This window comes from Entelurus aequoreus, linkage group LG11 (genome assembly GCF_033978785.1).
Source record: "Entelurus aequoreus isolate RoL-2023_Sb linkage group LG11, RoL_Eaeq_v1.1, whole genome shotgun sequence".
NCBI lineage: Eukaryota > Metazoa > Chordata > Actinopteri > Syngnathiformes > Syngnathidae > Entelurus > Entelurus aequoreus.
The window spans coordinates 1,082,806-1,226,984 of NC_084741.1; the positions used below are offsets into that span (position 1 = coordinate 1,082,806).

General features: G+C 36.9%; 2 protein-coding genes across 7 annotated transcripts in view; both read left to right on the forward strand.

Annotated features, from left to right (window-relative positions):
• The first annotated feature begins 14,480 nt into the window (after positions 1-14,480).
• On the forward strand, positions 14,481-121,297 carry LOC133659685 (adenylate cyclase type 3-like). 3 transcript variants are annotated; one of them, XM_062062272.1, is made up of 21 exons: positions 14,481-14,674; positions 24,639-25,604; positions 44,454-44,603; positions 46,642-46,772; positions 49,761-49,872; positions 52,242-52,369; positions 65,891-66,049; positions 72,514-72,667; positions 77,682-77,789; positions 82,118-82,260; positions 85,936-86,097; positions 87,011-87,098; positions 90,960-91,076; positions 91,140-91,396; positions 93,262-93,343; positions 102,381-102,539; positions 102,642-102,788; positions 104,936-105,049; positions 105,134-105,260; positions 110,695-110,819; positions 119,970-121,297. In XM_062062272.1, exons 2-21 carry the CDS (start codon positions 24,930-24,932, stop codon positions 120,147-120,149), a joined length of 3,318 nt encoding a protein of 1,105 aa, XP_061918256.1. In that variant the 5' UTR covers positions 14,481-14,674; positions 24,639-24,929; the 3' UTR covers positions 120,150-121,297. The 3 variants fall into 3 exon arrangements, with proteins under 3 accessions (XP_061918256.1, XP_061918257.1, XP_061918258.1); XM_062062273.1 differs by lacking the exon at positions 119,970-121,297 and adding an exon at positions 110,999-111,304; XM_062062274.1 differs by lacking the exons at positions 65,891-66,049; positions 72,514-72,667; positions 77,682-77,789; positions 82,118-82,260.
• A 6,363-nt stretch (positions 121,298-127,660) lies between these two features.
• The window catches only part of LOC133659686 (WD repeat-containing protein 26-like), a 47,615-nt gene continuing 31,096 nt past the window's right edge, over positions 127,661-144,179 (forward strand). For 2 of the 4 annotated variants that reach the window (XM_062062276.1, XM_062062275.1), the window contains exons 1-6: positions 127,661-128,224; positions 136,989-137,088; positions 137,191-137,247; positions 140,515-140,651; positions 141,924-142,021; positions 142,925-143,081. In XM_062062276.1, the coding sequence (XP_061918260.1) occupies positions 127,953-128,224; positions 136,989-137,088; positions 137,191-137,247; positions 140,515-140,651; positions 141,924-142,021; positions 142,925-143,081 (821 nt within the window). In that variant the 5' untranslated portion in view covers positions 127,661-127,952. Of the gene's footprint in view, positions 128,225-136,988; positions 137,118-137,190; positions 137,248-140,514; positions 140,652-141,923; positions 142,022-142,924; positions 143,082-144,179 lie in introns of those variants that run through there. The other 2 variants (XM_062062277.1, XM_062062278.1) reach the window with 2 other exon arrangements.

Genomic DNA, 144,179 nt, shown 5'->3' on the forward strand with positions numbered 1-144,179 from the left:
GGCAATGACTGTGAACATGGACCGCTGGAGGTTCGCACAAAACATACGATAACACTCTGGCACAGGACAGAAGGAAGACGAGCCATTTATACACATGAGGGTGGATGACACAGGTGGACACAATCCGGCAATCAGGAGAGACAGACCAGTGAAACAGGAGGAAGGGCAAGTGACCTGAAACGAGAGGGAGAGTTAACCTTTCAAAATAAAACAGGAAATGACAAGACAACATGAAACCAGACAAAACCCAGACAAGACTTCACCCAGGTGTGACAGAACCCCCCCTTCTAGGGCCGACTCCTGACGGCCCAGGGACCTCAGGGTGGAGTCTATAGAAGTCCCGGATGAGGGAGGGGTCATCAATGTTCCGTTGGGGAATCCACTGTCTCTCTTCTGGACCGTACCCCTCCCAATCCACCAAGAACTGTCTACCTCGACCTCTTTTGCGTACCGCTAAAAGTTTCTTGACCCGGTACAGAAGTCCTCCGTCTGCAGCTTCCAACGGCGGGGGGGGGTTTGGTGGCTGGGACCATGGGGTTTTCTTTGGCAGGCTTGACTTGGCTGACATGGAAAGTAGGGTGGGTGCGGAGCGACCTGGGTAGGCGTAGGCGTACTGCTGCTGGACCGATGACCTTGGTGATGGGGAAGGGACCCACAAATCTGGGCGCTAATTTCTTGCAGGGAACCTTGAGGTGCAGGTCTTTGGCGGATAGCCATACTCTCTGTCCTGGCCGGTAATCAGGTGCTGGTCGGCGCTTCCGGTCGGCTGCTTTCTTGACCCGATCTCCTTGGCGAGCGAGCACTTGTCGGGCCGCGAGCCAAATACGACGGCATCGGCGCACCAGGGCGTGGGCGGAGGGCACAGAAACTTCTGGCTCTGAGTCTGGGAACACTGGCGGTTGGTAGCCGAGACACACTTGAAGGGGGAGAAACCAGTGGCAGAGGTAGGCAAGGAGTTATGGGCATATTCCACCCAGACCAGGTGGGAACTCCACGTTGTTGGGTTCTGGGACACGAGGCATCGGAGGCCGGTTTCCAGTTGTTGATTGAGGCGCTCGGTCTGGCTGTTTGCCTCCGGGTGGTATCCTGACGTCAGGCTGGCTGTAGCCCCGATGAGCTTGCAGAACTCCTTCCAGAACTGTGAGATGAATTGGGGCCCCCGGTCTGATACAATGTCTGTGGGAAATCCATGAATTCTAAAAACGTGTTGCATTAATATATGAGCAGTCTCCTTGGCTGTGGGCAACTTTGGCAAGGCAATAAAATGTGTCATCTTTGAAAATCGATCGACCACGGTGAGCACCGTGGTGTTACCTCTTGAGACCGGGAGGCCAGTGACGAAGTCCATAGAGATGTTAGACCACGGTCTGGAGGGGATAGGCAGAGGCTGTAGAAGTCCAACACGTGACCCGGAGGATGTTTTGTTACGAGCGCAGACCGGACACGCCTCGATGTACTCCCGGACCCCCGCCTCCATGGATGGCCACCAGAACCGCTGTGAGATCATAAACATAGTTCTCCGGACTCCCGGATGGCAGGTAAGCAGCAAGGTGTGAGCCCAATGGATCACCTGTGGGCGCAGACTGACCGGGACAAACAGGCGATTCTCTGGGCACCCACTAGGTGGAGGGGTCTCACCATTAGCGTGCCTTACCTCTCGTTCTATCTGCCAAGTGACCGCTCCAACCACACAGTTCAGTGGGAGGATAGGTTCTGGTACCTTGGCAACAGGCTCAGGGTCGTAGAGGCGTGACAAAGCGTCTGACTTGACGTTGCGGGACCCCGGCCTGTAAGACAACGTGAAGTTAAAACGATTGAAAAACAATGCCCACCTGGCCTGACGTGAATTCAGTCTCTTGGCGTTTCGAATGTATTCCAAGTTCTTGTGGTCAGTCCAAACTATGAAAGGATGTTGTGCCCCCTCTAACCAATGTCGCCACTCTTCCAGCGCTACCTTAACCGCCAGAAGTTCCCTGTTGCCAACATCATAGTTCCGTTCTGCAGGGCTCAACCGGCGAGACAGAAAAGCACAGGGGTGGGTCTTCCCATCTGCCTCCAGTCTTTGGGATAAGACCGCCCCAACTCCCTCGTTCGACGCGTCCACCTCGACCACAAATTGGCGTTGAGGATCTGGTAGCGTGAGGATGGGTGCAGTCGTGAAGCGGCGCTTGAGATCCTGGAACGCCCTCTCTGCCTCCGGAGACCAGTGGAAGCGCACCTGTGGGGAAGTCAAAACATGGAAGAAACTTAACAGGCTACCAAAAGCCGAGCTTACCTAATCTCTAAACTAACAAAATCTCAATGAACTCAAAACGCTCCAGCTGCGGAGGGAAAAAGGTTGCAAAGAGAACAATATGCAAAAACAACAAAAGGCGCTCCAAGGGAGGCAATTCTAAACAACTAATCTTACCTGACAAAAAGGGTACAAAGAACGTGGCAATGACTGTGAACATGGACCGCTGGAGGTTCGCACAAAACATACGATAACACTCTGGCACAGGACAGAAGGAAGACGAGCCATTTATACACATGAGGGTGGATGACACAGGTGGACACAATCCGGCAATCAGGAGAGACAGACCAGTGAAACAGGAGGAAGGGCAAGTGACCTGAAACGAGAGGGAGAGTTAACCTTTCAAAATAAAACAGGAAATGACAAGACAACATGAAACCAGACAAAACCCAGACAAGACTTCACCCAGGTGTGACAATCCCTAATTAAGACCATTTAAGTTTTCTACAATTTTCAAAAAAAATTTCCCAAAATTCCCTAGTACCATTTACTACTTCAACATTTTTTGACCGATTTCAACAATTCCAAACCCAACCAATTCAGCTCATTCAGGACATTCATGCTCCTAATCATTTTCAAAAACCCCGCTTTTCCCAAAATTCCCAAATTTCCAGGACGTTCCCATTGAAATGAATGGGACATGTTCCCAAGTTGCACAATTCCCACAGTTTTTAACCTATTCAAAGCATTCCAACATCAACACATTCCACTCATCCTGGACATTCAAACTAACACTTTCCCAAGTTCCAAACCAAAATTCCGTTTTTCCTGGAAATTGAAACGCTTCAACATTCAAACCATTCCAACATTCAAACTATTTTAGCGTCTAAACGATTTCAACATTTCAACATTTCTACGTTCGCCCTACATTCCAGTTCAACGTCAGCTCTTCAACATTCCAACTATTCTTCCATTCCTACTACATTCTGTCAGCATTTCACTTCCACTTCAGCATTGGAGCATTCACACGCTATTCCTTCAAGAATTGCCTCTTCTAGTTACAACCACAGTTCATACACTGTCTGGCTAGCTGTGTACAAACACAACATGAAATAATACTTTACAGATACTGTAACATGATTGTTCATGTTCTTCACTCAGTACAGATTGGTGTGCTATCACAGTGTTGTGTGTTACGAACTCAAACGTGTTTCGTGTTGTCGTAGAACAGGAGTCACCAACCTTTTTGAAACCAAGAGCTACTTCTTGGGTACTGATTAATGCAAAGGGCTACCAGTTTGATACACACTTAAATAAATTGCCAGAAATAGCCAATTTGCTCAATTTACCTTTAACTCTGTTATTATTAATAATGAATGATATTTACACTTAATTGAACGGTTCAAAAGAGGAGAAAACATGAAAAAAATTACAATAAAATTTTGAAACATAGTTTATCTTCAATTTCGACTCTTTAAAATTCAAAATTCAACTGAAAAAAAGAAGAGAAAAACTAGCTAATTCGAATCTTTTTGAAAAAATTAAAAAAATAATTTATGGAAAATCATTGGTAATTTTTCCTGATTAAGATTAATTTTAGAATTTTGATGACATGTTTTAAATAGGTTAAAATCCAATCTGCACTTTGTTAGAATATATAACAAATTGGACCAAGCTATATTTCTAACAAAGACAAATCATTATTTCTTCTATATTTTCCTGAACAAAAATTTTAAAAGAAATTCAGAAGACTTTGAAATAAGATTTAAATTTGACTCCACAGATTTTTATAGATTTGCCAGAATGTTTTTGAATTTTAATCATAATAAGTTTGAAGAAATATTTCACAAATATTCTTCGTCGAAAAAACAGAAGCTAAAATGAAGTTTATTTATTATTCTTTACAATAAAAAAAATAAATTTACTTGAACATTGATTTAAATTGTCAGGAAAGAAGAGGAAGGAATTTAAAAGGTAAAAAGGTATATGTGTTTAAAAATCCTAAAATCATTTTTAAGGTTGTATTTTTTCTCTAAAATTGTCTTTCTGAAAGTTATAAGAAGCAAAGTAAAAGAATTAATTAATTGATTTAAAGAAGTGAAGACCAAGTCTTTAAAATATTTTCTTGGATTTTCAAATTCTATTTGAGTTTTGTCTCTCTTAGAATTAAAAATGTCGAGCAAAGCGAGAAAATTAAATACAATTTAAAAAATAGAGGCAGCTCACTGGTAAGTTCTGCTATTTGAGCTATTTTTAGAACAGGCCAGCGGGCTACTCATCTGGTCCTTACGGGCTACCTGGTGCCCGCGGGCACCGCGTTGGTGACCCTTGTCGTAGAAGCCAGCTTATCTCTTGCCGTGGTTAGGACTTTGGGAAGGCCATTCTAAAACCTTCATTCTAGCCTGATTTAGCCATTCCTTTACCACTTTTGGGGTGTGTTTGGGGTCATTGTCCTGTTGGAACACCCAACCGCGCCCAAGACCCAACCTCCGGGCTGATGATTTTAGCTTGTCCTGAAGAATTTGGAGCTAATCCTCCTTTTTCATTGTCCCATTTAAAGCAGCAGTTCCATTGGCAGCAAAACAGGCCCAGAGCATAATACTACCACCACCATGCTTGACGGTAGGGATGGTGTTCCTGGGATTAAAGCCCTCACCTTTTCTCCTCCAAACGTATTGCTGGGTATTGTGGCCGAACAGCTCCATTTATGTTTCATCTGATACCACATGGACAAACATAAGACCTCTGGAGGAAAGTTCTGTTTGTGACCAACAAGTATGTGCTCCAATCACTACATCACAAAAAAATAAGAGTTGTAGAAATGATTGACAGCCATGACATGATGTTCTTTACAAGTGTACGTACACTTTTCACCACCACTGTGCATGTTAGAATGCAAAAACAAAACAAACCCCAACAACCTTTTGTCTTCTTACCTCTCATAATGATTGTGAATGATGGTCAGTGTTCCAGAAAAAGTGCACTTCGCCTTTAAGAATAGCACTAAGTTGTTGTTTTTTTATTTTTATTTTATTTTTAAAATTAGTATTTTTTTTTAGCACTAAGGTTTAAATGTTTGCACTATTGCGTCATGCCGTTGATCTCACTGGCCATGTTGAAAGTGACTTGTTGAACATACACTATATTACCAAAAGTATTTGGCCACCTGCCTTGACTCACATATGACCTTGAAGTGTCATCCCGTTCCTAACCCATTGGGTTCAATATGACCTTTTGCAGCTATTACAGCTTCAACTCTTCTGGGAAGGCTGTCCACAAGGTTGCGGAGTGTGTTTATAGGAATTGTCCACCATTCTTCCAAAAGCGCATTGGTGAGGTCACACACTGATGTTGGTGGAGAAGGCCTGGCTCGCAGTCTCCCAAAGGTGTTCGATCATGTTCAGGTTAGGACTCTGTGCAGGCCAGTCAAGTTCATCCACACCAGACTCTGTCGTCCAAGTCTTTATGCACCTTGCTTTGTGCACTGGTGCACAGTCATGTTGGACCCGCTCCAAACTGTTCCCACAAGGTTGGGAGCATGGAATTGTCCAAAATGTTTTGGTATCCTGGAGCATTCAAAATTCCTTTCACTGGAACTAAGGGGCCAAGCCCAACTCCTGAAAAACAACCCCACACCATAATTCCTCAGCTGACCCCCCTCTGTCGGTTTACGTGGCCTACCACTTGGTGGCTGAGTTGCTGTTGTTCCCAAACTCTTCCATTTCCTTATAATAAAGTTGACTTTGGAATAGGGATGTCCGATAATGGCTTTTTGCTAGAGATGTCCGATAATATCGGTCTGCCGATATTATCGGCCGATAAAAGCGTTAAAATGTAATATCGGAAATTATCGGTATCGTTTTTTTTATTATCAGTATCAGTTTTTTTTGTTTTTTGTTTTTAATTAAATCCACATAAAAAACACAAGATACACTTACAATTAGTGCACCAACCCAAAAAACCTCCCTCCCCCATTTACACTCATTTACACTCATTCACACAAAAGGGTTGTTTCTTTCTGTTATTAATATTCTGGTTCCCACATTATATATCAATATATATCAATACAGTCTGCAAGGGATACAGTCCGTAAGCACACATGATTGTGCGTGCTGCTGGTCCACTAATAATACTAACCTTTAACAGTTAATTTTACAAATTTTCATTAATTACTAGTTTCTATGTATCTGTTATTATATTGTTTTACTTTCTTTTTTATTCAAGAAAATGTTTTTAATTTATTTATCTTATTTTATTTTATTCATTTTTTTAAAAAGTACCTTATCTTCACCATACCTGGTTGTCCAAATTAGCCATAATAATGTGTTGATTCCACGACTGTATATATCGGTTGATATTGGTATCGGTTGATATCGGTATCGGTTGATATCGGTATCTGTAATTAAAGAGTTGGACAATATCGGCATATCAGATATCGGCAAAAAGCCATTATCGGACATCCCTACTTTTTGCCGATATCCGATATTCCGATATTGTCCAACTCTTTAATTACCGATACCGATATCAACCGATACCGATATATACAGTCGTGGAATTAACACATTATTATGCCTAATTTGGACAACCAGGTATGGTGAAGATAAGGTTGTTTTTTTTTTAAATAAAACAAAATAAGATAAATAAATTAAAAACATTTTCTTGAATACAAAAGAAAGTAAAACAATATAAAAACAGTTACATAGAAACTAGTAATTAATGAAAATGAGTAAAATTAACTGTTAAAGGTTAGTACTATTAGTGGAGCAGCAGCACGCACAATCATGTGTGCTTACGGACTGTATCCCTTGCAGACTGTATTGATATATATTGATATATAATGTAGGAAGCAGAATATTAATAACAGAAAGAAACAACCCTTTTGTGTGAATGAGTGTATATGGGGGAGGGAGGTTTTTTGGGTTGATGCACTAATTGTAAGTGTATCTTGTGTTTTTTATGTTGATTTAATTAAAAAAAAAAAACGATACCGATAATAAAAAAAACGATACCGATAATTTCCGATATTACATTTTAAAGCATTTATCGGCCGATAATATCGGCAGGCCGATATTATCGGACATCTCTACTTTGGAATATTATATTTCACGACTGGATTTGTTGCACAGGTGGCATCCTATGACAGTTCCACGCTGGAAATCACTGAGAGCGGCCAATTCTTTCACAAATGTTTGTAGAAACCGTCTCCATGCCTAAGTGCTTGATTTGATACACCTGTGATTAGTGAGTAGGACACCTGGGGCCGTACTTATCAAGCTTCTTAGAGTGCCATTTTACACTTAAGTCCTGAGAATTTGCAAAATTTAGTCCTACTCTCAAACTTAAGAATAAAAGCTTTTTATCAACGTTGATTGATTGATTGATTGATTGATTGAGACTTTTATTAGTAGGTTGCACAGTGAAGTACATATTCCGTACAATTGACCACTAAATGGTAACACCCGAATAAGTTTTTCAACTTGTTTAAGTCGGGGTCCACTTAAATTGATTCATGATACAGATATATACTATCAGATATATACTATCATCATAATACAGTCATCACATAAGATAATCACATTGAATTATTTACATTATTTACAATCAGGGGTGTGAGGGGGGGGGGGTATGGACATCAAGTAGTGGACATAGAGAGAGAGAGAGAGAGAGAGAGAGAGAGAGAGAGAGAGAGAGAGAGAGAGAGAGAGAGAGAGAGAGAGAGAGAGAGAGAGAGAGAGAGATCAGAAGGCATAAGAAAAAGAAAAAGTATCTGCATTTGATTGTTTACATTTGATTATTAGCAATCCGGGGAGGGTGTTAGTTTAGGGTTGTAGCTGCCTGGAGGTGAACTTTTATTGCGGCTTTGAAGGAGGATAGTGATGCCCTTTCTTTTATACCTGTTGGGAGCGCATTCCACATTGATGTGGCATAGAAAGAGAATGAGTTAAGACCTTTGTTAGTTCGGAATCTGGGTTTAACGTGGTTAGTAGAGCACCCCCTGGTGTTGTGGTTATGGCGGTTCTTAAGTCTAAGAATCACTCCTACTCTCCACGATATTTAAGAGACCTTCAGAGGTGTCTTAAGTGGTTAGGAGTTGCCAGCAGGGGATGGCACTGAGGCGAGAGAGACGTGCGCGAAAGTTCAGGGAACGGAACAATGTTTTTTTTTTTTGATGACGAGCAGCTGATCAAACGGTATCGTTTAGACAGAGCGGATATTATTTTTGTCACAGATTTAATAATTTTCGATTCCTTGTTGATTTCTGCATGTGTCTGCAGTGGGCTAGTATATATAGAGCCACCCACACCAGTTTCAAATGAGTTGCCTAATTAATGAATTGGAAAGAAAATGTTATGACAGTAGCGTATGTGTGTGGCCGTGAGGTGAGTGACGTCAGTGAGTGTGTGGGCGAGAGAAGAGAGGGAGCGGTAGCGTGAGTGCCGGCGGGGACTAGTTTGTTTTGTATTATTTTGTAGTTTATTGTCAAAATATACACTCCCATTGTCCACTTAAATATTTCCAAGATATTTCTTTATTCTTAGACAACGGATTCCCTTCCGTGATTGGTCATTTCTATGGACACAGAAATGACGTCACCTAAAATTCCGTTTACGGCACATAGTAATGTCGTAATTCAGCTCTGAGTGTGACACTTAAGATTCAGTCCTACACTTCGCTGAAAGTGTGAGTAAGACGCTTGATAACTAACTTTTAAGTGCAGCTTTCAGCGAAGAATTTATTTACTCTTAAGTCAACTCTTAGCAGACTTCTTAGGAGTAATTCTAAGAAGCTTGATAAGTACGGCCCCTGATTCTCATCATTTGGACGGGTGGCCCAATACTTTTGTCAATATAGTGCAGGGGTCATCAACCTTTTTGAAACCAAGAGCTACTTCTTGGGTACTGATTAATGCAAAGGGCTACCAGTTTGATACACACTTAAATAAATTGCCAGAAATAGCCAATTTGCTCAATTTACCTTTAACTCTATGTTATTATTAATAATTAATGCTATTTACACTTAATTGAACGGTTTAAAAGAGGAGAAAACACGAAAAAAATGTCAATTAAATTTTGAAACATAGTTTATCTTCAACTTCGACTCTTTAAAATTCAAAATTCAACCGAAAAAAAGAAGAGAAAAACTAGCTAATTCTAATCTTTTTGAAAAAAATAAAAAAATAATTTATGGAACATCATTAGTAATTTTTCCTGATTAAGATTAATTTTAGAATTTTGATGACATGTTTTAAATAGGTTGAAATCCAATCTACACTTTGTTAGAATATATAACAAATTGGACCAAGCTATATTTCTAACAAAGACAAATCATTATTTCTTCTAGATTTTCCAGAACAAAATTTTTGAAAGAAATTCAAAAGACTTTGAAATAAGATTTAAATTTGATTCTACAGATTTTCTAGATTTGCCAGAATAATTTTTTTGAATTTTAATCATAATAACTTTGAAGAAATATTTCACAAATATTCTTCGTCGAAAAAACAGAAGCTAAAATGAAGAATTAAATTAAAATGTATTTATTATTCTTTACAATAAAAAAAATAAATTTACTTGAATATTGATTTAAATTGTCAGGAAAGAAGAGGAAGGAATTTAAAAGGTAAAAAGGTATATGTGTTTAAAAATCCTAAAATCATTTTTAGGGTTGTATTTTTTTCTCTAAAATTGTCTTTCTGAAAGTTATAAGAAGCAAAGTAAAAAAAATAATGAATTTATTTAAACAAGTGAAGACCAAGTCTTTAAAATATTTTCTTGGATTTTCAAATTCTATTTGACTTTTGTCTCTCTTAGAATTAAAAATGTCAGGCAAAGCGAGACCAGCTTGCTAGTAAATAAATAACATTTAAAAAATAGAGGTAGCTCACTGGTAAGTGCTGCTATTTGAGCTATTTTTAGAACAGGCCAGCGGGCTACTTATCTGGTCCTTACGGGCTACCTGGTACCCGCGGGCACCCCGTTGGTGACCCCTGATATAGTGTATGTTCTGGCCCAGTGGAAGAGTGTAAAGTCAACATGTGGGATGAGAAAGTAGAACATGGAGTGGAACAATCCATACAAGCCTGCGAGCCATGGCTGCTAATTATGTCACAGCCACCTTTGTCTTTGACATTCCACTTTCACTTTCCTCTCTCCGCCTCTCAATTCATGTTCCATAAGCATCTTTTTTATTTACCTCTCTATTGATTTGTTCCAATTGATTATTTGTTATCTTCCCCCCCCCCCCTCTGGAAAGGTAAAGGAGTGTAATTGTGGTGGTGACACCGCAGACTGTGACACCTTTCACACCGCTTTAATCTTTGCCTTGCTCATTTTCCCTGAAGCTTTTGGGATGTCAGCAATCTGTTGGTCAATTATCACCCACAAAGCCTAAAAGCAGGGAAGTTGTCAGGTTGTGTAAAATGCTGAATAAAAAGAGAATACAACAAATCCTTTTCAACTTATATTCAATTGAATAGACTGCAAAGACAAGATATATTCATGTAGGACAGGGGTCGGCAACCCAAAATGTTGAAAGAGCCATATTGGACCAAAAATACAAAAACAAATCTGTCTGGAGCCGCAACAAATTAGAAGCCATATTACATACAGATAGTGCGTCATGAGATATACATTGAATTGAGATGACTTAAAGGAAACTAAATGAGCTCAAATATAGCTACAAATGAGGCATAATGATGCAATATGTACATATAGCTAGCCTAAATAGCATGTTAGCATCGATTAGCTTGCAGTCATGCAGTGACCAAATATGTTTGATTAGCACTACACACAAGTCAATAACATCAACAAAACTCACCTTTGTGCATTCACGCACAATGTTAAAAGTTTGGCAAGTGAAAACACGTCCTAGAAAGTCAGAGAAAGTTATACATGTAAACCAGGGGTCACCAACCTTTTTGAAAGCAAGAGCTACTTCTTGGGTACTGATTAATGCGAAGGGCTACCAGTTTGATACACACTTAAATAAATTGCCAGAAATAGCCAATTTGCTCAATTTACCTTTAACTCTATGTTATTATTAATAATTAATGATATTTACACTTAATTGAACGGTTTAAAAGAGTAGAAAACACGAAAAAAATGACAATTAAATTTTGAAACATAGTTTATCTTCAATTTCGACTCTTTGAAATTCAAAATTCAACCGAAAAAAAGAAGAGAAAAACTAGCTAATTCGAATCTTTTTGAAAAAATTAAAAAAAGAATTTATGGAAAATCATTAGTAATTTTTCCTGATTAAGATTAATTTTAGAATTTTGATGACATGTTTTAAATAGGTTAAAATCCAATCTACACTTTGTTAGAATATATAACAAATTGGACCAAGCTATATTTCTAACAAAGACAAATCATTATTTCTTCTAGATTTTCCAGAACAAAAATTTTAAAAGAAATTCAAAAGACTTTGAAATAAGATTTAAATGTGATTCTACAGATTTTCTAGATTTGCCAGAATTTTTTTTTGAATTTTAATCATAATAAGTTTGAAGAAATATTTCACAAATATTCTTCGTCGAAAAAAAAAGAAGCTAAAATGAAGAATTAAATGAACATTTATTTATTATTCTTTACAATAAAAACGATTAATTTACTTGAACATTGATTTAAATTGTCAGGAAAGAAGAGGAAGGAATTTAAAAGGTAAAAAGGTATATGTGTTTAAAAATCCTAAAATCATTTTTAAGGTTGTATTTTTTCTCTAAAATTGTCTTTCTGAAAGTTATAAAAATCAAAGTAAAAAAATTTATGAATTTAATTAAACAAGTCTTTAAAATATTTTCTTGGATTTTCAAATTCTATTTGAGTTTTGTCTCTCTTAGAATTAAAAATGTCGAGCAAAGCGAGACCAGCTTGCTAGTAAATAAATAAAATTAAAAAAATAGAGCCAGCTCACTGGTAAGTGCTGCTATTTGAGCTATTTTAAGAACAGACCAGCGGGCTACTCATCTGGTCCTTACGGGCTACCTGGTGCCCGCGGGCACCGCGTTGGTGACCCCTGTTGTAGAAGCCAGCTTATCTCTTGCCGTGGTTAGGACTTTGGGAAGGCCATTCTAAAACCTTCATTCTAGCCTGATTTAGCCATTCCTTTACCACTTTTGGGGTGTGTTTGGGGTCATTGTCCTGTTGGAACACCCAACCGCGCCCAAGACCCAACCTCCGGGCTGATGATTTTAGCTTGTCCTGAACAATTTGGAGCTAATCCTCCTTTTTCATTGTCCCATTTAAAGCAGCAGTTCCATTGGCAGCAAAACAGGCCCAGAGCGTAATACTACCACCACCATGCTTGACGGTAGGTGTGGTGTTCCTGGGATTAAAGGCCTCACCTTTTCTCCTCCAAACATATTGCTGGGTATTGTGGCCAAACAGCTCCATTTTTGTTTCATCTGACATCACATGGACAAAGATAAGACCTTCTGGAGGAAAGTTCTGTCAAGTCAATTTCAGAAAACCAACAAATTTAGCTGAACTGCAGCAATTTAGTGGTCAAGTGGTCAAGCAGAAGCTTGTGGATGGCTACCAAAAGCGCCTTATTGCAGGTCAACTTGCCAAGGGACATGTAAGCAAATATTAACATTGCTGTATGTATACTTTTGACCAGGGGTCACCAACGCGGTGCCCGCGGGCACCAGGTAGCCCGTAAGGACCAGATAAGTAGCCTGCTGGCCTGTTCTAAAAATAGCTCAAATAGCAGCACTTACCAGTGAGCTGCCTCTATTTTTTAAATGTTATTTATTTACTAGCAAGCTGGTCTCGCTTTGCCCGACATTTTTAATTCTAAGAGAGACAAAACTCAAATAGAATTTGAAAATCCAAGAAAATATTTTAAAGACTTGGTCTTCACTTGTTTAAATAAATTCATTAATTGTTTTACTTTGATTCTTATAACTTTCAGAAAGACAATTTTAGAGAAAAAATACAACCTTAAAAATGATTTTAGGATTTTTAAACACATATACCTTTTTACCTTTTAAATTCCTTCCTCTTCTTTCCTGACAATTTAAATCAATGTTCAAGTATTTTTTTTAATTTTATTGTAAAGAATAATAAATACATTTGAATTTAATTCTTCAATTTAGCTTCTGTTTTTTCGACGAAAAAATATTTGTGAAATATTTCTTCAAACTTATTATGATTTAAATTCAAAAAAATTATTCTGGCAAATCTAGAAAATCTGTAGGATCAAATTTAAATCTTATTTCAAAGTATTTTGAATTTCTTTTAAAATTTTTGTTTTGGAAAATCTAGAAGAAATAATGATTTGTTAGAAATATAGCTTGGTCCAATTTGTTATATATTCTAACAAAGTGCAGATTGGATTTTAACCTATTAAAAACATGTCATCAAAATTCTAAAATTAATCTTAATCAGGAAAAATTACTAATGATGTTCCATAAATTCTTTTTAAAATTTTTTCAAAAAGATTCGAATTAGCTAGTTTTTGTCTTCTTTTTTTCGGTTGAATTTTGAATTTTAAAGAGTCGAAATTGAAGATAAACTATGTTTCAAAATTTAATTGTCATTTTTTTCGTGTTTTCTCCTCTTTTAAACCGTTCAATTAAGTGTAAATATCATTCATTATTAATAATAACATAGCGTTAAAGGTAAATTGAGCAAATTGGCTATTTCTGGCAATTTATTTAAGTGTGTATCAAACTGGTAGCCCTTCGCATTAATCAGTACCCAAGAAGTAGCTCTTGGTTTCAAAAAGGTTGGTGACCCCTGGTTTTAACCCTCACATTTTCAGTAGACCCATAATAAATTCATAAAAGAAGCAAACTTCATGAATGTTTTTTGTGAGCAACAAGTATGTGCTCCAATCACTACATCACAAACAAAATAAGATTGTAAAGTCAAGACAGCCATGACATGATGTTCTTTACAAGTGTATGTAAACTTTTGACCATGTTGGTACCAGAGGGCGGGGATACTGAAGTGTGGAGAAGGATGTGTGAAGCGCGGCAGTGAAACACGTGACCAGTGCGGATGTTTACCAATAGTTCCTTCAATACAAGAGCGCGATGTATGACAACAACTCATACAAAGGGCAAAAGGAGGCAATTAACTCATGGAATCATGTTTTACGGATGGACAGGTGTGAATTGAAATAGAAATCTAAAGTGGGAATAGCAAACATGACATCTTTAATAAACAACCACAAATATGCCGAACGTTTAAATTTGGAAAGAAGCGGAAGTAGTTATCGCGCTAACTTCCGTGCGCATGTTGGAAGCGGAGTGTTATGCGGAAAAGAGGCAAGAAAGACGCGCAAAAAGATCCACTCGGAGTGGATTTGGATGTCACACCTCTTCGTCCGTCCGCAGCCCGCACATTTGACCTGGACTCGGCCGCTCTGACTGGACATTGCTGACCGGACATTGGCGGGACGACAGGCCGCGGGGAAGGAGGCTGTCCAGGCTGCTAGGTAAATAATGTTCCACATCTGGAAGAAGGAAGGGCGAAAGCAGCTTCTATGAACGCCATTTGGACACAGCAGGGAACACTTGACGTGACGTGACGTGTGTGCTGGTAGTGTGGAACTGTGCTAGTGTTCCATCACAAAGTGTCTTTTCTAGTCCCGCCATGACTAGTCTCCATCTGCAGCCACCCACTGTGGACTATCATAATCATCACCATTCATTGCAACCATCATCACAATAACAATAATAACAACAACAAATATACAAGTCAAAGTAATGATAGTCATAGTTAGGGATGATGTTTGATAAGAAATGATTGAGTTCGAGCCCGTTATCGAATCCTCTTATCGAACCGATTCCTTATCGATTCTCTTATCGAGTCCGGATAGGTTGTTGTATATGGAAAAAAAACACACAATATTTGGTTTAACAAAAGCTCACTTTTATTTTATTAGAACAAAATTAAAAAAACAAATAAATATTGACTGTTGTTACCCCCTAAAAAAATAAAATCAAATAAATAAATATTGACTGTTGTTACCCAAAGTATATTAAGTGGGATTTTTCAGAAAAACAAATATATACACTACCGTTCAAAAGTTTGGGGTCACCCAAACAATTTAGTGGAATAGCCTTCATTTCTAAGAACAAGAATAGACTGTCGAGTTTCCGACGAAAGTTCTCTTTTTCTGGCCATTTTGAGCGTTTAATTGACCCCGCAAATGTGATGCTCCAGAAACTCCATCTGCTCAAAGGAAGGTCAGTTTTGTAGCTTCTGTAACGAGCTAAAGTGTTTTCAGATGTGTGAACATGATTGCACAAGGGTTTTCTAATCATCCAGATAGGTTGTTGTATATGGAAAAAAACACACACTATTTGGTTTAAAAAAAGCTCACTTTTATTTTATAAGAAAAAAATTAAAAAAACAAATACATATTGACTGTTGTTACCCCCTAAAAAAATAAAATCAAATAAATAAATATTGACTGTTGTTACCCAAAGTATATTAAGTGGGATTTTTCAGAAAAACAAATATACACACTACCGTTCAAAAGTTTGGGGTCACCCAAACAATTTTGTGGAATAGCCTTCATTTCTAAGAACAAGAATAGAGTTTCCGATGAAAGTTCTCTTTTTCTGGCCATTTTGAGCGTTTAATTGACCCCGCAAATGTGATGCTCCAGAAACTCCATCTGCTCAAAGGAAGGTCAGTTTTGTAGCTTCTGTAACGAGCTAAAGTGTTTTCAGATGTGTGAACATGATTGCACAAGGGTTTTCTAATCATCCAGATAGGTTGTTGTGTATGGAAAAAAACACACAATATTTGGTTTAACAAAAGCTCACTTTTATTTTATAAGAAAAAAATTAAAAAAACAAATAAATATTGACTGTTGTTACCCCCTAAAAAAATAAAATCAAATAAATAAATACTGACTGTTGTTACCCAAAGTATATTAAGTGGGATTTTTCAGAAAAACAAATATATACACTACCGTTCAAAAGTTTGGGGTCACCCAAACAATTTTGTGGAATAGCCTTCATTTCTAAGAACAAGAATAGAGTTTCCGATGAAAGTTCTCTTTTTCTGGCCATTTTGAGCGTTTAATTGACCCCGCAAATGTGATGCTCCAGAAACTCCATCTGCTCAGAGGAAGGTCAGTTTTGTAGCTTCTGTAACGAGCTAAAGTGTTTTCAGATGTGTGAACATGATTGCACAAGGGTTTTCTAATCATCCAGATAGGTTGTTGTATATGGAAAAAAAAACACAATATTTGGTTTAACAAAAGCTCACTTTTATTTTATAAGAAAAAAATTTAAAAAACAAATAAATATTGACTGTTGTTACCCCCTAAAAAAATAAAATCAAAGAAATAAATATTGACTGTTGTTACCCAAAGTATATTAAGTGGGATTTTTCAGAAAAACAAATATATACACTACCGTTCAAAAGTTTGGGGTCACCCAAACAATTTTGTGGAATAGCCTTCATTTCTAAGAACAAGAATAGACTGTCGAGTTTCCGATGAAAGTTCTCTTTTTCTGGCCATTTTGAGCGTTTAATTGACCCCGCAAATGTGATGCTCCAGAAACTCCATCTGCTCAGAGGAAGGTCAGTTTTGTAGCTTCTGTAACGAGCTAAATTGTTTTCAGATGTGTGAACATGATTGCACAAGGGTTTTCTAATCATCCAGATAGGTTGTTGTATATGGAAAAAAACACACAATATTTGGTTTAACAAAAGCTCACTTTTATTTTATAAGAAAAAAAAAAAAATAAATAAATAAATATTGACTGTTGTTACCCCCTAAAAAAATAAAATCAAATAAATAAATATTGACTGTTGTTACCCAAAGTATATTAAGTGGGATTTTTCATAAAAACAAATATATACACTACCGTTCAAAAGTTTGGGGTCACCCAAACAATTTAGTGGAATAGCCTTCATTTCTAAGAACAAGAATAGACTGTCGAGTTTCCGATGAAAGTTCTCTTTTTCTGGCCATTTTGAGCGTTTAATTGACCCCGCAAATGTGATGCTCCAGAAACTCCATCTGCTCAGAGGAAGGTCAGTTTTGTAGCTTCTGTAACGAGCTAAACTGTTTTCAGATGTGTGAACATGATTGCACAAGGGTTTTCTAATCATCCAGATAGGTTGTTGTATATGGAAAAAAACACACAATATTTGGTTTAACATATGCTCACTTTTATTTTATAAGAAAAAATTTTAAAAAACAAATAAATATTGACTGTTGTTACCCCCTAAAAAAATAAAATCAAATAAATAAATATTGACTGTTGTTACCCAAAGTATATTAAGTGGGATTTTTCAGAAAAACAAATATATACACTACCGTTCAAAAGTTTGGGGTCACCCAAACAATTTAGTGGAATAGCCTTCATTTCTAAGAACAAGAATAGACTGTCGAGTTTCCGATGAAAGTTCTCTTTTTCTGGCCATTTTGAGCGTTTAATTGACCCCGCAAATGTGATGCTCCAGAAACTCCATCTGCTCAAAGGAAGGTCAGTTTTGTAGCTTCTGTAACGAGCTAAACTGTTTTCGGATGTGTGAACATGATTGCACAAGGGTTTTCTAATCATCCAGATAGGTTGTTGTATATGGAAAAAAAACACACAATATTTGGTTTAACAAAAGCTCACTCTTATTTTATAAGAAAAAAATTAAAAAAACAAATAAATATTGACTGTTGTTACCCCCTAAAAAAATAAAATCAAATAAATAAATATTGACTGTTGTTACCCAAAGTATATTAAGTGGGATTTTTCAGAAAAACAAATATATACACTACCGTTCAAAAGTTTGGGGTCACCCAAACAATTTAGTGGAATAGCCTTCATTTCTAAGAACAAGAATAGAGTTTCCGATGAAAGTTCTCTTTTTCTGGCCATTTTGAGCGTTTAATTGACCCCGCAAATGTGATGCTCCAGAAACTCCATCTGCTCAAAGGAAGGTCAGTTTTGTAGCTTCTGTAACGAGCTAAACTGTTTTCAGATGTGTGAACATGATTGCACAAGGGTTTTCTAATCATCCAGATAGGTTGTTGTATATGGAAAAAAAACACACAATATTTGGTTTAACAAAAGCTCACTTTTATTTTATAAGAAAAAAATTAAAAAAACAAATAAATATTGACTGTTGTTACCCAAAGTATATTAAGTGGGATTTTTCAGAAAAACAAATATATACACTACCGTTCAAAAGTTTGGGGTCACCCAAACAATTTAGTGGAATAGCCTTCATTTCTAAGAACAAGAATAGACTGTCGAGTTTCCGACGAAAGTTCTCTTTTTCTGGCCATTTTGAGCGTTTAATTGACCCCGCAAATGTGATGCTCCAGAAACTCCATCTGCTCAGAGGAAGGTCAGTTTTGTAGATTCTGTAACGAGCTAAACTGTTTTCAGATGTGTGAACATGATTGCACAAGGGTTTTCTAATCATCAATTAGCCTTCTGAGCCAATGAGCAAACACATTGTACCATTAGAACTAGGGATGTCCGATAATGGCTTTTTGCCGATATCCGATATGCCGATATTGTCCAACTCTTTAATTACCGATACCGATATCAACCGATACCGATATCAACCGATATATACAGTCGTGGAATTAACACATTATTATGCCTAATTTGGACAACCAGGTATGGTGAAGATAAGGTACTTTTTAAAAAAATGAATCAAATAAAATAAGATAAATAAATTAGAAACATTTTCTTGAATAAAAAAGAAAGTAAAACAATACAAAAACAGTTACATAGAAACTAGTAATTAATGAAAATTTGTAAAATTAACTGTTAAAGGTTAGTATTATTAGTGGACCAGCAGCACGCACAATCATGTGTGCTTACGGACTGTATCCCTTGCAGACTGTATTGATATATATTGATATATAATGTAGGAAGCAGAATATTAATAACAGAAAGAAACAACCCTTTTGTGTGAATGAGTGTGAATGGGGGAGGGAGGTTTTTTGGGTTGGTGCACTAATTGTAAGTGTATCTTGTGTTTCTTATGTGGATTTAATAAAAAAATAAAAAACAAAAAACAAAAAAAACAAACCGATACTGATAATAAAAAAAACGATACCGATAATTTCCGATATTACATTTTAACGCATTTATCGGCCGATAATATCGGCAGACCGATATTATCGGACATCTCTAATTAGAACACTGGAGTGATAGTTGCTGGAAATGGGCATCTATACACCTATGTAGATATTGCACCAAAAACCAGACATTTGCAGCTAGAATAGTCATTTACCACATTAGCAATGTATAGAGTGTATTTCTTTAAAGTTAAGACTAGTTTAAAGTTATCTTCATTGAAAAGTACAGTGCTTTTCCTTCAAAAATAAGGACATTTCAATGTGACCCCAAACTTTTGAACGGTAGTGTACAGTAACACAAAAACAAGCTGTCTCTGTGATCACTATAGGTGTATAAATAATAATATAGTGTTAAATAAAATCAGTCCCTTGGGCACAAAACTGAAAGTAATACAGCTCTCCAAAAAGTGCACTTCTGCTGCTATTGGAACATACTAACTACACACACTATGACACTAAGAACGCCACAGTCATCAATCAACAATTCTTCGTCCAAAAAATTAGCATGTCTGCTTTTTCAGGATCAAGTCTGACCCGCTCTTCGCTAATCGTGTCGCCAACGGTGGAAAAAAACACGTTCGCTTGGCGTGGAACTAGCTTGGACACACAGATAGGTTTGACGACATCCTCCTCCAGTCTGTATCTAAACCTTCTGGGGTCCATCAGTGTGGCCTCCTCCAGGAATGACTGCACGTCCTTGTCCTGGAGGGAAAATGAGGGACAGACACGACATAGAATTAGGCGGGAAATTAGCTGAATGTGAAGACTAGGGTGTCTGTTATTAAGTCTTTAGCATTAGTATGTGGAATTAAATGATGGAATAGATCAGGGGTCACCAACGCGGTGCCCGCGGGCACCAGGTAGCCCGTAAGGACCAGATGAGTAGCCCGCTGGCCTGTTCTAAAAATAGCTCAAATAGCAGCACTTACCAGTGAGCTGCCTCTATTTTTTAAATGTTATTTATTTACTAGCAAGCTGGTCTCGCTTTGCCCGACATTTTTAATTCTAAGAGAGACAAAACTCAAATAGAATTTGAAAATCCAAGAAAATATTTTAAAGACTTGGTCTTCACTTGTTTAAATAAATTCATTAATTTTTTTACTTTGCTTCCTATAACTTTCAGAAAGACAATTTTAGAGAAAAAATACAACCTTAAAAATGATTTTAGGATTTTTAAACAGATATACCTTTTTACCTTTTAAATTCCTTCCTCTTCTTTCCTGACAATTTTAATCAATATTCAAGTAAAATTTTTTTTTTTATTGTAAAGAATAATAAATACATTTTAATTTAATTCTTCATTTTAGCTTCTGTTTTTTCGACAAAGAATATTTGTGAAATATTTCTTCAAACTTATTATGATTAAAATTCCAAAAAAATTATTCTGGCAAATCTAGAAAATCTGTAGAATCAAATTTAAATCTTATTTCAAAGTCTTTTGAATTTCTTAAAAAAATGTTGTTCTGGAAAATCTAGAAGAAATAATGATTTGTCTTTGTTAGAAATATAGCTTGGTCCAATTTGTTATATATTCTAACAAAGTGTAAATTGGATTTTAACCTATTTAAAATATGTCATCAAAATTCCTAAAATTAATCTTAATCAGGAAAAATTACTAATGATGTTCCATAAAAAAAATTTAAATTTTTTTTCAAAAAGATTCGAATTAGCTAGTTTTTCTCTTCTTTTTTTTCGGTTGAATTTTGAATTTTAAAGAGTCGAAATTGAAGATAAACTATGTTTCAAAATTTAATTGTCATTTTTTTTCGTGTTTTGTCATCTTCTAAACCGTTCAATTAAGTGTAAATATCATTCATTATTGATAATAACATAGAGTTAAAGGTAGATTGAGCAAATTGGCTATTTCTGGCAATTTATTTAAGTGTGTATCAAACTGGGAGCCCTTCGCATCAATCAGTACCCAAGAAGTAGCTCTTGCTTTCAAAAAGGTTGGTGACCCCTGGAATAGATGAAGTAATGAAGTTCAACATTGTACTGATAGGATCCACTTTAAGAGGTTGTTCAAACGAATAGTGCTTACAAAGTACAAAGAAGAATTATGAGAAATACTTTCAACCTTATTGAATATAAGATACCGTATTTCCTTGAATTGGCGCCGGGAATATGGTATTCGCCTGCCTAGAATTACAGCCGGGTCAAACTCGTTTCCCAAAATAATTAGCGCATGCTTGGCACTTCCGCCGGGTCAAATATGAGTCATTAAATGACTCCCGCCTCTTGGTGGTAGAGGGTGCTAGTGATCCTTCTTGTGACTACCAGTACTGCAGAAGACCGGTGCTGCAGAAGAAGACAACAAGCAGCAAGCGTGAGTAGCGATTGTTTGCTTACACTTTTACCATGGAGGATTACATATCTAAAATAAAACAGTTTTCTAAACTGGACTTTCAATCGAAGCAGAAGGTAATAATTAAAGGAATATCTCCAGAGACTTTTAAAACTGAAGAAAGATAAGGAAGACTGCCTTTGATCAGAAGCAGGTGCACATGGACATAATTTATAAGTAAAGGTAAGACCATAATAACGTTTTTTTATTAAATGTGCTTTTCATGATAAGGTAAGCGCCAGAGTGAGAAGAGGTTTTAAAATAATTAGCGCATGCTTGCCCATCCCGCATGCTTTTGGTAAGCGCAGGAGTGAGAAGAGGTTTTAAATTAATTGGCGCCCCGGCGGCTATTCAAGGAAATACGGTATTCTTCATCTCAGTATATTAATAATGACTGAATTAATTAATGTAAGTGTGTTCATGTACCAAATAAACTAAAGAAAGAAAGAAAGCACTAGTTTATTAGACAGACCTGCAAACTCTGGAGTGGTGTAGGCTACAAGATAGCGTTAATGCTATCAGACACATACAAAAAGGCTAACGTTAGCCACTGACTATGCTTAGGTAACGTTAGTCTAGCTAACATTACTGCAGTCCCGGTTGACATAAGAGCTAACCTTATTTTAGCCTAAAGGCTACAAGTGAGCAAATATGGGAATTAACCGGCAACAGTTAACGTTAGTTACTCACGCCACGGTTCTCCAACGTTCAGGTTATGTGCAGCCTGAACATGTTTCTTGTTGTACTCCCCCCCCCCCCCTTACATGAGAGCCAAGCCTGGCAATAATTGCAGATAGCCGTTTCCTCCTCGTATTTTTTTGTAAAATGAAGCCATGCCTTCAGGCGTTTTTTCCCGGTCCATTGTTGTTGCTGCTTTATGTATCTGCCGCCGAATGACTGAGCTACGTCATTTCCTGTGATGTCCCACAGGGCATTTCCTGTGGGACAGGATTCGTTCCCAGGGATTCGAATAAAGGAACCAACTCTTTTTCTTTACTATAGTGGCCTTGATAACGGGAACCGGTTCTCAAAAAGGGATTCGAGTCCATTGAATCGGTTCTTTTCTCATCGAACAACCGGGAGAACCGGTTTCGAACATCATCCCTAGTCATAATAATAGTAATAATAATAACGACAAGAAAACTATTAATAATACTAGTAACAGCAATAATAAGTGAAGTGAATTATATTTATATAGCGCTTTTTCTCTAGTGACTCAAAGCGCTTTACACAGTGAAAGCCAATATCTAAGTTCCATTTAAAGCAGTGTGGGTGGGCACTGGGAGCAGGTGGGTGAAGTGTCTTGCCCAAGGACACAACGGCAGTGACTAGGATGGTGGAAGCGGGGATCGAACCTGGAACCCTCAAGTTGCTGGCACGGCCACTCTACCAACCGAGCTATACCGCCTCTACTATTAATGGTGATAAATAACAATAATATTCACATCATTAATAATAGTAATAACAGTAATATTAGCAAGAACAATAACAACAATATTAATACTATTAATAGTAATAACAATAAAGAAAGTAACAAATAATAATTATATAACATTGATGTTAATAATAATAATATTAATAATAACAGTAATAATAATAGTAAATAAATAATACAACTGCTACTAATATAATTACGATAAAAATAATAATAACAATAATAAAATAATGGATAATAATAATATAACAATAATATTAATAACAACAACAATAATACAAGTAAACGTAATGATAGTCATAATAAAATAATAATATTATTAATATTAATAACAATAAAGAAAGTAACAAATAATAATAATACAACATTGATGTTAGTAATAATAACAATATTAATAACAATAGTAAATAAATAATACAACTACTACTAATATAATTACGATAAAAATAATAATAACAATATTAATCATAATAATAGTAATAATAATAATAACGAATATTAACAATATAACACTAATAATAATAATAACAACAATAATACAAGTAAACGTAATGATAGTCATAATAATATAATAATAATATTATTAATAGTAATAACAATAAATAAAGTAACAAATAATAATAATATAACATTGATGTTAATAATAACAATATAAATAATACTATAATAATACTACTGCTAATATAATTATGATAAAAATAATAACAATAATAATCATAGTATTATAATAGTACAAATTGTCTGTCTATCTGTGTTAGCCCTGTGATGAGGTGGCGACTTGTCCAGGGTGTACCCCACCTTCTGCCCGAATGCAGCTGAGATAGGCCCCAGCACCCCCCGCAACCCCCAAAGGGACAAGCGGTAGAAAAATGGATGGATGGAAATCACAACAATAATAAAAATATGGCTTTCGATACTTGACGCTAATGTAACTATGCTAACATTTTAGCCTAGTGTTTTCGTTTGAACCTAAAAACCTCTTCCTATGTTAGCATGCTAACCTTTTATGTTAGCATGTTAGCAAGTTGTGTTTGTTTGAACCTGAAAATCATGACTTGTTTTATAACGTGTCCTATGTCCTCATGCTAACGTTAGCATTCAGAGGATTTATGCTAGTTTTATAACGTGTCCTATGTCCTCATGCTAAAGTTAGCATTCAGAGGATTTATGCTAGTTTTATAACGTGTCCTATGTCCTCATGTTAACGTTAGCATTCAGAGGATTTATGCTAGTTTTATAACGTGTCCTATGTCCTCATGCTAAAGTTAGCATTCAGAGGATTTATGCTAGTTTTATAACGTGTCCTATGTCCTCATGCTAACGTTAGCATTCAGAGGATTTATGCTAGTTTTATAACGTGTCCTATGTCCTCATGCTAACGTTAGCATTCAGAGGATTTATGCTAGTTTTATAACGTGTCCTATGTCCTCATGCTAACGTTAGCATTCAGAGGATTTATGCTAGCGTTTGGGCTCATTATGGCCCCAACTTAGACTTGACTTATTTTGCTAGGTTTATTTTGCACGGTATGCTCACTGTAACGTTTAATGGCGGCTTTTTTTTAGACGGCAGGGGACGAGAGGTGTGCTAGGTGGTGAGCTCCTCCCAGGACCATGGAGACAGTGGAGGCGGTCCGTCCAGCCGCGCTCAAGTGGTGGAGCGTGCCCACTCAGACCGTCACCATGGCGCGGCGCTGTGGAAAGCAGCCGTCACCTCGCTGAGGCCACACTCTGGGTCATGTGGCTGGAGAGGCGGGGCCACTCGGTCAAAGTCAGCCAGTCCACCTCGGAGCACACGCAGCCCGTGACGCGCGCCGGATCCGACCGGCGCCCCGTGTGACCACACCGACCGAGAGCATGCCTCGGAACCGAGCCTTCTCCGAGCCGGAGTGCTCGGCCGAGTACTCGGCGGACTGCTCGGTGACGCTGCCCTCCGACCCCGGGCAGGCGGTGGGGAGGACGCATGAGGTGACGGTGCGGAGCTCGGGATGCTGCCTCTGCCTGCCCCGCTTCATGCGGCTCACCTTCGCTCCGGAGTCCCTGGAGAACCTGTACCAGACCTACTTCCGCCGGCAGAGACACGAGACCTTGCTGGTGCTGGTGGTGTTCGCCGCGCTCTTCGACAGCTTCGTCATCGTCATGTGCGCCGTGGTCTACACCAGCGACAAGCTGGCCTCCGTCCTGGTGGCCTCGCTGGGACTGCTGGCCGACGTGGTGCTCTACCTGCTGTGCCGCTTCGGGCTGCTGCCGGAGCGCATCTCCAGGCGGGTGGTGCCCTACGCCCTGTGGGTGCTCATAGCCGCCCAGATCTTCTGCCACCTGGGTCTGAACTACGCCCGCTCCCACCAGGCCAGCGACACGGTGGGCTGGCAGGCCTTCTTCAGCTTCTCCTTCTTCCTCACGCTGCCGCTGAGGCTGACGCCCATCGTGCTCATGGCCAGCGTCACCTGCGGGGTCCACACCCTGGTCCTGGGGGTCACCATCGCCCAGCAGCAGCAGGAGAACATCCAAGGAGCCGCGCTGGGAAGACAGGTGAGACACATTACCTTTGGGGTTCTAGGGGGCGGGACTTCCATCCATCCATCCATCCATCCATCCATCCATTTTCTACCTCTTCACTTTCTTCAAATACTGCCTTTGACATTTCAGTGCAGAAAAAAAGGACTCACTTTGGTTCAATTAAGACTGAAGCGCTTATTGAATTTTATACGCTCATTTTTTACACACTCAATCTTTTTACACGCAATTTTTACTCCAAATATTTTATACTGAAATGTTTGTTTTTATACACTGATTCATTTTTACACTCAATTTCTGTACACTTAAGTCTGTTTTTGCACTGAATATTTACTCACTACATTTTTTTACGCCAAATTTTTATACACTAAATTAGAAATGGCCGATATTATCGGCCGATATATGCGTTAAAATGTAATATCGGAAATTATCGGTATCGTTTTTTTTATTATCGGTATCGTTTTTTTTTTTTTTTAATTAAATCCGAATATTTTATTCTGAAATGTTTGTTTTCATACACTGATTGTTTTTTTGCACTCAATTTTATTACACTTAAGTCTGTTTTTGCACTGAATATTTACTCACTACATTTTTTTACGCCAAATTTTTATACACTAAATTAGAGATGGCCGATATTATCGGCCGATATATGCGTTAAAATGTAATATCGGAATTTATCGGTATCGTTTTTTTTATTATCGGTATCGTTTTTTTTTTTTTTTTTTTTTTTTTTTTAATTAAATCCGAATATTTTATTCTGAAATGTTTGTTTTCATACACTGATTGTTTTTTTGCACTCAATTTTATTACACTTAAGTCTGTTTTTGCACTGAATATTTACTCACTACATTTTTTTACGCCTAATTTTTATACACTAAATTAGAGATGGCCGATATTATCGGCCGATATATGCGTTAAAATGTAATATCGGAATTTATCGGTATCGGTTTTTTATTATCGATATCGTTTTTTTTGTTTTTTTTTGTTTTTTTTGTTTTTTTTTGTTTTTTTAAATTAAATCAACATAAAAAACACAAGATACACTCACAATTAGTGCACCAACCCAAAAAACCTCCCTCCCCCCATTTCTTTCTGTTATCAATATTCTGGTTCCTACATTATATATCAATACAGTCTGCAAGGGATACAGTCCGTAAGCACACATGATTGTGCGTGCTGCTGGTCCACTAATAGTACTAACCTTTAACAGTTAATTTTACTCATTTTCATTCATTACTAGTTTCTATGTAACTGTTTTTATATTGTTGTACTTTCTTTTTTATTCAAGAAAATGTTTTTAAAATGTTATTTTACTAATTTTTAAAAAAAAGTACCTTATCTTCACCATACCTGGTTGTCCAAATTAGGCATAATAATGTGTTAATTCCACGACTGCATATATCGGTTGATATCGGTATCGGTTGATATCGGTATCGGTAATTTAAGAGTTGGACAATATCGGAATATCGGATATCGGCAAAAAGCCATTATTGGACATCCCTACACTAAATGTTTTTACACTGAATTTATATACACACAATTTTTACTCCAAATATTTTATACTGAAATGTTTGTTTTCATACACTGATTCATTTTTACACTCAATTTCTGTACACTTAAGTCTGTTTTTGCACTGAATATTTACTCACTACATTTTTTTACGCCAAATTTTTATACACTAAATTAGAGATGGCCGATATTATCGGCCGATATATGCGTTAAAATGTAATATGGGAAATTATCGGTATCGGTTTTTTTATTATCGGTATCGTTTTTTTGTTTTTTTTAAATTAAATCAACATAAAAAACACAAGATACACTCACAATTAGTGCACCAACCCAAAAAACCTCCCTCCCCCCATTTCTTTCTGTTATTAATATTCTGCTTCCTACATTATATATCAATATATATCAATACAGTCTGCAAGGGATACAGTCCGTAAGCACACATGATTGTGCGTGCTGCTGCTCCACTAATAGTACTAACCTTTAACAGTTAATTTTACTCATTTTCATTCATTATTAGTTTCTATGTAACTGTTTTTATATTGTTGTACTTTCTTTTTTATTCAAGGAAATGTTTTTAATTTATTTATCTTATTTTACTAATTTTTTAAAAAAAGTACCTTATCTTCACCATACCTGGTTGTCCAAATTAGGCATAATAATGTGTTAATTCCACGACTGCATATATCGGTTGATATCGGTATCGGTTGATATCGCTATCGGTAATTAAAGAGTTGGACAATATCGGAATATCGGATATCGGCAAAAAGACATTATCGGACATCCCTACACTAAATGTTTTTACACTGAATTTATATACACACAATTTTTACTCCGAATATTTTATTCTGAAATGTTTGTTTTCATACACTGATTGTTTTTTTGCACTCAATTTTATTACACTTAAGTCTGTTTTTGCACTGAATATTTACTCACTACATTTTTTTACGCCAAATTTTTATACACTAAATCAAAGATGGCCGATATTATCGGCCGATATATGCGTTAAAATGTAATATCGGAAATTATCGGTATCGTTTTTTTTATTATCGGTATCGGTTTTTTTTTTTTTTTTTTTTTTAAATTAAATCAACATAAAAAACACAAGATACACTCACAATTAGTGCACCAACCCAAAAAACCTCCCTCCCCCCATTTCTTTCTGTTATCAATATTCTGCTTCCTACATTATATATCAATATATATCAATACAGTCTGCAAGGGATACAGTCCGTAAGCACACATGATTGTGCGTGCTGCTGGTCCACTAATAGTACTAACCTTTAACAGTTAATTTTACTCATTTTCATTCATTACTAGTTTCTATGTAACTGTTTTTATATTGTTGTACTTTCTTTTTTATTCAAGAAAATGTTTTTAATTTATTTATCTTATTTTACTAATTTTTTTAAAAAGTACCTTATCTTCACCATACCTGGTTGTCCAAATTAGGCATAATAATGTGTTAATTCCACGACTGTATATATCGGTTGATATCGGTATCGGTAATTAAAGAGTTGGACAATATCGGAATATCGGATATCGGCAAAAAGATATTATCGGACATCCCTACACTAAATGTTTTTACACTGAATTTATATACACACAATTTTTACTCCGAATATTTTATTCTGAAATGTTTGTTTTCATACACTGATTGTTTTTTTGCACTCAATTTTATTACACTTAAGTCTGTTTTTGCACTGAATATTTACTCACTACATTTTTTTACGCCAAATTTTTATACACTAAATTAGAGACGGCCGATATTATCGGCCGATATATGCGTTAAAATGTAATATCGGAAATTATCGGTATCGGTTTTTTTATTATCGGTATCGTTTTTTTTGTTTTTTTTTGTTGTTTTTTTGTTTTTTTTAAATTAAATCAACATAAAAAACACAAGATACAGGGTGGGGATTTGGGTTTTAAGGGTGGGGATTTGGGTTTTAAGGGAAAGGGTGTGAAGAATTTTCTGACTTTAAAATTGTACTGTTTCGACTTGCACTTTTTTCTGTATTTGAAAATGCCAATAAAAAAAAAAGTTGGATTAAAAACACAAGATATACTTACAATTAGTGCACCAACCCAAAAAACCTCCTTCCCCCCATTTCTTTCTGTTATCAATATTCTGCTTCCTACATTATATATCAATATATATCAATACAGTCTGCAAGGGATACAGTCCGTAAGCACACATGATTGTGCGTGCTGCTGGTCCACTAATAGTACTAACCTTTAACAGTTAATTTTACTCATTTTCATTCATTACTAGTTTCTATGTAACTGTTTTTATATTGTTGTACTTTATTTTTTATTCAAGAAAATGTTTTTAATTTATTTATCTTATTTTACTAATTTTTTTAAAAAGTACCTTATCTTCACCATACCTGGTTGTCCAAATTAGGCATAATAATGTGTTAATTCCACGACTGCATATATCGGTTGATATCGGTATCTGTAATTAAAGAGTTGGACAATATCGGAATATCGGATATCGGCAAAAAGACATTATCGGACATCCCTACACTAAATGTTTTTACACTGAATTTATATACACACAATTTTTACTCCGAATATTTTTTTCTAAAATGTTTGTTTTCATACATTGATTGTTTTTTTGCACTCAATTTTATTACACTTAAGTCTGTTTTTGCACTGAATATTTACTCACTACATTTTTTTACGCCAAATTTTTATACACTAAATCAAAGATGGCCGATATTATCGGCCGATATATGCGTTAAAATGTAATATCGGAAATTATCGGTATCGTTTTTTTTATTATCGGTATCGTTTTTTTTGTTTTTTTTGTTTTTTTTAATTAAATCAACATAAAAAACACAAGATACACTCACAATTAGTGCACCAACCCAAAAAACCTCCCTCCCCCCATTTCTTTCTGTTATCAATATTCTGGTTCCTACATTATATATCAATACAGTCTGCAAGGGATACAGTCCGTAAGCACACATGATTGTGCGTGCTGCTGGTCCACTAATAGTACTAACCTTTAACAGTTAATTTGACTAATTTTCATTCATTACTAGTTTTTATGTAACTGTTTTTATATTGTTGTACTTTCTTTTTTATTCAAGAAAATGTTTTTAATTTATTTATCTTATTTTACTAATTTTTTTAAAAAGTACCTTATCTTCACCATACCTGGTTGTCCAAATTAGGCATAATAATGTGTTAATTCCACGACTGCATATATCGGTTGATATCGGTATCGGTTGATATCGGTATCGGTAATTAAAGAGTTGGACAATATCGGAATATCGGATATCGGCAAAAAGCCATTATCGGACATCCCTACACTAAATGTTTTTACACTGAATTTATATACACACAATATTTACTCCGAATATTTTATTCTGAAATGTTTGTTTTCATACACTGATTGTTTTTTTGCACTCAATTTTATTACACTTAAGTCTGTTTTTGCACTGAATATTTACTCACTACATTTTTTTACGCCAAATTTTTATACACTAAATTAGAGACGGCCGATATTATCGGCCGATATATGCGTTAAAATGTAATATCGGAAATTATCGGTATCGGTTTTTTTATTATCGGTATCGTTTTTTTTGTTTTTTTTTGTTGTTTTTTTGTTTTTTTTAAATTAAATCAACATAAAAAACACAAGATACAGGGTGGGGATTTGGGTTTTAAGGGTGGGGATTTGGGTTTTAAGGGAAAGGGTGTGAAGAATTTTCTGACTTTAAAATTGTACTGTTTCGACTTGCACTTTTTTCTGTATTTGAAAATGCCAATAAAAAAAAAAGTTGGATTAAAAACACAAGATACACTTACAATTAGTGCACTAACCCAAAAAACCTCCCTCCCCCCATTTCTTTCTGTTATCAATATTCTGGTTCCTACATTATATATCAATATATATCAATACAGTCTGCAAGGAATACAGTCCGTAAGCACACATGATTGTGCGTGCTGCTGCTCCACTAATAATACTAACCTTTAACAGTTAATTTTACTCATTTTCATTCATTACTAGTTTCTATGTAACTGTTTACTGTTTTTATATTGTTTAACTTTCTTTTTTATTCAAGAAAATGTTTTCAATTTATTTATCTTATTTTACTAATTGTTTTAAAAAGTACCTTATCTTCACCATACCTGGTTGTCCAAATTAGGCATAATAATGTGTTAATTCCACGACTGCATATATCGGTTGATATCGGTATCGGTTGATATCGGTATCGGTTGATATCGGTATCGGTAATTAAAGAGTTGGACAATATCGGAATATCGGATATCGGCAAAAAGCCATTATCGGACATCCCTACACTAAATGTTTTTACACTGAATTTATATACACACAATTTTTACTCCGAATATTTTATTCTGAAATGTTTGTTTTCATACACTGATTGTTTTTTTGCACTCAATTTTATTACACTTAAGTCTGTTTTTGCACTGAATATTTACTCACTACATTTTTTTACGCCAAATTTTTATACACTAAATTAGAGATGGCCGATATTATCGGCCGATATATGCGTTAAAATGTAATATCGGAAATTATCAGTATCGATTTTTTTATTATCGGTATCGTTTTTTTTTTTTTTTGTTTGTTTGTTTTTTTTGTTTTTTTTTAAAAAATTAAATCAACATAAAAAACACAAGATACACTCACAATTAGTGCACCAACCCAAAAAACCTCCCTCCCCCCATTTCTTTCTGTTATTAATATTCTGCTTCCTACATTATATATCAATATATATCAATACAGTCTGCAAGGGATACAGTCCGTAAGCACACATGATTGTGCGTGCTGCTGGTCCACTAATAGTACTAACCTTTAACAGTTAATTTTACTCATTTTCATTCATTATTAGTTTCTATGTAACTGTTTTTATATTGTTGTACTTTCTTTTTTATTCAAGAAAATGTTTTTAATTTATTTATCTTATTTTACTAATTTTTAAAAAAAAGTACCTTATCTTCACCATACCTGGTTGTCCAAATTAGGCATAATAATGTGTTAATTCCACGACTGCATATATCGGTTGATATCGGTATCGGTTGATATCGGTATCGGTAATTAAAGAGTTGGACAATATCGGAATATCGGATATCGGCAAAAAGACATTATCGGACATCCCTACACTAAATGTTTTTACACTGAATTTATATACACACAATTTTTACTCCGAATATTTTATTCTGAAATGTTTGTTTTCATACACTGATTGTTTTTTTGCACTCAATTTTATTACACTTAAGTCTGTTTTTGCACTGAATATTTACTCACTACATTTTTTTACGCCAAATTTTTATACACTAAATCAAAGATGGCCGATATTATCGGCCGATATATGCGTTAAAATGTAATATCGGAAATTATCGGTATCGTTTTTTTTATTATCGTATCGGGTTTTTTTTTTGTTTTTTTAAAAAATTAAATCAACATAAAAAACACAAGATACACTCACAATTAGTGCACCAACCCAAAAAACCTCCCTCCCCCCATTTCTTTCTGTTATCAATATTCTGCTTCCTACATTATATATCAATATATATCAATACAGTCTGCAAGGGATACAGTCCGTAAGCACACATGATTGTGCGTGCTGCTGGTCCACTAATAGTACTAACCTTTAACAGTTAATTTTACTCAATTTCATTCATTACTAGTTTCTATGTAACTGTTTTTATATTGTTGTACTTTCTTTTTTATTCAAGAAAATGTTTTTAATTTATTTATCTTATTTTACTAATTTTTTTAAAAAGTACCTTATCTTCACCATACCTGGTTGTCCAAATTAGGCATAATAATGTGTTAATTCCACGACTGTATATATCGGTTGATATCGGTATCGGTAATTAAAGAGTTGGACAATATCGGAATATCGGATATCGGCAAAAAGATATTATCGGACATCCCTACACTAAATGTTTTTACACTGAATTTATATACACACAATTTTTACTCCGAATATTTTATTCTGAAATGTTTGTTTTCATACACTGATTGTTTTTTTGCACTCAATTTTATTACACTTAAGTCTGTTTTTGCACTGAATATTTACTCACTACATTTTTTTACGCCAAATTTTTATACACTAAATTAGAGACGGCCGATATTATCGGCCGATATATGCGTTGAAATGTAATATCGGAAATTATCGGTATCGTTTTTTTTATTATCGGTATCGTTTTTTTTGTTTTTTTTGTTGTTTTTTGTTGTTTTTTTGTTTTTTTTAAATTAAATCAACATAAAAAACACAAGATACAGGGTGGGGATTTGGGTTTTAAGGGTGGGGATTTGGGTTTTAAGGGAAAGGGTGTGAAGAATTTTCTGACTTTAAAATTGTACTGTTTCGACTTGCACTTTTTTCTGTATTTGAAAATGCCAATAAAAAAAAAAGTTGGATTAAAAACACAAGATATACTTACAATTAGTGCACCAACCCAAAAAACCTCCTTCCCCCCATTTCTTTCTGTTATCAATATTCTGCTTCCTACATTATATATCAATATATATCAATACAGTCTGCAAGGAATACAGTCCGTAAGCACACATGATTGTGCGTGCTGCTGGTCCACTAATAGTACTAACCTTTAACAGTTAATTTTACTCATTTTCATTCATTACTAGTTTCTATGTAACTGTTTTTATATTGTTGTACTTTATTTTTTATTCAAGAAAATGTTTTTAATTTATTTATCTTATTTTACTAATTTTTTTAAAAAGTACCTTATCTTCACCATACCTGGTTGTCCAAATTAGGCATAATAATGTGTTAATTCCACGACTGCATATATCGGTTGATATCGGTATCTGTAATTAAAGAGTTGGACAATATCGGAATATCGGATATCGGCAAAAAGACATTATCGGACATCCCTACACTAAATGTTTTTACACTGAATTTATATACACACAATTTTTACTCCGAATATTTTTTTCTAAAATGTTTGTTTTCATACATTGATTGTTTTTTTGCACTCAATTTTATTACACTTAAGTCTGTTTTTGCACTGAATATTTACTCACTAAATTTTTTTACGCCAAATTTTTATACACTAAATTAGAGATGGCCGATATTATCGGCCGATATATGCGTTAAAATGTAATATCGGAAATTATCGGTATGGTTTTTTTTATTATCGGTATCATTTTTTTTGTTTTTTTTTGTTGTTTTTTTTGTTTTTTTTTGTTTTATTTTGTTTTTTTGAATTAAATCAACATAAAAACACAAGATACACTTACAATTAGTGCACCAACCCAAAAAACCTCCCTCCCCCCATTTCTTTCTGTTATCAATATTCTGGTTCCTACATTATATATCAATATATATCAATACAGTCTGCAAGGGATACAGTCCGTAAGCACACATGATTGTGCGTGCTGCTGCTCCACTAATAGTACTAACCTTTAACAGTTAATTTTACTCATTTTCATTCATTACTAGTTTTTATGTAACTGTTTTTATATTGTTGTACTTTCTTTTTTATTCAAGAAAATGTTTTTAATTTATTTATCTTATTTTACTAATTTTTTTAAAAAGTACCTTATCTTCACCATACATGGTTGTCCAAATTAGGCATAATAATGTGTTAATTCCACGACTATATATATCGGTTGATATCGGTATCGGTAATTAAAGAGTTGGACAATATCGGAATATCGGATATCGGCAAAAAGATATTATCGGACATCCCTACACTAAATGTTTTTACGCTGAATTTATATACAAACAATTTTTACTCCGAATATTTTATTCTGAAATGTTTGTTTTCATACACTGATTGTTTTTTTGCACTCAATTTTATTACACTTAAGTCTGTTTTTGCACTGAATATTTACTCACTACATTTTTTTACGCCAAATCTTTATACACTAAATTAGAGATGGCCGATATTATCGGCCGATATATGCGTTAAAATGTAATATCGGAAATTATCGGTAGCGTTTTTTTTATTATCGGTATCGTTTTTTTTTTTTTTTTTTTTTTTTTTTTTTTTTTTAATTAAATCAACATAAAAAACACAAGATACACTTAAAATTAGTGCACCAACCCAAAAAACTTCCCTCCCCCCATTTCTTTCTGTTATTAATATTCTGCTTCCTACATTATATATCAATATATATCAATACAGTCTGCAAGGGATACAGTCCGTAAGCACACATGATTGTGCATGCTGCTGGTCCACTAATAGTACTAACCTTTAACAGTTAATTTTACTCATTTTCATTCATTACTAGTTTCTATGTAACTGTTTTTATATTGTTGTACTTTCTTTTTTATTCAAGAAAATGTTTTTAATTTATTTATCTTATTTTACTAATTTTTTTAAAAAGTACCTTATCTTCACCATACCTGGTTGTCCAAATTAGGCATAATAATGTGGTAATTCCACGACTGCATATATCGGTTGATATCGGTATCGGTTGATATCTGTATCGTAATTAAAGAGTTGGACAATATCGGAATATCGGATATCGGCAAAAAGCCATTATCGGACATCCCTACACTAAATGTTTTTACACTGAATTTATATACACACAATTTTTACTCCGAATATTTTATTCTGAATTGTTTGTTTTCATACACTGATTGTTTTTTTGCACTCAATTTTATTACACTTAAGTCTGTTTTTGCACTGAATATTTACTCGCTAAATACTTTTGCAGTGATTTTTATGCCAAATTTTTATACACTAAATGTTTTTACACTGAATTTATATGCACGCAATTTTTACTCCGAATATTTTATACTGAAATGTTTGTTTTTATACACTGATTCATTTTTACACTCAATTTCTGTACACTTAAGTCTGTTTTTGCACTGAATATTTACTCACTACATTTTTTTACGCCAAATTTTTATACACTAAATTAGAGATGGCCGATATATGCGTTAAAATGTAATATCGGAAATTATCGGTATCGTTTTTTTTATTATCGGTATCGTTTTTTTTTTTTTTTTTTTGTTTTTTGTTTTTTTTTTTTTTATTAAATCAACATAAAAAACACAAGATACACTTACAATTAGTGCACCAACCCAAAAAACCTCCCTCCCCCATTTCTTTCTGTTATCAATATTCTGCTTCCTACATTATATATCAATATATATCAATACAGTCTGCAAGGGATACAGTCCGTAAGCACACATGATTGTGCGTGCTGCTGGTCCACTAATAGTACTAACCTTTAACAGTTAATTTTACTCATTTTCATTCATTACTAGTTTCTATGTAACTGTTTACTGTTTTTATATTGTTGTACTTTCTTTTTTATTCAAGAAAATGTTTTCAATTTATTTATCTTATTTTACTAATTTTTTTAAAAAGTACCTTATCTTCACCATACCTGGTTGTCCAAATTAGGCCTAATAATGTGTTAATTCCACGACTGCATATATCGGTTGATATCGGTATCGGTTGATATCGGTATCGGTTGATATCGGTATCGGTAATTAAAGAGTTGGACAATATCGGAATATCGGATATCGGCAAAAAGCCATTATCGGACATCCCTACACTAAATGTTTTTACACTGAATTTATATACACACAATTTTTACTCCGAATATTTTATTCTGAAATGTTTGTTTTCATACACTGATTGTTTTTTTGCACTCAATTTTATTACACTTAAGTCTGTTTTTGCACTGAATATTTACTCACTACATTTTTTTACGCCAAATTTTTATACACTAAATTAGAAATGGCCGATATTATCGGCCGATATATGCGTTAAAATGTAATATCGGAAATTATCGGTATCGGTTTTTTTATTATCGGTATCGTTTTTTTTGTTTTGTTTTTTTTTTTTTTAAATTAAATCAACATAAAAAACAAGATACACTTACAATTAGTGCACCAACCCAAAAAACCTCCCTCCCCCATTTCTTTCTGTTATCAACATTCTGGTTCCTACATTATATATCAATACAGTCTGCAAGGGATACAGTCCGTAAGCACACATGATTGTGCGTGCTGCTGGTCCACTAATAGTACTAACCTTTAACAGTTAATTTTACTCATTTTCATTCATTACTAGTTTCTATGTAACTGTTTTTATATTGTTTTACTTTCTTTTTTATTCAAGAAAATGTTTCTAATTTATTTTTGTTATTTTACTATTTTTTTTAAAAAGCACCTTATCTTCACCATACATGGTTGTCAAAATTAGGCATAATAATGTGTTAATTCCACGACTGCATATATCGGTTGATATCGGTATCGGTTGATATCGGTATCGGTAATTAAAGAGTTGGACAATATCGGAATATCGGATATCGGCAAAAATCCATTATCGGACATCCCTACACTAAATGTTTTTACACTGAATTTATATACACACAATTTTTACTCCGAATATTTTATTCTGAAATGTTTGTTTTCATACACTGATTGTTTTTTTGCACTCAATTTTATTACATTTAAGTCTGTTTTTGCACTGAATATTTACTCGCTAAATACTTTTACAGTGATTTTTATGCCAAATTTTTATACACTAAATGTTTTTACACTGAATTTATATACACGCAATTTTTACTCCAAATATTTTATACTGAAATGTTTGTTTTTATACACTGATTCATTTTTACACTCAATTTCTGTACACTTAAGTCTGTTTTTGCACTGAATATTTACTCACTACATTTTTTTACGCCAAATTTTTATACACTAAATTAGAGATGGCCGATATTACCGGCCGATATATGCGTTAAAATGTAATATCGGAAATTATCGGTATCGGTTTTTTTATTATCGGTATCGTTTTTTTTTGTTTTTTTTGTTTTTTTTGTTTTTTTTAATTAAATCAACATAAAAAACACAAGATACACTTACAATTAGTGCACCAACCCAAAAAACCTCCCTCCCCCCATTTCTTTCTGTTATCAATATTCCGGTTCCTACATTATATATCAATATATATCAATACAGTCTGCAAGGGATACAGTCCGTAAGCACACATGATTGTGCGTGCTGCTGGTCCACTAATAGTACTAACCTTTAACAGTTAATGTTACTCATTTTCATTCATTACTAGTTTCTATGTAACTGTTTTTATATTGTTGTACTTTCTTTTTTATTCAAGAAAATGTTTTTAATTTATTTATCTTATTTTACTAATTTTTTAAAAAAGTACCTTATCTTCACCATACCTGGTTGTCCAAATTAGGCATAATAATGTGTTAATTCCACGACTGCATATATCGGTTGATATCGGTATCGGTTGATATCGGTATCTGTAATTAAAGAGTTGGACAATATCGGAATATCGGATATCGGCAAAAAGACATTATCGGACATCCCTACACTAAATGTTTTTATACTGAATTTATATACACACAATTTTTACTCCGAATATTTTATTCTGAAATGTTTGTTTTCATACACTGATTGTTTTTTTGCACTCAATTTTATTACACTTAAGTCTGTTTTTGCACTGAATATTTACTCACTACATTTTTTTACGCCAAATTTTTATACACTAAATTAGAGATGGCCGATATTATCGGCCGATATATGCGTTAAAATGTAATATCGGAAATTATCGGTATCGTTTTTTTTATTATCGGTATCGTTTTTTTTTTTTTTTTTTTTTTTTTTTAATTTATTTTGTTTTTTGAATTAAATCAACATAAAAAACACAAGATACACTTACAATTAGTGCACCAACCCAAAAAACCTCCCTCCCCCCATTTCTTTCTGTTATCAATATTCTGCTTCCTACATTATATATCAATATATATCAATACAGTCTGCAAGGGATACAGTCCGTAAGCACACATGATTGTGCGTGCTGCTGCTCCACTAATAGTACTAACCTTTAACAGTTAATTTGACTCATTTTCATTCATTACTAGTTTCTATATAACTGTTTTTATATTGTTGTACTTTCTTTTTTATTCAAGAAAATGTTTTTAATTTATTTATCTTATTTTACTAATTTTTTTAAAAAGCACCTTATCTTCACCATACCTGGTTGTCCAAATTAGGCATAATAATGTGTTAATTCCACGACTGCATATATCGGTTGATATCGGTATCGGTAATTAAAGAGTTGGACAATATCGGAATATCGGATATCGGCAAAAAGCCATTATCGGACATCCCTACACTAAATGTTTTTACACTGAATTTATATACACACAATTTTTACTCCGAATATTTTATTCTGAATTGTTTGTTTTCATACACTGATTGTTTTTTTGCACTCAATTTTATTACACTTAAGTCTGTTTTTGCACTGAATATTTACTCGCTAAATACTTTTGCAGTGATTTTTATGCCAAATTTTTATACACTAAATGTTTTTACACTGAATTTATATGCACGCAATTTTTACTCCGAATATTTTATACTGAAATGTTTGTTTTTATACACTGATTCATTTTTACACTCAATTTCTGTACACTTAAGTCTGTTTTTGCACTGAATATTTACTCACTACATTTTTTTACGCCAAATTTTTATACACTAAATTAGAGATGGCCGATATTATCGGCCGATATATGCGTTAAAATGTAATATCGGAAATTATCGGTATCGGTTTTTTCATTATCGGTATCGTTTTTTTTTTTTTTTTTTTGTTTTTTTTTAAATTAAATCAACATAAAAAACACAAGATACACTCACAATTAGTGCACCAACCCAAAAAACCTCCCTCCCCCCATTTCTTTCTGTTATCAATATTCTGGTTCCTACATTATATATCAATATATATCAATACAGTCTGCAAGGAATACAGTCCGTAAGCACACATGATTGTGCGTGCTGCTGCTCCACTAATAGTACTAACCTTTAACAGTTAATTTTACTCATTTTCATTCATTACTAGTTTCTATGTAACTGTTTTTATATTGTTGTACTTTCTTTTTTATTCAAGAAAATGTTTTTAATTTATTTATCTTATTTTACTAATTTTTTTAAAAAGTACCTTATCTTCACCATACCTGGTTGTCCAAATTAGGCATAATAATGTGTTAATTCCACGACTGCATATATCGGTTGATATCGGTATCGGTTGATATCGGTATCTGTAATTAAAGAGTTGGACAATATCGGAATATCGGATATCGGCAAAAAGACATTATCGGACATCCCTACACTAAATGTTTTTACACTGAATTTGTATACACGCAATTTTTACTCCGAATATTTTATACTGAAATTTTAGTTTTCATACACTGATTGTTTTTCTACACTCAATTTTCTTACACTTAAGTCTGTTTTTGCACTGAATTTTTACTCACTGAATGTTTCTACAGTGATTTTTTACGCTAAATTTTTATACACTAACTGTTTTTAAACTTAATATTTTTACACTGAATTCATACACACGCAATTTTTGCTCCGAATATTTTACACTGAAATTTTAGTTTTTATACACAGATTCTTTTTTTACACTCCATTTTTTAACACTTAAGTCTTATACACTGTTTTTTTTACACTGAATTTGTATACACATTTTTATACAGTGTTTTTTTACACTGACTTTTTATGCCAAATTTTTATACACTTATATGATTTTCCACTGAACTTTTTTACACTGATTTTCTTTTTACGCAGAATTTTTATACACTGAATTTTTTACCCCCAATTTTTTTTATGCTATATTTCTACTCTCTGACTTTTTATACACTGGTCATGTTCTTTACACTCAATTTGCTTACACTGAATTATTTGACACTTAATTTGTACACTCTGAATTTTATGCACTGAATTTTTATACACTGAATTGTATACACTAAATGTTTTACACTGAATTTGTTTTACACTGAATTGTTGTAAACTGACTTTATTGATTTTTTTTATCCTGAATTTTTATTGACTGAGTTTTTATACACTGACTTTGTTTTGTTACACTGAATTTTATTTACACCGAAATTTTACTCACTGAATTCTTTTACACTGTTTTTTTTTACAGTGATTTTTAACGGAATTTTTTTTTTTCTACAGCGATTTTCTTTTTACATTGAATTTTCTTCATGCTGAATTTGTATATACTGAATTCTTTACCCCCAATTTTTTATACTATATTTCTACTCACTAGTCATGTTTTTTTACACTAAATTATTTTAAACTGAACTTTTTACACTCTGAATGTTATGCACTAAATTCTTATACACTGATTTTTTTTAATACACTGAATGTTTTTACACTGAATTGTATACACTAAATGTTTTACACAGAATTTTTATACACGGACTTTAATTTATTTTTTTATACTGAATTTTTTTGGACTGCGTTTTTATACGCTGATTTTATTTTCACACTGCATTTCTTTACACTTAATTCATTGTACACTACATTTTTCTGCACTGAATTTTTATACACATTATTTTTACATTTAATGCATGATCATATAATATTTTTTATTTCATTAGATAGTATTGAATTAAAAAATACAAATACATTTAGTCAGAAAAGATAATGTACTTTATTGACGTATTACTTATTTTAGACCCAAAATACGACAAATGTGCTTAAAAAAATGAAATGTAAGGAAAACCAGGATCAATTAAAAGTGTGATGTCGACGTGTTTTGTGTATTTTGTGTCAACTAAGCAGCTTTTCTGTCAAAAATCCTTATTTCAAGAATAAAAGCTCAGTATTGAAGCTTTTTTTCTTGATGTTGCCACACGTGAGAGACATCCGTCTTGTTGACCAATAGAAGGAGCGTCCATCTTTTGTCCAAATATCAAGCCCATGAAGGTGTACTTTTACAACATGCAGTACAATGCAGCGCTTGTACTGCATGTTGTACTACCTTCTTGCTTTTTACTGCACACACTGTGGACATAAGGAAATTACAACCGGTCTGAGCTGATCATGCAAAGTAATGACACACACACACACACACACACACACACACACACACACACACACACACACACACACACACACACACACACACACACACACACACACACACACACACACACACACACACACACACACACACACACACACACACACACACACAGTCTTTGATCCCATATTTATGGATGATTGTGTATTTGATAGTGTTTACATTGACAGGGGTGTCAAACTGGTTTTCATTGAGGGCCACATGACAGTTATCTTGTAAACAAACTCCAGCAAAAGTCATCTATTCCGCCTAAAAACATCCAATATATACACGCTGTAAGTATATATGTAGTATCTAGTAACATTCATAATAACATGTGCTATTTACATATTTTGATCATTTTAAGTATTAACGTCACAGACGCATCACAACGCTCACTTTCCCTTCAACAACAAGAAGACTACCAATCATTGCAGACTTGACGAGAGACAACGAAGACTACTTTGGGACAAACGATAATCCGGAAACTTCTATTTTTGAGCCTGAATATAAGGAGGATGATCTACAAGTTTTACAAGCTGTGTGCTAAACCGATGCAGCTTTAGTCAAACACTAAGCGTCATGTAGCAGTGTTGCTACGTGCTAAACAAGATCTGCAAACGTAATAAAACAATCACTTACTGTCTGCTCTCACTGGGATGTTTATATCTTCCCCTTTAGGTCAACAATTCATCCATCCTCTCGAAGGGTTAAAATAAAGTAGTTTTTTGTGTCTTTCTCGCTATCTCAGGGTCGAAGTTGGATGTCAAAGTTGACCAACTTGTCGGTTTATGTCCAAAACCTTACAGATACGGATAAAAAAGAACGACGATGTTGATATATACGTGGAAATGCCAAATTTGGGCGCTGGTAATGGGTGGAAGTGTAATTTCTACTGTAAAGTATTCCTACTGAGAGAACAGTGAACCCAAGAAGAAGTGGTCTTGTCCTTCCCAAACCAAACCTGGACCTTGAAGACTGAACAAAGATGTGTAGGCATGAGTAGGGATGATGTTCGAAATCGGTTCTCCCGGTTGTTCGATAAGAAAAGAACCGATTCCATGGACTCGAATCCCTTTTTGAGAACCGGTTCCCGTTATCGAGGCCACTATAGTAAAGAAAAAGAGTTGGTCCTTTATTCGAATCCCTGGGAACGAATCCCTTCCCACGTACAGGAAATGCCCTGTGGGACCTGCAATGTTCTGCCCATTTGATTGTAGACTCTTACTGACACCTTGTGGCGATATGAAAATACTACACGTCATTAGTTTGGGCACTTCCGGGTTGAGACAATTGAGAAGTAGACAAGTTGTGTTAGCTCTTACAAGCCTTGGAAAAGAGAAGTGTGTAAGTAAACTGTTTAACTTGTTTATGTAACTCAATATTAAGGTGGAAAGTAGTTAAGTTTGATACTAAGATGTTTATTGAAAAACGATCTTTTTGGATATTTTGAGGACTTCAAATGGCTGCCAGTCGTGTATTTCCACCATCGAAATAGTTTCAACACTCAGAAGTATTTGTTTGATGATAGTACTGTATATTTGTGTGAAGCTAATATTTACATATTGTGTATTACATTAATTGAATCACATAGCTTATAAATTTGTCATTGCTTGTATTTCAGTTAAAAAAAAAAAAAAACAATAGTCCAGTGCAAGACAAAAGTGAAGATAGGAAAAGACAAAGCAAGATCAACAACAATAAAGAGCCTAAATGGATTAATCTGCTTTGGAACTTTATTAGACGTCTTGGATTGTTTGTTAGCTGTCTGCCTGTGTGTATAGTTAGTATGTTCCAATAGCAGCAGAAGTGCACTTTTTGGAGAGCCTAAATGGATGAATCTGCTTTGGATTGTTTGTTAGCTGTCTGCCAAGCTGTATAACCTCAACACGTATAGTGAGGGCAGAACAGTCAATATGCAATTATTGCCAGGTTTCGCTCTCATGTAAGGGGGGAAGAATTGTTGATTGATGACTGTGGTGTTCTTACTGTCATAGTGTGTGTAGTTAGTATGTTCCAATAGCAGCAGAAGTGCACTTTTTGGAGAGCTGTATTATTTTCAGTTTTGTGCCCAAGGGACTGATTTTATTTAACACTATATTATTATTTATACACCTATAGTGATCACAGAGACAGCTTGTTTTTGTGTTAATGTATATATTTGTTTTTCTGAAAAATCCCACTTAATATACTTTGGGTAACAACAGTCAATATTTTTTTTTTTACATTTTTTTAGGGGGGTAGCAGTCAATATTTATTTTTTTATTTAATTTAATTTTTTTCTTATAAAATAAAAGTGAGCTTTTGTTCAACCAAATATTGTGTTTTTTTCCATATACAACAACCTATCTGGATTCGATAAGAGAATTGATAAGGAATCGGTTCGATAAGAGGATTCGATAATGGGCTCAAACTCGATCATTTCTTATCAAACATCATCCCTAGGCATGAGATGAAAAGACATCTTGTCCTCTGACATGTGACAAGACTGACCGTGTTCCTACTTTGCCACCGCAGCTCCTGGCCAACGTGGTCATCTACATGTGCGCCATCACCGTGGGCGTCATGTCCTACTACATGGCCGACAGGAAGCACCGCAAGGCCTTCCTGGAGGCCAGACAGTCCCTGGAGGTCAAGCTCAACCTGGAGGAGCAGAGCCAGCAACAGGTCAGAGGTCACCTGCTGTATGATATCATTCTCTCATGTCACTGTACCGACTGTTGGTACACACATGTGGTATATAATATCATTCTCTCATGTCACTGTACCGACTGTTGGTACACACACACACATGTGGTATATAATATCATTCTCTCATGTCACTGTGTTGGTACACACACATGTGGTATATAATATCAATAAAAATAGAGCTGTTTGGCCACTATACTCCGCAATATGTTTGGAGGAGAAAAGGTGAGGCCTTTAACCCTAGGAACACCATGCCTACCGTCAAGCATGGTGGTGGTAGTATTATACTCTGGGCCTGTTTTGCTGCCAATGGAACTGCTGCTTTAAATGGGACAATGAAAAAGGATAAGGCTGCAGCTAACGATTATTTTTCTATCGATTAATCTAACGATTATTTTTTTCGATTAATCGGTTAATCTATAGATTATTTTTTCGATTCATCTATAGATTATTTTTCCTTTTACCGATTATTTTATTTTATTTAAAATGAAGATGAAAAAAAAACTGTAGGCCTGTTTTTTCAAAAGGCATGGCTTTTATTTACAAAAAAGAAGAAGTATGGCCACTCAGTCAACATTGACAACAACATGACAAAATATTCTGTAACAATGTAAACATTTAAAACTTTTAACATTTAACAAAATTAAAAGTAGCTTATTTGCTTTTTAATGTGCAAATATAAAAGTCAACATCCAGTGCAAATCTTAATATTCTGCAATAGTATAAGCATTTCAAAAGTAAAGGTATTGCTTATTTTGCTTTAAAATGTGCAAAAATAAAGATAAACATCCAATACAAAAAAGTGCAAAACGAAATATTCTGTAACAACAGTGTAAACATTTCAACAAAAGTGAAAGTATTGCTTATTTGCTAAAATGTGCAAAAATAAAGATAAACATCCAATACAAAAAAGTGCCAATCTAAATATTCTGGAGCACTGTAAACATTAATTATTGCTTTTAAAATGTGCAAAATAAACACCCAGTCCAACACAGTACACAATAACCAATTCTACTCATTCCAGTGAGTGACTAACAGTTGTAATGAAGAAAGGTTAGCATGTCTACATGCTCTGGTTCTTTTCTTGTTTACAATATTCCCAGCAGCTGAAAATAGGCGCTCAGAAGGGGTCGATGTGGCTGGAACTGAGAGCTAATTAGCCTTCACCTCAAGCCAGGACTGCGAGTGAGCTGAGCTCCAGTTTATATTTCTAGAAAGTCAACGGGCTCATAGTGATGTTACTAGTAGTTGACTGGGAGGTGTTTATTATCATTTGGGGAGAGTCCGCTGCCTGATGCTCACCTGCTAAACACCTATCTGCTATACGCTGAAGCTCTGAATACGCACTGCTGATTGGCTGATAACGCTTTGTATAACGCTTTGTGTGTACCAATCAGATGGTTGTGTGGGTGGGACAATGCTGCGTGCTGAGGCAGCCGCAGAAGGAGCAAAGCAGCTTGTTAACACTTTAGCAGCTAAAGTTAGCTTTAGCTTAGAAACTCGTTCGGTACACCCCCGTACCGAACCGAAAGCCCCGTACCGAAACGGTTCAATACAAAACACGTACCGTTACACCCCTGGTGGTGTTCCTGGGATTAAAGGCCTCACCTTTTCTCCTCCAAACATATTGCTGGGTATTGTGGCCAAACAGCTCCATTTTTGTTTCATCTGACATCACCTGGAGGAAAGTCCTGTGGTCAGATGAAACAAGAATGGAGCAGTTTGGCCACAATACAGGCGGGTAAAGTATCTTGCCCGAGGACACAACGGCAGTGATTGGATGGCGGAAGCGGAGATCGAACCCGCAACCCTCAAGTTGCTGGCACAGCCGCCGTACCAACAGAGCCACGCCGCCCCAAATGTTTATAAAAAACATTTATAAACCATAAGAAGAACCTTAAAATTGACCCTGAAACTCCCAGGGAGCCAATGCAGAGACTTTAAAACTGTTGTAACGTGAGCCCGCCTTGAGGTCTTGGTCAGGAGTCCTGGTCTCTTATTGTGCGTTGGTGTGCAGGAACGCCTGCTGCTGTCCATCCTTCCCAAACACATCGCAGACGAGATGCTGCAGGACATGAAGAAGGAACCCAGCCAGAAGGAGATGCAGCAGTTTAACACCATGTACATGTACAGACATGAGAATGTCAGGTAATGCACATCTACCATAGGGCTGGCCTCAGCCCGTATCACTATCCAAGTGTCGCGCCCATGTCAGCAAAAAGAAAATATGTATGTCATGTGTGCCTGCATGTGTGATATCATGTGCGATACAAGCAGTCCTGCTGTGTGTTTACTTTCTTGTGATATCATGTGCGATACGAGCAGTCCTGCTGCGTGTTTACTTGTGTGTGACATCATGTGCGATACGAGCAGTCCCGCTGCGTGTTTACTTGTGTGTGGTATCATGTGCGATACAAACAGTCATGCAGCGTGTTTACTTTCTTGTGATATCATGTGCAATCCAAACAGTCCTGCAGCGTGTTTACTTTTGTGTGATATCATGTGCGATACAAACGGTGTTGCCGTGTTTTACTTGCGTGCGATATAATGTACGATACAAGCAGTCCTGCAGAGTGTTTACTTGTGTGTGATATCATGTGCGACACAAGCAGTCCTGCTACGTGTTGACATGCGTGCGATATCAGGTGCGATACGAGCAGTCCTGCTTTGTGTTTACTTGTGTGCGATATCACGTGTGTTACGTGCAGTCCCGCTGCGTGTTTACGTCTGTGGGATATCATGTGCGATACGAGCAGTCCTGCTGCGGGTTTACTTGTGTGCGTCATCATGTGCGATACAAACAGTCATGCAGCGTGTTTACTTTTGTGTGATATCATGTGCGATACTAACAGTATGTATGTATGTATGTATGTATGTATGTATGTATGTGATATAATGTGCGATACAAGCAGTCCTGCAGTGTGTTTATATGTGTTTATCATGTGTGATACAAGCAGTGATGCAGTGTTTTACTTGCGTGCGATATAATGTACGATACAAGCAGTCCTGCAGAGTGTTTACTTGTGTGTGATATCATGTGCGACACAAGCGGTCCTGCTACGTGTTGACATGCGTGCGATATCAGGTGCGATACGAGCAGTCCTGCTTTGTGTTTACTTGTGTGCGATATCACGTGTGTTACGAGCAGGCCCGCTGCGTGTTTACGTCTGTGGGATATCATGTGCGATACGAGCAGTCCCGCTGCGGGTTTACTTGTGTGCGTCATCATGTGCGATACAGTCATGCAGCGTGTTTACTTTCTTGTGATATCATGTGCAATCCAAACAGTCCTGCAGCGTGTTTACTTTTGTGTGATGTCATGTGCGATACTAACAGTGCTGCCGGGTTTTACTTGTATGTGATATAATGTGCGATACAAGCAGTCCTGCAGTGTGTTTATATGTGTTTGATATCATGTGTGATACAAGCAGTGATGCAGTGTTTTACTTGCGTGTGATATAATGTGTGATACAAGCAGTCCTGCAGAGTGTTTACTTGTGTGTGATATCATGTGCGATACAAGCGGTCCGGCTCCGTGTTTACGTGCGTGTGATATCATGTGCGATACTAGCAGTCCTGCTGCGTGTTTACTTGTGTGTGATATCATGTGCAATACGAGCAGTCCTGCAGTGTTAACTTGTGTGCGATATCATATGCGATACGAGTTGTCCCGCTGCGTGTTTACTTGTGGGGGATATCATGTGCGATACAAACAGTCCTGCAGCCTGTTTACTTTTTTGTAAAGTCATGTGCGATCCAAACAGTTCTGCAGCGTGTTTGCTTTTGTGTGATATCATGTGCGATACAAACAGTGCTGCCGTGTTTTACTTGTGCGTGATATGTGTGATACAAGCAATCCTGCAGTGTGTTTATATGTGTTTGATATCATGTGTGATGCAGTGTTTTACTTGCGTGTAGTATCATGTGCGATACAAGTAGTCCTGCAGAGTGTTTACTTGTGTGCGATACGAGCAGTCCTGCCGCGTGGTTAGTTGTGTGCGATATCACGTGCGATCGTGTTTAGTTGTGTGCGATACCATGTGCCATACGAGCAGTCCTACTTATATCGCAGACTTCTTGTATTGGAGTTCTTGTATCAGACCATTTAGATGGAGGCCGATACGGTCCAATGCTTGCTGATTCTGAATATTGGATGGGGACACCCTCAGTACATTTCTAACTGTCTGCCTGTGTCCGTCTCTGGTTGTGGTGGTGCAGTATTCTGTTTGCAGACATGGTCTAATAATATTGTCTCTGGTTGTGGTGGTGCAGTATTCTGTTTGCAGACATTGTCTAATAATATTGTCTCTGGTTGTGGTGGTGCAGTATTCTGTTTGCAGACATTGTCTAATAATATTGTCTCTGGTTGTGGTGGTGCAGTATTCTGTTTGCAGACATTGTCTAATAATATTGTCTCTTGTTGTGGTGGTGCAGTATTCTGTTTGCAGACATTGTCTAATAATATTGTCTCTGGTTGTGGTGGTGCAGTATTCTGTTTGCAGACATTGTCTAATAATATTGTCTCTGGTTGTGGTGGTGCAGTATTCTGTTTGCAGACTTTGTCTAATAATATTGTCTCTGGTTGTGGTGGTGCAGTATTCTGTTTGCAGACATTGTCTAATAATATTGTCTCTGGTTGTGGTGGTGCAGTATTCTGTTTGCAGACATTGTCTAATAATATTGTCTCTGGTTGTGGTGGTGCAGTATTCTGTTTGCAGACATTGCCTAATAATATTGTCTCTGGTTGTGGTGGTGCAGTATTCTGTTTGCAGACTTTGTCTAATAATATTGTCTCTGGTTGTGGTGGTGCAGTATTCTGTTTGCAGACTTTGTCTAATAATATTGTCTCTGGTTGTGGTGGTGCAGTATTCTGTTTGCAGACATTGCCTAATAATATTGTCTCTGGTTGTGGTGGTGCAGTATTCTGTTTGCAGACTTTGTCTAATAATATTGTCTCTGGTTGTGGTGGTGCAGTATTCTGTTTGCAGACTTTGTCTAATAATATTGTCTCTGGTTGTGGTGGTGCAGTATTCTGTTTGCAGACATTGTCTAATAATATTGTCTCTGGTTGTGGTGGTGCAGTATTCTGTTTGCAGACTTTGTCTAATAATATTGTCTCTGGTTGTGGTGGTGCAGTATTCTGTTTGCAGACATTGTGGGCTTCACCCAGCTGTCCTCGTCATGCAGCGCCCAAGAGCTGGTCAAACTCCTCAATGAACTCTTCGCTCGATTTGACAAACTGGCCGCAGTAAGTGTCTCACTGATTACTGTCCTTCAGCTATAATTGTATTTCTATTTTGTTGGTAATCAGTTCCCCATAAGAAACCCAATGAATCCAGACATACATACAGTATACATATATATATTATATGTGTCCATCCATCCATCCATTTTCTTTCGCTTATCCGAGGCAGCAGCCTCAGCAGAGAAGCCCAGACTTCCCTCTCCCTAGCCACTTCGTCCAGCTCCTCCCGGGGGATCCCGAGGTGTTCCCAACATTCCTAACGTGTCCTGGGTCTTCCCCGTGGCCTCCTACCGGTCGGACGTGCCCTAAACAACTCCCCAGGGAGGCGTTCGGGTGGCATCCTGACCAGATGCCCGAACCACCTCATCTGGGTCCTCTCCATGTGGAGGAGAAGCAGCTTTACTTTGAGCTCCTCCCGGATGGCAGAGCTTCTCGCCCGATCTCATTTCAGCCGCTTGTACCCGTGATCTTGTCCTTTCGGTCATAACCCAAAGCTCATGACCATAGGTGAGGATGGGAACGTAGATCGACCGCTAAATGAAAGCTTTGCCTTCCGGCTCAGCTCCTTCTTCACCACAACGGATCGATACAGTGTCCGCATTACTGAAGACGCCGCACCGATCCGCCTGTCGATCTCACCATCCACTCTTGAACAAGACTCCGAGGTACTTGAACTCCTCCACTTGGGGCAGGGTCTCCTCCCCAACCCGGAGATGGTGAGAACCATGGACTCAGACTTGGAGTTGCTGATACTCATCCCAGTCGGCTGCGAACCGATCCAGTAAGAGCGGAAGATCCTGGCCAGATGAAGCCATCAGGACCACATCTTCTGCAAAAGGTAGAGACCTAATCTTGCAGCCACCAAATCGGATCCCCTCAACGCCCTGACTGCACCCAGAATTTCTGTCCATAAAAGTTATGAACAGAATGGGTGACAAAGGGCAGCCTTGGCGGAGTCCAACCCTCACTGGAAACAGGTCCGACTTACTGCCGGCAATGCGGACCAAGCTCTGACACTGATCATACAGGGAGCGGACCACCACAATCAGACAGTCCGATACCCCATACTCTCTGAGCACTCCCCACAGGACTTCCCGAGGGACACAGTCGAATGCCTTCTCCAAGTCCACTAAGCACATGTAGACTGGTTGTGAACATACCATTGTGTTCTGTATCGGCCCATGCTTCCCTTCTTGTCCCTCCTCCTCCATGACAGAAGGCTCTAAAAGTTCAGAATCAGAATCAGAATAGTTTTTATTGCCATTGTTTGAGAGCGGGTTCACAAACTAGGATTTTTTCTTGGTGCAGTGGTGCAACATAAAAGACATAAAACACAGAATAGGTAATAACATGAGCTGTGACTGAGCTATCAGATCTGTTATTGTTCATGTGTCTGATGGCCGAGGGGAAACAACTGTTTTGGTGGCGGGAGGTGTGGGTCTGGATGGACCGTAGTCTCCTGCCTGAGGGGAGAGGGGAGAATAGTTTGTGTCCAGGGTGAGAAGAGTCAGCTGTGATCCCACCCACACGCCTCCTGGTCCTGGAGGAGAACAGGTCCTGGAGGGATGGGGGCTTGCAGCCAATCACCTTCTCAGCAGCACGTACCATGCGCTGCAGTCCAGTGTGGCGCCGGGGAACCACACGGATGGACTCCATGATGGCCGAGTAGAACTGCACCAGCATCTCGGTCGGCACCTTCAGTTTCCTCAGCTGCCGCAGGAAGTACTTCCTCTGCTGGGCCTTCTTGATGAGGGAGCTGATGGTCTGCTCCCACTTGAGGTCCTGGGTGATGGTGGTGCCCAAGAAACGGAAGGAGTCCACGATGGAGACGGGGGTGGGAGAGTCAATCAGGGTGAGGGGGGATGGTGGGGCTGTGACTTTCCTGAAGTCCATGATCATCTCCACTGTTTTCTGGGCGTTCAGCTCCAGGTTGTTGAGGTTGCACCAGGACGCCAGCCGGTCCACCTCTCTCCTGTAGGCGGACTTGTCGCCATCCGAGATGAGCCCGATGAGGGTGGTGTCGTCCACAAACTTGAGCAGCTTTACGGACTGGTGACTGGAGGTGCAGCAGTTTGTATACAGGGAGAAGAGCCAGGGGGAAAGTTCCTTCGTCTGTCTCTCCCTGGCCCTTCTTCTCTTGCTGCTCTGCACTCTGATGTTTATTTGCCATCCCAAAATAAATACTACGACCTTAGCTTTCTCCGGACAGTTCTTTATCGAACAGGGACACACCTCGACTCATGATTCCAAAGTAAGTTACCCATCAATTTGACTTTGACAAAGCTGTACTAGAAAGTTCTGCATGGTCAGAGCATCATGAAGGGAGGGAAATGGTTCCTTCCTCTGACAAAAACCCCGTCCACATTTTTTAGAAATATCACCAGCTGAGGATCAAGATCCTGGGAGACTGTTACTATTGCATCTGTGGCCTGCCAGACTACAGGGAGGACCATGCCGCCTGCTCCATCATGATGGGCCTCGCCATGGTGGAGGCCATCTCGTGAGTACCGCTCCACTCGCATGTTCCCCAAAGTCAATTTGTGCATTTGCCAGCGGGGGAATTGACGGCTTGGGTGAGCTAGTATGGATTTTTTTTTCAAGCTGGGAAATGACCAACACTTTGGACTCGTGTTGTCCCCATACCAAAATGTATTTCCATACTTTTCGGTACGTTTCTAAATAAGGGGGAACCACCATTTTTTGAAATTATTGTCTTTATCGTAACAACAAATCTTAATGTACATGAAACATACGTTTATTATTGTCATTTAGTCCTTAAATAAAATAGTGAACAACTTGTCTTTTAGTAGTAAGTAAACAAACAAAGACTCCTAATTAGTCTGCAGTAACATATTGTGTCATTTATCATTCTATTATTTTGTACACATTATGAGGGACAAACTGTAAAAATTGATTATTAATCTACTTGTTCATTTACTGTTAATATCTGCTTATTTTCTGTTTTAACATGTTCTATCTACACTTCTGTTCAAATGTAATAATCACTTATTCTTCTCTTCTTTGATACTTGACATTAGTTTTGGATGATACCACACATTTAGGTATGGATCATGTCGATACCAAGTAGTTACAGGATCATACATTGGTCATATTCAAAGTCCTCATGTGTCCAGGGACATATTTACTGACTTTATAAACATAATGTAGATTTTGTGATGCTAAAAAGTATCGTTGTAATCATAGTAGTATCGACTAGATACGCTCTTGCACTTGGTATCATTACAGTGGATGTCAGGCGTAGATCCACCCATGACATTTGTTTGCATTTTGACGATGGTGAGCTACGATGTGTAGTGAAGCATGTTTAGCTATTCCTCGTCCTGCAGTGATAATGATACTTGTAAGAAACGTACTTTATTTGTCGCCATGGAGACCAGGATTAGTGATTTAGAAGTAGCTAAAACACTGTGGATGGATGTTAGCTGCATGTCCTAAAGCAGCTCTTCCTGAGGGTGTTTCAGTGTTATAACTTCACCTTTATCTTGACTTTTTACACCAAAATGCGTCCATTCTCCCTTTTCTGTCTACACACTGTGTCTGCTTGTAAGTACTCTGTGTGTGTGCGCTGCCCAACATGCTCCTCTGCTGGTGAAACCAGCAATGACACCACGTGACGACGACGGGTGGGCCGGGGGATCCGGTACTTTTTAGAGGCGGTATAGTACCGAATATAATGAATTAGTATCGTGGTACTATACCAGGGGTCGGCAACCTTTACCACTCAAAGAGCCATTTTGACCCGTTTCACAAATTAAAGAAAACAATGGGAGCCACAAAACTCTTTTGAAATTTAAAATGAAATAACACTGCATATAACGGTTTTTTTTTGCTTTGTGCTATGTATAAACAAACTATTATGGGTTACATTTATGAAATCAATGAGAGATATATAATATATAATAACATTTCTGCATGAAACAAAACGTTTTTAACTCCGAAAAAGACGGCGGGTTGAAGGTTAAGTAAAATACTTAATGTCAATTTAAGTCCTCCTTGTAGTAATGAAAAAACAAAACGCCAAACTTAAATTATCCACGCCCTGCGATGAGGTGGCGACTTGTCCAGGGTGTACCCCGCCTTCCGCCCGATTGTAGCTGAGATAGGCTCCAGCGCCCCCCGCAACCCCGAAGGGAATAAGCGGTAGAAAATGGATGGATGGAATTATCCACTGGCAGAGAACCAAAAATGCCGTCCTCTGTCTCTGTGCCGTCCTCCTTTTACTGGCGCCGTGCAGTCAGCTGCCAACCTGAATAACAAAATGTCTATTTCACTGAACAATTAAAAAATGTCAATACATGCAAAATTATAGGAAATAAAAAGATTTATTATACAGTGATTTCTGCTCCTGAACCGCAGCGCACATTGTCTCCACATCAGGGCTGTATGACGTCACCTTTATCTTCACACCGGATTGTAAACTCTCATCTGTGAGGCGTATGCGATGTTTGTTTTTAATAAAGTTAATGTTGGAGAACACCTGCTCACATACATATGTGGGTGCAAAGATCGACAGGACTCCAAGTGCATACTTGTTCATGTTCACATAAAAGTGGGGGATAGCGTTCCATGTTTCGAACACAAGTTTGTCTGCTTTGGGGAGGTTTTCAATATCACACTATTTGTGATTCTGAGCAAGAACAGCCTTCTGGCGTGAAACATCTTCAAGGTCCGCTGTTCACTTGGACACCCACATGTCTTTGTCGGTTGTCAGCCAGTTCCATCTCAAGATCAGGTGGACACGTAGAGAGAGAGAGAGAGCGAGCGAGTGAGAGAGTGAGAGAGCATAAAGCTTGTGTCGGCTTACGGTACAGAAGACTATATCCCCGCGCGTGATGGCAGGTTGAGCAGGCTTATGAAGGCAGCTCCCTCATTACAGGCAGGTGCGCTGATTGCCGGTGAATGATTGCAGCTGGCGGCTGCTGCAGGACTGAGACGCGGCGGCGCGTCCCTGGATGTGCGCGGCCGTGGGCATGTCCCGAGGTTTGACTAGCAGCCGCGGGTTGCCGACCCCTGTACTATACCAATACCGTACAACCCTACTATGGACTTCACATCTGTATCACTCTCTGAGTGCATCCAAGAGTCTGGACACCAGGGACACGCTGACTGACCGATCGGTATCCAGTTCGGTTTCGCGAATAAAGTACGGCCATTTCCAATTGCAATGCCTTTCAACGCCGATCCCCTCCAGCTGATACCAGATTTATTTTTGCTCCCTTGTCTGACTGAGGCGGCTCGCAACTGACTGTGTGTCTTGTGGGAGCCCTAAGATAATACTCCTCACTAGAGATGTCCGATAATATCAGCCTGCCGATATTATCGGCCGATATATGCGTTAAAATGTAATATCGGAAATTATCGGTATCGTTTTTTTTTTATTATCGGTATCGTTTTTTTTAATTTATTTTTTATTTATTTTTTTTTTTATTAAATCAACATAAAAAACACAAGATACACTTACCATTAGTGCACCAACCCAAAAAACCTCCCTCCCCCATTTACACTCATTCACACAAAAGGGTTGTTTCTTTCTGTTATTAATATTCTGGTTCCTACATTATATATCAATATATATCAATACAGTCTGCAAGGGATTGTGCGTGCTGCTGGTCCACTAATAGTACTAACCTTTAACAGTTAATTTGACTCATTTTCATTCATTATTAGTTTCTATGTAACTGTTTTTATATTGTTTTACTTTCTTTTGTATTCAAGAAAATGTTTTTAATTTATTTATCTTATTTTATTTAATTTAAAAAATGCTTTAAAATGTAATATCGGAAATTATCGGTATCGTTTTTTTTTATTATCGGTATCGTTTTTTGTTTTTTTTAATTAAATCAACATAAAAAACACAAGATACACTTACCATTAGTGCACCAACCCAAAAAACCTCCCTCCCCCATTCACACTCATTCACACAAAACGGTTGTTTCTTTCTGTTATTAATATTCTGGTTCCTACATTATATATCAATATATATCAATACAGTCTGCAAGGGATACAGTCCGTAAGCACACATGATTGTGCGTGCTGCTGGTCCACTAATAGTACTAACCTTTAACAGTTAATTTTACTCATTTTCATTCATTATTAGTTTCTATGTAACTGTTTTTATATTGTTTTACTTTCTTTTGTATTCAAGAAAATGTTTTTTAATTTATTTATCTTATTTTATTTTATTTAAAAAATGCTTTAAAATGTAATATCGGAAATTATCGGTATCGTTTTTTTTATTATCGGTATCGTTTATTTTTTTAAAATTAAATCAACATAAAAAACACAAGATACACTTACCATTAGTGCACCAACCCAAAAAACCTCCCTCCCCCATTCACACTCATTCACACAAAAGGGTTGTTTCTTTCTGTTATTAATATTCTGGTTCCTACATTATATATCAATATATATCAATACAGTCTGCAAGGGATACAGTCCGTAAGCACACATGATTGTGCGTGCTGCTGCTCCACTAATAATACTAACCTTTAACAGTTAATTTTACTCATTTTCATTCATTATTAGTTTCTATGTAACTGTTTTTATATTGTTGTACTTTTTTTTTATTCAAGTAAATGTTTTTAATTTATTTATCTTATTTTACTAATTTTTCAAAAAGTACCTTATCTTCACCATACCTGGTTGTCCAAATTAGGCATAATAATGTGTTAATTCCACGACTGCATATATCGGTTGATATCGGTATCGGTAATTAAAGAGTTGGACAATATCGGAATATCGGATATCGGCAAAAAGCCATTATCGGACATCCCTACTCCTCACCTCTATTGTGGACAATGGAGGACATTTTGTTACACACTAAACAATAGCGAGCTAAGAGCAGACATGCTAATCGCCAAGCTAGCCTGAAACTTAGACTTAGACTTGCTTTTTATTGTCATTCAAATGTTACAGTACAGATAAGAAGTTGCATTAGCTCATGGTAGTGCAGGATAGAAGAGCAATGATGTGCAGATATAAATAAATAGATTACTGTACAGATAAATATAATCCATGTTTATGGGTGTATGTTATATTGTCTATATATTCCAGCCAGTAATCCATTTTTGGAGGGAATTATTATGATGCGTTCAAGAGTCTTACGGCATGAGGGAAGAAGCTGTTACAGAACCTGGAGGTTCTGCTACGGAGGCTGCGGAACCTCCTTCTAGACCAGTGGTTCTTAACCTGGGTTGGATGGAACCCTAGGGGTTTGGTGAGTCGGGCTCAGGGGGTTCGGCTGAGGTCAAGACACACCCGACTCATCATGTGAATACAAACTTCTCCTTATGGGCGTATTGCGGGTACGGCAACAGCTGACTGGTTTGCAGGTGTGTCATTTGTTGTGAGTTCATGCACTGTGTTGCTTTTGTTCTTTGAACAAGGTGATGTTCATGCACGCTTCATTTTCTGCACCAGTAAAAAAACATTGTAACTCTTTAGTATGGGGAACATATTCACCATTAATTAGTTGCTTATTAACATGCAAATTAGTAACTAGTCATTATTAAGTACTTATTAATGCCTTATTCGGCATGGCCTTATTCTAACCCTAACCCTCTAACCCTAACCAAATAACTCTAAATGAAGTCTTTATTGCTTACAATATGTTCCCCTAGTGCAGGGGTTGGCAACCCGCGGTATCGTTTTTTTTTATTATCGGTATCGTTTATATTTTTTTTTAAATTAAATCAACATAAAAAACACAAGATACACTTACAATTAGTGCACCAAGCCAAAAAAAACCTCCCTCCCCCATTTACACTCATTCACACAAAAGGGTTGTTTCTTTCTGTTATTAATATTCTGGTTCCTACATTATATATCAATATATATCAATACAGTCTGCAAGGGATACAGTCCGTAAGCACACATGATTGTGCGTGCTGCTGCTCCACTAATAGTACTAACCTTTAACAGTTAATTTGACTCATTTTCATTCATTACTAGTTTCTATGTAACTGTTTTTATATTGTTTTACTTTCTTTTGTATTCAAGAAAATGTTTTTAATTTATTCATCTTATTTTATTTTATTTAAAAAATGCTTTAAAATGTAATATCGGAAATTATCGGTATCGTTTTTTTTTTATTATCGGTATCGGTTTTTTTTTAAAAATTAAATCAACATAAAAAACACAAGATACACTTACCATTAGTGCACCAACCCAAAAAACCTCCCTCCCCCATTCACACTCATTCACACAAAACGGTTGTTTCTTTCTGTTATTAATATTCTGGTTCCTACATTATATATCAATATATATCAATACAGTCTGCAAGGGATACAGTCCGTAAGCACACATGATTGTGCGTGCTGCTGGTCCACTAATAGTACTAACCTTTAACAGTTAATTTTACTCATTTTCATTAATTACTAGTTTCTATGTAACTGTTTTTATATTGTTTTACTTTCTTTTGTATTCAAGAAAACGTTTTTAATTTATTTATCTTATTTTATTTAATTTAAAAAATGCTTTAAAATGTAATATCGGAAATTATCGGTATCGTTTTTTTTTATTATCGGTATCGTGTTTTTTCTGTTTTTTTTTAAATTAAATCAACATAAAAAACACAAGATACACTTACCATTAGTGCACCAACCCAAAAAACCTCCCTCCCCCATTCACACTCATTCACACAAAAGGGTTGTTTCTTTCTGTTATTAATATTCTGGTTCCTACATTATATATCAATATATATCAATACAGTCTGCAAGGGATACAGTCCGTAAGCACACATGATTGTGCGTGCTGCTGGTCCACTAATAGTACTAACCTTTAACAGTTAATTTGACTCATTTTCATTCATTACTAGTTTCTATGTAACTGTTTTTATATTGTTTTACTTTCTTTTGTATTCAAGAAAATGTTTTTAATTTATTTATCTTATTTTATTTTATTTAAAAAATGCTTTAAAATGTAATATCGGAAATTATCGGTATCGTTTTTTTTATTATCGGTATCGTTTTTTTTTTTAAAAATTAAATCAACATAAAAAACACAAGATACACTTACCATTAGTGCACCAACCCAAAAAACCTCCCTCCCCCATTTACACTCATTCACACAAAAGGGTTGTTTCTTTCTGTTATTAATATTCTGCTTCCTACATTATATATCAATATATATCAATACAGTCTGCAAGGGATACAGTCCGTAAGCACACATGATTGTGCGTGCTGCTGGTCCACTAATAGTACTAACCTTTAACAGTTAATTTTACTCATTTTCATTCATTATTAGTTTCTATGTAACTGTTTTTATATTGTTGTACTTTCTTTTTTATTCAAGTAAATGTTTTTAATGTATTTATCTTATTTTACTAATTTTTTTAAAAAGTACCTTATCTTCACCATACCTGGTTGTCCAAATTAGGCATATTAATGTGTTAATTCCACGACTGCATATATCGGTTGATATCGGTTGATATCGGTATCGGTAATTAAAGAGTTGGACAATATCGGAATATCGGATATCTTTGCTTATTAACATGCAAATTAGTAACTAGTCATTATTAAGTACTTATTAATGCCTTATTCGGCATGGCCTTATTCTAACCCTAACCCTAACCAAATAACTCTAAATGAAGTCTTTATTGCTTACAATATGTTCCCCTAGTGCATGCGGCTCTTTAGCGCCGCCCTAGTGGCTCTCTGAAGCTTTTTCAAAAATGTATGAAAAATGGAAACAGATGAGGGGAAAAAAAAAAAAAAAAATTTGTTTTAATATGGTTTCTGTAGGAGGACAAACATGACACAAACCTCCCTAATTGTTATAAAGCACACTGTTTATATTAAACATGCTTCACTGATTCGAGTATTTGGCGAGCGCCGTTTTGTTCTACTAATTTTGGCGGTCCTTGAACTCACCTTAGTTTGTTTACATGTATAACTTTCTCGGACTTTCTAGGACGTGTTTTCACTCTTATGCCACTTCTTTTTCTGTCTCATTTGGTCCACCAAACTTTTAACATTGTGCGTGAATGCACAAAGGTGAGTTTTGTTGATGTTATTGACTTGTGTGGAGTGCTAATCAAACATACTTGGTCACTGCATGACTGCAAGCTAATCGATGCTAACATGCTATTTAGGCTAGCTATATGTACATATTGCATCATTATGCCTCATTTGTAGCTATATTTGAGCTCATTTAGTTTCCTTTAAGTCATCTTAATTCAATGTATATCTCATGACACACTATCTGTATGTAATATGGCTTCTATTTTGTTGCGGCTCCAGACAGATTTGTTTTTGTATTTTTGGTCCAATGGGTGAGGGCCGACATCCGGGCAACTGAGCTACATACGGGTTCTTCGAGCCATAGCAACAAGACTGGCGTTGAAAACAACCCGTTGCCATTACTCTTTAACCTGTCGACCTACGCTGGTTAAACCCGTCATTCTGCCTCCAAAATGCCGAAAAACTGTGTTGTTTTTGGTTGTGCTAACCACAACTGGAAACAGGGAAAACAAAGGTTGTATTTTGTTCTGCCAAAGCGCGATAAAAGCCCACAGAGACGAGACAAATGGCTCGCAGCTTTACACCGGGAAAACGAGGACGGTTCTCACTGGAGTCCCCCAAAGTCCCGGGTCGTGTGTTCGGATCACTTCGTTTCTGGTAAGTATAAGGAACAAAAATCCACCTTCTTAACCACAACTTGGCTATACCGTCCGTGCTAATGTTGTACTTGTTGAATTTTTACCTTATAACGTTCGACAGCTGAAGTTGTTGTTGTACAAAAATAACATGCGGTATATACTATATAGTCTATAGCAGGGGTCACCAACCTTTTTGAAAGCAAGAGCTACTTCTTGGGTAGTGATTAATGCGAAGGGCTACCAGTTTGATACACACTTAAATAAACTGCCAGAAATAGCCAATTTGCTCAATTTACCTTTAACTCTATGTTATTATTAATAATTAATGATATTTACACTTAATTGAACGGTTTAAAAGAGGACAAAACACGAAACAAATGACAATTAAATTTTGAAACATAGTTTATCTTCAATTTCGACTCTTTAAAATTCAAAATTCTACCGGAAAAAAAAGAAGAGAAAAACTAGCTAAATCGACTCTTTTTGAAAAAATTAAAAATATAATTTATGGAACATCATTAGTAATTTTTCCTGATTAAGATTAATTTTAGAATTTTGATGACATGTTTTAAATAGGTTAAAATCCAATCTACATTTTGTTAGAATATATAACAAATTGGACCAAGCTATATTTCTAACAAAGACAAATCATTATTTCTTCTAGATTTTCCAGAACAAAAATTTAAAAAGAAATTCAAAAGACTTTGAAATAAGATTCAAATGTTATTCTCCACATTTTCTAGATTTGCCAGAATATTTTTTTTGAATTTTAATCATAATAAGTTTGAAGAAATATTTCACAAATATTCTTCGTCGAAAAAACAGAAGCTACAATTAAGAATTAAATCAAAATATATTTATTATTCTTTACAATAAAAAAATACATTTACTTGAACATTGATTTAAATTGTCAGGAAAGAAGAGGAAGGAATTTAAAAGGTAAAAAGGTATATGTGTTTAAAAATCCTAAAATAATTTTTTAGGTTGTATTTTTTCTCTAAAATTGTCTTTCTGAAAGTTATAAGAAGCAAAGTAAAAAAAATAATGAATTTATTTAAACAAGTGAAGACCAAGTCTTTAAAATATTTTCTTGGAGTTTCAAATTCTATTTGAGTTTTGTCTCTCTTAGAATTAAAAATGTCGGGCAAAGCGAGACCAGCTTGCTAGTAAATAAATACAATTTAAAAAATAGAGGCAGCTCACTGGTAAGTGCTGCTATTTGAGCTATTTTTAGAACAGGCCAGCGGGCTACTCATCTGGTTCTTACGGGCTACCTGGTGCCCGCGGGCACCGCGTTGGTGACCCCTGCTCTATAGCCTAGCTAGCTATTTTCGAAAACCGGACAACGAGAGGATACCAGCGTTAAGATGGACACCACCGGGAAAACGTAAGCCAGGGCGGCCAAAGAACACCTGGCGAAGAACAGTTGTACTTAAACAATACATGTAGCCCTCAAATCTCTCAATATTTTATACACTAACACTTGATCTTGTTGTTGATAACTTCCGCGTCTCTTTCTTAGTAGCGCGCGGGCTAAGCTAACTAGCAAGCTAAGCTAAGCATGAGAAGCTTTAAAGTTCACTGAGACGAGTCTGACGCAAATAATACATTTTCGTTTTTTCACACGATATGCGAATAAGTAAAAATGCGTAATTTAAGGATTTAACGCCGACTTCCAAGCCACAACGCTCGTTAAATGCTTTTTCTGTCAATGCTGTGTTCGCTGTGAGCTGCTTTGTTTTCAACAAATTCCCGGTTGCTAGGCGGAAGTGACGTAGGTCTGCCCTCACCCATATCTAGCAACTAATACACGCTAATGTTTACTAGTTTGTTGTGTCCTGAGAGACAACTTGAACTGAACTACAACCTTCAACTTTTGTTTACCATTCAAGATCTGGGATCATCACCTTCTTCTAACTCAGTGGTTCTTAACCTTGTTGGAGGTACTGAACCCCACCAGTTTCATATGCGCTTTCACCCAACCCTTCTTTAGTGAAAAATAACATGTTTTTTTCTTAATTTAATCTTAATTTCTAAATATTAATCATGAAATGATGTTATTATATTAAATAAATACTAATAAAGATATATTTTACAAACAGAATGTTACAGGAATGTACACATGATCCCATGTTTACATCTCATTGTGCAAAATGTGAATGTTTTAGTGGGAACTAAATGCGATATCGGAAAGGGGTACACATGATTTCCAAAGCAGGACCCCCACCCAGACATGCAATACTAGTACACAGCTCATGAAAAACTATATGTTGGGTTACTTTCATTGTAAATGGGCCAAAACACTTATTTTAGAAAATAATCCCATGGAAATGACTGCTGTCATTTGATTATAATAAGAAAACATCCATCCATCCATTTTCTACTGCTTGTCCCTTTTGGCGTCATTAACTTGGTATTTAGTCAGGCTTGGGACAGGTGTGCTGCAGGTGTGGCCACAGTGTGCACATCTAAGTTAAAGTACCAATGATTGTCACACACTAGGTGTAGGGCTGCAACTAACGATTAATTTGATAATCGATTAATCTGTAGATTATTACTTCGATTAATCGATTAATAATCGGATAAGAGACAAACTACATTTCTATCCTTTCCAGTATTTTATTGGACAAAAACAGCATACTGGCACCATACTCATTTTGATTATTGTTTCTCAGCTGTTTGTACATGTTGCAGTTTATAAATAAAGGTTTATTTAAAAATAAAAATAAAACTTTTTTTTTTTTTTTTTTTAAAGCCTCAGCGCATGCGAATCGATGACTAAATTAATCGGCAACTATTTTTATAATCGATTTTAATCGATTTAATCGATTAGTTGTTGCAGCCCTAACTAGGTGTGGTGAAATTTGTCCTATGCATTTGACCCATCACCCTTGTTCACCCCCTGGGAGGTGAGGGGAGCAGTGGGCAGCGGTGGTGCCGCGCCCGAGAATCATTTTTGGTGTTTTAACCCCCAATTCCAAGCCTTGATGCTGAGTGCCAAGCAGGGAGGTAATGGCTCCCATTGTTATAGTCTTTGGTGTGACTCAGCTGGGGTTTGAACTCACAACCTACCCATCTCAGGGCGGACACTCTAACCACTAGGCCACCGAGTTAGAGGGAACATTGTTTGGGGGTATCCATAATACGCCGATAGGGGAGAAGTTTTTATTTACACGATGAGTCGGGTGTGTCCTGACCTCCGCCGAACCCCTGAGGCCGACTCACCGAGCCCCTAGGGTTCCATCCAACCCAGGTTAAGAACCACTGCTCTAACTGGTTAAATCAGAGGTCACCAACCTTTTTGAAACCAAGAGCTACTTCTTGGGTACTGATTAATGCAAAGGGCTACCAGTTTGATACACACTTAAAAAAATTGCCAGAAATAGCCAATTTACTCAATTTACCTTTAACTCTGTTATTATTAATAATTAATGATATTTACACTTAATTGATCGGTTTAAAAGAGGAGAAAACACGAAAAAAAATGTCAATTAAATTTTGAAACGTAGTTTATTTTCAATTTCGACTCTTTAAAATTCAAAATCCAACCGAAAAAAAGAAGAGAAAAACTAGCTAATTCGAATCTTTTTGAAAAAATTAAAAAAAATAATTTATGGAACGTCATTAGTAATTTTTCCTGATTAAGATTAATTTGAGAATTTTAATGACATGTTTTAAATAGGTTAAAATCCAATCTGCACTTTGTTAGAATATATAACAAATTGGACCAAGCTATATTTCTAACAAAGACAAATCATTATTTCTTCCAGATTTTCCAGAACAAATTTTTAAAAAAGAAATTCAAAGGACTTTGAAATAAGATTTCAATTTGATTCTACAGATTTTCTAGATTTGCCAGAATAATTTTTTTGAATTTTAATCATAATAAGTTTGAAGAAATATTTCACAAATATTCTTTGTCGAAAAAACAGAAGCTAAAATGAAGAATTAAATTAAAATTGATTTATTATTCTTTACAATAAAAAAAAAAATTTTTACTTGAACATTGATTTAAATTGTCAGGAAAGAAGAGGAAGGAATTTAAAAGGTATATGTGTTTAAAAATCCTAAAATCATTTTTAAGGTTGTTTTTTTTTCTCTAAAATTGTCTTTCTGAAATGTATAAGAAGCAAAGTAAAAAAAATAATGAATTTATTTAAACAAGTGAAGACCAAGTCTTTAAAATATTTTCTCGGATTTTCAAATTCTATTTGAGTTTTGTCTCTCTTAGAATTAAAAATGTCGAGCAAAGCGAGACCAGCTTGCTAGTAAATAAATACAATTTAAAAAATAGAGGCAGCTCACTGGTAAGTGCTGCTATTTCAGCTATTTTTAGAACAGGCCAGCGGGCTACTCATCTGGGGCCGTACTTATCAAGCTTCTTAGAGTGCCATTTTACACTTAAGTCCTGATAATTTGCGAAATTTAGTCCTACTCTCAAACTTAAGAATAAAAGCTTTTTATCAACATTCTTAAGTCTAGGAATCACTCCTACTCTCCACGATATTTAAGAGACCTTCAGAGGTGTCTTAAGTGGTTAGGAGTTGCCAGCAGGGGATGGCACTGAGGCGAGAGAGACGTGCGCGAACGTTCAGGGAACGGAACAATGTTTTTTTTTTTTTTGATGACGAGCAGCTGATCAAACGGTATCGTTTAGACAGAGCGGATATTATTTTTGTCACAGATTTAATACTTTTCGATTCTTTGTTGATTTCTGCATGTGTCTGCAGTGGGCTAGTATATATAGAGCCACCCACACCAGTTTCAAATTAGTTGCCTAATTAATGAATTGGAAAGAAAATGTTATGACAGTAGCGTATGTGTGTGGCCGTGAGGTGAGTGACGTCAGTGAGTGTGTGGGCGAGAGAAGAGAGGGAGCGGTAGCATGAGTGCCGGCGGGGACTAGTTTGTTTTGTATTATTTTGTAGTTTATTGTCAAAATATACACTCCCATTGTCCACGTAAATATTTCCAAGATATTTCTTTATTCTTAGACAACGGATTCCCTTCCGTGATTGGTCATTTCTATATGACGTCACCTAAAATTCCGTTTACGGCACATAGTAATGTCGTAATTCAGCTCTGAGTGTGACACTTAAGATTCAGTCCTACACTTCGCTGAAAGTGTGAGTAAGACGCTTGATAACTAACTTTTAAGTGCAGCTTTCAGCGAAGAATTTATTTACTCTTAAGTCAACTCTTAGCAGACTTCTTAGGAGTAATTCTAAGAAGCTTGATAAGTACGGCCCCTGGTCCTTACGGGCTACCTGGTGCCCGCGGGCACCGCGTTGGTGACCCCTGGGTTAAACGAATGTCAGAAAGATGAATAGTCTGCAACTTAAGGGGTCATTTTTTACACTTGTTTATTTTTTGACCGATTATGTGGATGTGGTGTCACACCAGGTACGTGCGGGAGAAAACCCAGACGGACGTTGACATGCGGGTGGGCGTGCACAGTGGCACGGTCCTGGGAGGAGTTCTGGGCCAGAAGCGCTGGCAGTACGACGTGTGGTCCACTGACGTCACCGTCGCCAACAAGATGGAGGCCGGCGGCATACCGGGGTAACCACACACATTGTCATGTCACTATGATGTCATAATTCTCTACATTGCGTGTATTTTTTTCAAAAATGTCAAATATGTCAGGACAAATTTCGGGTAATGTTGAGAAATGTGACGCACGTGTGTGTTTGTTTTTCTGTCCCCGTGGGAGCGAAAACCTGACATTGTACTCACGCCGTGGGCTCCAAAACATGGTAATCAGTAGAATAGTTGGGCACATGGAATTGTCCAAAATGTTTTGGTATCCTGGAGCATTCAAAGTTCCTTTCACTGGAACTAAGGGGCCAAGCCCAACCCCACACCATAATTCCTCCTCCACCAAATGTCACGCTTGGCACAATGCAGTCCGAAATGTAGCGTTCCCCTGGCAACCTCCAAACCCAGACTGGTCCATCAGATTGCCAGATGGAACATTTTGACCAAAGAACCAGCATTACATGTTCAAAAATCATAACATGGCCCCTTTAATGGGAAAATGGCCGCCACATAAACACTTTGTTTAGATGTATATAATAGTACTAATAAGTTATTATGTTTATGTTGTTTAGATGTATATAATAGTACTAATAAGTTATTATGTTTATGTTGTTTAGATGTATATAATAGTACTAATAAGTTATTATGTTTATGTTGTTTAGATGTATATAATAGTACTAATAAGTTATTATGTTTATGTTGTTTAGATGTATATAATAGTACTAATAAGTTATTATGTTTATGTTGTTTAGATGTATATAATAGTACTAATAAGTTATTATGTTTATGTTGTTTAGATGTATATAATAGTACTAATAAGTTATTATGTTTTTGTTGTTTAGATGTATATAATAGTACTAATAAGATATTATGTTTATGTTGTTTAGATGTATATAATAGTACTAATAAGTTATTATGTTTATGTTGTTTAGATGTATATAATAGTACTAATAAGTTATGTTTATGTTGTTTAGATGTATATAATAGTACTAATAAGTTATTATGTTTATGTTGTTTAGATGTATATAATAGTACTAATAAGTTATGTTTATGTTGTTTAGATGTATATAATAGTACTAATAAGTTATTATGTTTATGTTGTTTAGATGTATATAATAGTACTAATAAGTTATTATGTTTATATTGTTTAGATGTATATAATAGTACTAATAAGTTATGTTTATGTTGTTTAGATGTATATAATAGTACTAATAAGTTATGTTTATGTTGTTTAGATGTATATAATAGTACTAATAAGTTATGTTTATGTTGTTTAGATGTATATAATAGTACTAATAAGTTATTATGTTTATGTTGTTTAGGTGTATATAATATATATATTATATATATATATATAATATATATATATATATATATATATATATATATATATATGTATATATATATATATATATATATATATATATATATAATATAATATATATAATAGTGTGTATATAATACAATATATATATAATAGTGTGTATATAATACAATATATATAATAGTGTGTATATAATACAATATATATATATAATAGTGTGTATATAATACAATATATATAATAGTGTGTATATAATACAATATATATAATAGTGTGTATATAATACAATATATATAATAGTGTGTATATAATATAATATATATATATATATAATAGTGTGTATATAATACAATATATATGTAATAGTGTGTATATAATACAATATATATGTAATAGTGTGTACATAATACAATATATATATAATAGTGTGTATATAATACAATATATATAATAGTGTGTATATAATACAATATATATATAATAGTGTGTATATAATACAATATATATATATAATAGTGTGTATATAATACAATATATATAATAGTGTGTATATAATACAATATATATAATAGTGTGTATATAATACAATATATATAATAGTGTGTATATAATACAATATATATATATAATAGTGTGTATATAATACAATATATATAATAGTGTGTATATAATATAATATATATAATAGTGTGTATATAATATAATATATATAATAGTGTGTATATAATACAATATATATATAATAGTGTGTATATAATACAATATATATATAATAGTGTGTATATAATACAATATATATATATAATAGTGTGTATATAATACAATATATATAATAGTGTGTATATAATACAATATATATAATAGTGTGTATATAATACAATATATATAATAGTGTGTATATAATACAATATATATGATAGTGTGTATATAATACAATATATATAATAGTGTGTATATAATACAATATATATAATAGTGTGTATATAATATAATATATATAATAGTGTGTATATAATACAATATATATATAATAGTGTGTATATAATACAATATATATAATAGTGTGTATATAATACAATATATATATAATAGTGTGTATATAATACAATATATATATAATAGTGTGTATATAATACAATATATATAATAGTGTGTATATAATACAATATATATATATAATAGTGTGTATATAATACAATATATATATAATAGTGTGTATATAATACAATATATATATAATAGTGTGTATATAATACAATATATATATAATAGTGTGTATATAATACAATATATATAATAGTGTGTATATAATACAATATATATAATAGTGTGTATATAATATAATATATATATATATAATAGTGTGTATATAATACAATATATATATATAATAGTGTGTATATAATACAATATATATATAATAGTGTGTATATAATACAATATATATATATAATAGTGTGTATATAATACAATATATATGTAATAGTGTGTATATAATACAATATATATGTAATAGTGTGTACATAATACAATATATATATAATAGTGTGTATATAATACAATATATATAATAGTGTGTATATAATACAATATATATATAATAGTGTGTATATAATACAATATATATATATAATAGTGTGTATATAATGCAATATATATAATAGTGTGTATATAATACAATATATATAATAGTGTGTATATAATACAATATATATAATAGTGTGTATATAATACAATATATATAATAGTGTGTATATAATACTATATATATAATAGTGTGTATATAATACAATATATATAATAGTGTGTATATAATATAATATATATAATAGTGTGTATATAATACAATATATATATAATAGTGTGTATATAATACAATATATATATAATAGTGTGTATATAATACAATATATATATAATAGTGTGTATATAATACAATATATATATACAATAGTGTGTATATAATACAATATATATATAATAGTGTGTATATAATACAATATATATAATAGTGTGTATATAATACAATATATATAATAGTGTGTATATAATACAATATATATAATAGTGTGTATATAATATAATATATATATATATAATAGTGTGTATATAATACAATATATATGTAATAGTGTGTATATAATACAATATATATGTAATAGTGTGTACATAATACAATATATATATAATAGTGTGTATATAATACAATATATATAATAGTGTGTATATAATACAATATATATATAATAGTGTGTATATAATACAATATATATATATAATAGTGTGTATATAATACAATATATATAATAGTGTGTATATAATACAATATATATAATAGTGTGTATATAATACAATATATATAATAGTGTGTATATAATACAATATATATATATAATAGTGTGTATATAATACAATATATATAATAGTGTGTATATAATATAATATATATAATAGTGTGTATATAATATAATATATATAATAGTGTGTATATAATACAATATATATATAATAGTGTGTATATAATACAATATATATATAATAGTGTGTATATAATACAATATATATATATAATAGTGTGTATATAATACAATATATATAATAGTGTGTATATAATACAATATATATAATAGTGTGTATATAATACAATATATATGATAGTGTGTATATAATACAATATATATAATAGTGTGTATATAATACAATATATATAATAGTGTGTATATAATATAATATATATAATAGTGTGTATATAATACAATATATATATAATAGTGTGTATATAATACAATATATATAATAGTGTGTATATAATACAATATATATATATAATAGTGTGTATATAATACAATATATATATAATAGTGTGTATATAATACAATATATATAATAGTGTGTATATAATACAATATATATATATAATAGTGTGTATATAATACAATATATATATAATAGTGTGTATATAATACAATATATATATAATAGTGTGTATATAATACAATATATATATAATAGTGTGTATATAATACAATATATATAATAGTGTGTATATAATACAATATATATAATAGTGTGTATATAATATAATATATATATATATAATAGTGTGTATATAATACAATATATATATATAATAGTGTGTATATAATACAATATATATATAATAGTGTGTATATAATACAATATATATATATAATAGTGTGTATATAATACAATATATATGTAATAGTGTGTATATAATACAATATATATGTAATAGTGTGTACATAATACAATATATATATAATAGTGTGTATATAATACAATATATATAATAGTGTGTATATAATACAATATATATATAATAGTGTGTATATAATACAATATATATATATAATAGTGTGTATATAATGCAATATATATAATAGTGTGTATATAATACAATATATATAATAGTGTGTATATAATACAATATATATAATAGTGTGTATATAATACTATATATATAATAGTGTGTATATAATACAATATATATAATAGTGTGTATATAATATAATATATATAATAGTGTGTATATAATACAATATATATAATAGTGTGTATATAATACAATATATATATAATAGTGTGTATATAATACAATATATATATAATAGTGTGTATATAATACAATATATATATACAATAGTGTGTATATAATACAATATATATATAATAGTGTGTATATAATACAATATATATAATAGTGTGTATATAATACAATATATATAATAGTGTGTATATAATACAATATATATAATAGTGTGTATATAATATAATATATATAATAGTGTGTATATAATACAATATATATATAATAGTGTGTATATAATACAATATATATATATATATATATATATATATATATATAATAGTGTGTATATAATACAATATATATAATAGTGTGTGTATATAATACAATATATATAATAGTGTGTATATAATACAATATATATAATAGTGTGTATATAATACAATATATATAATAGTGTGTATATAATACAATATACATAATAGTGTGTAAATAATACAATATATATAATAGTGTGTATATAATACAATATACATAATAGTGTGTATATAATACAATATATATATAATAGTGTGTATATAATACAATATATATATAATAGTGTGTATATAATACAATATATATAATAGTGTGTATATAATACAATATATATAATAGTGTGTATATAATACAATATATATAATAGTGTGTATATAATACAATATATATAATAGTGTGTATATAATACAATATATATAATAGTGTGTATATAATATAATATATATATATATATATAATAGTGTGTATATAATACAATATATATGTAATAGTGTGTATATAATACAATATATATAATAGTGTGTATATAATACAATATATATAATAGTGTGTATATAATACAATATATATAATAGTGTGTATATAATGTTACACAAATGAAAACAGAATATTACTTTTGTCAGAGTTTGTTGGTGACGAACCCCAAGGTGCAGAGATGATGGCAGGCATAGTGCGGGAAAACATGATTTAATTAAATACTTTGGCAAAAAACAAACAAAAGGGAACAAACAAAAGGGAACAAACAAAAGGCGCGCACAAGGCGGAGAACAAACTAGGCTCTGAACTAAAATAGCACAAAGGCTAACTGTGGACAAGAAACAAAAACACTTACTGTGACACGAATAAACAAAAGTCACGTGGCAAGAAACGAGCAGGATGAACTATGATAGGAGCAGAGCTACAACAACATGTATAAATGACAGCTGGTAGTGACACAGACAGGTAGACACTACAATAATCCAGCCGTGACTGGAGGGCAGGGCAGGTTTAAATAGGCAGCTGGCTGACTGGCACCAGGTGTGGCCACATGCCAATCAGCCACAGCTGAGGGGACAAAGCACTCAGGGAGACAATCAGGAAATGAAGACAAAATAAAAGCACTGACAGGAAACTAAGAACAGGAAACCAAGACAAACGCAGAGGAAAACTAAAACTTGACCAAACTGTCAGGAACAACCCTGACAACTTTATGACAATCAAATATTTGGTGCCTTTTCAATTTGGTGTAAATATGGCAAAAAGTCATTTTAGTGGCATGAATGTGACCTGTGACCTGTGACCTGTGACCTGTGACCCTAGGCGCGTGCACATCTCCCAGAGCACCAAGGAGTGTCTTCTTCACGGGCAGTTTGAGGTGGAGCCAGGTCATGGAGGTCAGCGCTGTGACTACCTGAGGGAGAGAGGCATCCACACCTACCTGGTGGTGGTCTCCAACAATGGCATCAGCAGTGTGGTGAGTAACATGCAGGAACCCACTACACAATCCTCTGCTACAACCTGCAATGCACCCCAAAAGCATCAACAATGCAGGAACCCACACCAAATCATCTGGTAGAAACTGCAATGCAGGAACCCACTCCAAAATCATCTACCATGCAGGAACCCACTCCAAAATAATCTGGTAGAACATGCATTGCAGGAACCCACTCCAAAATCATCTACCAGGCAGGATCCCACTCCAAAATCATATTCAACGCAGGAACCCACTCAAAAGTCATCTACATTGCAGGAACACACTCCAAAATAATCTGGTAGAACCTGCAATGCAGGAACCCACTCCAAAATAATCTACAATGCAGGAACCCACTCCAAAATCATCTACATTGCAGGAACCCACTCCAAAATCCTCTGGTAGTACCTGCAATGCAGGAACCCACTCTAAAATCATCTACCTTGCAGGAACCCACTCCAAAATCATCTGGTAAAACCTGCAATGCAGGAACCCACTCCAAAATCATCTAAAATGCAGGAACCCACTCCAAAATCATCTACAACGCAGGAACCTACTCCAAAATCATCAGGTAGAACCTGCAATACAGGAACCCACTCCAAAATCATCTACAATGCAGGAACCTACTCCAAAATCATCTGGTATAAACTGCAATGCAGGAACCCACTACAACATCATCTACAATGCAGGAACCCACTGCAAATCATCTGGTAGAAACTGTAATGCCGGAACCCACCCCAAAATCATCTACAATGCAGGAACCACTCCAAAATCGTCTAAAATGCAGGAACCCACTACAGAGTCCTCTGGTACAACCTGCAATGCACTCCAAAAGCATCAACAATGCAGGAACCCTCGCCAAATCATCTGGTAGAAACTACAATGCAGGAACCCACTCCAAAATCATCTAACATGCAGGAACCCACTCCAAAATCATCTACCATGCAGGAACCTACTCCAAAATCATCTTCAATGCAGGAACACACTCAAAAGTCATCTACATTGCAGGAACCCACTTCAAAATCATCTGGTAGAACCTGCAATGCAGGAACCCACTCCAAAATCATCTACCATGCAGGAACCCACTCCAAAATCACCTACAACGCAGGAACCTACTCCAAAATCATCTGGTAGAACCTGCAATACAGGAACCCACTCCTAAATCATCTACAAAGCAGGAACCTACTCCAAAATCATCTGGTAGAACCTGCAATACAGGAACCCACTCGCAAATCATCTACAAAGCAGGAACCCACTCCAAAATCATCAACAATGCAGGAACCCAATACAGAATCATCTGGTAGAACCTGCAATGCAGGAACCCACTCCAAAATCATCTGGCATTTTTTTTTACTAGTGTACAATGGATGTACCGTGCACGTGATGTCAACATCACAACAAAGTCGTACTCATAAAAATCGCACACAACACAGTCACAAAAGTAGTACACAAAGTAGTGGTACACAAAGTAATACACAACAAAGTCGTAGACAAAGTAGTTGTACACAACAAAGACGTACGCAACAAAGTAGTATTTAACAAAGTAATGGTACACAAAGTAGAACTACACAACAAAGTAGTACACAACAAAGTTGTACTCAACAAAGTCATGTACACAAAGTAGAAGTACACAACAAAGTAGTACACAACAATGTCATATGCAACAAAGTCATACACAACAAAGTCGTACACAACAAAGTAGTACACACCAAAGTAGTTCACAACAATGTCGTATGCAACAAAGTCGTACACATCAAAGTAGTACACAACAAAATTGTATGCAACAAAGTCGTACACAACAAAGTAGTACACAACAATGTCGTACACAACAAAATTGTACTCAACAAAGTTGTATTCAACAAAGTTGTACTCAACAAAGTAGTGGTACACAAAGTAGTCGTAAACAAAGTAGTGATACACAAAGTAGTCGTACACAACAAGGTAGTACACAACAAAGTAGTACACAACAATATCGTACTCAACAAAGTTGTACTCAACAAAGTAGTGGTACACAAAGTAGTTGTACACAACAAGGTAGTACACAACAAAGTAGTACACAACAATATCGTACTCAACAAAGTTGTACTCAACAAAGTAGTGGTACACAAAGTGGCTGTACACAAAGTAGTTGTACACAACACGGTAGTACACAACAAAGTTGTACTCAACAAAGTAGTGGTACACAAAGTGGTCCTACACAACAATGTTGTATGCAACAAAGTAGTACACAACAATGTCGTACAAAACAAAGTAGTACTCAGCAAAGTTGTAGTCAACAAAGTTGTACTCAACAATGTCGTACACAACAAGGTAGAACACAACAAAGTAGTACTCAACAAAGTAGTGGTACACAAAGTAGTCGTAAACAAAGTAGTGGTACACCACAAGGTAGTACACATCAAAGTAGTACACAACAATGTCGTATGCAACAAAGTAGTACTCAACAAAGTAGTGGTACACAAAGTAGTCGTAAACAAAGTAGTGGTACACAACAAGGTAGTACACATCAAAGTAGTACACAACAATGTCGTATGCAACAAAGTAGTACTCAACAAAGTAGTGGTACACAAAGTGGTCGTACACAAAGTAGAAGTACACAACAAAGTAATACACAACAGTGTCATATGCAACAAAAACATACACAACAATGTCGTACGCAACAAAGTAGTACTCAGCAAAGTAGTGGTACACAAAGTAGTCGTACACAACAAAGTAGTACACAAGTAGTACACAACAATGCCGTACGCAATAAAGTTGTACTCAACAAATTCGTACATTACAAAGTAGTACACAACAAAGTTGTACTAGACAAAGTCGTACACAATAAAGTAGTACATTATTAAGTCATACATAACAAAGTTGTACACAACAAGTAGTACACCACAATGTTGTACACAACAAGAAGTGCACAACAATGTAGTACACAACAAGTAGTAGACAACAAAGTAGTACATTATAAAGTCATACATCACAAAGTAGTACACGACAATGTTGTACACAACAAGTAGTACACAACAATGTTGTACACAACAAGTAGTACACAACAAAGTAGTACATTATAAAGTCATACATAACAAAGTAGTACACGACAATGTTGTACACAACAAGTAGTGCACAACAATGTAGTACACAACAAGTAGTAGACAACAAAGTAGTACATTATAAAGTCATACATCACAAAGTAGTACACGACAATGTTGTACACAACAAGTAGTACACAACAAAGTAGTACATTATAAAGTCATACATAACAAAGTAGTACACGACAATGTTGTACACAACAAGTAGTACACAACAATGTTGTACACAACAAGTAGTACACAACAAAGTAGTACATTATAAAGTCATACATAACAAAGTAGTACACGACAATGTTGTACACAACAAGTAGTGCACAACAAGTAGTAGACAACAAAGTAGTACATTATAAAGTCATACATCACGAAGTAGTACACGACAATGTTGTACACAACAAGTAGTACACAACAAAGTAGTACATTATAAAGTCATACATAACAAAGTAGTACATGACAATGTTGTACACAACAAGTAGTGCACAACAATGTAGTACACAACAAGTAGTAGACAACAAAGTAGTACATTATAAAGTCATACATCACAAAGTAGTACACAACAATGTTGTACACAACAAGTAGTACACAACAATGTTGTACACAACAAGTAGTACACAACAAAGTAGTACATTATAAAGTCATACATAACAAAGTAGTACACAACAATGTTGTACACAACAAGTAGTACACAACAATGTTGTACACAACAAGTAGTACACAACAATGTTGTACACAACAAGTAGTACACAACAATGTTGTAAACAACAAGTAGTACACTACAAAGTCGTACACCACACAGTCGTACACAATAAAGTTGTACACAAACAAAGTTGTACTCAACAAAGTAGTTGTACACAACAATTAGTACACAACAAATTAGTACACAACAAAGTAGTACACAAACAAGTAGTACACAACAAAGTAGTTGTACACAACAATTAGTACACAACAAATTAGTACACAACAATTAGTACACAACAAATTAGTACACAACAAAGTAGTACACAAACAAGTAGTACACAAACAAGTAGTACACAACAAAGTAGTACACAACAAAGTAGTTGTACACAACAATTAGTACACAACAAATTAGTACACAACAAAGTAGTACACAAACAAGTAGTACACAACAAAGTAGTACACAACAAAGTCGTACACAATAAAGTACACAAACAAGTAGTACACAAAGAAGTAGTACACAACAAAGTGGTAGTAGTAGTAGTACAGAAAGTAGTACAATTATTCCAAAGTAATAAGTGGACGTTGATGACATGAAGTATAATGAAGCTGAAAAGTATTTAATAGCCATGGATTTTGCAAGTTTTACTACTTCAAAAGACAAGTATAGAGTGTACTGTGAGTACATTTTACTTGAAAAGATGAGTAAAGTGTGTACTGTGTACTCTGGACAAGTACTGTGTACTCTGGACAAGTACTGTGTAATGTGGACAGGTACTGTGTACTCTGGACAAGTACTGTATACTCTGGACAAGTACTGTGTAATGTGGACAGGTACTGTGTACTGTGGACAAGTACTGTGTACTGTGGACAAGTACCGTGTACTCTGGACAGGTACTGTGTACTGTGAACAAGTACTGTGTACTATGAACAAGTACCGTGTACTGTGGACAAGTACTGTGTACTGTGAACACGTACTGTGTACTGTGGACAAGTACTGTGTACTATGAACAAGTACTGTGTACTATGAACACGTACTGTGTACTGTGGACAAGTACTGTGTACTATGAACAAGTACCGTGTACTGTGGACAAGTACTGTGTACTATGAACAATTACCGTGTACTGTGGACAAGTACTGTGTACTATGAACAATTACCGTGTACTGTGGACAAGTACTGTGTACTATGAACAAGTACTGTGTACTGTGGACAAGTACTGTGTACTATGAACAAGTACTGACGCCGTGTGTTTTGTTGCGGTTAGAAGCTGTCTGTGTGCTCATCCAATGGGAACTCTCCCCTGCGGGCCACCAGCGGCAGGTGCAACACAGCCTGCAGCACCGCAGAGGAAGCAGATGACGTGGACACCAGGGTATGTCACCACACCACTAATATACACACACCTTTGTCACCACACCACTAGTATACACACACCTTTGTCACCACACCACTAGTATACACACACCTTTGTCACCACACCACTAATATACACACACCTTTGTCACCACACCACTAGTATACACACACCTTTGTCACCACACCACTAGTATACACACACCTTTGTCACCACACCACTAGTATACACACACTTTTGTCACCACATCACTAGTATACACACACCTTTGTCACCACACCACTAGTATACACACACTTTTGTCACCACACCACTAGTATACACACACTTTTGTCACCACACCACTAGTATACACACACTTTTGTCACCACACCACTAGTATACACACACCTTTGTCACCACACCACTACTATACACACACTTTTGTCGCCACACCACTAGTATACACACACCTTTGTCACCACACCACTAGTATACACACACTTTTGTCACCACACCACTAGTAAACACACACTTTTATCACCACACCGCTAGTATACACACACCTTTGTCACCACACCACTAGTATACACACACTTTTGTCACCACACCACTAGTATACACACACTTTTGTCACCACACCACTTGTATACACACACTTTTGTCACCACACCACTAGTATACACACACTTTTGTCACCACACCACTAGTATACACACACTTTTGTCACCACACCACTAGTATACACACACTTTTGTCACCACACCACTAGTATACACACACTTTTGTCACCACACCACTAGTATGCACACACCTTTTTCACCACACCACTAGTATACACACACTTTTGTCACCACACCACTAGTATGCACACACCTTTTTCACCACACCACTAGTATACACACACTTTTGTCACCACATCACTAGTATACACACACCTTTGTCACCACACCACTAGTATACACACACTTTGTCACCACACCACTAGTATACACACACTTTTGTCACCACACCACTAATATACACACACCTTTGTCACCACACCACTAGTATACACACACCTTTGTCACCACACCACTAGTATACACACACCTTTGTCACCACACCACTAATATACACACACCTTTGTCACCACACCACTAGTATACACACACCTTTGTCACCACACCACTAGTATACACACACCTTTGTCACCACACCACTAGTATACACACACTTTTGTCACCACATCACTAGTATACACACACCTTTGTCACCACACCACTAGTATACACACACTTTTGTCACCACACCACTAGTATACACACACTTTTGTCACCACACCACTAGTATACACACACTTTTGTCACCACACCACTAGTATACACACACCTTTGTCACCACACCACTACTATACACACACTTTTGTCGCCACACCACTAGTATACACACACCTTTGTCACCACACCACTAGTATACACACACTTTTGTCACCACACCACTAGTAAACACACACTTTTATCACCACACCGCTAGTATACACACACCTTTGTCACCACACCACTAGTATACACACACATTTGTCACCACACCACTAGTATACACACACTTTTGTCACCACACCACTTGTATACACACACTTTTGTCACCACACCACTAGTATACACACACTTTTGTCACCACACCACTAGTATACACACACTTTTGTCACCACACCACTAGTATACACACACTTTTGTCACCACACCACTAGTATACACACACTTTTGTCACCACACCACTAGTATGCACACACCTTTTTCACCACACCACTAGTATACACACACTTTTGTCACCACACCACTAGTATGCACACACCTTTTTCACCACACCACTAGTATACACACACTTTTGTCACCACACCACTAGTATACACACACCTTTGTCACCACACCACTACTATACACACACTTTTGTCGCCACACCACTAGTATACACACACCTTTGTCACCACACCACTAGTATACACACACTTTTGTCACCACACCACTAGTAAACACACACTTTTATCACCACACCGCTAGTATACACACACCTTTGTCACCACACCACTAGTATACACACACTTTTGTCACCACACCACTAGTAAACACACACCTTTATCACCACACCGCTAGTATACACACACCTTTATCACCACACCGCTAGTATACACACACCTTTGTCACCACACCACTAGTATACACACACTTTTGTCACCACACCACTAGTATACACACACTTTTGTCACCACACCACTAGTATACACACACTTTTGTCACCACACCACTAGCATACACACACTTTTGTCACCACACCACTAGCATACACACACTTTTGTCACCACACCACTAGTATACACACACTTTTGTCACCACACCACTAGTATACACACACTTTTGTCACCACACCACTAGTATACACACACTTTTGTCACCACACCACTAGTATACACACACCTTTGTCACTATACCACTAGTATACACACACCTTTGTAACCACACCACTAGTATACACACACCTTTTTCACCACACCACTAGTATACACACACTGTTGTCACCACACCACCAGTATACACACACCTTTGTCACCACACCACTAGTATACACACACTTTTGTCACCACACCACTAGTATACACACACCTTTGTCACCACACCACTAGTATACACACACTTTTGTCACCACACCACTAGTATACACACACTTTTGTCACCACACCACTAGTATACACACACTTTTGTCACCACACCACTAGTATACACACACCTTTGTCACCACACCACTAGTATACACACACTTTTGTCACCACACCACTAGTACACACACACTTTTGTCACCACACCACTAGTATACACACACCTTTGTCACCACACCACTAGTATACACACACTTTTGTCACCACACCACTAGTAAACACATACTTTTGTCACCACACCACTAGTATACACACACCTTTGTCACCACACCACTAGTATACACACACTTTTGTCACCACACCACTACTATACACACACCTTTGTCACCACACCACTAGTATACACACACTTTTGTCACCACACCACTAGTATACACACACTTTTGTCACCACACCACTAGTATACATACACCTTTGTCATCACACCACTAGTATACACACACTTTTGTCACCACACCACTAGTATATACACACACTTTTGTCACCACACCACTAGTATACACACAGTTTTGTGGAGACTACACTGGTTGAGTAGAAATGGGTGGTGACCACTACTGGTTGAGTGGAAATGGGTGGTAACTACTACTGGTTGGGTGGAAATGGTGGTGACTACTACTGGTTGAGTGGAAATGGGTGGTGATTACTACTGGTTGAGTGGAAATGGGTGGTGAGTACTACTGGTTGAGTGAACTTGGTGGTGACTACTACTGGTTTATTGGAAATGGGTGGTGACTACTACTGGTTTAGTGGAACTCGATGGTGACTACTACTGGTTGAGTGGAAATGGGTGGTGACTACTACTGGTTGAGTGGAAATGGGCGGTGACTACTACTGGTTGAGTGGAACTTGGTGGTGACTAATACTGGTTGAGTTTAAATGGGTGGTGACTACTACTGGTTGAGTGGAACTCTGTGGTGACTACTACTGGTTGAGTGGAAATGGGTGGTGACTACTACTGGTTGAGTGGAAATGGGCGGTGACTACTACTGATTGAGTGGAACTCGGTGGTGACTAATACTGGTTGAGTTGAAATGGGTGGTGACTACTACTAGTTGAGTGGAAATGGGTGTGACTACTACTGGTTGAGTGGAAATGGGTGGTGACTTCTACTGGTTAAGTGTAAATGGGTGTGACTACTACTGGTTAAGTGGAAATGGGTGGTGACTACTACTGGTTGAGTGTAACTCAGTGGTGACTACTACTGGTTGAGTGGAAATGGGTGGTGACTACTACTGGTTGAGTGTAACTCAGTGGTGACTACTACTGGTTGAGTGGAAATGGGTGGTGACTACTACTAGTTGAGTGGAACTCAGTGGTGACTACTACTGGTTGAGTGGAAATGGGTGGTGACTACTACTGGTTGAGTGGAAATGGGTGGTGACTACTACTAGTTGAGTGGAACTCAGTGGTGACTACTACTGGTTGAGTGGAAATGGGTGGTGACTACTACTAGTTGAGTGGAACTCAGTGGTGACTACTACTGGTTGAGTTGAAATGGGTGGTAACTATTACTGGTTATGTGGAAATGGGTGATGACTACTACTGGTTGAGTGGTAATTGGTGGTTAGTACCACCTTTGCTGGCCAAGTGTTGGATTGTGTTCCCTGATACTGGAGTGAGGTGTTGGAGAGAAGGAAGTACTTGTGTTGAAATGGTAGTTTGTGGCACACAGGTGGTGAACCCGTCCTTCCCAAACCCTCGTAGAAGACTGCGGCTGCGAGACCTGGCTGAGAGAGTGATGGACGCCCAGGAGAACGAACAGGAGCTCAGCAAACTGCTGAACGAGGCTCTGCTGGAGAGAGAGACGGTGCATGCGTGAGTTCTAAGTCTTACTTTCTTAACAGTGGAACCTCAGAGGTCTAGTCTTACTTTCTTAACAGTGGAACCTCAGAGGTCTAGTCTTACTTTCTTAACAGTAGAACCTCAGAGGTCTAGTCTTACTTTCTTAACAGTGGAACCTCAGAGGTCTAGTCTTACTTTCTTAACAGTAGAACCTCAAAGGTCTAGTCTTACTTTTTTAAAAGTGGAACCTCGGAGGTCTAGTCTTACTTTCTTCACAGCGGAACCTCTGAGGTCGAGTCTTACTTTCTTCAATGAGGAACCTCTGAGGTCTACTCTTACTTTCTTCACAGCAGAACCTCAGAGGTCTAGTCTTACCTTCTTCACAGCGGAACCTCTGAGGTCTAGTCTTACTTTCTTAACAGTGGAACCCCTGAGGTCTAGTCTTACGTTCTTCACAGCGGAACCTCTGAGGTCGAGTCTTACTTTCTTCACAGCAGAACCTCAGAGGTCGAGTCTTACTTTCTTCACAGCAGAACCTCTGAGGTCTAGTCTACTTCCTTAACAGTAGAACCTCAGAGGTCTAGTCTTACTTTCTTAACAGTGGAACCTCAGAGATCTAGTCTTACTTTCTTCACAGCGGAACCTCTGAGGTCTAGTCTTACTTTCTTCACAGCGGAACCTCTGAGGTCTAGTCTTACTTTCTTAACAGTGGAACCTCAGAGGTCTAGTCTTACTTTCTTCACGGCGGAACCCCTGAGGTCTAGTCTCACGTTCTTCACAGCGGAACCTCTGAGGTCGAGTCTTACTTTCTTCACAGCAGAATCTCAGAGGTCGAGTCTTACTTTCTTCACAGCAGAACCTCAGAGGTCTAGTCTTACCTTCTTCACAGCGGAACCTCTGAGGTCGAGTCTTACTTTCTTAACAGTAGAATCTCAGAGGTCGAGTCTTACTTTCTTCATAGCAGAACCTCTGAGGTCTAGTCTTACTTTCTTCACAGCCAAACCTCTGAGGTCTAGTCTTACTTTCTTAACAGTGGAACCTCAGAGGTCTAGTCTTACTTCCTTCACGGCGGAACCTCTGAGGTCTACTCTTACGTTCTTCACAGCGGAACCTCTGAGGTCTAGTCTTACTTTCTTAACAGTAGAACCTCTGAGGTCTAGTCTTACTTTAACAGTAGAACCTCTGAGGTCTAGTCTTACTTTCTTCACAGCCAAACCTCTGAGGTCTAGTCTTACTTTCTTAACAGTGGAACCTCAGAGGTCTAGTCTTACTTTCTTCACGGCGGAACCTCTGAGGTCTAACCTAATGTCCTCTGTAAAATACCGTAGAGCAGGAGTGCCAAACTCCGGTTTTAGCTCAGGGGCCGCATGAAGGAAATCACTGGTGGCACGGTCATTTCAAAATAAAGACAACTTCAGATTGTTTAGTTTGTTCTACTTTGGCCTACATTCTGAAAATGTAAACATTACAAATAATCCTCTTGGCAAAACACTTGAAGTGTGTGCAGTTTCAAAAAGAGCATGAAGAACACAATGGACTTAGTCTTCTTACAAAGCCATTCAACTCTAAGCACTTCCTGTTTAGCATTCTCATGTGGGCACTTCCCTAAAGACGTGTTTGGAACGCATTGGTGACATCCGCAACTGCCACAACACATTCATTTATCATCAGTCAAATATTACAATGATCATGTTAACCAAACAATGATCACAGTGATTGTGTTTATTCAGGTCTCATGCTACTAGTTAGTCTCATAGATTGCCTGTTTATTCCGGTCTCATGCTACTAGTTAGTCTCATACAATACCTGTTTATTCCGGTATCATGCTACTAGTTAGTCTCATACAATACCTGTTTATTCAGGTCTCATGCTACTAGTTAGTCTCATAGATTGCCTGTTTATTCCGGTCTCATGCTACTAGTTAGTCTCATACAATACCTGTTTATTCAGGTCTCATGCTACTAGTTAGTCTCATAGATTGCCTGTTTATTCCGGTCTCATGCTACTAGTTAGTCTCATACAATACCTGTTTATTCAGGTATCATGCTACTAGTTAGTCTCATACAATACCTGTTTATTCATGTATCATGCTACTAGTTAGTATCATACAATACCTGTTTATTCAGGTCTCATGCTACTAGTTAGTCTCATACAATACATGTTTATTGAGGTATCATGCTACTAGTTAGTCTCATGCAATACCTGTTTATTGAGGTCTCATGCTACTAGTTAGTCTCATAGATTGCCTGTTTATTCCGGTCTCATGCTACTAGTTAGTCTCATACAATACCTGTTTATTCAGGTATCATGCTACTAGTTAGTCTCATACAATACCTGTTTATTCAGGTATCGTGCTACTAGTTAGTCTCATAGAATACCTGTTTATTCAGGTCTCTTGCTACTAGTTAGTCTCATAGAATGTGTTTATTGAGGTCACATGCTACTAGTTAGTCTCATAGAATATGTGTTTATTCATGCCTAATGCTACTAGTTAGTCTCATATAATGTGTTTATTGAGGTCTCATGCTACTAGTCAGTCTAGTACAATACACGTTTATTCATGTCTATTGCTACTAGTTAGTCTCATTGAATGTGTTTATTCATGCTAATTGCTACTAGTTAGTCTAATTAGACACTTGTGATTTAGGGCTATATAAATAAACATTGATTGATTGATTGATTGATAATTGAATAAATGTTTATTCAGGTCTCATGCTACTAGTTAGTCTCATAGAATATGTGTTTATTCATGTCTAATGCTACTTGTTAGTCTCATAGAATACATGTTTATTCATAGCTCATGCTACTAGTTAGTCTCATAGAATGTGTTATTTCATGTCTCATGCTACTAGTTAGCCTCATAGAATACATGTTTATTAATGTATAATGCTACTAGTTAGTCTCATAGCGTATATGTTTATTCATGTCTAATGCTACTAGTTAGTCTCATAGAATGTGTTATTTCATGTCTCATGCTACTAGTTAGCCTCATAGAATACATGTTTGTTAATGTCTAATGCTACTAGTTAGTCTCATAGCGTATATGTTTATTCATGTCTAATGCTACTAGTTAGCCTCATAGAATACATGTTTATTAATGTCTAATGCTACTAGTTAGTCTCATAGCGTATATGTTTATTCATGTCTAATGCTACTAGTTAGTCTCATAGAATGTGTTATAATTTATGTCTCATGCTACTAGTTAGCCTTATAGAATACATGTTTGTTAATGTCTAATGCTACTAGTTAGTCTCATAGCTTATATGTTTATTCATGTCTAATGCTACTAGTTAGTCTCATAGCGTATATGTTTATTCATGTCTAATGCTACTAGTTAGTCTCATAGCATATATGTTTATTCGTGTCTAATGCTACTAGTTAGTCTGATAGAATACATGTATATGCATATCTAATGCTACTAGTTAGTCTGATTGAATACATGTTTATTCAGGTCTACTGCTACTAGTTAGCCTCATAGAATACATGTTTATTAATGTCTAATGCTACTAGTTAGTCTCATAGCATATATGTTTATTCATGTCTAATGCTACTAGTTAGTCTGATGTAATACCTGTTTATTCATGTCTAAAGCTACTAGTTAGGCTGATAGCGTATATGTTAATTCATGTCTAATGCTACTAGTTAGTATGACAGAGTACTAGTTAGTGACATTTCTAACTGGTGGCTGAAGGTGTGCTCTCTCATCAGGCTGAAAGGGAAGCACACCAACCGTCTCTCCCTGAGGTTTGTTGACCCAGACCTAGAGAGCCGCTACTCGGTGGAGAAGGAGAAACAGAGCGGTGCTGCCTTCTGCTGCTCTTGTCTAGTACTGCTCTTCACTGCGGCTATGGAGGCCCTCATAGACCCCAGGTTGGTAGTTAACACCAATGAAGATGAACGAGGACAGCTCAGAGCTCAGCTCATTTACTGATCACCAAGTGTGCACCTATCCCATATTCATTGTGGATAGTAGTGTGATATCAGCGTAACACAAGTATCAGATGATACTTGCATGTAAAAGCTCCGATACAAACAGTCCTGCAGAGCGTTTGCTTGTGTGTGATATCATGTGCGATACAAACAGTCCTGCAGAGCGTTTGCTTGTGTGTGATATCATGTGCGATACAAACAGTCCTGCAGAGCGTTTACTTGTGTGCGATACAAGCAGTCCTGCAGCGTGTTTACTCTCTTGTGATATCATGTGCGATACAAACAGTCCTGCAGCGTGTTTACTCTCTTGTGACATCATGTGCGATACAAACAGTCCTGCAGGGTGCGATACAAGCAGTGTCCTCCAAATAACCCCCGGTTGGACTAAAGTCATTTCCAAAAGAGAAACATGTGAGGCTACTGGCAGCTACACAACAGCTAAGCACACACAGGTAATAAGTTATAAAAGGTGACATTAGTCAACGTGTCCAGGGTGTACCCTGCCTTCCGCCCAATTGTAGCTGAGATAGGCTCCAGCGACCCCAAAAGGGACAAGCGGTAGAAAATGGTTGGTTAGTCAATGTAAACATGTATGACATGATTATACTTACATATTACTTACACATACAAAGTCTCCAAGGCAGATGCAGATTTTAAAGTATCCAGTAACAAAGGTGTCCGCATCAGGCTCTTAACTATATTTTCACCACTACACTTCAACTTAAAGACAGTATGCAGAGGGTTAATGATAAACAGGGTAGTGTTTTAGCGACCATTTGTAAATCATATGATACCAGTATGTAGGATGTGGAGACTATGATTGATATCATGTTGATACTTTGTGTGTGAGCAGTTTGGTGGCCAACTACATCACCTTCGCTGTGGGAGAAGTGCTGCTCCTCATCCTCACCCTCTGCTCACTGGCCGCCATCTTTCCCAGGGTAAGTCCCAAGACTTGCACACTAAACACCATTAATAATCCACTAGTCATTGACTATGTTAACTATTAGTCTACTAGTCATTGACTATGTTAACCATTAGTCCACTAATTCATTAATAATCCACTAGTCATTGACTATGTTAACTATTAGTCTACTAGTCATTGACTATGTTAACCATTAGTCCACTAATTAATTAATAATCCACTAGTCATTGACTATGTTAACCATTAGTCCACTAATTCATTAATAATCCACTAGTCATTGACTATGTTAACTATTAGTCTACTAGTCATTGACTATGTTAACCTTTAGTCCACTAATTCATTAATAATCCACTAGTCATTGACTATGTTAACCATTAGTCCACTAATTCATTAATAATCCACTAGTCATTGACTATGTTAACTATTAGTCTACTAGTCATTGACTATGTTAACCATTAGTCCACTAATTCAGTAATAATCCACTAGTCATTGACTATGTTAACCATTAGTCCACTAATTCATTAATAATCCACTAGTCATTGACTATGTTAACCATTACTCCACTAATTCATTAATAATCCACTAGTCATTGACTATGTTAACTATTAGTCTACTAGTCATTGACTATGTTAACCATTAGTCCACTAATTCATTACTAATCTACTAGTCATTGACTATGTTAACCATTAGTCCACTAATTCATTAATAATCCACTAGTCATTGACTATGTTAACCATTAGTCCACTAATTCATTAATAATCCACTAGTCATTGACTATGTTAACTATTAGTCTACTAGTCATTGACTATGTTAACCATTAGTCCACTAATTCATTACTAATCTACTAGTCATTGACTATGTTAACCATTAGTCCACTAATTCATTAATAATCCACTAGTCATTGACTATGTTAACCATTAGTCCACTAATTCATTAATAATCCACTAGTCATTGACTATGTTAACTATTAGTCTACTAGTCATTGACTATGTTAACCATTAGTCCACTAATTCATTAATAATCCACTAGTCATTGACTATGTTAACCATTAGTCCACTAATTCATTAATAATCCACTAGTCATTGACTATGTTAACTATTACTCTACTAGTCATTGACTATGTTAACCATTAGTCCACTAATTCATTAATAATCCACTAGTCATTGACTATGTCAACCATTAGTCCACTAATTCATTAATAATCCACTAGTCATTGACTATGTTAACCATTAGTCCACTAATTCATTAATAATCCACTAGTCATTGACTATGTTAACTATTAGTCTACTAGTCATTGACTATGTTAACCATTAGTCCACTAATTCATTAATAATCCACTAGTCATTGACTATGTTAACCATTAGTCCACTAATTCATTAATAATCCACTAGTCATTGACTATGTTAACCATTAGTCCACTAATTCATTAATAATCCACTAGTCATTGACTATGTTAACTATTAGTCTACTAGTCATTGACTATGTTAACCATTAGTCCACGAATTCATTAATAATCCACTAGTCATTGACTATGTTAACCATTAGTCCACTAATTCATTAATAATCCACTAGTCATTGACTATGTTAACCATTAGTCCACTAATTCATTAATAATCCACTAGTCATTGACTATGTTAACTATTAGTCTACTAGTCATTGACTATGTTAACCATTAGTCCACTAATTCATTAATAATCCACTAGTCATTGACTATGTTAACCATTAGTCCACTAATGCATTAATAATCCACTAGTCATTGACTATGTTAACCATTAGTCCACTAATTCATTAATAATCCACTAGTCATTGACTATGTTAACTATTAGTCTACTAGTCATTGACTATGTTAACCATTAGTCCACTAATTCATTAATAATCCACTAGTCATTGACTATGTTAACCATTAGTCCACTAATTCATTAATAATCCACTAGTCATTGACTATGTTAACCATTAGTCCACTAATTCATTAATAATCCACTAGTCATTGACTATATTAACTATTAGTCTACTCGTCATTGACTATGTTAACCATTAGTCGACTAATTCATTAATAATCCACTAGTCATTGACTATGTTAACCATTAGTCCACTAATTCATTAATAATCCACTAGTCATTGACTATGTTAACCATTAGTCCACTAATTCATTAATAATCCACTAGTCATTGACTATGTTAACTATTAGTCTACTAGTCATTGACTATGTTAACCATTAGTCCACTAATTCATTAATAATCCACTAGTCATTGACTATGTTAACCATTAGTCCACTAATTCATTAATAATCCACTAGTCATTGACTATGTTAACCATTAGTCCACTAATTCATTAATAATCCACTAGTCATTGACTATGTTAACCATTAGTCCACTAATTCATTAATAATCCACTAGTCATTGACTATGTTAACCATTAGTCCACTAATTCATTAATAATCCACTAGTCATTGACTATATTAACCATTAGTCCACTAATTCATTAATAATCCACTAGTCATTGACTATGTTAACCATTAGTCCACTAATTCATTAATAATCCACTAGTCATTGACTATGTTAACCATTAGTCCACTAATTCATTAATAATCCACTAGTCATTGACTATATTAACTATTAGTCTACTCGTCATTGACTATGTTAACCATTAGTCGACTAATTCATTAATAATCCACTAGTCATTGACTATGTTAACCATTAGTCCACTAATTCATTAATAATCCACTAGTCATTGACTATGTTAACCATTAGTCCACTAATTCATTAATAATCCACTAGTCATTGACTATGTTAACTATTAGTCTACTAGTCATTGACTATGTTAACCATTAGTCCACTAATTCATTAATAATCCACTAGTCATTGACTATGTTAACCATTAGTCCACTAATTCATTAATAATCCACTAGTCATTGACTATGTTAACCATTAGTCCACTAATTCATTAATAATCCACTAGTCATTGACTATGTTAACCATTAGTCCACTAATTCATTAATAATCCACTAGTCATTGACTATATTAACCATTAGTCCACTAATTCATTAATAATCCACTAGTCATTGACTATGTTAACCATTAGTCCACTAATTCATTAATAATCCACTAGTCATTGACTATGTTAACTATTAGTCTACTAGTCATTGACTATGTTAACCATTAGTCCACTAATTCATTAATAATCCACTAGTCATTGACTATATTAACCATTAGTCCACTAATTCATTAATAATCCACTAGTCATTGACTATGTTAACCATTAGTCCACTAATTCATTAATAATCCACTAGTCATTGACTATGTTAACTATTAGTCTACTAGTCATTGACTATGTTAACCATTAGTCCACTAATTCATTAATAATCCGCTAGTCATTGACTATGTTAACCATTAGTCCACTAATTCATTAATAATCCACTAGTCATTGACTATGTTAACCATTAGTCCACTAATTCATTAATAATCCACTAGTCATTGACTATGTTAACTATTAGTCTACTAGTCATTGACTATGTTAACCATTAGTCCACTAATTCATTAATAATCCACTAGTCAATCCACTACTGATTTTTAATCTCATGGATTTCTTAATCTCCTAATCATGACTTTTTTCTAATAACCATGACTTTTTTCTTATAATCATGACTATTTGTCTCATAATCGTGACTTTTTAATCTCATAATCATGACTTTTTATCTGATAATCGTGACTTTTTATCTCCTCATTTTGACTTTTCATGTCAGCATTTTTGCATTGTGTGTTGACAATGTGATGTCATAATCACCAGAGTCTCATAGTCGTGACTATTCTAAGGAATAATCACGACTTTGAATGTGGTATGTTGGACTTAGTATGTTCAGTGGCAACGTGTGTGTCAGGTGTTCCCCAACAAGCTGGTGGCCTTCTCCACCTGGATGGACCACACCCGCTGGGCTCGCAACAGCTGGGCCATGGCGGCCATCTTTGTCCTCACTGTCAGCGACATCGTGGACATGGTGAGCGCTCCACACCCACCGTGCTTACCCGCCGCACCCTGACCCGCCCCGCTTCTCTCCCAGCTGAGCTGTCCGCCTCCGGGACCCAAGTGGGCCAAAAACTCCGCCCGGCCCCGCCCCCAAGGTTGTCTGGACAACCCCAAGTACTACAGCTACGTGGCCGTGCTGGCGCTGATGGCCACCACCATGCTGGTGCAAGTCAGTCACATGGTCAAGCTCACGCTCATGCTGCTCATCACCGTGGCAACCGGCGTGGTCAACATATACAGCTGGAGGGACGTCTTCGACCGCTACGACAGGGCCCGCTTTCAGGAGTACAGGTGAGACGTGGGCCCGCTTTCAGGAATACAGGTGAGACGTGGCCCGCTTTCAGGAGTACGGGTGAGACGTGGGCCCGCTTTCAGGAGTACGGGTGAGACGTGGGCCCGCTTTCAGGAGTACAGGTGAGACGTGGGCCCGCTTTCAGGAATACAGGTGAGATGTGGCCCGCTTTCAGGAGTACGGGTGAGACGTGGGCCCGCTTTCAGGAGTACGGGTGAGACGTGGCCCGCTTTCAGGAGTACGGGTGAGACGGGGGTCCGCTTTCAGGAGTATGGGTGAGACGGGGGTCCGCTTTCAGGAGTACGGGTGAGACGCGGGCCCGCTTTCAGGAGTACGGGTGAGACGGGGGTCCGCTTTCAGGAGTACGGGTGAGACGGGGGTCCGCTTTCAGGAGTACGGGTGAGACGTGGGCCCGCTTTCAGGAGTACGGGTGAGACGTGGGCCCGCTTTCAGGAGTACGGGTGAGACGTGGGCCCGCTTTCAGGAGTACGGGTGAGACGGGCCCGCTTTCAGGAGTACGGGTGAGACGTGGCCCGCTTTCAGGAGTACGGGTGAGACGAGGGCCCGCTTTCAGGAGTACAGGTGAGACGTGGGCCCGCTTTCAGGAGTACGGGTGAGACGTGGGCCCGCTTTCAAGAGTACGGGTGAGACGGGGCCCGCTTTCAGGAGTACGGGTGAGACGTGGGCCCGCTTTCAGGAGTACGGGTGAGACGCGGGCCCGGTTTCAGGAGTACGGGTGAGACGGGGGTCCGCTTTCAGGAGTACGGGTGAGACGCGGGCCCGCTTTCAGGAGTACGGGTGAGACGGGGGTCCGCTTTCAGGAGTACGGGTGAGACGTGGGCCCGCTTTCAGGAGTACGGGTGAGACGTGGGCCCGCCTTCAGGAGTACGGGTGAGACGGGGCTCACTTTCAGGAGTACGGGTGATATTTTAATTTTTAAAAAGCTAAAAATAGATAATGTATATATTTACAGACAAATCTTTGTTAGAGGTGGCAAATTCTATGATTCTTCTTATTATTATTATTATTAGTTTCTTAGATTTCCTGCCCTTTTGTCTTACATTTGTATTATAGCTGACTAAGTATATTATTATTCATTATTATTTGGAACATTTCAGATTTTTCTCATTACATAACCATTTTTTGTACTTTTCTCTTACATTTTTACTGATGTAATATTCCCAGAATATTAATAACTTTAGTAATACCAATATTAATAGTAATATTAGTGGTAAAATAGTTATATTTATAGTAATAATAATATCAACAATTATATGAATCATATATTATAACTCATTGTTATTTTTAAACATATTACTATTATTACTAATATTATTATTACATTAAAAATGACAAAAATAAATTAGATTTAAATTCTTCTTTATAGGAAAAATTGCTTTAGTTTTCAAAAATGTGGTTTTAGCGGAGCCTTTTAGAAAGGTTTGCCAGTTATGTAATAATATATTGGTTACTATATTTGTTTGTACTATATAATATATTAGTTACTATATTTGTTTGTACTGTATAATATATTTGTTACTGTATTTGTTTGTACTATATAATGTATTTGTTACTATATTTGTTTGTCCAGTGAAGAAGTAAACATGTCCATAGTAAGGTTATATACTATTATATATATTGATATTAATAACATGTCGTTAGTAAGGTTATATAATAATATATGTATTGATATTAATGACATGTTGTTAGTAAGGTTATATAATATATATATATATATATATATATATATATATATATATATATATATATATATATATATATATATATATATATATATATATATATATATATATGTATTTATATATGTATTTATATATATATATCTATCTGTTCTTCTTCACAGATCTTTTCTGGTGCCCTCCAAGTTCACAATGACAGTCATGATCTTCATTATGATGCTCAGCTTGTATTATTTCTCGCGACACGTAAGTTGATTCATATTTCTTTCTTTGGGCCAAGTTACTTTGTAAAAGTGTCTGACTTTAGCATTTGAAGAAGAAGTTGCTCCTGATGGCCAACACTCGGAGAACCAAGTGTTTTCTCAGGTGACAAAACATTACATTGAACAGAAGGGTAGAAGTCAGCAGATATTAACAGAAAATGAACAAGTAGATGAACCATTTTAACAAAATAAAAGAATGATAAATGACACAATATGTTACTGCATAGACTAATTAGGAGTCTTTGTTTGTTTACCACTACGAGACAAGTTGTCTAGTATGTTCACTATTTTATTGAAGGACAACACTCTTCTTTACTTGCAGTAACAAACACATTTTGCATGTGTTTTATCTTCAAATGAGGCCAATATTGACATTTTTGTGGTGCCCTTTATTTTGAAAAGTATGGAAATTCATGTTGGTACCAAAATATTGGTATCGGCACAACCTCCGCAGTTAAAGGGGAACTGCACTTTTATCGGAATGTTGCCTCTCGTTCACAATCATCATTAGAGACAAAAACACACACCATAATAATACCGTATGTTGAAGCACAGTACGTCTGACTATGGTTACTCTATTTTCCCCAACATAGGTCGCACCGGATTATAAGGCGCATTAAAAGGGTCATATTATTATGATATCCTTAAAAGCAGGTAGGGGGGTCTTGGCACATAGAGGATATTTGACTTTAATTTTTGTAGTCATTTCCAAAGAACCACAAAGTGGTCCTGGAATATAGAGGATCTTTGACTACACTTTGAGCCGTCAGTATTTGAAAATAGGAATGTGGGCCTGGTACGTAGAGGATCTTTGACCATTTTTGGTGGGAGAACTCCTGTCGTATAAAAGATCTTTGACTAACACATTTTGCAGTCAGTCATAAAAACCGCAAAGTGGTCGTGGCACAGAAGATCTTTGATTAACTTTTTGTCGATCAGTTCTTCAAAACAGAGGATCTTTGACTAGTGTTTTTTTTTGCAGTCAGTCCTAAAGACCGTCGAGTAGTCCTGGCATTTAGAAGATCTTTGACTCGCTTTTCTAGTAGTAGGTTCTTAAAAACAGCAAATTCGTCCTGGCATGAAAAGGATCTTGACTAGCGTTTTTTTGTGGGAGGTCCTTAAAAGCAGGTAGGGGGGTCTTGGCACTTAGAGGATATTTGACTTTAATTTTTGTAGTCATTTCCAAAGAACCACAAAGTGGTCCTGGAATATAGAGGATCTTTGACTACACTTTGAGCCGTCAGTTTATGAAAATAGGAATGTGGGCCTGGTACGTAGAGGATCTTTGACCATTTTTGGTGGGAGAACTCCTGTCGTATAAAAGATCTTTGACTAACACATTTTGCAGTCAGTCATAAAAACCGCAAAGTGGTCGTGGCACAGAAGATCTTTGACTAGCTTTTTGTCGGTCAGTCCTTCAAAACAGAGGATCTTTGACTAGTGTTTTTTTTTGCAGTCAGTCCTAAAGACCGTCGAGTAGTCCTGGCATATAGAAGATCTTTGACTCGCTTTTCTAGTAGTAGTTTCTTAAAAACAGCAAATTTGTCCTGGCATGAAAAGGATCTTGACTAGCGTTTTTTTTGTGGGAGGTCCTTAAAAGTAGGTTAGGGGTCTTGGCACTTAGAGGATATTTGACTTTAATTTTTGTAGTCATTTCCAAAGAACCACAAAGTGGTCCTGGAATATATAGGATCTTTGACTACACTTTGAGCCGTCAGTCTTTGAAAATAGGAATTTGGGCCTGGTACGTAGAGGATCTTTGACCACTTTTGGCGGGAGAACTCCTGTCGTATAAAAGATCTTTGACTAACACATTTTGCAGTCAGTCATAAAAACCGCAAAGTGGTCGTGGCACAGAAGATCTTTGACAAGCTTTTTGTCGATCAGTTCTTCAAAACAGAGGATCTTTGACTAGTGTTTTTTTTTGCAGTCAGTCCTAAAGACCGTCGAGTAGTTGAAGCACAGTACGTCTGACTATGGTTACCCTATTTTCCCCAACATAGGTCGCACCGGATTATAAGGCGCATTAAAAGGGTCATATTATTATGATATTTTTCTCAATGTAAAAGACTTCCTTGTGGTCCCCAACCTTGTTTGCACCACGGAGCGGTTTAATGGAGGCATTATTTTCAGGGACCGGCTTTCCACTCGCAGCAAAGAATAAGTGCATGGAAAATACAAGTCACTATAACGCTGAATTAGTGTTTCTTTGCAATGAGATGCAGATGGAAATCAGCCTTTGCTGTCACTTTTATATTTGATATGTTCATTCATGTGCATTGTATCATGTCACAAAGTTACAACCACTTCTTTGGAGCAGTTTTATTGTACATCTATAAACAAGCTCATTGGTGAGGCCAGTGCACAGGTGTCCAACTCAAGGCCCGCAGGCCAGATCTGGCCCTCCACCGCAAAATATGTTTCAATAAAATACCTTATATTTTCTTTCTTAACTTTCTTATTTTCTTACTAAAGGTATTAGGGTTTTTTTTTCTAGTTTGGCAGGGGAAAAAATGGTGTCCAATATTGCAACAAATATTATATTATCTAACTTTGTTGTTCAAAATCCAAATAAATACTTAAATATCTGCTTAACTTATGATTTCGAAGCAAGTTATCCATCACATTGTACACTATAAAAATGACAAATAGATTTTACTGTAAAATTTAGGGAGTTTTTTTTTTTTTTTCTTTTTTACAGCATATTATATAGATAGATAGATAGATAGTACTTTATTGATTCCTTCAGGAGAGTTTTTTAAAAATTACTATAAGTTGAAAAAAATCTGACCATTGTTTGTTTTTTTACAGTAAAATTCTGACTGAACTGTCAGTTTTTTGTGTTTTTTTTTTACTTTAAAATCCACGGTTGATGATTTCATGGAACCACATTTTATTATGGTAAAAAACTTGCGGCTGAGTTGACAAAATAAATTTAAACAGCAGCACTGTATTTCTATTTATAATAATATGTTGTAGAAATAATAATAATAATAAAATAACACCATATATTTTACAGTAAAAGTCTGTCAACTAGTTGTTTTCTGTAAAAAAACAGTGGTCAAATCCACAGATTTGTTTTACTCTTTACGTAAAAAGATTGTAAAATATTTCAATTCATAGGCTAATTCATTAATCCGTGGGACAAATTTTCAAGCGTTGACTGGTCCACAGCTACATAAAGGTTGGGCACCACTGGCATAGATGATGGCATAGATGATGACTGGTATAGATGATGACCATACATAAAGGTTGGGGACCACTGGTATAGATGATGGCATAAATGATGACTGGTATAGAGGATGGCATAGATGATGACTGGTATAGATGATGGCATAGATCAGGGGTCACCAACGCGGTGCCCGCGGGCACCAGGTAGCCCGTAAGGACCAGATGAGTAGCCCGCTGGCCTGTTCTAAAAATATCTCAAATAGCAGCACTTACCAGTGAGCTGCCTCTATTTTTTAAATTTTATTTATTTACTAGCAAGCTGGTCTCGCTTTGCTCGACATTTTTAATTCTAAGAGAGACAAAACTCAAATAGAATTTGAAAATCCAAGAAAATATTTTAAAGACTTGGTCTTCACTTGTCTAAATAAATTCATTATTTTTTTGACTTTGCTTCTTATAACTTTCAGAAAGACAATTTTACAGAAAAAAACCAACCTTAAAAATGATTTTTAGGATTTTTAAACATATATACCTTTTTACCTTTTAAATTCCTTCCTCTTCTTTCCTGACAATTTAAATCAATGTTCAAGCAAATTTTTTTTTTTTATTGTAAAGAATAATAAATCAATTGTAATTTAATTCTTAATTTTAGCTTCTGTTTTTTCGACAAAGAATATTTGTGAAATATTTCTTCAAACTTATTATGATTAAAATTCAAAAAAATTATTCTGGCAAATCTAGAAAATCTGTAGAATCAAGTTTAAATATTATTTCAAAGTCTTTTGAATTTCTTTTTAAAAAATGTGTTCTGGAAAATCTAGAAGAAATAATGATTTGTCTTTGTTAGAAATATAGCTTGGTCCAATTTGTTATATATTCTAACAAAGTGCAGATTGGATTTTAACCTATTTAAAACATGTCGTCAAAATTCTCAAATTAATCTTAATCAGGAAAAATTACTAATGATGTTCCATAAAAAGATTCGAATTAGCTAGTTTTTCTCTTCTTTTTTTCGGTTGGATTTTGAATTTTAAAGAGTCGAAATTGAAAATAAACTACGTTTCAAAATTTAATTTACATTTTTTTTTGTGTTTTCTCCTCTTTTAAACCGATCAATTAAGTGTAAATATCATTAATTATTAATAATAACATAGAGTTAAAGGTAAATTGAGTAAATTGGCTATTTCTGGCAATTTATTTAAGTGTGTATCAAATTGGTAGCCCTTTGCATTAATCAGTACCCAAGAAGTAGCTCTTGGTTTCAAAAAGGTTGGTGACCCCTGGCATAGATGATGACCATACATAAAGGTTGAGGACCACTGGCATAGATGATGACTGGTATGGATGATGGCATAGATCAAGAGTCACCAACCTTTTTGAAACCAAGAGCTACTTCTTGGGTACTGATTAATGCGAACGGCTACCAGTTTGATACACACTTAAATAAATTGCCAGAAATAGCCAATTTGCTCAATTTACCTTTAACTCTATGTTATTATTAATAATTAATGATATTTACACTTAATTGAACGGTTTAAAAGAGGAGAAAACACGAAAAAAAATGACAATAACATTTTGAAACATAGTTTATCTTCAATTTCGACTCTTTAAAATTCAAAATTCAACCGAAAAAAAGAAGAGAAAAACTAGCTAATTCGAATCTTTTTGATAAAATTAAAAAAAGAATTTATGGAAAATCATTAGTAATTTTTCCTGATTAAGATTAATTTTAGAATTTTGATGACATGTTTTAAATAGGTTAAAATCCAATCTGCACTTTGTTAGAATATATAACAAATTGGACCAAGCTATATTTCTAACAAAGACAAATCATTATTTCTTCTAGATTTTCCAGAACAAAAATTTTAAAAGAAATTCAAAAGAGTTTGAAATAAGATTTAAATTTGATTCTACAGATTTTCTAGATTTGCCAGAATAATTTTTTTGAATTTTAATCATAATAAGTTTGAAGAAATATTTCACAAATATTCTTTGTCGAAAAAACAGAAGCTAAAATGAAGAATTAAATTAAAATGTATTTATTATTCTTTACAGTAAAAAAAATAAATGTACTTGAACATTGATTTCAATTGTCAGGAAAGAAGAGGAAGGAATTTAAAAGGTAAAAAGGTATATGTGTTTAAAAATCCTAAAATCATTTTTAAGGTTGTATTTTTTCTCTACAATTGTCTTTCTAAAAGTTATAAGAAGCAAAGTAAAAAAAATTATGAATTTATTTAAACAAGTGAAGACCAAGTCTTTAAAATATTTTCTTGGATTTTCAAATTCTATTTGAGTTTTGTCTCTCTTAGAATTAAAAATGTCGAGCAAAGCCAGAAAATTAAATAAAATTTAAAAAATAGAGGCAGCTCACTGGTAAGTGCTGCTATTTGAGCTATTTTAAGAACAGGCCAGCGGGCTACTCATCTGGTCCTTACGGGCTACCTGGTGCCCGCGGGCACCGCGTTGGTGACCCCTGGCATAGATGATGGCATAGATGATGACTGGTATAGATGATGGCATAGATCAAGAGTCACCAACCTTTTTGAAACCAAGAGCTACTTCTTGGGTACTGATTAATGCGAAGGGCTACCAGTTTGATACACACTTAAATAAATTGCCAGAAATAGCCAATTTGCTCAATTGACCTTTAACTCTATGTTATTATTAATAATTAATGATATTTACACTTAATTGAACGGTTTAAAAGAGGAGAAAACAAAAAAAAATGACAATAACATTTTGAAACATAGTTTATCTTCAATTTCGACTCTTTTAAATTCAAAATTCAACCCAAAAAAAGAAGAGAAAAACTAGCTATTTCGAATCTTTTTGAAAAAATTAAAAAAAGAATTTATGGAAAATCATTAGTAATTTTTCCTGATTAAGATTAATTTTAGAATTTTTATGACATGTTTTAAATAGGTTAAAATCCAATCTGCACTTTGTTAGAATATATAACAAATTGGACCAAGCTATATTTCTAACAAAGACAAATCATTATTTCTTCTAGATTTTCCAGAACAAAAATTTTAAAAGAAATTCAAAAGAGTTTGAAATAAGATTTAAATTTGATTCTACAGATTTTCTAGATTTGCCAGAATAATTTTTTTGAATTTTAATCATAATAAGTTTGAAGAAATATTTCACAAATATTCTTTGTCGAAAAAACAGAAGCTAAAATGAAGAATTAAATTAAAATGTATTTATTATTCTTTACAGTAAAAAAAATAAATGTACTTGAACATTGATTTAAATTGTCAGGAAAGAAGAGGAAGGAATTTAAAAGGTAAAAAGGTATATGTGTTTAAAAATCCTAAAATCATTTTTAAGGTTGTATTTTTTCTCTAAAATTGTCTTTCTGAAAGTTATAAGAAGCAAAGTAAAAAAATTAATGAATTTATTTAAAACAAGTGAAGACCAAGTCTTTAAAATATTTTCTTGAATTTTCAAATTCTATTTGAGTTTTGTCTCTCTTAGAATTAAAAATGTCGGGCAAAGCGAGACCAGTTTGCTAGTAAATAAATACAATTTAAAAAATAGAGGCAGCTCACTGGTAAGTGCTGCTATTTGAGCTATTTTTAGAACAGGCCAGCGGGCTACTCATCTGGTCCTTACGGGTTACCTGGTGCCCGCGGGCACCGCGTTGGTGACCCCTGGCATAGATGATGACTGGTATAGATGATGACCATACATAAAGGTTGGGGACCACTGGCATAGATGATGTTTTACACATCATCTTCAAGTCACATTCTGACAGTCGCTTCAGGATGCACCGTTTTGTGGGCGCTCTTATTTACGTGCCTCCACTTGGACAGCGTCTTCTACCCGTCATCTTTGTTGTAGCGGTGTAGCGTGCAAGGACGGGAGTGGAAGAAGTGTCAAAAGATGGCGCTAACTGTTTTAATGACATTCACACTTTACTTCAATCAACAACGGCAACAACAACGCCGGAAATGTGACCCGTGACCACAACTCTCTAATAAGTAAAGTTCCTTGGGTGAATAATGTAAAGTCACTACACCGGTATGTTTTAGTGCTTCCATGGCGAGTGTACTGACAGATATAAGTAAGAACTTTACACTACTTGATATTAGAAATGGCAACAGTGGAGGATGAATGTCACATAACAAGAAGATAGAGAAAAAGAAGAAGATTATCCACTACAGTGTCAGCACGGACTACAAAGGCGGACGTGCGCACATTTTCAGGACTTATGCAGATCCCAAATACACATCAGCAGGTACCAGAAGGTAAGAAAAGTCGCTTTTGCATAATATCGCGAAGCAAAACACCCGATAATATGTCTGCTAATAGGTGCTATTTTGCAGTCCTTATACACACACCATAGTAATACTCGTATGTTGACAATCCATCAAGCGGTGCGGCTTCATAGCTTACCAAAGTCATACTAAAATATTTTGACAGTAATATGTACAATATACACACTGCAAGTATATATATATATACAATGTAGTAACAGACACCTTCATAACAATATGTAATATGTACAATATACACACTGCAAGTATATATATAATGTAGTAACAGACACCTTCATAACAATATGTAATATGTACAATATACACACTGCAAGTATATATATATACAATGTAGTAACAGACACCTTCATAACAATATGTAATATGTACAATATACACACTGCAAGTATATATATAATGTAGTAACAGACACCTTCATAACAATATGTAATATGTACAATATACACACTGCAAGTATATATATAATGTAGTAACAGACACCTTCATAACAATATGTAATATGTACAATATACACACTGCAAGTATATATATAATGTAGTAACAGACACCTTCATAACAATATGTAATATACACACTGCAAGTATATATATAATGTAGTAACAGACACCTTCATAACAATATGTACAATATACACACTGAGAGTATATATATATAATGTAGTAACAGACACCTTCATAACAATATGTAATATGTACAATATACACACTGCAAGTATATATATAATGTAGTAACAGACACCTTCATAACAATATGTAATATGTACAATATACACACTGCAAGTATATATATATATAATGTAGTAACAGACACCTTCATAACAATATGTAATATGTACAATATACACACTGAGAGTATATATATATAATGTAGTAACAGACACCTTCATAACAATATGTAATATGTACAATATACACACTGCAAGTATATATATATATCTAATGTAGTAACAGACACCTTCATAACAATATGTAATATGTACAATATACACACTGCAAGTATATATATAATGTAGTAACAGACACCTTCATAACAATATGTAATATGTACAATATACACACTGCAAGTATATATCTAATGTAGTAACAGACACCTTCATAACAATATGTAATATGTACAATATACACACTGCAAGTATATATATAATGTAGTAACAGACACCTTCATAACAATATGTAGTATGTACAATATACACACTGCAAGTATATGTATAATGTAGTAACAGACACCTTCATAACAATATGTAATATGTACAATATACACACTGCAAGTATATATATAATGTAGTAACAGACACCTTCATAACAATATGTAATATGTACAATATACACACTGCAAGTATATATATATATCTAATGTAGTAACAGACACCTTCATAACAATATGTAAAAAAAAAAGTGCAGTTCCCCTTTAATACATGTGATTGGTATCGGCCAATCTCAGTCACGGATGATCTTGATTGTAAGTTCCCTGGGTTTGAAGGTGGGTTTATGTTCTGGAGGGAACCCACACAACTCTTAATGCTTGAAGCGCCTGGTCTGGACTAAGAAAAGGTGTTGTTTTGTGAAGGTGGAGAAGCTGGCTCGCACATTATTTCTGTGGAAGCTGGAGGTCCACGAGCAGAAGGAGAAAGTCTACGAGATGAGGCGCTGGAATGAGGCCTTGGTGACCAACATGCTTCCTGAGCATGTCGCTCGTCACTTCCTGGGCTCCAAGAAAAGAGACGAGGTGAGGACCTCACCGCCACACCACGCTTGTGGAGATACAGTCTTGGTACTTTCATACGGTGTGGCGCTCTTCTTCTGACTTTGACACGTCTTGACGTCCCAGGAGTTGTACAGCCAGTCGTACGATGAGATCGGAGTCATGTTTGCCTCCATCCCAAACTTCGCCGACTTCTACACAGAGGAGAGCATCAACAATGGAGGCATCGAATGCCTTCGCTTCCTCAACGAGATTATTTCAGACTTTGACAGTGTAAGTGGATTTCTTGTGTTCTGTAGGAGATGGACATTTATTTGTTATAAATCAATTATGCAGCAAGCGGGTATCTCATTTGATACCTGTGAACACAGTCAGGCCCACAATGTGTACCGGGTCCAGAGAGTCAACTTTGTAGTTGTATCTTCAGACCTGCATACGTATGTTTTGATTGTCCCCCAGCGATGACTTAGGATCAGACAGCAAGAGACCATACTGGCTAGACTTGGCAGACCCCAGCGTAGATTTATGAATATGCTGGAAGCACTTTGGCACACGGTTGTCCAGAACTCACACCTACGGCCAGAAACTTGGCCTGCAACCGAGAGGAAACTCCCGGGGTGTTGAGTACGAGATGGTCGTCCCCCATGACGCCAATGCTGAAGTTAGTTAGTTAGTTGTGGTGGCAGTGCCTAAACCCAGTGGTGGACATCAGAAGATAAGGGCTTCCTGAACCAGCACCGCAGCATGTGGCCTTGGTTGAAGTCAAACCTTAAGTGTGAGAGGAGTTCAGTTGGCTTTGTGGAGTTTCTGTCAAAAAGGACAATCAGTATACTGTTTCAAAATTCTATAATAATAAATTCAGGCGGTCGAAGGAATTCTTCAAGCCCCTTCTGAATCTTACTGACGTAGTTTTTGTAGAGAAAGCAAAGTCAGAGGACGCGGGGAATCTGCAATAGTCAAATAAACTCCTCTGAGGCTCTGGATGTTGTGTCTTAGTCTCTTGAACATTGCATGGATTTAGAAACCTCGGAATCGGCAGGCTGGGGGTAAAGGCCTTCCCTTTAAGAAGGGTGACCAGAGGGTCTTTTCCAACTAGAGGGTGCTCACACTCCTGAGCATCCCTGGAAAAGTCTATTCCGGAGTGCTGGAGAGACCGGTACGACCATTGGTTGAACTTCAGCTACATGAGGTGGTTATGAAACCCTTGACCAGCATTACACACTTGTAAGGGTACAGGAGGCTTAATTGGAGTTTGTACCGATCAGTCTTTCGCCTCTACACCCAGGTAATACGACCGATATGCACGCCAGGACTGCTGCGGGCCTCCATTACTATAGCAACAACACCTCATCAGTAAGGTAAAACTAACCTGTCTCATGATCGTTTAATCCCGGCTCACGTTCTGTATTAGTGGGTGAACAATCCAATGCTTGGTGGGTTCTGCTTCACAATGATAGGAAGAGCTGACATCGAAGTATTTGCCACATTTGCTTTGTGGACTTAGAGAAGGCATGCGGCCGTGTATCTACCCAACTTCTCAGACTTCTACCCACAGAAAAGCATAAAATATTCAGGCATTTGACCGCGCCCCTCACGATGTCCTGTGAGGTGTGCTCCGGCAGTGCAGAGTATGTGTAGTGGTTCTTTCTGTCAGTCGGTCCTTGTACAATTGGAGCAGAAGCCTGGTTTGCATTGCTGTAAAGAAGTTTAGCCTGTTAACTGTGAACTTTTACTCTACTTATGGCCAGAATTCTAGGCTTACCAAGGCGTTGAGGGTTTCCGGTTTGGGGGCCTTAGGATCTCATCTCTGCCTTCTGCGGACGATGTGATATCAATGGCCTCATCTAGCTGTGACCTTCAGTATTTACTGGAGCGGTTCGGAAGCCTCAGAAGGCCCTGGGATGAGACACCGCACCTCCAAATCTGAGGTCATAGTTGTCCGCGGGAAAGGGACAATCGCACCCTTCAGAGTTCGTAGGAGTTCAAGTACCGGTAGTCTTGTTTACGTGTGAGGGAAGGCTGGACTGTGAGGCTGAGAAGCGGATTGGCACAGCGTTCACAGTAATGCAGTTGCTGAGCAAGAAAGTAAAACTGTGTGTCATGAAGTTGAAGAATGCACATGTATGGCGATGGCGTCCCCAACTATTAGTGTGGTGGGTAGTGGACCCTGCAAGGTGTAGGCTGTTCTATCTTGGTGGAACATCAGTGCGGTCACTGAGGAGCTGGAATAAACTGTACGACTGACATCAGAGGTGGAGATTATTCAGCTAGAGAAGCGGGCGGGAAAGGAAGACTTTAGGATGATGCTAATGCTAATCAAAGATGTCCAATTTGATTGCCATGGGCTGGTTATATAGGTCCGGTGAGACATGCCTGTCTTGCACCAACACCAGCCAACGTTTGACTTGTGTCTTCTGTAGCTGCTGGACGAGCCCCAGTTTCGCTGCATCACCAAAATCAAGACCATCGGAAGCACGTACATGGCAGCATCAGGTGTGACTTCAGATGTTAGTAATGGCTTCACCTGCATGAAGGTCAGTATGGCACGTCACTCTGTCCACGTAACGGATTCAATTAGTGCACCACCAACAACTCAAACCAGTTTGGATGTCCATCAGAAGGAAGAACAGTCAGATAAAGAGCGCTGGCAGCACCTGGCAGACTTGGCCGAATTTGCCTTAGCCATGAAAGTCACACTCATGAACATCAACTATCAGTCCTTCAACAACTTCATGCTTCGAATTGGTACGTCTTTACAGTTCTCCGACATCAGAATGGTGTGTTTGTATGTCTCCTTACAGTTCTCCTACATCAGAATGGTGTGTTTGTACGTCTTTACAGTTCTCCTACATCAGAATGGTGTGTTTGTACGTCTTTACAGTTCTCCTACATCAGAATGGTGTGTTTGTACATCTTTACAGTTCTCCTACATCGGAATGGTGTGTCTGTACGTCTTTACAGTTCTCCTACATCAGAATGGTGTGTTTGTACGTCTTTACAGTTCTCCTACATCAGAATGGTGTGTTTGTACGTCTTTACAGTTCTCCTACATCAGAATGGTGTGTTTGTACGTCTTTACAGTTCTCCTACATCAGAATGGTGTGTGTTTGTACGTCTTTACAGTTCTTCTACATCAGAATGGTGTGTTTGTACGTCTTTACAGTTCTCCTACATCAGAACGGTGTGTTTGTACGTCTTTACAGTTCTCCTACATCAGAATGGTGTGTTTGTACGTCTTTACAGTTCTCCTACATCGGAATGGTGTGTTTGTACGTCTTTACAGTTCTCCTACATCAGAACGGTGTGTTTGTACGTCTTTACAGTTCTCCTACATCAGAATGGTGTGTTTGTACGTCTTTACAGTTCTCCTACATCAGAATGGTGTGTTTGTACGTCTTTACAGTTCTCCTACATCAGAATGGTGTGTTTGTGCGTCTTTACAGTTCTCCTACATCAGATGGTGTGTTTTTGTACGTCTTTACAGTTCTCCTACATCAGAATGGTGTGTTTGTACGTCTTTACAGTTCTCCTACATCAGAATGGTGTGTTTGTACGTCTTTACAGTTCTCCTACATCAGAATGGTGTGTTTGTACGTCTTTACAGTTCTCCTACATCAGAATGGTGTGTTTGTACGTCTTTACAGTTCTCCTACATCAGAATGGTGTGTGTTTGTACGTCTTTACAGTTCTCCTACATCGGAATGGTGTGTTTGTACGTCTTTACAGTTCTCCTACATCAGAATGGTGTGTTTGTACGTCTTTACAGTTCTCCTACATCAGAATGGTGTGTGTTTGTACGTCTTTACAGTTCCCCTACATCAGAATGGTGTGTTTGTATGTCTTTACAGTTCTCCTACATCAGAATGGTGTGTTTGTACGTCTTTACAGTTCTCCTACATCAGAATGATGTGTTTGTACGTCTTTACAGTTCTCCTACATCAGAATGGTGTGTTTGTACGTCTTTACAGTTCTCCTACATCAGAATGGTGTGTGTTTGTACGTCTTTACAGTTCTCCTACATCAGAATGGTGTGTTTGTACGTCTTTACAGTTCTCCTACATCAGAATGGTGTGTTTGTACATCTTTACAGTTCTCCTACATCAGAATGGTGTGTTTGTACATCTTTACAGTTCTCCTACATCAGAATGGTGTGTTTGTACGTCTTTACAGTTCTCCTACATCAGAATGGTGTGTTTGTACGTCTTTACAGTTCTCCGACATCAGAATGGTGTGTTTGTATGTCTCCTTACAGTTCTCCTACATCAGAATGGTGTGTTTGTACGTCTTTACAGTTCTCCTACATCAGAATGGTGTGTTTGTACGTCTTTACAGTTCTCCTACATCAGAATGGTGTGTTTGTACATCTTTACAGTTCTCCTACATCGGAATGGTGTGTCTGTACGTCTTTACAGTTCTCCTACATCAGAATGGTGTGTTTGTACGTCTTTACAGTTCTCCTACATCAGAATGGTGTGTTTGTACGTCTTTACAGTTCTCCTACATCAGAATGGTGTGTTTGTACGTCTTTACAGTTCTCCTACATCAGAATGGTGTGTGTTTGTACGTCTTTACAGTTCTTCTACATCAGAATGGTGTGTTTGTACGTCTTTACAGTTCTCCTACATCAGAACGGTGTGTTTGTACGTCTTTACAGTTCTCCTACATCAGAATGGTGTGTTTGTACGTCTTTACAGTTCTCCTACATCGGAATGGTGTGTTTGTACGTCTTTACAGTTCTCCTACATCAGAACGGTGTGTTTGTACGTCTTTACAGTTCTCCTACATCAGAATGGTGTGTTTGTACGTCTTTACAGTTCTCCTACATCAGAATGGTGTGTTTGTACGTCTTTACAGTTCTCCTACATCAGAATGGTGTGTTTGTACGTCTTTACAGTTCTCCTACATCAGATGGTGTGTTTTTGTACGTCTTTACAGTTCTCCTACATCAGAATGGTGTGTTTGTACGTCTTTACAGTTCTCCTACATCAGAATGGTGTGTTTGTACGTCTTTACAGTTCTCCTACATCAGAATGGTGTGTTTGTACGTCTTTACAGTTCTCCTACATCAGAATGGTGTGTTTGTACGTCTTTACAGTTCTCCTACATCAGAATGGTGTGTGTTTGTACGTCTTTACAGTTCTCCTACATCGGAATGGTGTGTTTGTACGTCTTTACAGTTCTCCTACATCAGAATGGTGTGTTTGTACGTCTTTACAGTTCTCCTACATCAGAATGGTGTGTGTTTGTACGTCTTTACAGTTCCCCTACATCAGAATGGTGTGTTTGTATGTCTTTACAGTTCTCCTACATCAGAATGGTGTGTTTGTACGTCTTTACAGTTCTCCTACATCAGAATGATGTGTTTGTACGTCTTTACAGTTCTCCTACATCAGAATGGTGTGTTTGTACGTCTTTACAGTTCTCCTACATCAGAATGGTGTGTGTTTGTACGTCTTTACAGTTCTCCTACATCAGAATGGTGTGTTTGTACGTCTTTACAGTTCTCCTACATCAGAATGGTGTGTTTGTACATCTTTACAGTTCTCCTACATCAGAATGGTGTGTTTGTACATCTTTACAGTTCTCCTACATCAGAATGGTGTGTTTGTACGTCTTTACAGTTCTCCTACATCAGAATGGTGTGTTTGTACGTCTTTACAGTTCTCCTACATCAGAATGGTGTGTTTGTACGTCTTTACAGTTCTCCTACATCAGAATGGTGTGTTTGTACGTCTTTACAGTTCTCCTACATCAGAATGGTGTGTTTGTACGTCTTTACAGTTCTCCTACATCAGAATGGTGTGTTTGTACGTCTTTACAGTTCTCCTACATCAGAATGGTGTGTTTGTACATCTTTACAGTTCTCCTACATCAGAATGGTGTGTTTGTACGTCTTTACAGTTCTCCTACATCAGAATGGTGTGTTTGTACGTCTTTACAGTTCTCCTACATCAGAATGGTGTGTTTGTACGTCTTTACAGTTCTCCTACATCAGAATGGTGTGTGTTTGTACGTCTTTACAGTTCCCCTACATCAGAATGGTGTGTTTGTATGTCTTTACAGTTCTCCTACATCAGAATGGTGTGTTTGTACGTCTTTACAGTTCTCCTACATCAGAATGATGTGTTTGTACGTCTTTACAGTTCTCCTACATCAGAATGGTGTGTTTGTACGTCTTTACAGTTCTCCTACATCAGAATGGTGTGTGTTTGTACGTCTTTACAGTTCTCCTACATCAGAATGGTGTGTTTGTACGTCTTTACAGTTCTCCTACATCAGAATGGTGTGTTTGTACATCTTTACAGTTCTCCTACATCAGAATGGTGTGTTTGTACATCTTTACAGTTCTCCTACATCAGAATGGTGTGTTTGTACGTCTTTACAGTTCTCCTACATCAGAATGGTGTGTTTGTACGTCTTTACAGTTCTCCTACATCAGAATGGTGTGTTTGTACGTCTTTACAGTTCTCCTACATCAGAATGGTGTGTTTGTACGTCTTTACAGTTCTCCTACATCAGAATGGTGTGTGTTTGTACGTCTTTACAGTTCTCCTACATCAGAATGGTGTGTTTGTACGTCTTTACAGTTCTCCTACATCAGAATGGTGTGTTTGTACGTCTTTACAGTTCTCCTACATCAGAATGATGTGTTTGTACGTCTTTACAGTTCTCCTACATCAGAATGGTGTGTTTGTACGTCTTTACAGTTCTCCTACATCAGAATGGTGTGTTTGTACGTCTTTACAGTTCTCCTACATCAGAATGGTGTGTTTGTACGTCTTTACAGTTCTCCTCCATCAGAATGGTGTGTTTGTACGTCTTTACAGTTCTCCTACATCAGAATGGTGTGTTTGTATGTCTTTACAGTTCTCCTACATCAGAATGGTGTGTTTGTACGTCTTTACGGTTCTCCTACATCCGAATGGTGTGTGTTTGTACGTCTTTACAGTTCTCCTACATCAGAATGGTGTGTTTGTACGTCTTTACAGTTCTCCTACATCAGAATGGTGTGTGTTTGTACGTCTTTACAGTTCTCCTACATCAGAATGGTGTGTGTTTGTACGTCTTTACAGTTCTCCTACATCAGAATGGTGTGTTTGTACGTCTTTACAGTTCTCCTACATCAGAATGGTGTGTTTGTACGTCTTTACAGTTCTCCTACATCAGAATGGTGTGTTTGTACGTCTTTACCGTTCTCCTACATCAGAATGGTGTGTTTGTACGTCTTTACAGTTCTCCTACATCAGAATGGTGTGTTTGTATGTCTTTAAAGTTCTCCTACATCAGAATGGTGTGTTTGTACGTCTTTACAGTTCTCCTACATCAGAATGGTGTGTTTGTATGTCTTTAAAGTTCTCCTACATCAGAATGGTGTGTTTGTACGTCTTTACAGTTCTCCTACATCAGAATGGTGTGTTTGTACGTCTTTACAGTTCTCCTACATCAGAATGGTGTGTTTGTACGTCTTTACAGTTCTCCTACATCAGAATGGTGTGTTTGTACGTCTTTACAGTTCTCCTACATCAGAATGGTGTGTTTGTACGTCTTTACAGTTCTCCTACATCAAAATGGTGTGTGTTTGTACGTCTTTACAGTTCTCCTACATCAGAATGGTGTGTTTGTACGTCTTTACAGTTCTCCTACATCAGAATGGTGTGTTTGTACGTCTTTACAGTTCTCCTACATCAGAATGGTGTGTTTGTACGTCTTTACAGTTCTCTTACATCAGAATGGTGTGTTTGTACGTCTTTACAGTTCTCCTACATCAGAATGGTGTGTGTTTGTACGTCTTTACAGTTCTCCTACATCAGAATGGTGTGTTTGTACGTCTTTACAGTTCTCCTACATCAGAATGGTGTGTTTGTACGTCTTTACGGTTCTCCTACATCAGAATGGTGTGTTTGTACGTCTTTACAGTTCTCCTACATCAGAATGGTGTGTTTGTACGTCTTTACAGTTCTCCTACATCAGAATGGTGTGTTTGTACGTCTTTACAGTTCTCCTACATCAGAATGGTGTGTTTGTACGTCTTTACAGTTCTCCTACATCAGAATGGTGTGTTTGTACGTCTTTACAGTTCTCCTACATCAGAATGGTGTGTGTTTGTACGTCCTTACAGTTCTGCAGTTTTATTTTGGGGTACCTGTCTCACGTTTGAGTTATGTGTTCTTTGCACCAGGTCTCAACAAAGGTGGAGTCTTAGCAGGAGTCATCGGTGCCCGCAAACCCCACTACGACATTTGGGGAAACACGGTGAATGTGGCCAGTCGTATGGAGTCCACCGGAGTGTTGGGCAACATTCAGGTACCACACCTCTCCTTATTGCAGGCCGAGTATAAGATACTGCACAATACTCATTTCATTACTAATGTTATGCTACAACGGCACGGAAGCAAAGACGTTGTTTCAGCTCTATTTATTAAATAATAATATTATGAAGTGTGCAACTAATCCAAATATGTGTGGTGTGCGACTATGTGTAGTGATTAAGGTGAGTGTTGAGCGAGGTGCGGAAGTCCATGGAGGGCAAGGCAAGCTCGGAGATCCAGAGACAGGCAGGAGGTCAGAGGGAAAGAGCGAGGCGTCAAAGTCCGTGTCCAGGCGGGAGGTGGAGATCCAAAGAGGCAGCCAGGGGAAGCAGAGGGAAGACGGGGAGACGAGACACACAGCTGGTGACGAGGAAACGGAGGAATGCTGCTGGATGGCGACAAGGAACACAATAGAAATGAACACGGAGGGGGAGAAACATAGAGAGAGAGAGCATAGAGCTAGAGATGTTGGCTTACTGTACGGGATACCCTGAATGCGCCTAGAAATTCTGTCCGTAAAAGTTCTGAACAGAACGGGTGACAATATATCAATATATCCTACAACCCTACTTGATGTTATGATACTGGATGTTGTTGAGGATACTGGATGTTGTTTACGATACTTGATGTTGTTATGATACTGGATGTTGTTGAGGATACTGGATGTTGTTTACGATGCTTGATGTTGTTATGATACTGGATGTTGTTATGATACTGGATGTTGTTTACGATTACTGGATGTTGTTTACGATACTTGATGTTGTTATGATACTGGATGTTGTTTACGATTACTGGATGTTGTTTACGATACTTGATGTTGTTATGATACTGGATGTTGTTATGATACTGGATGTTGTTTACGATTACTGGATGTTGTTTACGATACTTGATGTTGTTATGATACTGGATGTTGTTTATGATTACTGGATGTTGTTTACGATACTTGATGTCGTTATGATACTGGATGTTGTTTATGATTACTGGATGTTGTTTACGATACTTGATGTCGTTATGATACTGGATGTTGTTTACGATTACTGGATGTTGTTTACGATACTTGATGTTGTTTACGATACTTGATGTTGTTATGATACTGGATGTTGTTTACGATTACTGGATGTTGTTTACGATACTTGATGTTGTTATGATACTGGATGTTGTTATGATACTGGATGTTGTTTACGATTACTGGATGTTGTTTACGATACTTGATGTTGTTATGATACTGGATGTTGTTTATGATTACTGGATGTTGTTTACGATACTTGATGTCGTTATGATACTGGATGTTGTTTACGATTACTGGATGTTGTTTACGATACTTGATGTTGTTATGATACTGGATATTGTTTATGATTCTGGATGTTATGATACTTAATGTTATGATACTGGATGTTGTTATGATACTTCATGTTGTTATGATACTGGATGTTGTTATGATACTTGATGTTGTTATGATATTTGATGTTGTTTGCTATTCTTGATATTGTTTATGATACTGGATGTTGTTACGATACGTGATGTTTACAATACTGGATGTTGTTTACGATACTTGATGTTATGATACTGGATGTTGTTAATGATACTTGATGTTATGATACTGGATGTTGTTAATGATACTTGATGTTATGATACTGGATGTTGTTTACGATACTGGATGTTTTTATGATATTTGATGTTGTTTATTATTCTTGATATTGTTTATGATACTGGATGTTGTTACGATACGTGATGTTTACAATACCATATGTTATTTACGATACTTGATGTTATGGTACTGGATGTTGTAAATGATACTTGATGTTATGATACTGGATGTTGTTTACGATACTTAATATTATGATACTGGATGTTGTAAATGATACTTGATGTTATGATACTTGATGTTATGATACTGGATGTTGTTTACGATACTTGATGTTATGATACTGGATTTTGTTTATGATACTTGATGTTATGATACTGGATGTTTTTATGATACTGGATGTTGTTTATGATACTGGATGTTGTTTACGATACTAGATGTTGTTTATGATACTTGATGTTGTTTATGATACTGGATGTTGTTTACGATACTTGATGTTGTTTACGATACTTGATGTTGTTATGATACTTGATGTTGTTTACGATACTTGATGTTGTTATGATGCTTGATGTTTTTTTTTTACAATACTTGATGTTGTAATGATACTGGTTGTTGTAATGATACTTGATGTTTTGATACTGAATTTTGTTATGATACTGTATGTTGTTTACGATACCGGATGTGCAAGCCTCACTGGAAACGGGTCTGACTTACTGCCGGCAGTGCGGATAAAGAAAAGTTCAACATGAAATACGGAATGGGAGAATATTTAAACATGACGAATACAACAGAGGTGATCATTGTTACGGTGTCACATGTTGGTTGTTGGCCTGACCTCAAGATGCAGGGACGGCAGGTAAGGTGCAAATAAAAGGAAGTACCAGCGTGGTTTCGGCAGTAGATCCCTGTTGAGCAAAAACAAGGCAAAGAAAAACACTGTGATCACATCACATTTTTCAATGGAAGCCGAGTGGATACAGTTAATAATCTGAGAGTCCGGAGTCCAATCCGGAGTTTCACCTAACAGTCGATCACATGCTTTTTTACGGAAAATCGGTGGCCGAATGGATCGTTACTTCCCAACATGGTAGATAAATAAATGGAAGTTTACAATTGACAAGGATTTGTTAGGCATCAAACACAAACCTTGTGGATGATAAGAGAACCTTTGCCGGGTTATTATAATATAGTCATTCAAGATGGCTACCGAATTTGGTGCTTTCATAGGCACCAACCAAATTCCGTCGGTACTACCAGGTATCGATTCATATAAAATCAAACGGTGCCACGTTTCGATTCTTCTGTTGCACGTGACGTCACATCAGCAGCAGTCAAGCAGCACTGAGAGCGGCCTCAGCCAATCCCCCCCTAAGTAATGTTGCCATTTTCAACACCAAAATAGCAAGTGTGCTTGGTAGAAAACGCTACAACGTAAAGTGAGGCTCCACTCCTCCAAAATGTTCATGCTAATTTACACTGGGTTTGCCATAGAGAGGCTACTATGAACATTAGCAATTTTACATGGCGATTTCATCACCTCCGAGTTTGGTAATGAGAACCACAACTAAGATGGATGTTACTAGGGATGTCCGATAATGGCTTTTTGCCGATATCCGATATTCCGATATTGTCCAACTCTTTAATTACCGATACTGATATCAACCGATACCGATATCAACCGATACCGATATCAACCGATACCGATATCAGCCGATATATGCAGTCGTGGAATTAACACATTATTATGCCTAATTTGGACAACCAGGTATGGTGAAGATAAGGTACTTTTTAAAAAAGTTAGTAAAATAAGATAAATAAATTAAAAACATTTTCTTGAATAAAAAAGAAAGTACAACAATATAAAAACAGTTACATAGAAACTAGTAATGAATGAAAATGAGTAAAATTAACTGTTAAAGGTTAGTACTATTAGTGGACCAGCAGCACGCACAATCATGTGTGCTTACGGACTGTATCCCTTGCAGACTGTATTGATATATAATGTAGGAACCAGAATATTGATAACAGAAAGAAATGGGGGGAGGGAGGTTTTTTGGGTTGGTGCACTAATTGTAAGTGTATCTTGTGTTTTTTATGTTGATTTAATTAAAAAAAAACAAAAACCGATACCGATAATAAAAAAAACGATACCGATAATTTCCGATATTACATTTTAACGCATATATCGGCCGATAATATCGGCAGGCCGATATTATCGGACATCTCTAGATGTTACAATCAAACATCTTAACACAATATTCTTACCGTATAAACACTTTGTAGGGCGCACATCCAGTTTCATGGGAAAATCTCGACAAACTAATGGCATCATAGAACAAGACGTAGCAACCGGAACATCAATATTTATTTTCCTTTTCATTGGTGCGCAAATAAAGCACATTTTGTTGGCGTTGTTGCTTCGCGCTTACGAAGATGACGACTCTGACGGAGAATCACACGCTGACGCAATCCCAGCAGGCACACGACATTGAAACAACGTTGAGAACCTGTTGAATCAACGTTGTTCCTGACGTTGAGCAACTCAAACCTAATGTTGAAACGACGTGCTTTTTGACGACGTTAAATCAATGTCGGGTTGCGACGTAGATTTGACATTGAAATGTGGTCACTTCCCGACCAATTTTCTACAACTCAAACACAACAATTTACTTTTTGACGACGTTAAATCAATGTTGGGTTGCGACGTAGATTTGACATTGAAATGTGGTCACTTCCCAACCAATATTCTACAACTCAAACACAACAATTTACTTTTTGACGACGTTTAATCAATGTCGGGTTGCGACGTAGATTTGACATTGAAATGTGGTCACTTCCCAACCAATATTCTACAACTCAAACACAACAATTTACTTTTTGACGACGTTAAATCAATGTCGGGTTGTGACGTAGATTTGACATTGAAATGTGGTCACTTCCCAACCAATATTCTACAACTCAAACACAACAATTTACTTTTTGACGACGTTAAATCAATGTCGGGTTGCGACGTAGATTTGACATTGAAATGTGGTCACTTCCCGACCAATATTCTACAACTCAAACACAACAATTTACTTTTTGACGACGTTAAATCAATGTCGGGTTGCGACGTAGATTTGACATTGAAATGTGGTCACTTCCCAACCAATATTCTACAACTCAAACACAACAATTTACTTTTTGACGACGTTTAATCAATGTCGGGTTGCGACGTAGATTAGACATTGAAATGTGGTCACTTCCCGACCAATATTCTACAACTCAAACACAACAATTTACTTTTTGACGACGTTAAATCAATGTCGGGTTGTGACGTAGATTTGACATTGAAATGTGGTCACTTCCCAACCAATATTCTACAACTCAAACACAACAATTTACTTTTTGACGACGTTAAATCAATGTCGGGTTGCGACGTAGATTTAACATTGAAATGTGGTCACTTCCCAACCAATATTCTACAACTCAAACACAACAATTTACTTTTTGACGACGTTAAATCAATGTCGGGTTGCGACGTAGATTAGACATTGAAATGTGGTCACTTCCCAACCAATATTCTACAACTCAAACACAACAATTTACTTTTTGACGACGTTTAATCAATGTCGGGTTGTGATGTAGATTAGACATTGAAATGTGGTCACTTCCCAACCAATATTCTACAACTCAAACACAACAATTTACTTTTTGACGACGTTAAATCAATGTCGGGTTGTGACGTAGATTTGACATTGAAATGTGGTCACTTCCCAACCAATATTCTATAACTGAAACACAACAATTTACTTTTTGACGACGTTAAATCAATGTTGAGTTGCGACGTAGATTTGACATTGAAATGTGGTCACTTCCCAACCAATATTCTACAACTCAAACACAACAATTTACTTTTTGACGACGTTAAATCAATGTCGGGTTGCGACGTAGATTAGACATTGAAATGTGGTCACTTCCCGACCAATATTCTACAACTCAAACACAACAATTTACTTTTTGACGACGTTAAATCAATGTCGGGTTGTGACGTAGATTAGACATTGAAATGTGGTCACTTCCCAACCAATATTCTACAACTCAAACACAACAATTTACTTTTTGACGACGTTAAATCAATGTTGGGTTGCGACGTAGATTAGACATTGAAATGTGGTCACTTCCCAACCAATATTCTACAACTCAAACACAACAATTTACTTTTTGACGACGTTTAATCAATGTCGGGTTGCGACGTAGATTAGACATTGAAATGTGGTCACTTCCCAACCAATATTCTACAACTCAAACACAACAATTTACTTTTTGACGACGTTTAATCAATGTCGGGTTGCGACGTAGATTTGACATTGAAATGTGGTCACTTCCCAACCAATATTCTACAACTCAAACACAACAATTTACTTTTTGACGACGTAAATTCAATGTTGGGTTGCGACGTAGATTTGACATTGAAATGTGGTCACTTCCCAACCAATATTCTACAACTCAAACACAACAATTTACTTTTTGACGACGTTAAATCAATGTCGGGTTGCGACGTAGATTAGACATTGAAATGTGGTCACTTCCCAACCAATATTCTACAACTCAAACACAACAATTTACTTTTTGACGACGTTTAATCAATGTCGGGTTGCGACGTAGATTTGACATTGAAATGTGGTCACTTCCCAACCAATATTCTACAACTCAAACACAACAATTTACTTTTTGACGACGTTAAATCAATGTCGGGTTGTGACGTAGATTTGACATTGAAATGTGGTCACTTCCCAACCAATATTCTACAACTCAAACACAACAATTTACTTTTTGACGACGTTTAATCAATGTCGGGTTGCGACGTAGATTTGACATTGAAATGTGGTCACTTCCCGACCAATATTCTACAACTCAAACACAACAATTTACTTTTTGACGACGTTAAATCAATGTCGGGTTGCGACGTAGATTAGACATTGAAATGTGGTCACTTCCCAACCAATATTCTACAACTCAAACACAACAATTTACTTTTTGACGACGTTAAATCAATGTCGGGTTGTGACGTAGATTTGACATTGAAATGTGGTCACTTCCCAACCAATATTCTACAACTCAAACACAACAATTTACTTTTTGACGACGTTTAATCAATGTCGGGTTGCGACGTAGATTTGACATTGAAATGTGGTCACTTCCCAACCAATATTCTACAACTCAAACACAACAATTTACTTTTTGACGACGTTTAATCAATGTCGGGTTGTGACGTAGATTTGACATTGAAATGTGGTCACTTCCCAACCAATATTCTACAACTCAAACACAACAATTTACTTTTTGACGACGTTAAATCAATGTTGGGTTGCGACGTAGATTAGACATTGAAATGTGGTCACTTCCCAACCAATATTCTACAACTCAAACACAACAATTTACTTTTTGACGACGTTTAATCAATGTCGGGTTGTGACGTAGATTTGACATTGAAATGTGGTCACTTCCCAACCAATATTCTACAACTCAAACACAACAATTTACTTTTTGACGACGTAAATTCAATGTCGGGTTGCGACGTAGATTAGACATTGAAATGTGGTCACTTCCCAACCAATATTCTACAACTCAAACACAACAATTTACTTTTTGACGACGTTTAATCAATGTCGGGTTGCGACGTAGATTAGACATTGAAATGTGGTCACTTCCCAACCAATATTCTACAACTCAAACACAACAATTTACTTTTTGACGACGTTAAATCAATGTCGGGTTGTGACGTAGATTTGACATTGAAATGTGGTCACTTCCCAACCAATATTCTACAACTCAAACACAACAATTTACTTTTTGACGACGTTTAATCAATGTCGGGTTGCGACGTAGATTAGACATTGAAATGTGGTCACTTCCCAACCAATATTCTACAACTCAAACACAACAATTTACTTTTTGACGACGTTAAATCAATGTCGGGTTGTGACGTAGATTTGACATTGAAATGTGGTCACTTCCCAACCAATATTCTACAACTCAAACACAACAATTTACTTTTTGACGACGTAAATTCAATGTCGGGTTGCGACGTAGATTAGACATTGAAATGTGGTCACTTCCCAACCAATATTCTACAACTCAAACACAACAATTTAGTTTTTGACGACGTTTAATCAATGTCGGGTTGCGACGTAGATTAGACATTGAAATGTGGTCACTTCCCAACCAATATTCTACAACTCAAACACAACAATTTACTTTTTGACGACGTTTAATCAATGTCGGGTTGCGACGTAGATTAGACATTGAAATGTGGTCACTTCCCAACCAATATTCTACAACTCAAACACAACAATTTACTTTTTGACGACGTTAAATCAATGTCGGGTTGTAACGTAGATTTGACATTGAAATGTGGTCACTTCCCAACCAATATTCTACAACTCAAACACAACAATTTACTTTTTGACGACGTTTACCGGTAATCAATGTCGGGTTGCGACGTAGATTTAACATTGAAATGTGGTCACTTCCCAACCAATATTCTACAACTCAAACACAACAATTTACTTTTTGACGACGTTTAATCAATGTCGGGTTGCGACGTAGATTTGACATTGAAATGTGGTCACTTCCCAACCAATATTCTACAACTCAAACACAACAATTTACTTTTTGACGACGTAAATTCAATGTCGGGTTGCGACGTAGATTAGACATTGAAATGTGGTCACTTCCCAACCAATATTCTACAACTCAAACACAACAATTTACTTTTTGACGACGTTTAATCAATGTCGGGTTGCGACGTAGATTAGACATTGAAATGTGGTCACTTCCCAACCAATATTCTACAACTCAAACACAACAATTTACTTTTTGACGACGTTTAATCAATGTCGGGTTGCGACGTAGATTAGACATTGAAATGTGGTCACTTCCCAACCAATATTCTACAACTCAAACACAACAATTTACTTTTTGACGACGTTAAATCAATGTCGGGTTGTAACGTAGATTTGACATTGAAATGTGGTCACTTCCCAACCAATATTCTACAACTCAAACACAACAATTTACTTTTTGACGACGTTTACCGGTAATCAATGTCGGGTTGCGACGTAGATTTAACATTGAAATGTGGTCACTTCCCAACCAATATTCTACAACTCAAACACAACAATTTACTTTTTGACGACGTTTAATCAATGTCGGGTTGCGACGTAGATTTGACATTGAAATGTGGTCACTTCCCAACCAATATTCTATAACTCAAACACAACAATTTACTTTTTGACGACGTTTAATCAATGTCGGGTTGCGACGTAGATTAGACATTGAAATGTGGTCACTTCCCAACCAATATTCTACAACTCAAACACAACAATTTACTTTTTGACGACGTTAAATCAATGTCGGGTTGCGACGTAGATTTGACATTGAAATGTGGTCACTTCCCGACCAATATTCTATAACTCAAACACAACAATTTACTTTTTGACGACGTTAAATCAATGTCGGGTTGCGACGTAGATTTGACATTGAAATGTGGCCTTTGTGTGGTGCTCGCCCCTCCAGGTGGTGGAGGAGTCCTACAACATCCTCAAAGAGTACGGCTTCCGCTTTGTGAGGAGGGGCCCCATCTTTGTCAAGGGGAAGGGGGAGCTGCTCACTTACTTCCTGAAGGGAAGAGACAAACAAGGCTCCTTCATGAACGCCTCTTCTGTGACGCTCCCACATCAGGTTGTGGACAGTTAAAGGGTTTTCTCCCGGTGAGCCCAGCAGACGTGTCCGAGGTTTTGCCTTGAAACCGTGACACGTCATCATGGCCAAACGCGGCCTGCGAAAGAATCCCAAGGTCTGCTGTAGACGATGGCCGCTCCTAAATAGTCATCTGTGTTACTGAAGACCGAAGACCAGACCTGAACACCATGAGACCGGTTGACAATCTACTTTTCATTCAGTGCCAACGTGTGAAGGACTTATCTGGACATCCAATTCTAGTTTGAATTCTGGGTAGACTTGAAAATGTTCATAGTGTGTAATTGTGTACCAGTAGTGCGGGTACATTGTAGAACAGGTTTCGGGCGTTAGACTGTGACTTGAATGTGCTAGGAGCCTTTAGCATCCGCATACTTTCCCTCCCAAACCATTGGAACACTTCCTTTGTTTTTCACTTTTGGAGTCTTACTATCGCTTTATAGTACCAGGATCAGATTTTTATTATTATTATTATAAAGGTTTATTTGAAATAGGGACAGATACAAAAACATAGACATCTGAAACAGTTATCCGATGTACGCATTTATGGACTGGCTCCACCAAACTACGGCTAGTGCGGCTTGCGAGACGTCACCAGTCTAAAACGGAATTGGACCCGCGGGGTGCCTCTAATTTAAAGGCCTACTGAAATGAAATGTTTTTATTTAAACGGGAATAGCAGATCCATTCTATGTGTCATACTTGATCATTTCGCGATATTGCCATATTTTTGCTGAAAGGATTTAGTATAGAACAGGGGTCACCAACGCGGTGCCCGCGGGCACCAGGTAGCCCGTAAGGACCAGATGAGTAGCCCGCCGGCCTGTTCTAAAAATAGCTCAAATAGCAGCACTTACCAGTGAGCTGCCTCTATTTTTTAAATGTTATTTATTTACTAGCAAGCTGGTCTCACTTTGCCTGACATTTTTACTTCTAAGAGAGACAAAACTCAAATAGAATTTGAAAATCCAAGAAAATATTTTAAAGACTTGGTCTTCTTTTGTTTAAATAAATTCATTAATTTTTTTACTTTGCTTCTTATAACTTTCAGAAAGACAATTTTAGAGAAAAAATACAACCTTAAAAATAATTTTAGGATTTTTAAACACATATACCTTTTTACCTGTTATATTCCTTCCTCTTCTTTCCTGACAATTTAAATCAATGTTCAAGTAAATTAATTTGTTTTATTGTAAAGAATAATAAATACATTTTAATTTAATTTTTCATTTTAGCTTCTGTTTTTTCAACAAAGAATATTTGTGAAATATTTCTTCAAACTTATGATTAAAATTCAAAAAAATTATTCTGGCAAATCCAGAAAATCTGTAGAATCAAATTTAAATCTTATTTCAAAGTCTTTTGAATTTCTTTTAAAATTTTTGTTCTGGAAAATCTAGAATAAATAATGATTTGTCTTTGTTAGAAATATAGCTTTGTCCAATTTGTTATATATTCTAACAAAGTGTAGATTGGATTTTAACCTATTTAAAACATATAATCAAAATTCTAAAATTAATCTTAATCAGGAAAAATTACTAATGATGTTCCATAAATTATTTTTTTAATTTTTTCAAAAAGATTCGAATTAGCTAGTTTTTCTCTTCTTTTTTTCGGTTGAATTTTGAATTTTAAAGAGTCGAAATTGAAGATAAACTATGTTTCAAAATTTAATTGTCATTTTTTTCGTGTTTTCTCCTCTTAAACCGTTCAATTAAGTGTAAATATCATTCATTATTAATAATAACATAGAGTTAAAGGTAAATTGAGCAAATTGGCTATTTCTGGCAATTTATTTAAGTGTGTATCAAACTGGTAGCCCTTCGCATTAATCAGTACCCAAGAAGTAGCTCTTGGTTTCAAAAAGGTTGGTGACCCCTGGTATAGAACATCGACGATAAAGTTCGCAACTTTTAGTCTCTGATTAAAAAAAATGCCTTGCCTGTACCGGAAGTAGCGTGACGACACCGGAGGAAGGGCTGCTCACATTTTCCTATTGTTTACACCAGCAGCGAGAGACATTCGGACCGAGAAAGCGACGATTACCCCATTAATTTGAGCGAGGATGAAAGATTTGTGGATGAGGAACGTGAGAGTGAAGGACTAGAGTGCAGTGCAGAACGTATCTTTTTTCGCTCTGACCGTAACTTAGGTACAAGCTGGCTCATTGGATTCCACACTCTCTCCTTTTTCTATTGTGGATCACGGATTTGTATTTTAAACCACCTCGGATACTATATCCTCTTGAAAATGAGAGTCGAGAACGCGAAATGGACATTCACAGTGACTTTTATCTCCACGACAATACATCGGCGAAACGCTTTAGCTACGGAGCTAACGTGATAGCATCGGGCTCAAATGCCGATACAAACAAAATAAATAAACCCCTGACTGGAAGGATAGACAGAAGATCAACAATACTATTAAACCATGGACATGTAACTACACGGTTAATGCTTTCCAGCCTGGTGAAGCTTAACAATGCTGTTGCTAACGACGCCATTTAAGCTAACTTAGTAACGGGACCTCGTCAGAGTTATGATAAAAACATTAGCGCTCCACCTACGCCAGCCAGCCCTCATCTGCTCATCAACACCCGTGCTCACCTGCGTTCCAGCGATCGACGGAGCGACGAAGGACTTCACCCGATCATCCATGCGGTCGGCGGCTAGCGTCGGCTAGCGCGTCTGCTATCCAAGTAAGTCCTCCTGGTTGTGTCGCTGCAGCCAGCCGCCAATACACCAAACCCACCTACAACTTTCTTCTTTGCAGTCTTCATTGTTCATTAAACAAATTGCAAAAGATTCACCAACACAGATGTCCAGAATACTGTGGAATTTTGAGATGAAAACAGAGCTTTTTGTATTGGATTCATACTTCCGCTTCAACCGTTGACGTCACGCGCAAACGTCATCATATCGAAACGTTTTCAGCCGGAAGTTTGCCGGGAAATGTAAAATGTCACTTTATAAGTTAACCCGGCCGTATTGGCATGTGTTGCAATGTTAAGATTTCATCATTGATATATAAACTATCAGACTGCGTGGTCGCTAGTAGTGGCTTTCAGTAGGCCTTTAATTAAACACCTGACAGTGTAATTGATGCAACTTTGCCGCCATCTTGTGGACAACATCAGTAATTCAGGTTAATGACCATGAAGCATTGAAGCCCATCCAAACAACCTTTCCCACTCATGGCGCAAATAAAGTAACCCAAAAACGTCAACACACACATGCTCACAAATAACACGACCTGCTCCTTTGTGGACGTTATAAAACAGGTCCACGCACAGCACATCATTCAAAATGACACTGTTGTATGTTTGATGGTGGTGTGATGGGTGGTGAGCCAAGGAGACGCCAAGAGGAATCGTGGAATAAAAAGCTTTATTTGTTTCAGTGACAAGAACTGCAGCTCTAGGAGAAGAAGTGTGTTGAATCTCTTCAGTCTGCTGTCCTGTCGGCACATTGTGTTTAAATACCATTTCTTCTAGACCCCCTCCCTCTCCTTGTGGGTCTAATCTTCATACCGGACAGTCTGGCCTGTCCATCTTTCTTTGCCATTATTCCTATGATTAGTTTAAGTCGGGTGACCTCCAACCCCTATCCTCTGTCCCTATCTGTGGACCTTCTACCAGGTATTGTTAATGTCTTTCAATCTTCTTCCTAAACCTCATACCTACATTCTTATGGGATTCCCAATCTCCTGTGGACACTCACTACAGTGCCGGTGATGAACCTTTGCACTTTGACCTTAGTAGAATACTTTTAAAAGATTCTGTCACCAAATACAAACACATGCTACTTCCAATCCTATAAGATAAGTATACATGATATAATTAACCACAACACCCTTTTAAATCTGCTGCAATCTCAATATTCAATTATATTAATGTATATATAAACATACATATATAAATATATATGTATATATATATATTAATATAGAAATATACCCACACAGTAGGGACCATTTACTTTTGCCAATCAACCAATCCCCAGGTGCATGTCTTTGGAGGTGGGAGGAAGCCAGAGTACCCGAAGGGAACCCACGCAGTCACGGGGAGAACATGCAAACTCCACACGGAAAAACCCTGAGCCTTGGAATCGAACCACCGTGAGAAGAGGAGACATTCATGCAGCAAACACCTGCTGCGTGCCTCCTTCTAGAGGTGGGTGGTGCTTCACCTCTGTTCAGATTACAGTTAAAGGCCTACTGAAATGAATTTTTTTTATTTAAACGGGGATAGCAGATCTATTCTATGTGTCATACTTGATCATTTCGCGATATTGCCATATTTTTGCTGAAAGGATTTAGTATAGAACAACGACGATAAAGATTGCAACTTTTGGTATCTGATAAAAAAAAAAGGCTTGCCCCTACCGGAAGTAGCGTGACGTAGTCAGTTGAACATATACGCAAAGTTCCCTATTGTTTACAATGATGGCCGCATGAAGTGAGAGAGATTCGGACCGAGAAAGCGACAATTTCCCCATTAATTTGAGCGAGGATGAAAGATTTGTGGATGAGTAAAGTGCAAGTGAAGGACTAGTGGGGAGTTGAAGCTATTCAGATAGGGAAGATGCTGTGAGAGCCGGGGGTGACCTGATATTCAGCTGGGAATGACTACAACAGTAAATAAACACAAGACATATATATACTCTATTAGCCACAACACAACCAGGCTTATATTTAATATGACACAAATTAATCCTGCATAAAAACACCTGCGTGTTTGTTACGCTAGCTCCTAGCTCCTCTGCTAGCTCCTAGCTCCTCTGCTAGCTCCTAGCTCCATAGAACACGCCAATACAATTCAAACACCTGATCAACACACACAATCACTCAGCCCAAAAGACCGTTCACCTAACCCAAGGTTCATAAAGCTTATATATTTTTAAAAAGTTACGTACATACGCAAAAAAAAGTTGCGCACATACGGTCAAGCGATCAAATGTTTAGAAGCCAAAGCTGCATACTCACGGTAGCACGTCTGCGTCTTTGTCATCCAAATCAAAGTAATCCTGGTAAGAGTCTGTGTTGTCCCAGTTCTCTACAGGCGTCTGTGTATCGAAGTCAAAAGTCCTCCTGGTTAGAGTCTCTGTTATCCGAGTTCTTCCATCTTGACTGCATCTTTCGGGAATGTAAACAAAGAAGCGCCGGCTGTGTACTGTTGTTGCTGACTTCGTTCGAAAAATACGTCCATTTCGCACCGACAACTTTCTTCTTTGCTTGCTCAGCTTCTTTCTCCATAATGCAATGAACATGATTGCAACAGATTCACGAACACAGATGTCCAGAATACTGTGGAATTATGAAATGAAAACAGAGCTTTTTCGTATTGGCTTCAATGTGGAAGGCATACCCGTGTTCCCCGGGATACGTCACGCGCATACGGCATCCTCAGAGGCGTTTCGAACCGGAAGTTCAGCGGCAAATTTAAAATGTCACTTTATAAGTTAACCCGGCCGTATTGGCATGTGTTATAATGTTAAGATTTCATCATTGATATATAAACTATCAGACTGCGTGGTCGCTAGTAGTGGCTTTCAGTAGGCCTTTAAGGTGCAGTGATAACATCACATTTAGATGACAGTTAAGGTGCAGTGATAACATAACATTTAGATTACAGTTAAGGTGCAGTGATAACATAACATAAGCAGCACCAAGTTCTTGGAGGTGCAGATAACTGACAATCTGACCTGGTCCCTTGTAAAAAGAGCTCAGCAGCGCATGCACTCTTTGCGTGGGATGAAAAGAGCACAGTTCCCTCCCCCCCATTCTCAGCACATTCTACAGAGGCACTATAGCAGGGGTGGGCAATTAATTTTTACCGGGGGCCGCATGAGAAACCCGAGCACTGCTGGAGGGCCACATCGGCAATATTTCAATTAAATTTTGCTCAATATTATTTTTTATATATATCGTAAGATAAATAATAATAATAATAATACTTTCATTTAACCTGACTTAACTTTATACCAAAAGCACTGCTTTGGAAATCATTTGTACCCCTTTCAGAGATCACATTTAGTTCCCCTTAAGCATCCTCATGTTGCACAATGAAATGTAAGCATAGGATGATGTGTGCATTCCTGTAACTTTCTCTAGTAACAGCATTCCATGATTAATATAAATAAATTAACATTAATAATAAATGACAGTAGAATAAGCACACGTATGACTGAGGAGTCAGAGTGTAACTTTGTGTGATGTTTGAGTTGTCCGACTTTTTGTGTGGCCATAAACGCACCAGTGGTTTAGTGATATGCGTGTTGGTGACAGATGACAAGTTGGTTTTGGCCTGGTTTGTACGGCAGAAAATGACTAGTTTTTCGAGATAGAAGTGTTTTACTCATGTTTTTGGTGTGGTTATGGCCGAATATAAACAGTTTTGCTCAATAAAGTGATCGATATAATTCCTGTCCTCGAAGCATCTCGATAGACGTTACAATAATTGAACGGTGTTGACGAACACCGTTAGGGCCGCTTGTTGTCACTGTCACTCAGAGTTGCATTGCAAAATTACACAGAATAAATATGTTTATTTTGTTTAGAATTCAGATGGGATTTGATTTGGTGTGCGGCATATATTTGCTGTGCGCAGAGGACGCTTGAGCAGTGCGCAATTGCGCAGGCGCGCACCTTAGAGGGAACGTTGCTTGGCAGACCATGTCTTGTTGAAAACACGCCATTCGTCATCAACTTTTCTCTTTTTGGCGTCTCGGGTGTAAACCGCGCATCACTTGTCGCTGCATGTGCACCTTCACTCGCAGGTTACACCCGGACATACGCACATAAATAACACTTTTCAAAATAAAAGCAGCAAAGTTGTATTGCGTGCACGACATAGATGTTTTTTCAACTTTATTTTGTAATTTGTGATTGCAGCTGTTCACATTCACTCACAACCACGCACGCGCATACGTCCACACGGAAGTAATACAAACAACGCTTTTCAAAACAAAAGCAGCACCGTTGTATTGCACACTCGACATAGATACTTTTTAAAATTGATTTTGTAATTCATGATTGGCCTCACGCGGGCCGGACTGGGACGCACAAAGGGCCGGATGTGGCCCGCGGGCCGCAGAATGCCCAGGTCTGCACTATAGAGACCACCTGCATCTGTCTGAACGTCTGTCTTGAACGCATCATAATAATCCCCTCAATTCCCCCCAAAAATGGACTAACTGGCTGGAATATAAAAACAATATAACATACATCCATAAACCTGGATTATATTTATCTGTACAGTAATCTATTGATTTATATCTGCACATTATTGCTCTTTTATCCTGCACTACCATGAGCTAATGCAACTTCTTATCTGTACTGTAAAGTTCACATTTGAATGACAATAAAAAGCAAGTCTAAGTCTCAGATGACCGCTTCAAGATGGCGGCCCCGCGGCTCGTCAGCGGTCGCCCTGTGCGCGCGCTTGTCTACGCGCGCACAGGGCGGGAAGGCAATGTCCGCTGACGTCACTGCGTAAGTCGCGAGCAGGACTGCGGCTGCCTGACAGCAACAATAAGAACAATAAGAAGATTCCAGGCGCGACATGACAGCGACAGTAAACAACATGTTGTTGTTTACATAACTCAACATTTTGGCCTTCTGCTCCTCCGAGTACAATTGTGCCCCTTTTTTCCGTGGCAGACACCCCCGCCAGTCGAGCACCAGACGCGGCCGTGAGGTGACACGACAGCCCGGTGCTGCCTTTGGCTCAGTAGGCCTCGCCGGTTGTTGTTGTTGTTGTTTGTTTGTTTGTCGTCTTCTTCTTCTCGGTGCGAGGCTAACATGCAAGCTAACGGGGACGAGCCGTGCAGGAACGGAACCCAGAACGGAGAACCCGCAGCGGCTCGTGCCAACGGACTGTCGGTCAGCAACAACAACAACAACAACGGCAGCGGCAACAACAACAACGGCAGCGGCAACAACAACAACAAGACAACAACAACAACACCCGCAGACAACAAATGTTTGGTCAACAAGAAGAAGAAGTGCTTGGCTCAGTGCGAAGATGACGTCATCAGACTCATCGGACAACATTTACACGATTTAGGACTCAAGTAAGTCAACATCTTATGACTACTTTATTTACAATGTTTACACGCCATTATGACTACTTTATTTACCATGTTTACACGCCATTTTGACTACTTTATTTAAAATGTTTACACACCATTATGACTACTTTATTTACAATGTTTACACGCCATTATGACTACTTTATTTACAATGTTTACATGCCATTATGACTACTTTATTTACAATGTTTACATGCCATTATGACTACTTTATTTACCATGTTTACACGTCATTATGACTACTTTATTTACAATGTTTACACGCCATTATGACTACTTTATTTACCATGTTTACACGCCATTTTGACTACTTTATTTAAAATGTTTACACACCATTATGTGTAAACTTTACTTTATTTACAATGTTTACACGCCATTATGACTACTTTATTTACAATGTTTACATGCCATTATGACTACTTTATTTACAATGTTTACATGCCATTATGACATCATTACTTACCATGTTTACACGCCATTATGACTACTTTATTTACAATGTTTACATGCCATTATGACTACTTTATTTACAATGTTTACACGCCATTATGACTACTTTATTTACAATGTTTACACGCCATTATGACTACTTTATTTACCATGTTTACACGCCATTATGACTATTTACCATGTTTACACGCCATTATGACTACTTTATTTACAATGTTTACACGCCATTATGAGTACTTTATTTACAATGTTTACACGCCATTATGACTACTTTATTTACAATGTTTACACGCCATTATGACTACTTTATTTACCATGTTTACACGCCATTTTGACTACTTTATTTAAAATGTTTACACACCATTATAACTACTTTATTTACAATGTTTGCACGCCATTATGACTACTTTATTTACAATGTTTACACGCCATTATGACTACTTTATTTACAGTGTTTACACGCCATTATGAGTACTTTATGTACAATGTTTACACGCCATTATGACTACTTTATTTACCATGTTTACACGCCATTATGACTACTTTATTTACCATGTTTACACGCCATTATGGCTACTTTATTTACCATGTTTACACGCCATTATGGCTACTTTATTTACCATGTTTACACGCCATTATGACTACTTTATTTACCATGTTTACACGCCATTATGACTACTTTATTTACAATGTTTACACACCATTATGACTACTTTATTTACAATGTTTACACGCCATTATGACTACTTTATTTACCATGTTTCCACGCCATTATGACTACTTTATTTACCATGTTTACACGCCATTATGACTACTTTATTTAAAATGTTTACACACCATTATGACTACTTTATTTACCATGTTTACACGCCATTATGACTACTTTATTTACAATGTTTACACGCCATTATGACTACTTTATTTACAATGTTTACACGCCATTATGACTACTTTATTTACAGTGTTTACACGCCATTATGAGTACTTTATTTACAATGTTTACACGCCATTATGACTACTTTATTTACCATGTTTACACGCCATTATGACTACTTTATTTACCATGTTTACACGCCATTATGGCTACTTTATTTACCATGTTTACACGCCATTATGGCTACTTTATTTACCATGTTTACACGCCATTATGACTACTTTATTTACAATGTTTACACGCCATTATGACTACTTTATTTACAATGTTTACACGCCATTATGACTACTTTATTTACCATGTTTACACGCCATTATGACTACTTTATTTAAAATGTTTACACACCATTATGACTACTTTATTTACAATGTTTACACGCCATTATGACTACTTTATTTACAATGTTTACACGCCATTATGACTACTTTATTTACCATGTTTACACGCCATTTTGACTACTTTATTTAAAATGTTTACACACCATTATGAGTACTTTTACAATGTTTACACGCCATTATGACTACTTTATTTACAATGTTTACATGCCATTATGACTACGTTATTTACAATGTTTACACGCCATTATGACTACTTTATTTACAATGTTTACACGCCATTATGACTACTTTATTTACCATGTTTACACACCATTATGACTATAAACCATGTTTACACGCCATTATGACTACTTTATTTACAATGTTTACACGCCATTATGAGTACTTTATTTACAATGTTTACACGCCATTATGACTACTTTATTTACAATGTTTACACGCCATTATGACTACTTTATTTACCATGTTTACACGCCATTTTGACTACTTTATTTAAAATGTTTACACACCATTATAACTACTTTATTTACAATGTTTACACGCCATTATGACTGCTTTATTTACAATGTTTACACGCCATTATGACTACTTTATTTACAGTGTTTACACGCCATTATGAGTACTTTATGTACAATGTTTACACGCCATTATGACTACTTTATTTACCATGTTTACACGCCATTATGACTACTTTATTTACCATGTTTACACACCATTATGGCTACTTTATTTACCATGTTTACACGCCATTATGGCTACTTTATTTACCATGTTTACACGCCATTATGACTACTTTATTTACCATGTTTACACGCCATTATGACTACTTTATTTACAATGTTTACACGCCATTATGACTACTTTATTTTCCATGTTTCCACGCCATTATGACTACCTTATTTACCATGTTTACACGCCATTATGACTACTTTATTTAAAATGTTTACACACCATTATGACTACTTTATTTACCATGTTTACACGCCATTATGAGTACTTTATTTACAATGTTTACACGCCATTATGACTACTTTATTTACAATGTTTACACGCCATTATGACTACTTTATTTACAATGTTTACACGCCATTATGACTACTTTATTTACAATGTTTACACGCCATTATGACTACTTTATTTACAGTGTTTACACGCCATTATGAGTACTTTATTTACAATGTTTACACGCCATTATGACTACTTTATTTACCATGTTTACACGCCATTATGACTACTTTATTTACCATGTTTACACGCCATTATGGCTACTTTATTTACCATGTTTACACGCCATTATGGCTACTTTATTTACCATGTTTACACGCCATTATGACTACTTTATTTACCATGTTTACACGCCATTATGACTACTTTATTTACAATGTTTACACGCCATTATGACTACTTTATTTACAATGTTTACACGCCATTATGACTACTTTATTTACCATGTTTCCACGCCATTATGACTACTTTATTTACCATGTTTACACGCCATTATGACTACTTTATTTAAAATGTTTACACACCATTATGACTACTTTATTTACCATGTTTACACGCCATTATGACTACTTTATTTACCATGTTTACACGCCATTATGACTACTTTATTTACAATGTTTACACGCCATTATGACTACTTTATTTACCATGTTTACACGCCATTATGACATCTTTATTTACCATGTTTACACGCCATTATGACTACTTTATTTACAATGTTTACTTTACACGCCATTATGACTACTTTATTTACAATTTTTACACACCATTATGACTACTTTATTTACAATGTTTACACGCCATTATGACTACTTTATTTACAATGTTTACACGCCATTATGACTACTTTATTTACAATGTTTACACGCCATTATGACTACTTTATTTACAATGTTTACACGCCATTATGACTACTTTATTTACCATGTTTCCACGCCATTATGACTACTTTATTTACCATGTTTACACGCCATTATGACTACTTTATTTAAAATGTTTACACACCATTATGACTACTTTATTTACCATGTTTACACGCCATTATGACTACTTTATTTACAATGTTTACACGCCATTATGACTACTTTATTTACAATGTTTACACGCCATTATGACTACTTTATTTACCATGTTTACACGCCATTATGACATCTTTATTTACCATGTTTACACGCCATTATGACTACTTTATTTACAATGTTTACTTTACACGCCATTATGACTACTTTATTTACAATTTTTACACACCATTATGACTACTTTATTTACAATGTTTACACGCCATTATGACTACTTTATTTACAATGTTTACACGCCATTATGACTACTTTATTTACAATGTTTACACGCCATTATGACATCATTACTTACCATGTTTACACGCCATTATGACTACTTTATTTACAATGTTTACATGCCATTATGACTACTTTATTTACAAGGTTTACATGCCATTATGACATCTTTATTTACAATGTTTACACGCCATTATGACATCTTTATTTACAATGTTTACACGCCATTATGACTACTTTATTTACAATGTTTACACACCATTATGACTACTTTATTTACAATGTTTACACGCCATTATGACTACTTTATTTACAATGTTTACACGCCATTATGACATCTTTATTTACCATGTTTACACGCCATTATGACTACTTTATTTACAATGTTTACACACCATTATGACTACTTTATTTACAATGTTTACACGCCATTATGACTACTTTATTTACAATGTTTACACGCCATTATGACTACTTTATTTAGCATGTTTACATCAACACACCACTATAACTACTTTATTTAGCATGTTTACATCAACACAACGCTATGACTACTTTATTTAGCATGTTTACGTCAACACACCACTGTGACTACTTTATTTAGCATGTTTACATCAACACAACACTATGACTACTTTATTTAGCATGTTTACGTCAACACACCACTGTTACTACTTTATTTAGCATGTTTACATCAACACACCACTGTGACTACTTTATTTAGCATGTTTCCATCAACACACCACTGTGACTACTTTATTTAGCATGTTTACATCAACACAACACTATGACTACTTTATTTAGCATGTTTACATCAACACACCACTGTGACTACTTTATTTAGCATGTTTACATCAACACACCACTGTGACTACTTTATTTAGCATGTTTACATCAACACAACACTATGACTACTTTATTTAGCATGTTTACGTCAACACACCACTGTTACTACTTTATTTAGCATGTTTACATCAACACACCACTGTGACTACTTTATTTAGCATGTTTCCATCAACACACCACTGTGACTACTTTATTTAGCATGTTTACATCAACACACCACTATGACTACTTTATATTAGCATGTTTACATCAACACACCACTGTGACTACTTTATTTAGCATGTTTACATCAACACACCACTGTGACTACTTTATTTAGCATGGTTACATCAACACACCACTATGACTACTTTATTTAGCATGTTTACATCAACACAACACTATGACTACTTTATTTAGCATGTTTACATCAACACACCACTGTGACTACTTTATTTAGCATGTTTACATCAACACACCACTGTGACTACTTTATTTAGCATGTTTACATCAACACACCACTGTGACTACTTTATTTAGCATGTTTACATCAACACTCCACTATGACTACTTTATTTAGCATGTTTACATCAACACACCACTATGACTACTTTATTTAGCATGGTTACATCAACACAACACTGTGACTACTTTATTTAGCATGTTTCCATCAACACACCACTGTGACTACTTTATTTAGCATGTTTACATCAACACAACACTATGACTACTTTATTTAGCATGTTTACATCAACACACCACTGTGACTACTTTATTTAGCATGTTTACATCAACACACCACTGTGACTACTTTATTTAGCATGTTTACATCAACACTCCACTATGACTACTTTATTTAGCATGTTTCCATCAACACACCACTGTGACTACTTTATTTAGCATGTTTACATCAACACACCACTATTACTACTTTATTTAGCATGTTTCCATCAACACACCACTGTGACTACTTTATTTAGCATGTTTACATCAACACACCACTATGACTACTTTATTTAGCATGTCTACATCAACACACCACTGTGACTACTTTATTTAGCATGTTTACATCAACACACCACTGTGACTACTGTATTTAGCATGTTTACATCAACACACCACTGTGACTACTTTATTTAGCATGTTTCCATCAACACACCACTGTGACTACTTTATTTAGCATGTTTACATCAACACACCACTATTACTACTTTATTTAGCATGTTTACATCAACACACCACTGTGACTACTTTATTTAGCATGTTTACATCAACACACCACTGTGACTACTTTATTTAGCATGTCTACATCAACACACCACTGTGACTACTTTATTTAGCATGTTTACATCAACACACCACTGTGACTACTTTATTTAGCATGTTTACATCAACACACCACTGTGACTACTTTATTTAGCATGTCTACATCAACACACCACTGTGACTACTTTATTTAGCATGTTTACATCAACACTCCACTATAACTACTTTATTTAGCATGTTTACATCAACACACCACTGTGACTACTTTATTTAGCATGTTTACATCAACACACCACTGTGACCAAGAGGAAGGGGAGGAGTTTAGTAGCCATGGATGTTGAGAAGAAGGAATACAACAAATAAGCATGAAATAAATGATACTGATATTACGATATTTTCTTAATTTATATCTTGTTTAAAATTATATCAATATATCCTACAACCCTACTTGATGTTATGATACTGGATGTTGTTTAGGATACTGGATGTTGTTTACGATACTTGATGTTGTTATGATACTGGATGTTGTTTACGATTACTGGATGTTGTTTACGATACTTGATGTTGTTATGATACTGGATGTTGTTTACGATTACTGGATGTTGTTTACGATACTTGATGTTGTTATGATACTGGATGTTGTTTACGATTACTGGATGTTGTTTACGATACTTGATGTTGTTATGATACTGGATGTTGTTTATGATTCTGGATGTTATGATACTTCATGTTATGATACTGGATGTTGTTATGATACTTGATGTTGTTATGATACTGGATGTTGTTATGATACTTGATGTTGTTATGATATTTGATGTTGTTTGCTATTCTTGATATTGTTTATGATACTGGATGTTGTTACGATACGTGATGTTTACAATACTGGATGTTGTTTACGATACTTGATGTTATGATACTGGATGTTGTTAATGATACTTGATGTTATGATACTGGATGTTGTTAATGATACTTGATGTTATGATACTGGATGTTGTTTACGATACTGGATGTTTTTATGATATTTGATGTTGTTTACTATTCTTGATATTGTTTATGATACTGGATGTTGTTACGATACGTGATGTTTACAATACCATATGTTATTTACGATACTTGATGTTATGATACTGGATGTTGTAAATGATACTTGATGTTATGATACTGGATGTTGTTTACGATACTTGATGTTATGATACTGGATGTTGTTACGATACGTGATGTTTACAATACTGGATGTTGTTTACGATACTTGATATTATGATACTGGATGTTGTAAATGATACTTGATGTTATGATACTTGATGTTATGATACTGGATGTTGTTTACGATACTTGATGTTATGATACTGGATTTTGTTTATGATACTGGATGTTTTTATGATACTGGATGTTGTTTATGATACTGGATGTTGTTTACGATACTAGATGTTGTTTATGATACTGGATGATGTTTACGATACTTGATGTTGTTTACGATACTTGATGTTGTAATGATACTTGATGTTGTTTACGATACTTGATGTTGTTATGATGCTTGATGTTTTTTTTTTTACAATACTTGATGTTGTAATGATACTGGTTGTTGTAATGATACTTGATGTTTTGATACTGAATTTTGTTATGATACTGTATGTTGTTTACGATACCGGATGTTGTCATGATACTGGACGTTGTTTATGATACTTGATTTTGTTATGATACTGGATGTTGTCATGATACTGGATGTTGTTTACGATACTGGACGCTGTTATGATACTGGATGTTGTTTATGGTACTTGATGTAATGATACTGGATGTTGTTTGTGATACTAGATGTTATGATACTTGATGTGGTTTACTATTCTTGATATTGTTTATGATACTGGATGTTTTATGGTACGTAATGTTTACGATACTGGATGTTGTTTACGATAATGGATGTTGTTATGATACTTGATGTTTTTATGATACTTGATGTTGTTCACGACGCTTGATGTTGTTATGACACTGGATGTTGTTTATGATACTTGATGTTATGATACTGGATGTTGTTTAAGATACTTGATGTTGTTATGATACTGGGTGTTGTTTATGATACTTGATGTTATGGTACTTGATGTTGTTTACTATACTTGATATTTTTATGATACTGGATGTCCCCGCTTGCCGCCCGAATGCAGCTGAGATAGGCTCCAGCCCCCCCCCCCCCCCCCGCGACCCCGAAAGGGACCAGCGGTAGAAAATGGATGGATGGATGGATGATACTGGATGTTGTTTTAGATACTTGATGTTGTTTACTATACTTGATATTGTTTATGATACTGGATGTTGATACGGTACGTGAAGTTTACAATACTGGATGGTGTTTATGATACTTGATCTTGTTTACGGTACTGGATGTTGTTTACGATCCTGGATGTTGTTTACGATACTGGATTTTGTGTATGATACTCAATGTTGTTTATGATACCGTATGTTGTCACTGATACTTGATGTTGTTAATGATACTGGATGTTGTTTACGGTACTGGATGTTGTTTACAGTGCATGATGTTTGTTTACGATACTGGATGTTGTTACGATACATGATGTTGTGTATGATACTGGATGTTGTGTATGATTCTTGATGTTGTTTATGATTCTTGATGTTTGTAGTCAGACGGTGGACCTCCTGATGCAAGAGTCTGGCTGCAGGCTGGAACATCCGTCCGCCACCAAGTTTCGCAACCATGTGATTGAAGGAGAATGGGACAAGGTGGACTGCATGAGTGTACTTTCATGAGTGTACTTACCAAGAAATACTACAACTTTTCAAATCACTTTTTGTCACAAGTAACTTATTTCCCTTTGAATTCAGGCTGAAAGTGACCTCAATGAGCTCAAGGCACTGATGCATTCTCCTACTGCTATTGTGGTGAGTACACTTCAAGTACACATCAAGTACACTCAAGTACACATCAAGTACATTCAAGTACATTCAAGTACACATCAAGTACATTCAAGTACACAGCAAGTACATTCAAGTACACATCAGGTACACATAAAGTACACTCAAGTACACTCAAGTACACATCAAGTACACTCAAGTAAAAAATCAAGTACACTCAAGTAAACTCAAGTACACATCAAGTACACATCAAGTACACATCAAGAATACATCAAGTACACTCAAGTACATACCAAGTATACTCAAGTACACACCAAGTACACTCAAGTACACATCAAGTACATTCAAGTACACATCAAGTACATTCAAGTACACTCAAGTACACACCAAGTACATTCAAGTACACATCAAGTACACATCAAGTACACAAAGTACACTCAAGTACACATCAAGTACACTCAAGTACACACCAAGTACACACCAAGTACACTCAAGTAAAAAATCAAGTAAACTCAAGTACACATCAAGTACACATCAAGAATACATCAAGTACACTCAAGTATACTCAAGTACACATCAAGTACACATCAAATACATTTACGAACACATCAAGTACACAAGTACATTTACGAACACATGAAGTACACAAGTACATTTAAATATGCAGCAAGTACATATCAAGTACATTCAAGTACACATCAAGTATATTTAAGAACACATCAAGTACACTCATGTACAAATCAAGTAAACTCAAGTAAACACCAAGTACACTCAAGTACATTCAAGAACACATCAAGTACACATCGAGTACACTCAAGTACACATCAAGTAAATTCAAGTACACTCAAGTACACATCAAGTAAATTTGAGTACACATCAAGTACACTCAAGTACACTAAAAAACACATTTCTAAGCAGAGGCTGTTCCTGCTATTCCAAGGTTGGCCACTAGTGTGCAACCATGAGAAAAAGGTGGAGAAGTAGAAAATATTGACTTGTGAGTTGGTCCAGGATGAGAAGATGACTTGTGAGTTGGTCCAGGATGAGAAGATGACTTGTGAGTTGGTCCAGGATGAGAAGATGACTTGTGAGTTGGTCCAGGATGAGAAGATGACTTGTGAGTTGGTCCAGGATGAGAAGATGACTTGTGAGTTGGTCCAGGATGAGAAGATGACTTGTGAGTTGGTCCAGGATGAGAAGATGACTTGTGAGTTGGTCCAGGATGAGAAGATGACTTGTGAGTTGGTCCAGGATGAGAAGATGACTTGTGAGTTGGTCCAGGATGAGAAGATGACTTGTGAGTTGGTCCAGGATGAGAAGATGACTTGTGAGTTGGTCCAGGATGCGAAGATGACTTGTGAGTTGGTCCAGGATGAGGAGATGACTTGTGAGTTGGTCCAGGATGAGAAGATGACTTGTGAGTTGGTCCAGGATGAGGAGATGACTTGTGAGTTGGTCCAGGATGAGAAGATGACTTGTGAGTTGGTCCAGGATGAGAAGATGACTTGTGAGTTGGTCCAGGATGAGAAGATGACTTGTGAGTTGGTCCAGGATGAGAAGATGACTTGTGAGTTGGTCCAGGATGAGAAGATGACTTGTGAGTTGGTCCAGGATGAGAAGATGACTTGTGAGTTGGTCCAGGATGAGAAGATGACTTGTGAGTTGGTCCAGGATGATAAGATGACTTGTGAGTTGGTCCAGGATGAGAAGATGACTTGTGAGTTGGTCCAGGATGAGAAGATGACTTGTGAGTTGGTCCAGGATGAGAAGATGACTTGTGAGTTGGTCCAGGATGAGAAGATGACTTGTGAGTTGGTCCAGGATGAGAAGATGACTTGTGAGTTGGTCCAGGATGAGAAGATGACTTGTGAGTTGGTGTAGGATGAGAAGATGACTTGTGAGTTGGTCCAGGATGAGAAGATGACTTGTGAGTTGGTCCAGGATGAGAAGATGACTTGTGAGTTGGTGTAGGATGAGAAGATGACTTGTGAGTTGGTCCAGGATGAGAAGATGACTTGTGAGTTGGTCCAGGATGAGAAGATGACTTGTGAGTTGGTGTAGGATGAGAAGATGACTTGTGAGTTGGTCCAGGATGAGAAGATGACTTGTGAGTTGGTCCAGGATGAGAAGATGACTTGTGAGTTGGTCCAGGATGAGAAGATGACTTGTGAGTTGGTCCAGGATGAGAAGATGACTTGTGAGTTGGTCCAGGATGAGAAGATGACTTGTGAGTTGGTCCAGGATGAGAAGATGACTTGTGAGTTGGTCCAGGATGAGAAGATGACTTGTGAGTTGGTCCAGGATGAGAAGATGACTTGTGAGTTGGTCCAGGATGAGAAGATGACTTGTGAGTTGGTCCAGGATGAGAAGATGACTTGTGAGTTGGTCCAGGATGAGAAGATGACTTGTGAGTTGGTCCAGGATGAGAAGATGACTTGTGAGTTGGTCCAGGATGAGAAGATGACTTGTGAGTTGGTCCAGGATGAGAAGATGACTTGTGAGTTGGTCCAGGATGAGAAGATGACTTGTGAGTTGGTCCAGGATGAGAAGATGACTTGTGAGTTGGTCCAGGATGAGAAGATGACTTGTGAGTTGGTCCAGGATGAGAAGATGACTTGTGAGTTGGTCCAGGATGAGAAGATGACTTGTGAGTTGGTCCAGGATGAGAAGATGACTTGTGAGTTGGTCCAGGATGAGAAGATGACTTGTGAGTTGGTCCAGGATGAGAAGATGACTTGTGAGTTGGTCCAGGATGAGAAGATGACTTGTGAGTTGGTCCAGGATGAGAAGATGACTTGTGAGTTGGTCCAGGATGAGAAGATGACTTGTGAGTTGGTCCAGGATGAGAAGATGACTTGTGAGTTGGTCCAGGATGAGAAGATGACTTGTGAGTTGGTCCAGGATGAGAAGATGACTTGTGAGTTGGTCCAGGATGAGAAGATGACTTGTGAGTTGGTCCAGGATGAGAAGATGACTTGTGAGTTGGTCCAGGATGAGAAGATGACTTGTGAGTTGGTCCAGGATGAGAAGATGACTTGTGAGTTGGTCCAGGATGAGAAGATGACTTGTGAGTTGGTCCAGGATGAGAAGATGACTTGTGAGTTGGTCCAGGATGAGAAGATGACTTGTGAGTTGGTCCAGGATGAGAAGATGACTTGTGAGTTGGTCCAGGATGAGAAGATGTTTGGAATCATGGAGGAAAGATTGAAAAAAATGTGTCAGTGCTGGAAATGTTTGCAAAGAGTTGGAATGTGTGGGAGGAGAAAAGCAATAATCTTGTTCCTCTCCTTGCAGCGCATGAAGTTCCTGCTGCTGCAGCAGAAGTACTTGGAGTTCTTGGAAGATGGCAAAGTCCTGGAGGCTCTGCAGGTCCTCAGGGCCGAACTCACTCCTCTCAAGTTCAACACCGAGCGCATTCACGTGCTGAGCGGGTCAGTTTGTCTGCAAATATTCATCATGACCCCAAGACCCAGGTCATGTCATGACCTCAAGACCCAGGTCATGTCATGACCCCAAGACCCGCGTCATGTCATGACCCCAAGACGCAGGTCATGGCATGACCCCAAGACCCAGGTCATGTCATGACCCCAAGACCCAGGTCATGTCATGACCTCAAGACCCGGGTCATGTCATGACCCCAAGACGCAGGTCTTGTCATGACCCCAAGACGCAGATCATGTCATGACCCCAAGACCCAGGTCATGTCATGACCCCAAGACCCAGGTCATGTCATGACCTCAAGACCCGGGTCATGTCATGACCCCAAGACGCAGGTCATGTCATGACCCCAAGACCCAGGTCATGTCTTGACCCCAAGACCCGCGTCATGTCATGACCCCAAGACGCAGGTCATGGCATGACCCCAAGACCCAGGTCATGTCATGACCCCAAGACCCAGGTCATGTCATGACCCCAAGACCCGGGTCATGTCATGACCCCAAGACCCGTGTCATGTCATGACCCCAAGACGCAGGTCATGTCATGACCCCAAGACCCGGGTCATGTCTTGACCCCAAAACCCGCGTCATGTCATGACCCCAAGACGCAGGTCATGTCATGACCCCAAGACCCGGGTCATGTCTTGACCCCAAGACCCGCGTCATGTCATGACCCCAAGACGCAGGTCATGTCATGACCCCAAGACGCAGGTCATGTCATGACCCCAAGACCCAGGTCATGTCATGACCCCAAGACCCGGGTCATGTCATGACCTCAAGACCCGGGTCATGTCATGACCCCAAGACGCAGGTCTTGTCATGACCCCAAGACCCGGGTCATGTCATGACCCCAAGAAGCAGGTCATGTCATGACCCCAAGACCCGTGTCATGTCATGACCCCAAGACCCAAGTCATGTCTTGGTTTATGTTCATTGTTTTTCTCCTTTCTTTCCTGTTTATTTATGTGTAGTCCTCTTTTTTTCTACCATGGTATTGCTAGGAGTGTCTGCGCTCACACACCAGTTTCTGTTTGCCAACTAGTGTCCCCACCTGCTGCCACCACTAATCACACCCCTTCTTATGCCCGTGTTGCCCTGCCAGGTCACCAGTGAGGGAAGAGTGGATTGTGGGAAACTAACTCTTATTAACGTGTGTGACTTTGAGGAGGATTTATTTTATTACCTACAGGTACCTACTCTGCTGTGTAGGTACCTGATGTGCAGCCAGGCTGAGGACTTGTGTGTGACTCTGACTCTGTTGTGTAGGTACCTGATGTGCAGCCAGGCTGAGGACCTGCGAGCCAAGTCCGACTGGGAGGGCAAAGGCACCGCGTCCCGAAGCAAGCTGCTGGACAAACTCCAGAGTGAGTGACTTGGAGGAGCACACCCGAGTAATAGTACTGCAGCCGCATTTCTTACAGCCTTTTTGCAAACTTATTAATAATAAAAAAGCAAGAAATCACCTGCACACTAGAATGCGCAATTCCAGTAGGAAGTGAGTGTGAATGTCCGATGTGTGAATGTCCGATGTGTAAATGTCCGATGTGTGAATGTCCGATACACGTGCATGGAACTGAAGTGATGGAATGTGAGTGGAGTGTGTGGGTGGTAGTTTGATTGTCCTAGGTGAGTGGAGTGTGTGGATGGTAGTTTGATTGTCCAAGGTGAGTGGAGTGTGTGGATGGTAGTTTGGTTGTCCAAGGTGAGTGGAGTGTGTGGATGGTAGTTTGGTTGTCCAGGGTGAGTGGAGTGTGTGGATGGTAGTTTGGTTGTCCAAGGTGAGTGGAGTGTGTGGATGGTAGTTTGGTTGTCCAGGGTGAGTGGAGTGTGTGGATGGTAGTTTGGTTGTCCAAGGTGAGTGGAGTGTGTGGATGGTAGTTTGGTTGTCCAAGGTGAGTGGAGTGTGTGGATGGTAGTTTGGTTGTCCAGGGTGAGTGGAGTGTGTGGATGGTAGTTTGGTTGTCCAAGGTGAGTGGAGTGTGTGGATGGTAGTTTGGTTGTCCAAGGTGAGTGGAGTGTGTGGATGGTAGTTTGATGCATGTTAACGTAAGCATGCTAGCATTTTTAACACATTTTTCAGCTCCACACCTCAGAGTAATATATTTTGGCACTTGACGCATGTTACAGTTAGCATTTTTTTAGCGTAATTTATTTTGGTATTTCACTAATGCTAACTGTACGCTTGCTAACTTTTACAATTCATATTGTTTTGGTTACTTGACGCTATCTGGGCAGCGTGCTAACTGTTAGCACGTGTGTGTGTTCAGCTTACCTGCCTCCATCAGTGATGCTGCCTCCACGCCGACTGCAGACTCTGCTCCAGCAGGCGGTGCAGCTGCAGAGGGAACGCTGCTTGTACCACAACACCCAGCTGGACCTTGGACTGGACTCTGTGTCTCTGCTGCTGGACCACGGATGCAGCCGGTAAGATTTGTCTTGGTCCCTACGGAGCACTTGTCTGTCCCAGTCTTCCCTACATAGCACTTGTCCATCCCAGTCTTTCCTACGGAGCACTTGTCCATCCCAGTCTTCCCTACGGAGCACTTGTCCGTCCCAGTCTTCCCTACGGAGCACTTGTCTGTCCCAGTCTTCCCTACGGAGCACTTGTCCGTCCCAGTCTTCCCTACGGAGCACTTGTCCATCCCAGTCTTCCCTACGGAGCACTTGTCTGTCCCAGTCTTCCCTACGGAGCACTCGTCCATCCCAGTCTTCCCTACGGAGCACTTGTCCGTCCCAGTCTTCCCTACATAGCACTTGTCCGTCCCAGTCTTCCCTACATAGCACTTGTCCGTCCCAGTCTTCCCTACATAGCACTTGTCCGTCCCAGTCTTCCCTACGGAGCACTTGTCCGTCCCAGTCTTCCCTACATAGCACTTGTCCGTCCCAGTCTTCCCTACATAGCACTTGTCCGTCCCAGTCTTCCCTACATAGCACTTGTCCGTCCCAGTCTTCCCTACGGAGCATTTGTCCGTCCCAGTCTTCCCTACATAGCACTTGTCCGTCCCAGTCTTCCCTACATAGCACTTGTCCGTCCCAGTCTTCCCTACATAGCACTTGTATGTCCCAGTCCTCCCTACATAGCACTTGTCCGTCCCAGTCTTCCCTACGGAGCACTTGTCCGTCCCAGTCTTCCCTACAGAGCACTTGTCCGTCCCAGTCTTCCCTACATAGCACTTGTCCGTCCCAGTCTTCCCTACATAGCACTTGTCCGTCCCAGTCTTCCCTACAGAGCACTTGTCCGTCCCAGTCTTCCCTACATAGCACTTGTCCGTCCCAGTCTTCCCTACATAGCACTTGTCCGTCCCAGTCTTCCCTATGGAGCACTTGTCTGTCCCAGTCTTCCCTACATAGCACTTGTCCGTCCCAGTCTTCCCTACAGAGCACTTGTCCGTCCCAGTCTTCCCTACATAGCACTTGTCCGTCCCAGTCTTCCCTACGGAGCACTTGTCTGTCCCAGTCTTCCCTACATAGCACTTGTCCGTCCCAGTCTTCCCTACAGAGCACTGGTCTGTCCCAGTCTTC

Excerpts from the sequence above, each read along its gene's own strand:
- LOC133659685 (XM_062062272.1), top strand. The coding sequence starts at position 24,930 with ATGCCTCGGAACCGAGCCTTCTCCGAGCCGGAGTGCTCGGCCGAGTAC. Across the intron at positions 93,344-102,380 it reads TGTATTATTTCTCGCGACAC|GTGGAGAAGCTGGCTCGCAC; the intron begins GTAAGTTGATTC and ends TGTTTTGTGAAG. Across the intron at positions 105,050-105,133 it reads ATGGCTTCACCTGCATGAAG|AAGGAAGAACAGTCAGATAA; the intron begins GTCAGTATGGCA and ends GATGTCCATCAG.